We start from the raw sequence: 144,179 nt of genomic DNA on the forward strand, positions 1-144,179 counted from the left end.
TTGTCGGGCTGTGAATTCGACTCTAAAAGTTTATCCGATAAGAGAGGAGGGCATGTTTCCTCCGTGCTGTCTTTGCCAGCTTTACCTGAGGGAGAAAACCATCTGGTGTCAGGTCTTTAAAAAGCTGGAGGATATCCCAGCAGTCACACACCTGGCTGGCAATTTGTCCTGTGGTGAATCACAAGGATTTGGCGCGATAATGTCCTGTCCAGTAGCAGCTCTGAGATTCTGCAGCAGGAAATCAAGCCAGTCCGATGCTGAGCCAGATTTGTAGCTAAATTGTTATTCCTTGTGATAAGTGCTATTGCCTCCTATTTCTCACTGCACTGGGCTGGGGCATGCATCACTCTGACAGGTGCTCTTTACGGCAGCGTGCCTGGAACTGGGTCAGGGAGCTTGATGGGTAATTTGTGCTTGGAAGGCCAGAAAGCAGGATAATGGGAAGGGAGGTGACTTTGAGTGGTTCTGTCCAACAGTTCATTGATCTACTGGTGTGGACTATGATACAACACTTGCACAAGCACAGAGCTGACAGCCCCACTTACAGTGGGTTTTGTGAAAAAAAAAAAAAAAAAAGCAAACCCCGACTCCTGACTTGAAAATAATGTCCTGGTTTTTAACTTCCTTTCCAAGAGAATTCAATACTGATTATAGAAGGCTGTGGAGTTTTTTGAATCACTAGGCTGAGCCCAAGGATTTTTTTCTAAAAATCATCAGGATATATTGAAGAAAAAAAGAATTTTGCTTCATTACTATGAATTTAAGCGTTCATTATGGCTACAGTAATAGCAGAACCATGACAGAGTACATGGAAATGGCATTAATGACCCTTAGCAGGAAACTGTGCTGTAAAGTTGATCAGGATCTGCGAGTCATTTGCATATAAGCGACAGTCAATAAGATGATAATTGTTCACTAGCAATTTTTGAATGAAATTAGCAGTATTCACACAATTAAAGCTTTAAGTATGCAGTTGATTAAGGAGGATCAGTTTGTAAATCCTTCCTGTTTAAAGCGATCAGATTTGAAGAATAAGGTCTTTCATCAAATGATTAGTTGGATCATTTGGAATGGCAGCAGAGGTGACTGGAATTTGCAGTTGGAAGCACTGAAATGCATGAGAAGTTTACAAGCTGGTGGATACTCTCAAACCTTGCCTTGCCTGCAGGGCTGCCCAGTGAGCAGCCGTGCTGGCTGTGCTTCCATGACACCTTCCTTTGTGTCACCTTGGTCCCAATCCAAGGAAGCCTTGGGTAAATACACCTGCCTCTCCTAAAGCTTCAGTAATTGATCTTCAGCCCTCAGGGAAGACAGTCAGGGCCCCCTGCAGTTAAATGTGGGCCTACGAGGAGCCATCACTCACGTCCTATGCAGGAGCATCAGCTGATCCTGCTTATTGCTGGAACAGTCAATGAAGCAGAAATTCACTGACCCGTCACTTCTTGCAGGGCTGGACATCAACACAGGCAGGGTTTAACTGCTCACAAAAAACTCCTCTCATTTCTATTTCCTTTTCCCTTCTCAGGTCCCAGTATAGGCTGTGAGTTAAAAATGTTACAGGTCAGAAGATGGTCTTACATGTGGACCAATATCTTTTACCGAGAGTGATTAAAATTCAGCATGATTCTTGAAGATAAAAGTAGCAAATACTTTCTGGATTTTTTTCTACAGCTGGGTTTTTTTCTTCTTTTGTTTTCATTCACTGGCTGCCACTGACATGGAGTGATTTACCAAGTTAGGCAAACAACCTTGAAACACTGCTAATGAATTTCTAAGTACATGAAGAGCGTGATCAAAAGTGTGCTATAAATATAAAGGAACATTCCATGAAGATTTTGTTTTGTCTTTCAAACAGCGTTTTGGCTCCTGGGGAAACCCTAGACAGAAGAAAAGCACAAAACCCTCAGAACCCTCAGAGAGGCTCCCAGCATGTGGGAAGAGATTGCTCAGCAGAGCAGAGCCAGGATTTGTTGGGCTGTTGTCGTGTGTCACCGCTGTGTTGGGAGCCTCGGAGCTCAGGTGTGCTCCAGCTCCACTGTGATGAGCCAGGAGTGGCAGGGAGTTGATGGAGGTGTTTTATCCCTCTTCGGAGCCCTTTGATTCGCATTTGTCTTTGGAAATCTTCTGCAGGGATGTCCTGATTAACCCTGGGCGTGGTCTTTAAGTATGTAAGAAACACCAGAAAGTTGTTAGGCAATCCGAGAGCTTTAAGGATGCCTCCGTAAGAACCGAGTGCTGGAATAATTCATTCTTATCTCTGTCACCTGACAAGTTTTAAGATTGAAGGTAAAGGTTTACTTTAAATGAGGACATGCACTGATGAAGCAATATGAGAGCAGATAAAATGCTTTAACAGACTGGGCTTTAAAGCTCTCTAGGGCTGCTTTCATGTCTTGGTTTATTTGCACACACCTATCTGCAGTTTAAACTTAAATCTCCTCTCAGATTTCTAGTTTCATAAGGGGTTTTTTTTTGTATTTACTTTGTGAAGTCTTGAACATTTTTATGAAAAAGAAATAGAAAACTTTTAAATGCTGAGACGATCCCTTTCTTCCAATTTAGATTGCCTAAAGATTCAGAATTAAACTTTTAGTAATAATAAAAAATACTGTAATAAGCTGTGGTATCATTTTAAATATAACAGAAAACCAAAAAAGATTACCCAGAATATTTCACCTGGTAAAACTTTGATTTTGTTGTGTCTGAAAGTATAGGAAGTATTGAGCACTTGTAAATGACTTGGAGGTGTTGAGCACATGTTATACACTTACCTGTCTTGACAAGATAACACAAAATAGTTCTTGTGTATAGGTAATGTGCTACTTTAATAATTAATAGCTTCCAGAACTTGTTCTTACAGCAAAATGTAAGCAAGAAGCTTTATGTCATCATGAAGCTGTCAAAAGAACTCCCCTATGGAATGAAGTGGGTTATTAACTAGCTAATTTTATTACTTTTAAAGCATTAAATTAGAATCTGAATGAAAAAATATTTTGGTATTCAACATATTTAAAGTTGCAGCATTCTACTGGTAGCGTGGCCTATAATGTACTTTATACTTTGGCATATAAACTGCATCAATAAATAGGCTGTTAAATGGAACTTTGTACAAGCAGTATGGTCTGGCAGAAGATTGACAGTGTTACCTACTCTGTGGTTCATTGTCAAAACAGAAGGAGAAATACTGATAACGTGTGGCTTGAGTCCTCCACTCTTTGTTGTTTCCCATTACCAATGTGCACAATAGAATAAAACAAAAGGTTAAATTCACAAAACTACTTCAGCAGGATTAATTACTGAAAGAGCTGGGGAGTAATTGGCCAAATAATATTCTCCCTCTCCTCAGGAAATAACCTAGAGATTCCCAAAAACAAATAGATACCCTGGATTTTTATTACTTCTTCTTCAGGTGAATTTTATTAGAAATTAAATATTTTTATAGTTTTAGAATAACTCGCAGAAAGTTAAAAAGGCAAATTGTGTTACACAGCACTTTTTCAATTGTCTTCCAGGTACATTTACACATGTATATGTCTTTATATATTTCTATGGAGTGTCAGCTCACCAAACCACATTATTTGTATGTATTTTCACTTGAGATATTATAATTTAATAAATCTTTCATAACTGTTGGAATTAGAAGCAATCAAAGGTTTAATTTTCAATGCTAATGTAAACTTTTCCATTTAATTACCAGGAGTCCAGGATTCATAGTTATCTACAAGAAGAATCATCATTCCCCAAAAGAAAAGCTTCAGAAATTATTATGGAGAAATCACAGAGCATATTCTGGGTAAGTGGAATGAATTAATCTCTCTCAAACTCTGGTGATCAGAAACTACTTTATGATGTCTAAGACATATAGTATAATGCATGTCAGAACAGAACATAAATTCCTTTGACATAAAATTACAGGGTTTAATGAAAATAATACAGATGGATGGAAACTTCTCCTGAATCCTCTGTCAGCCCCATGCAATTCTGAGAATAGTTGGCAACAATAAATATGGAGAAAAAGTGAAGATCTTTTTACTCAATTTTACACATCATTTACTGTTCCTGTACTGGCTTCCTTTTAAGAATGGACATTTTCCAATGTCACATGCAGTGGTTTGGAGGAAAAGTTAGTTTGTGTGTTGTTGGGGCTGTTCAAAGTGAGCAGCTTGGGCAATATGGGGCCCACTAAATCCATAAGGCCCCTTCTCAAAAACAGCTGCACACTTTTCTTCATGAGAAATGATATAATTTAGTTTCATTCATATTATTTATTATCGGACACACATGGAAACCTTTTGTTTCATAAAGCAACCAAATAAAAGAACTTAATTTTGTTACATAAGGAGAAATTTACCAGTGAGGGAGAGCTCTTGCTGTAACAGAGAACCAGCAAGGCAAAATGAGTTCATGGTACTACTACCAGGTAGTTTTTGAGTACATGAAGTAGATTTTTGTGTCTGTTAAATCTTGTTTTAATAGGAAAAACCTTAAGGTACTTTCACTCCTGTTACAGCTGTAGTGTGGTAGCCACCTACCAGTTCTGAGTGTGCTGGAGGTGTGTTCCTAAATAGAATTCCCTATTTATAGTAGAGCTAATAGAATACCATTAGGTGGGAAGGAAAGCCAAAATTCTGGCTTTCATATGCATTTCCTCAGAGCCATAAAATGGAGGGCACAGGAGAATACATTCACATCTAATGAGCATACTCTGCTTTCACACAGCCTGCACAGGCTGAGGGCTCAAAGGCAGCGTTTGACAAAGCACCTAAATACATTTCCTTGCCTCTAATACCAGACATTGGGAGTATTTTAATACTGAAATCATCTCCACTTTTAACTGTTTAATTTCTTAATGTCAAAATGTCAGGACAGAAATAAAAGGAATAAAAAAAAATTTAAAAAAGGAATACAAGGAAAAGTGTGTTGGGGAAGTTCTGTTTTGATCTGGGTGCATACTGATCCCATTTATTATGTGCTACTTTTCATAGAAATGCTTGAAGCTTTTCTGAAATTGTTTGTACTTCAACTCAGCACATTTTTATTCTTTTAAAAGTTCCAGTAATGCCAACTTTCTATCTGTATCAGTGCATACTTCATGAAATTATTGAGCAGTCTTGTTATTATGAAGCTGAGATAAATCCTCTGCTGTGTCTGTCTCTGTGCAGAGACATGTGGGTCAATAATTAATGAAAACAAAACTGCTACTGACAGGTGGGCTTTGAAAAGCAATCTTGGCAATAAATATGAACTTCAATAGATATTTCAAAATTGATTCAAAGAGTCTCTGTGAGCAGCAAGAGACATTTGCATGAACCCAAAAGGATTTTTACACTTTGGCATTGCCAGGTTGGAAAATATATTTACATATGACATTTATTTGAAGATTTAGAAAGCTGAGAAAGATAAAATATTCTGTTGGATTTAGTTTGTTTTTGTTTGTTGATTAGATTTTCAGTTCTGTAGTACATTGTTGTGGAGCAGAGGGAGGAAAGTTAAAGGGGTTTTTTTACATTAACTTTTTCACCATGTTCTCCTTCTTAAAATGGTGATGCAAGTGCCATTTAGGGTTATACTCTTCTATTGAATTGTGTTACTGTTTAATGACCTGAGCCGGTTTTTTTTCTCTTCTTCCTCCTGTATGATTTTGCAAGTCAATTACTTTGAAAGCTGAAAATCATATTAGTTTTCTTGCTTCAAGAAGTTTGATTTATGGTTGTTGGGGTTTTTTTAAAAAAATGAATAATCACATGACTAGTTGTTCATCTGAATATCTCCAAAGTACTTAATGAGTTAATGACAGATTTTCATTCACAGATTACATTTACACATTGTATTTACAGCACAGGGCTCTTGGGCAGAAAATATTGCATGATGTCCTTCTGATTTTGTTCATCAGTGTTGTTCAGAATGCCTGTCAATATCCAGACTTTTGCTTCATTTATATTCCTAAGAGAGGAACAGCGTAACTGGATCATGGTTTTGTCTTTCACAGCAGTTTCTACACTGAAAGTTAAAGCAGCTGATTGAGTTTTGCTCTGGCAGAATTCTCAGTGAGCAGCTCAGCTGAGAAGTCAAACTGGAATTTCAAAGCGTGGCCATTCCTGTGACTTTACAAAAATCCACCCTGAGCTGGGAAAGCATTAGCTGAGCTCTGAGATTGTGACTGCACTGTAATTTATGCCAATAGAAGGTCTGCATTAGCATCAGTGAGCTACTGCTGAGTGCTAAGGTCAGCTGTGCATTTCATACTTCAGCTGCAGAGGCAGAATTTTATTGCTTTTCATAGTCATGGTGCAGTGAAAAAGGTGCTTTATGATGCCACAGACAATTAATTGAGGTACATTACCTAGAAACTAAAAAGGTCACACTTGGAACATAATTGACACCTCATAACCCCTATTAATGATTACAGAAATGCAAATTAGTACTTTTCAGTTTCCAACAAGTAGCATAATTCTTCTCCAGCTTTGAATTATATTTCCATTTGCTTACAATCTTTACTCTTTAAAATGTTTAATTTACCTTTCCTTTTAAAGTAACCTCAGTCTACATTAAAAGTTATACTCTATATAAATTATGCTATTCATAAGAAGTCTATTAAACTGCAATTATTTTTCTGTGCAATAGGCATAGAGAGAAAGAACTGATACAAATCACGTGTAATGCTTCAGCAACCTCCCTTCAAGGCTACACCTTGAAGGTGCTAAAACCTTTATGGGATTGCAGGAAAAGGTTTTCCCTTCCTTATGAAGACAAACTTGAAAATCTAAGAGAATTTAATGTACTAAAGAATAACTTCCAGGTTTATTTAAAGGTGTTTTATTGTTATTATTGTGTACAAAAGGAGAAATCCTAGTACAGAGGATGGGGAGATGATAACCAAGAGTTAGCTGCTGGACTTGCTCTAACCTTTATGTCCACTTATGTGTGGCCACTTACAGGCTCAGATCCTACTGATTTTACTGGAAATAATGTTGCAGCTTCTTGGCACTTTCTGGTGATTGTGTTAAAACATCACAGATGACATCATGATATGACATCACTGAACTGTGAGATTTTCTGTCCTTGTAGGCTGTAATATTTTAAGTGCTGACCAAGACCAAAGAAATGTTCAGTGGAGTATAAAAATTCTTTAAAATAGAATTTTGTTGTATTTTTTTTTTACTATTTTGGTGGGGGTCCACCTGAAATTTGAATCCTCTGCTGCCTCTCAGAAGTAAAGAAGGAGTGAGAGCTTAGTGTTTTGCTCACACTTGGTAAGAGCTCGTTGCACCAGGTCTGCAGCTGCTGAGAGCTGAGAGAGCCACACTCAGTCTGAACTACCCACAGTGCTGAGCAAACCCCCACTGGTGGCTGTAAAGATAATTTCTTTAGTTTCTGACCTTTCCAAATTTTACCTTGCAGAAGAATTTTAGAACGAGACCATTGATTTATCTGCATTTCCCAGATGACTGGTGTGTTGTTTGATAAAGTCATTGATGGCAGAATTTCTTCTAAGGATGTGTAAAACACAGGGTCATGCTGGAAACAATTTATTGGTTTGAGTTTTAAAAACTGCACATTTATTAAATGGTGCAAAAGCTTCACCTCAGTTGTTGGTAAATAGTGCAGAACACCAGCGTGGCTCATTCCCCGCTTGACTCATTGCATTGTTTCCCCTCCTTATTTAGAAGTCATGAAAACCTCTCCTTTTGTCCCTTATTTTTCTTTAAGATCCCAGAAAAGTGTATGCTTGCACTACACAATGCAGGAGCATGGTGAGGATGAAGTCAACTAAAGAATTTCCCTATAATTTGGGGGTTTAGAAGTCCTGCAGTTCCTGCAGTCTTGTGGCACCAATATTTATTCTTTTCCCTTTCCAAAATGAAAGGCTACTGACATCCAGTGGCCATTCCAGCCCTGAACATGTATTAAAACAAATAAATATCATGTTTACAACATAGCAGTACTTTTCCTTTTAGCAGGCACCTGAAAATTTATTTCATTTAGCAAACCTGACAGAGTGGGTGACAGTTTGAATTGAATCATCAAGTTACTGTCAGTCCAAATAAATTAACACGTGCTAGAAAGAACCACCTTTTCTTAAAAATGTTATGCATTTCAGCATCCTAATTCACACATTCAGTTTTAATGTTAGTGTTAGCTTTTGGAGTAAATGGTCACCTCTTCCAACCCCCAAAGAAACAGGATTCCCCTGCAAAATTACCACACATAGACAGTACTTCCTTTTTCTAAGAGCTGTATGCATCTATTTTTTGTCCAGTAATATAATTTTCTGTTTAATCTGTTACTATTGAGACACATAACAAGCTTTTAAACTTTAAAATACCATAAAAGTAATGGATATGCAGTCAGAGATATACCATATCTTTGTTTCTTTGATTTAAAATGCTGCTTCAGCCCTATTTTGAATTTTCTATCCAATCCAAACATTGGTTTCTCTGGTGTTGAAATCCAGTTTTCCTCTCCCTTCCTTTGAGCAATCAGTTTGCGGTATTTTTTTCAAGTTGAAATTAAATTAGTGATATTGTAACTCAATACCATATATAAAAATTGATTTGCTTTGTAAAAATAGCTTGGAGTGCCATTACAGCTGCGCTGGCTAGACTGGGTGACTTTCTGAGATGTCACCTGTGGCAGACTAAAAATAAAATATGTCTGTGCTGAAATTTGAGGGTGCTGTGCATGCCACTGGGCAGGGAGGACATGCAGGAGGCTCAGGGTGTAGGGAGTTTTACAGATATAACGTGGAATATCATCCTTTGGTCTTTGATCCTCCTCAATTTGTTTGTTGTTATTTGACCCTGCTTGGTTCTCCACAGTAGGAGACTGAGTTTCTCTTTTCTGTTCCTCTTATCCTCTCACTTGTTACCTGGCAGAAGAGATTGATCCCCACCTGCCCACAAAGCTCCTTTAGCTCTCTCTCCTTAGTGGGTTGTAATCTGAAAAACTGAGGAATAAAGTATCTCAGTATTCCTTATTTAACACTGCAGTGATCTGACCACACTAGAATATGTGTCTGCTTCATTTTAAAATAAAGTTATTGTTTTATGAAGTGCATCTGGACTTCTCATAGGTCATGAAACACAGAAAATAAAATGTTTATCATAAGGGTAAGGCATGGTCTGATGTATATTATAGAGACTTATTCCTCCATGAATTGTACTGCTTGAACTCAGTTTATTTAACAGTTTATAACAGAAAGAGCCAATGAGCTTTTAGCAGTGGAGAAAAGAAGCTTTTAATTCACTGCACAGAATTTATATTTTAATTTGCAGATCACTTATAGGTTCTTGCAGTGACCCTTTAAGTCCTGACTCTATCAGTACAAATGTATAAAGAAGTGCTTTTATCTGAAAAAGAAGTTATTTTCATGCTCAAATCAAGAGCTTGTTTCTTGCAATTGTCAATCAATATCCAAGCACAATTCTACAAAACTCTGTGTTTAAACTCCTACAAATGTCTGTTCTCAAATGAGAATTTGAGAATAAAATATGTAATTCTGCAGTACTTTTAGGAAAGCCTAGGCAACAATTGAATGCCTGGTTAAATTCATATCATTCTTTAAAACTTGCTCCGTTGGCCAAGGCTGGATGTGAGATATTGCAGGGGTCATAACAGATTCTTCTCTTCCATGTCTGTTGAATTTAATGACATTTTGCCAACCATTTTGAGATGGTATGAACATGTACTGTGTATAAAAAAATAGGTTGCCTCAGTAGTTACCATGAGGGAAAACAAATGATCAGACTATAAAAAGATATTTCATGGATGTTTCCCTGGAAAGGTTGCATTTTAAATAATAACAGAAATGAGCTATGCAAATAAATTAGGGGACTATAAACCTTTCAAGGTAATGAGAATTATCAAATCAGTTTCCAAACAATATTCTTGAAATAACTGGAGCAAAAGTTTACTTTCCTCTGTAGCTACAGTATTTTATGACACGATGCCAACATTGTAGTGGACCTTGCATTGTATCTGTCTCTGGAGGGCTGAACAAACTCAACAGTCCTGAGAGAATTATAAGGGTTTTATGATGACAACCTAGTGGAGAAAATAAAAAAAAAATAAAATTAAATTAAATTAAATAAAAGGTCTTGACTGTGGAAAAAAAAATAAATACAAGGAGATACCAAACAAATAAAAGATATGTACAGTGAAGTTCACAGATGCTGATGTTTAAATTTGAGAAAATTGCATCACATTTTGGATTTTGGTGGCTTTTAACCTGGTTAAGGCCCTTCAATTCTCTATGACTAAATGAAAAAAAATTCTTGGCATTTAATCACCGTGAATTTTAATTCCATTGCTATGTCTGCATGCTAGATAATTGAAATGTGAATATACATGCAGTTTTCATCTCTAAGTTACTAAATATAGAGTGAAACAGATTCCAAATACAATGTTGCTTTATGATCTGAGAATATTATTTACTTGGAAGGAAGAAAACAGGAAAGACGTCTGTAACAAATAATCCTGTATACACTTAGAGCTTCATTGCTCCGGCTTTGCTTCATGGTCCTTTTTACTTCTTGTAGTAAAGTATCAAATGAGATTTTTATATTGTATTTTATTGTATTTTAAGGATCAAATTAAGTTTGACAGGTTCCTCAGAGGAATTACTTTCTGGTTTGGCTTTTTTTCCCTACTCTGTAGTGTCTCTTTTAGCTCCTGACCTCTTCTCTCCAATCTTTCTCAGTTTTACAGGATATTGTTAATGAAGTGTGTACAATGCTGCTTGGGAAGAACATGCCATAGTGATTTTTCTTTATTCTTGCAGCGTGTTTGATTCCATCTAGCAGCTGCAGGCCCCTTTTCCCACAAAAGAATTTGATTATTGAGTGTGATTAAAATGAATTTTTCTTTATATGGCACACTGTTTTTCCCAACTGAATCAGAGAAGCACATGTTTTTCTGAGCATCATGCAACGCTTAAGGTTGTAAAGACACAATCATCACAAGACTTTTTATTTACTATTGTTCAGCACAAACAGTGTAGAGTGAAAGAAACTAATGAGGCCTTTGATAATCAATTCTTATCAGAGATGCCTTGGGCAGAATGGGGTTTTTCAATTATCATCAGTTGTTCAGTAGCTGTACATAGGCGCTTTTTTTCATCTAGAAGTGCTGATTTTATCTTTATTTTAAGAAAGATTAGCTTACATTTGAATGCTTGAAATTAAAACTGTTCCCACTTGGACTGGTTTCTTGACAATTGGCATTATTTTCTCATGCATGATCCCACATGTGAGCACTGTCAGATAAACACTGAGCTTCAGGAGGAGAAACTCAAAGGCAGGAAAGCCTTTGGCATGTAGAGGTTTGGAGGATTTGAGGGCAGGATGGTTGTTTTTAAGGAGACTGTGAGAAAAGAAGGTAGGTAAGGCATAGAGGAGTCTCTAGGGAAATGATGTTTCCAAGCTTTTTGGAAGAAAGCTCCTGTTTAGTGAGGAGAGGGAGGCAGGGAAAGAGCCACTGAGACTGGTTATGTAAACAGTTGCATCCAAATATTAGCTCTGACTTTTTAAAGGGACCAGCTGGACACTGAGGAGGTTGGAAAGCTGAGGCAATGAATCCATTTGGGGTTTTGTGTCTCTTTCCATCTCTGCTGCTTGTACCACAGAAATAAAGAGGTTTTCTCTTGGGGTTTCTTTTTGCCCCACAGTTGTAATTATTGAGGAAATGTCTTTGGTGGGGGGTAGGTGTCCTGAAAAAACAAAAGCAAACTTTGCCATGTAATAATGGTGGCTCATAACAGATTATTAATATACTTGTGGTGTTTTAACTTCTCTACACAGCATAGTCAAAAGTCTCTGAGCTCAGACTTTCCTTGAGCAGACAGAAGTCAGTGAAGAAAAACCCCTTTGATTAAAGTATAGCAGAGGAAAGGTTCAGTGTCAAGTGCTCTAACACTTCACTGCCCCCAAAGTTTTTTAAATTATTGTTTTTATTTAGAGCTGTCTTATAAATAGTATAAAGCTGCTTGTAAATTGGTCTCTATTTTCTGTAAGAAATTTTTCTGTAAGAAATAATTCATAATCTGTATTTTTTTCTTTAATGTTATGCTTAAGAACCTCTTTCTGAATTCTGGAAGTAGTGTCATTGAATTGTTTATTAATTTGAGGTGACAGGGAGAAATACATGTAAAAGCAAGTTGCAGCTCAGTGTTTACAGAGAGGTGAGACTGCTGAACCCTGGAAAATTTGCATCCAATATCTGGGAGCAGTCTCTGCTCACTGCTGCAGAGGAAGGGTGACGCCCTGCTTTATCCCCTAGAGCGAGAAATGTTAGGACTGCATAGAAGGAAAGAAGTTTCCTTATCTTTCATGTAAAGCACATTGTATTCACCTCTGGCTCTGTTTCATGACTATTCCAGTATGGAAAATGGGGAAGCAGAGCAAAAAACCATTTTATATTTTATTTATTTATTCAGCACCTTTGGACGTGTCATGTGCATTTTCTAGAACGCAGAGCTGTACAGTTTTACCCCACATCAGGAACTGCAGCTTGGATATCTCTGCATGAAGTCAGGGGAGGGTGCTGGGGGCTACCTGGCTGCTCGATGGGCACAGGCTTCTCTTCATCCACCTGCCCACGTCATTGGCTTTTCACCACAAGCCTTTGCAGCCAAAAAATGGGTTCCATGATTCATGCTCAGAGAAATCAAACACGACCAACTTCTGATTTCTATATACCTAAACCCAGGATAAGCACAGGGGCGATGATAGCAGCTGTTACTTTGGGAATATTTACAAAAGGCACTTTGCTGTAACTCAGTAGCTTTGATTCCAAAATTGCCTTAGGAGCTCAGCAGGGTCTGTGTTTTTGTGTGTGGGGAGCATTTCCCTAAGGCAGTTCCACTAACAAATGGAGGAGGCTCTTGAGAGTATTAAAGAGTGCATTTATATTTCAAGGGTAAATATTACTACAAGGTAGCCTCGTGGTCTCTTAGAGCCAGGATTCTCCAAAAATTGTCCCATAGCACCATCTTCTGAGCAGAGTCTGAATGGCAAACCGAGCCTGAGCTGAGCTCGAGTCTCACTCAAACCCCCAGTGCTCAAAGCCTGACTTTTCAAGGACTAGGGGTTGAGAAAACTTCCATCCAATTTTCTGAGGAAGAGGACTCATTTTTAAGAAATGTGTCTGTGTTCAAGAGTCTCGTGTCTGCCCTGAGTGAAAAATTCATAGGCAAACCTCAAGCAACTGTAAGGAAATTCCCACTAAGGCATCCTATGCGGAAAATGTAGGGTGTGTGATCCTGTCAGGGAAAAAATCTCTTTTTACTGCCTGGATTGAATAAATCCTTACCAAGTTCCTATAAGCTTTGAATGTAGGCTGTTCACTCCTTGGTTTGTAAAATTTGAAGACACCCAGCACTGATCAGCTGAGACTGGGGGTTGGTGTTTAACTGTGTTATGCAAGAAATTTAAAAATATACTCTCTCAGGAAATTCATTTATTTTGGTTGTGACAGCTGTAAATAGCTCCAATACTGCTTTCCTGCACCTGTCACTGCTAAGGTTATGGGAGGGACTTTTCTGGGCTTGTGCTCTTGGCCTAAATATCTCCTACAAGATAGAGACATGATAGCGGTTAAGCTGCATCTTCAGCCTTTCCCAGAACTGATGTTGTGGGTAAGTGGTATCCCTGCTTCCCATACATTATATTTACATAAAATATCATTGCTTGTGCAGTTCGTGTAGAGATTATCACCCAAATCTTCAAATTATCCCCAGTTTTCTTTCCTTCCATCTTCCTGTTAAGAGCCCAATTTCCTTTTGTGGAGTGCTGGTTTCCTTTCACATGGTTTCTTGCTGCTGTACAAATAATATGGAAAAAACAAAACCCTTAAAGTTCAGCACTAAAACCACCACACCCTTCCCATCCTTTCCCTTTTCCCCATACCTGTATTTATCTTGGTGTTGTTTCTATAACAAGGTGCAGCCTTAACCTTAAAATGTAAAAAGTGCGCTTGTCACTGCAGCCTTGCCACAGAAGTTAGACTATCTCCTCTCATAACACACACACACACAAATATTCACATACTCTGCCTTAGAGGTTGTGGTTGTTTCTAGGAAGAGCTACTGAATTTATTAAACTGATAAATGGAGCTGCTTTCTGCAAGCTAAAAGCATGATATATTTTTTTCTGCCTCGTGTTATTTTTTGCATAAGCAAACCTCAAGACACGATTTCTTCAGAGACCTGTAAAGAAGTACAGGAAGTCTTCTAATACCCCTTCTGAGCCTTTATTAAATTACAGAAATGGCAGTGTGTATTTCGAGAGCTATTTAAGGGGATTGTTTATATCTAAATGTTTTCCCTAAGTGTTTCATGTCTCGTTTACTGATAGAGCATTTAATAAAATTTGCAAGCTGAGGAGGGGACAAAGGCAGGGGAATTCTGTGTTATCTCTGCAGTGAGAAGATTTGGCAGCCGTGTGGCTGTCAAAGGCTGGTCCTGTGTGTTTGGATTAAGGTAGAATAGAATAGGTTTTTAGAGATGGGTTTATATTTACAAACCTCTCTGTTGGCTCAGGAGCCATGGCTGCTTTCTCTCACTTGAGGCTGTCTACCTTCTTTTTCCCAAGAAAACTTCAAATTCCCTGCAAAGGCTCTATGGGTCAGGCCCATTAGCACTCTCAGCCTGTCCTGATGTGCCTCTTGTACATGATGGCATCAGCTGTACATTGTCTATGACATTTTTATTTTGGAATTTTAAAAATGGGCATTCAATATCAGTGTTTCCAAACAGGAATAAAACATAAGAGGTTGTGCTGGTTACTGGGAGCAGTGGTGTGCTGTTTTAGGAGAAAAGCATGATTTGGAGCCTGAGTGAAAAGCAGCAGTGACCCTCTCCTTGCATCCGCATAAATCCCTACTTCTGTAAGAGTGCACATGGCTGTTGCAGGACCAAAGCAGGATGGCAAAGAATAGGGGGGAAATGTTAGAACTTTTATTATTAGTGCTTAAAAGTTAGTATTTGCTGCAAGAAGATGTTCTGGGTAGCTGGTCAGACAGCTTCCCTATGAGACAGGGGAGACAGAAACCTCCACCTCCCACTCCCCTGTGTGTCACTGGGCAGATTCTCCATGCTTGGCCCCTTGTGTTTGCTTCAGGTTCTTGATCTGCTGGGAAGCTAAAATAGTTCCTTCTTCTGATGTGAATTCTGGAACCCACGAGCTCGTTTAGGGTTCATCCCCCATTTGCTTGGCTCTTCGTGTTGGCTCAGATTTTAGGGGGGTTTTGTGCATCTTTTGTTCTTTTAGAGTACAAAAATGAGATTAATGCTTCTGTATCCTCTAGTTTTGAAAGGATGCAAAATAAAAACCACAAAGTTGTTAAAATATAGTCTAAATTTTCTTAGCAGAGAAAGTAAAGTTTATTTGAATGTAGCATGCTATATATAAACATAATTGATTTTTAAAGTTAAAAATGTCCTTCTTTTTATAAATATGCTTATGAGATTTTTTTTTTTTTCTTTAGAGGCATTCAATAGGCTTAATACTATAAATTTTTTTAAAATAACATATTGCTAAAATCTGTAACCACAGTATTCTATCAGGGAAGTTGGCCTACACATTCAGAGATTTTTGTCTCTGTCCTGAATTTTCTGATACTGACAAAACAACAACATAACAAACACTGAGGTGGATACTGACCAAATATTGTGCTTTACAGCATAGAATATTTTACATACATTCTTTTTTCTAGAATACACTTTCAGCATTTGAAATTATAAAAATGAAATTAAAGCAAAACGGTAGAAATTGGCACGCAAAAAGAAAATATCATGCATGTGGAACACTATGTGCTGTTTTCAGGTGATTTTTTTCTTGTTTGTTCTTGATTCTTAGCATTCCCCTAATTCCAGATAGAACATAAACGTTCACACAAATGGTATCTAATGTTACACAGTGGATGTGGTTTATTCCTTACCATATTTCTACTGTACATGAGAGAAAGCTGGTAATCTTCAGCTGAGGTCAAAGATTGTCATATCAATATGATATAAAAATTTCATTTTGTAAGTTATATTCGAGGAATGTAATTATATGATTGTTCTAAAATTTAATGCGTGGTTATCATCCCAAGAAGAGTCAGATTAGTTTAACTCATACTGACAGATGGTTAGTGGGCAAAGAGAAATCCATGAATAACCTGACACACGGAGCAGCGTTAAAATATCACATATCTATGCACTGAAAATGATTGCAAATTATATTTGCATTATGTTTTGACAAAAGAGATTTCTTTCTGCTGGCATACAATAGCACAAAGGTACCTTAACCCTACTATGACTTGCATTACTCAATTCAATATACTGCTAAAAATGGGTATTCTGTCACACTTCTAGCAGTGCTGGATGGTAAATAACAGCCAAATTATCTGTTTCTCTGAGTTGATTTTAAAGTTAATTTAAGAGTTTAATTTCTGAATATAGGAATTAAATCGCTTCTGCAGAGAATATTCTGCTGTCAGTAATATCTAAGAGCCAATATTTCTTTTTGTGCAGCTCTCTGTTGGAGGTGCTTCATAGTCATTTTCATTTACTTAAAATGTAAAAGCTTTTGTTATAAACTTTAACATTCCTGACAATATAGAAAGAAAAAGAAGTTTTTGAAACCTCATACCATCTCTCACTACTGCATTTTATAAATAATAGATACACTTTTGAAACAAACCTGAACCATTCAAACATTTAAACTGTTTTACTGGATTTTATGAATTAGGCATAACAAAGGAATTCACTTCTCCAAAGTTTTCTGATTTTTGTGATGCAGGAAGACGCTTTTGTGCTCTAATAGTGTGAGGGCTCAGAGATAAATATTGTCTGCAAGGGAGGGCTGCTGAGGTGTGTGCAGTCTGTCCTGCTCCTGGAAATGTTTTTTGTCTGCTGAGACTCCACTCAGTTCAGTTTCACAATAATTTACAGTCCTCAAGGCAACTTCACGACAACAACACATGCTCCAGCCCGTCCAATGTTGACAGGGACTTCCTAGAAAGTAAAAGAAAAAAGGAGAAGAAAAAGGAGGAAACATATTTAGTAGCCTCCTATGATAGGACTAGAGGAAATTACTTTCAGATGAATAGGAAAGCAATTTGTTTATTCAAACTGATGTAATGCTAAAACAATTAGGTTTAACTAAGGTATGAAAACAGAATTTGGGCTGTTTGGCAAAATTCAGCAGCCCCTGAGTTATAAGGGTGCAGCCTCGGGCTGTTCCCTTAACACATTCCAAAGGCCTTCACATCCTGTGTTCCAAAACCAGGGACTGTGTGGCAGCAAAGGATCTTGGCAGCTCAGGTGTTTCCTCTTGGTCTCAGCGGTGAGGGCCATGAATACGAAACTCTGAAGGTGCCTCCAGAAGAGGGCATTGCTGACAAACACACCAGATTACAATGGTGAAATTAAACACTTAAGGCCCAAAATTACTTGTGCGACCTGGTTTGCTTGCCCATGCATTGCCTCCACCCCTCAGTGTGAGAAGCTTCACGTGGTTATTTTACAGGAGACACAACTAATATTTCATTCAAGCCCACCTACAGTATTGCTTGCACCCTGATGTGCCGTTTTTCCCCAAACCAGCGATAAGGTTTCCGTTATTTGGACAGAATTATTCCTAGCTGCAGGAAGAGCCCCTATCATTTATGAGGCAGCTGTTGCCATTACCTCTGTCCACTCGTTGTTCTGGGCATCGTAGGACTCCACGGTGTCCAGGTAGGTGTGCCCATCGTAGCCCCCCACGGCGTAGAGCCTGTCCCCCAGGGGACAGATCCCAACCGCGTCCCGAGGCACGCTCAGAGGGGCCACCGTTGTCCAAGCATCTGTTTTGGGGTCGTACCTAGGCAGTGTGATGGTCAAATTCAGAAAAATGACTTGTGGAGGCACATTTCAAATTTAAATTGCTGACATTCGCTTGTTTTCTCCTGTGTTGCTGTTCGGTTTACACCAGGAACGAGCAGAATTGTGATGCGATTCAGTTTTTGATTTAGCCACTAGAGGGGCCTTCAAGCCCACAGAAAAGGCCCCTGTTTTCACTTTTGATTACAGTCTCTCCATTTCAATTACATTAGGCCATCAATACATTTTAAACACAAGTGGAACCTGAGGGAATGATAGCATGGCCACCAGTTGACTCAGCAAAGTTAATTTCAATACATTCTTATTTTCTTTCTTCATAAAGCTTTTGGTTTTATCTTTCTTGTCAAAGTTTTCAGAAAATTTCACTGTAAAAGAAGTTAAATATCTGTGTAGTAACTCTAAGTTTATCTCATGAAAGGCCTGGCACCATCTTACATTAATATTGATTTTACTTCTGATCTACTCCAATATAAATTGCAGTAAATTCCAGGGTAGTTCCTGCTTTACCCCATCTAACTGAGAACAGAATTGGTCCATTGTTGTTCACAGCAGGGGTTGAACACCCCCTCAGTTTTCCTTTCTTGTCCCCAAATGACAAGACTTTGTGATATTTCTTCTATTTTCACAACTTTTATCAGTATCAGTCAAATTATTGGCCGAACAACTGAAAAGTATTTAATTCCTACAATATATGGCACAAGCAGCCTAAACCTGAGTTTTGGCAGTTAAGAAGTAGAAAGGTCACAGGTTCAATTTGTCTCACTTCAGTTGCTTTTACCTGGTTCTTGGGTACCTCAAGCAGAGGGGAGGAATTTGCTGCTAAGGTTTAATTCTTTTGTCATCACAAAAGTATTGGGAATCAGTTATTCCTGCTCAAAAGATTATTTTTAAAAGGCAGAATACATTTTACAAACATAACATTCCAACCGTGAAGAGAATTTATTCTATAATTCCATCTTGGAAAGTAAACAACAAAAAAAAAGCAAAATAAATCCTTACCTCTCCACGCAGTCGGAAAGGCGGGAGCAGTGGTTGGAAGCAGGAGCATCGTGGCCTCCCACAGCGTACAGAAACCCATTGTAGGTCGCCACACCGACGCCGCCTCTCCTCTTGGACATGGAAGCACATAGGCTCCACTTGTTTGTGTGCGGGTCAAAACACTCCATGGATTTCAGGCAGGAGCTCCCGTCTCGCCCACCAACTGCGTACAGCCTGGGATGACAACCCATAAGCAGGCAAACAATTTCAGTCTTTATTCTCCCACTAATAAGAGTGTTATTTGGCTAACCTCCTCCAGACCACCTTAAAATTGTCATTATGCCCATTATTTGCTTGCGCTCTGGAACTTTCTTTGCTCAAAGGCTTTCCTGTGTTATATGAGGTCATGTTCTTCACTTGCAGTGTAAATGTCCAAGCAGCCACGTATGAAAATTAAGATGAAAAATTCATGCCAGGTTCTCTAGATATGAGCAATAGAAAGAATTGAAGGATGCTGCATATGTTTGAAATATATGGCAGCATTCCCTGGGACAGGGTTGTAGAATATTGACATCACATTAAGAGATTTTCTGTGCTGTTAAAGGACTCTAATAACATGAATAGACATCAAAAACATACTTAAAACATATAGTAAATATATTTTCCTCCAAGCCTGCATTTAAGAAAATCTGCTGGACAGAAGGTACCATCTTGTGTCATCTTGTCTGTTTACCTCAAAGTACCTAGCAAACAATTAAAGATTTAAACAGCTGGTGTTAGGACAACTTGTAGGAATAAATTGTGGCAATCCATGTTAAAAAACATTAGGGAAACTTTTAGGAATAAATTGTGGTAATGCATGTTTAAAAACAGTGGGGGTTCTGGCTTTTTGTCAATGAATTTTACAAAGCCTGAATTTCTTTCTGGTCTCAAGCTAACTTGGATGCTGCTGAACTGTGATGGAATGTAATAGAAGATGGGATCAGATGTTGAGTGTGCCATTCTTTCTACTCCCTTTCAAACCCTGGTTGTTGTTTTCTGCCATGAAATTGAATTTACTTAGTGCACCTAATTAGAGACCTAGGGAACACATGGACTTGCCCAGAGTAAATCACCTGAACCAGATCAGCTGAATTTTCTTTTAGAAGTGTCTGTTTTATTCCAGTGACTTAAAAACCTTTCAGAGAGCTCTGATACGTATTTTAACTGGAAGATTCTTAACCATTGTTAGAATAAAAAAAAATCCCCAATTGTCTCTCTCCTGATGTTTGTTCCCTCGATAAAATTGAGTTTGCTTGTGCAGTTTGTTGTCTGATCCATGCAAAACTTGAGGCTTTGATTTATTTTCTTTTTACATCATGCCACTGGACACAGACTGCTTGTTTACCCAGCTTTCACAGGGAAAGGAAATCTCTGTATATACAAAGTGATTGGTTGGGATCCTTTGTTTGCCACAACATATCTACAAACAGAGTGGTGTTTCCCATTCTCTAAGGAAAAGACCAAATATAGCATTATTGACTGATGTTTTCAATGGACCATTTATTGGTCTGAAAGTGTTGCTCCACAGATATATAAAGTCTTTTCTGGTGGGGTTGAACAGGAAAAAATATGGTGTGATTTAGGGAAACAGGAAAAGGAGAAGCATTCTGCTTGGTTGGACTGCAGCAGTAGCACTGAGTGATGGACATTTGATCTCCTGGTATGCCAGAAATTACATCACCAGACGTGATTTAAGCCCTGCTGGAGACAGCTTATATCAGCAATGATTGAGAACAGAGTCAGGATCGGGCTGATTTCCTCTTTGACAAAGTGGTTTCCTGCACGTCGTTGCTGTAGAAGGCACCACCAGGAGTTTCTGGTGGAGTTTTTGCTGAGAACATTTCCTCTGAGGTACAGCAGGAACCTTGAGAGGCATTTCTGCCTCTCTTGAACTTCTGAGCTATGATTTGAATCCTGTCCTTGTATGAATGCAAAACCCCAACCTGCATTTACAAATATCCCTTTGCCGACATCTTTGTTGCTGCTGTTTTGTCCTTCTCTTTTCTCTGGAGTTTACAGATTGATCAGGGAAGCCAGTGGCAAAGGTTCCAGGTAAATGCAATTGTCTGCCTGTAACTGAGTGCTCCCAGCCCCCATAAACTGGCCCCGCTAAGAGCTTCCCACAGCTTTAAATAAGAAGGAAGGTTGGTTCAAGCCATATTTTCCATAAGCTGAGGCCTTTTTCAAGGCTTTTGTAAGATCCACATGGCTGTCTGCTCCCATGTAAAAGGGCTTGAGCGGCTTTAGCATCTTAGCAAAATGTTTAAGCACATTAACACTTGATTTCGGTGTATTCAAGAAATAAATGGAGGGCAGAACAAATCTGGAAAGGATAAGATTTACAGGAGGCTGTTTATTCCATACCTAATTAATAAACTTTTCTTCTTTCCATTAAACGCATCATATACCTTCAACATTTTAAAAATTGGCTGTGAATTTGTTTCTGTGAATTTGTTGACTTCGTTTTCAAACATGTTCTTTTAAGTCTGTTTAGCCACAATGATTTTAAAGTGTGAACACAGACTTGGAATATTTTCTTAAGTAGCTGATTTTATATCCCCATATATTATATTCCAGGTAAAATTCTGATGTGCACGTAATAACATTTTCACATTGCTATAGCTTAAAAGGGCTGAAATGTGTCTAAAACCTGACTGCAAGTTTGAAATCAATTTACCACGCAGCAGAGGAAAAGCTTTCCTTTCTTATATCCGCATTATATTTTCTCTTTGTTTCCTTGAGGCCATTAATTACCATAAGCCTGAAAAGAAAATTTAAGAAGCTGTATTTCCAAGGAAGGAAGCAAATGAAAACCCAAAGAGAGGTTTTCCTGTTGCCATACTTGCTGTTGAGTGCCGCGACCCCGACGGTGCTGCGGGGGGTGGACATGCTGGCCACGTAATTCCACTGCCGCGCCTGCGGGTCCCAGCGCTCCACGGTGTTGAGGTAACTCCACCCATCGTGGCCACCAACTGCATACATTGGTCCTTCAAGCATTGCTACTCCTTGAGAGATGGAATTAGGGACAAATTATCCCTTGGTTTCAGTGACCAGCAGCGTATTCATTTCATACGTTAATTCCCTGTATGCAGATAAGCAACTTCAGCTGGTATTAAACGATCTGAAAGCTGCCTTTTCATTTGGCAGAATAAATAAAGATAAACAAGCACTTCACATACAGTGTTCTTCTAAATAACCATTATCTTTTGCCAAAAGATTAGAGGAAATCTGCTTTAGCTCTAATGTTCTCTTCTTGGACTTTTATCTCGCTTCTGGTGACCTTGCTCTGAAACAAATTTGAGCCCCAAAAGGGGAAACGATGTTATTCTCCTACAGAAAGGCAAAACTTGAGTCAGGCAACGAAAAATGTGCCCAAGCCAACAACCTCTCTTAATTCTGAGCCAGCTGAAGCTCTGTAGTGCTGCCAGCACAAAGCCTGGGTGGGTGGGTAGCTGGCTGTCCTTAACAGCTAAAGCACCACAACATTTTAATGCCTTTTGGATAAGAGCTGGCTCCTATCTGCTGTCCTTGAGGCATGGGAGAGCCAACTTGGCTGTCACTGCAAAGCTCTGTGTGGACAAATCCTGTGCCATTGTGCTTCTCCAGAGAAGGGCTTTGGTGCCTCCCCTTTGAGAGCTGCTGCTGCTCTTTGCTCGCTTTTTTAGGTGAGGCAAAACGTTTCAATCCAGCTGCTTAAAAGTTTTCTAAATCTGTCTTTCAGGCCTAAATATACATGGCCTGATTTCTTCAAAAGGCCAGCTCTCCACAGAATCTCCGTGAAGGTAATAGGGGCTGGAAGCGTGAGGCAGCTTTGCAAACCAGGCACAGATTGAAGCCAAACTTTGGGCACCCAAATCTATGGCTGTGACCTATTTGCTGGGGAGAATTATGCCCCTGTTGTCAGGAATTATAAAGACTTCAATGAAAATTATTTCTTCTGTTTGGTCTTCTTCCCCTTTGCTACCTACTAGTATTTGGTTTCATAAATTTTGTGCTCCAGTTGGTAAGAACCCTACACTACCCTTTCTTCACCAAGCAGTGGAGAACATGACATAGGCCACAATGGTTTGTCAAATAATTCTGGATCAATCTTCCTCTATTATCCATAAAAATAAAAATATTCCATGTCGTTTGAACTTGCCAATGATTTCAAGCAATACCTGTAACTCGAGAGAAGCCAGCTTTTTCATAAGACCTTTTTCATAAGATAATTTTCATAAATTGTGCAGAAATCATCATATTCCCTCTGTTACAGTCTACTCAGCTGTAAACTTAGCCTTATTTTTTATAGTTCCAGAAATAAACTCTAGAGTTCATATTCATATTATTCCTTCAGTGTGAATAATATTAAGGATTACTTTGCAGTAAAAAACCCATAGACACTAAGCCATGGCAGAGCTCTGTAAAACTTCTTGTAATTACAACATTAGAACTGGTGAAGTTGCACTTATTTCCATACACTCTTTTCTTCAATGTGGGTAATGTCCTGATCTGAATTACAGAGGTGACTGATACCTCTGGGCTTAATTCATAATTTATTAAAAAATATACAGTAAGGTTGTTATTGTATTGTAAATGTATCTCTTGACCATTAAATCCTGTGAAGCATTGATTATTTTCACTGTACCTTATATTTTGGAATTTCCTACAAGCAGAATTAACTCTGGAAGACCAGTGCTAATTAGGTGAACACTAATAAAATCATAAAATTACGGAAACAGGCAAATCTGTCTTTGAAAAACATCTTTTACAAATACTGCTGCATGTTACTAAATGCTGTTAAAGGTTTTCTCAGCAGTGTTTGTGTCAATCAAAACCCATCTGTGTGTGCTGTGAGGCGTTTGCAGAGGCAGAGCCCCTCTTACCCAGGCCATGCCTGTGTGTTGACATCGGGGGCATCACAGTCCAAGCCTTGGTGAGGGGGTTGAAGCACTCGACAATGTTGGAAGTTTTGAGCCCATCCCTTCCGCCCACAATGTAGAGCTTGTTGTCAATCACTGCAACCCCGAACTGCAGCCGCCGCCCGTTCATGGTCCCAATTTGGATCCAGCTGTTGGTTCTGAGGTCGTATTTCTCAATTGTAGTGGTGCCTGTGAAAAACAGAGACAGCCATGGAGGGAGCAGTACCCAGCAGTCAGTAGTCAGGTCAAAACATGATTAAATTATGAAATACTGAAATTCTGTGTGTGAGATTTTGCTGTGAACTTCAGTTCTCATGTGAACGTAGTGAGAAAGCTGTGCTAATTGCATACATGATTGGCAAATCTATGAGACTATACTGGGAGCAAGAAATGGAGAATTAAATTGAGGTAATATTTGTGTGCAAATATTGGAGAGAAGTTAAATCTATAACTTAAATACCATGAGGGTAGGGGTTTTGTGGGTTTGTTTTGGGGTTTCTTTATATTCCCTACGAATACGGTGCCTCACAACAATCTACTCTTTAACCATGTTTGTGCCTAAAGTATTAAGGATATCAAAACCAGATTCCATGTATCTGTCTGAGGAACTGGACAAGCATCTCCAGCAATCCTGTGGATATTTTCCGTTTTTGGATGGAGTCAGGCAGAAGACTGGGCTGTGTGAATGCACATCTGGTTCCCACAGGTGTCTTCCCCAACGCTCACCTGTGCAGCAGCCCTGCAGTAGCTGCTTGGCTGCTGTAACATATAAAGCCGCATTTTCCATTTTTTTCAGCTCACTGGACCTCCAGTAACATTTTTACTGAAACTTTTCAGAAGGCACGAGCTCTCTGCCATTCAGCACTGACACTTTTCCACGCGCTGGCTCCCATCATCACTCAGGAGCCATAATTGCTCCTCTGAGAGCTGCTAAGCACAGCGAGGGCATGGCTCAGTAAGATCCAAGGCAGAATTGCCAGTTCCAGCTCCAGTGCACCCTGGAGCTCAAATTCAGCTCAGTCAAAGGCAACCAGATGAGGAAAACAGAGCCGATTTCTTGTTCCTTGACTGGGATTTGAGAGCAGACGAGTAGCGTTTTGAAGATAACAACAAGCAGTTTGTGGCTAAGAAATTCTTTTTACAACAGGAAAACAACCATGCAATAAAGCAGAAAAGAAAGGTAGGATTTGGTTTAGAGAACTGTTAGAGATCACGTGATGTACTCCAGAAATTCAGCGAAATAAGAGTTTATCTCATGCTATCTTTTCTCTTATCTATCTGTTTTTCCACATGCACAGGCTGGGAAAGGAACTACCAGCTCCACCTGCGATAAAACAGAGAAATTCTGCTTTCTGCCCTGTATTCAGAGCAGCTGGGTTTCTTTGCCTGTTCTTTCCATCTTGTTAGTCTGTTTGCTCCTCTTCACTTTGATTCTTTCTCATTTATTCTGCGCTAATACATGAGTGCCCCAAAGTTCCCCACTTCAAAGGAAATCTCTCACACTAACTGAAACACAGGGAAAATGCAGTCAGGTTTCAGTGTGTTCAGATGTACCCTGTGGGCTGTAATTCTTACAGAGGCTGGAAGATTTGAAAGTCGTAAAATTAACGTGGTTAGGCACATTCACGTTTTTCAAAATTCTGGCCCAAAAGTACCTCTTTGATCTTCTTTTGATCATTTGAATTTGAGATTTGACTTCCTATTCCACCTGAGATAAGCACAAAGCCAAACCTGGCATTGCCTGAGACACCAAACCTGGTGTCTGCCTTTATCACAGGCAGTGTGTTATTGCCAGCGGTGGGAGTTACTCCCTTCTCAGAGCTGTTCCTCCAGTGCATCCTGGTCTCTTACTGCCGTTTCCTTTATCTCACAATCCAGCCCGGGCTCCAAGGTTGAGTCAGAGCCGTGGAGGACAGCAGGGAGGAGCGGAAGTGCTGTTCTTCTTACCCATCAAAAGGCAAAAGTTCAAACAATTGGCTTCATTCCAAGGGAAGAAGCAGGAGAGGCACCAACAGGAAGTGCAGATGTTGACTGAAACAGCCCTTTCTTTGCAAAACCTTTACTAGGCAAAATACTTTGGAAAATTGTATTCTTATTTTAGGGGAAGAGAGTTTAAAAATTACCTTGAATCCGTGGTTGTCTATACAATTCATAAATACTCAGTATCGCTAATGAATCTACTTAATTGCAACAGTTTATCTCCAATTTGCTAAATTGTCCTAGGAATGAGTGTTTTCATGTTGTGCTGGCAATGAATGTGTATTCTGCCCTTGATTTGATTGCACAGAGATAGGGAGGTAGCTCTGCAAGGTGTCTCATATGGGCAAAAATCAGTCGTCAGCAGCTTTTTGTAAACCATGAAATGGATTATCTTCTTTGTGATTCTATTAAAAGTGAACTCACACAGCTAAAAGTAATTCTGTGCAGCAAGTCGCTAGACTTTAAACTAATTAGAGTTCTCTGGCTCCAAGCTGCGGGTTTGAAGTTGAGATTCCTGGAGAAAATGATTTAATATTCTGCCTCCTAAATAGAATAGTGCAATGTTTAAAGCTGTAACCTGATTGCAGTTGTGAAAATCAAATAATAGAAACTGGAATAGTTTATAATAATTAACTTTCGACTACAAATCTGAAAAAAAACCTGTGTGTGGAGTCCTGAAAAGAAGTTGCATTCATGAAAAATACGAATCTTTCCACCTGAAGTTTTATAATAACGATTTATGAGCTCTCTGGAGTTCGATGATGCATTTTGTTTTTCTTTTCTCTTCTTCAAAAGTTTTTTTAACTTTCTTACTTTGTCAGAGTATAGACCACAAGGTACAATACTAAACAAATCTTGAAACATTTCAAATATATACATTTTCTTCTGATTTTTAAATTCAACTATTTTTTGCAAAAATTCCTACTAAGTTTAATTTTAAAATCACCATCTCCATCAGACTTCTTTAGTCTGCACTTAAATATAAGTGTATTGTTTACAAGTATGATCCTTGCAAGAAGAAAGAACTTCTGACACATAGGATTCTGTTCTGTTATTTGCTTTTTCTTCTTTTTCTCCCCTAAACTGATATTTTCCTACAGGAAATATTTAAACAATTGCCATCTATTCCCTGGGTGTCTGCAATACAATTAATTGCTACACTCATATTAACTTGTGGGCTTACCTTTAGTGGCATCCATACCTCCCACAGCATAAAGGGCACCCACTGTGGACTTTCTGGGTTTAGTTCGAGGGCTCTGCATCATGGAGCGTCTCTCTGGCAGGAGGTGATACTTCATGGCCTCCATGAGAAGTTTCTGACACTCCAGGTCGTCTGCAAACATTGGACTGTTTTCTAGATCAGCCAGGAGCTAAGAAATGGAAAAAAAAAAAAAAAGAGGATCTTGATATATCATCTAAATCATTAAAATTGCATGTACTTTAATAATTAAAGTATTTGTAGCTACAAACACTCATTTTAAGCTCACCACTCACTTGAGCTTTGCTGGGAACTCTGCTTTAATGGACGCAAAACTGTATAAAGGTAGGGGGGAAAATTCTGTGAGTATGAGGGCTTTGCTTAATTTTTTATTACCTCTTTCTTTTAACTTTTAAAAAAGGTTAAAAACAAAAATGTAGTACTGCACCCTCTGAATGCAAAACTCCTTCTGATGTAAGTAAATCTAATAGAGAGTACCAGACATCTCTGAGTATTAGAAGATATTAAATGTATTTAAAATTGTGTGTGTAGTACTTTTATACTTTATCCAAGGTAGAATATTTGCAGCATTGATCACTTAGATCCATAAAGTGTCCTGACTGACAGTTTCGATATTCTGTATGCATTTCTGATGGGATATAAAGATTCTTCTATGACACAGGCACAGCAGTGTCACCTTTCCATGAAACAGAATGTCCAGCTCTGGAACTTGGTGGATGAATTGTCTTTTTCAGAATTAAGGGACATGTAATGTCAGCGTTCAGAATTGTCAGCAATAATTTAGGCCCTTTTGTGTGTGTTTATTTTTTATGGCAATAAAGAAAGAAACTTTGTGGCTTAACTGTCCTGCAGTTTGGCAAATCTAAATACCTTTGCATGTGATCTAAATTGCTGTGCTATTAGGGGAGAACTCTTACAACCCAACAAAGAAACACTTGGCTTTTGGAATACACTGACATTTTTTAGAGGTAATCCTGAGCCTAGTAATTACACTGGCACTGGGGGATTTCTTTTTATCTGTTTAAAAACAGTGAAGATGCATATTGTATAGGTAAAAAATATTAAAAAGTATAAAAATATACCAAAAAATCTCCAGTCCAAATCAGAACCTTTCCACGGAACTCTTCTGTCTGCCTACAGAACACTCGAGACAAGCATTTCAGCCGGCAGAGTTCCCTGTTAGCCCTTCCCATTGATACCTGGGGTGGCAGCAGGGGCAGTCTGATGTAGGAGAGAAGCATTCCCAGGTCCCGCTGGCGGTTTTGCAAATCGTGCCTCACCCACATCATCAGGGCCTGGAAAATGGCTTCTTCATCTGGCACGTTGATGTCATCGCTAGACAAGAGCTTGGCAATTTCATTAGCTGGGAGCAAAAGAAATTCCTGGTTTTTTATTACTTCTATGAAGTGTTCCTAAAAATAGAAGAAGATTTCAATGCACTGATGATTTTCACACATAGGAATAGCTTTTTCTTAGATAATGTAGGCTCTGTGTATATTTCATTCTCGTTCTGTTCCACAATATAGGGAAATGCTGTGGGTATTCTAAAGATCACTGAATGTCCTTCTACCATTTAAACGAGATTTTGGTTGCATTTTGCTGCCTCACTCTTGCAGAACTGAGGAATAATTCTCATCTTCACACCACCATACCACAGTTGTCTTTGCCAGGCTTCTTGTCAGCCTGTCCTGGCTTAGGGATTTGCCACTGGCACCTTTGTTCATCAGTGTGATCTTAGCACTGTGGCTTGATAGAAATACTGTTTGAAGATATAACATGCATTTTGGAAATGCCAGGTGAGCATTCAAATAAACTGTGTCACTTCTGCTGCAGATTCAAAGGCTTTGAGCCAACTGCACTGAAACCTCCTAATCCTTTTGCAACAAGCTGTGCCAGCTGTTGGCTCTAGGACTCTGCTCTTAGGGCAAGAAAATACAGCAAAGAAATTCAACTCACTTTTCTAACAACACTATTTGGGCAATACAAAGTTGGAGAAGCCCCAACAAAGGGATCTCAGTCTTTTAGCTACTGCTGTGATAAAACTCCCCAACACCAGAAGTGACCACATGTACTAAATCCCTAGAGTCTTTAATAGAATTATTCTTCATTAAGAAAATATATTGTACAGTTGGGTTACAACAATATCAGAGTTGATATCAATATACATGATATCAATATACATATAGTCTGTTTCTTTATCAAATTCCAAAGGACAAAAGAAATTTGGTGAAGAGAGAGAGGGGGTTATGTTACTTGCAAAGAGATGTATGTAGGAATTCACGTCTGCATTTGAAATAGAATTTCAATTTCTGTACCTAGAATTAATATACCTTCTTTAGGAACCAGATTGAAATAGGGCAGGTGAAGAAATGCTAGTAACTGATATTTTATTGTTTGTTTTCAGCAGTTTCTTCACTTTCTGTTACTCATTTCAAATGTAGCCAGGATGCAAATACAGAAGTATCAGTGATTAAAGGAGATGTCAACTTTGGTCTGTTATGCATATCCTGCTTTAATATTTGTGACATTCCGTCAACAGGGACAGGAAGGCCAGTCCACTTCTAGTTACAAATATAGCACAAGTTGTTTATCAGACCAAGTTCTATCTGCACAAAAAGATACCAGGCAGGAAACTGTTAATACTCTGCCTCAGTGGCCAAAATATTGAAGGGGAAGGTTTCTATTGTGTCTGGTTTTATTGAATGGATCTGGTGTTTACAGTACATCTTCTGAAAATGTAATGGTCTCAATATTTACAGGACAACTTTCTGGTCTTTCCCCTAAGTTACACATTTTCACCAACATGAAACAAACCCGAATGTTTTACTTATCCCCTCCCAAAATTTTTATGTGTTTATGCATTTTTATGATCTCCTATTCTCCAAAGGTTTTTTCAATATCACTTCAAGGGTTTGAAACAAAATTTTCTGTAAGTTTATTTCAGAGGTGCAGGTTTCCTCTTCTCTCTCTAAGCTGTCAGTAGCACACGTGGTGGGTGAGTTTATGGCGTGCCAGGTCCTCTTTCATGGCAGCATTCTCAGTCTGTTCCATGCAAGAACAGGAGGTGAGAGGTGGTAGAAGATGTTTTCAAATAAAATAGTGTACAACTTATGCCCAGTGCTGCTGAGTGTCACAGAGTCATCATGATCCTTCATATTAGACAGTTCTTAATGACTCAACTCTCAATTCTGTGACACATGGTTTCAAAAAATAATAAAGGTCTAACTCCTGGGAAAGACCGGAGGATTCAAATGGTTAAAAAACTATAAAGAAAAAAGAGCTCTCTTATTGTCATAAAATCATAAAACCAACTGTATGATTTTATTTCAGTTTTGAAGAAATTTGAACCATAATTTTAAATGCCTGAAGATGTCCCCCATGTTCTCAGGCTGGCAGGAAGAAAGAGGCAACAGTAGAGGGGAGATTTCCTGATTTTGAATGAGTACAAAAAGGTGTGGAGCAGCAAGGACAACACTATTTTTTGCAGGAAGAGAACCTTTATCTTAAATATCCCATTCCAAACTCTGAAATGTAAAGGGGATGTAAATCGCTGCTAAACAAACCATTCATTACTGTGACAGGGAGGAGCACAAGCAGTGCCCTCAATCTGCACATGCCACTCTCACTTTTCTCAGCAGGTGGACATGCACAATCCCTTGCTGGAGTGTTCTCAGCACTATGAAGCCTCTAAACTGGTTCTGACATCCTCCACTAATATTTCAAACATAAATCTGCCATGTGTCTCCTAACAAGTAGTTCTTTTTATATCTATTTAGCTGTAGCAGTTGCCATTCTTTTTGTGTTTTAAGCTGTAATAGCACATCTTGTTGCCCTGAATATTTATCCCTCAATTTGGTTTCACAGCAAGTTATTTCGCTTCTCTGTTTCCCACGCTCTGAATATTCATTTCTTGCTTAGAGCCAGAAGAGGATTATGTTCCAGTCAGGGACGTGCTTCTTTTTAGCATTCCAAATCTTTCCAATACATCCTTTATTTTGACTCTTTTTATGCGTGTCTCACCTTAAAATCAGCTTTAGAATTTTCCTTGTGTGGAATCACAGGCATAAGGATGGCCCATTGCTGTTTGTCTCTAGACATGAGCCGTGTTAAGGTCCTATTACTCTTTTTGGCAGGAACAGGTACCACCCGTACTGCACATTTCAGTTCACTAAATGCCTTTCTGCACGGCAAAACTCTAAAATGAGGAGCAACACGAGTGACTATTCCTTTCTGTAATTACGAGTGCAGAGCTGTCAGCTGTTCACCTTACCATGGTGTAGGTGTGTGCCACCTTCAGCAGCTCCGTGCAGCCCTGGGCATCCCCGAAGGAGCGGATCCCCAGGCAGTTGGAAGGGTGGAGCTGCTTCATGAGGAAGTTGCAGCACACCTCAATGACCTGGGAGAGCTGCAGGAGGCACGCAGCAGCCAGCAAACTCTCGATGGTGTCTTCCTTTAACTCGAGGATTCCTGGGCAGTTTTCATTTGGGAAAAAGAAAAATGAAGGTTTTAAGTCGTTTTCCTTGTGTTGTCATTATTTAAAAGTTTGTTGCTCTTTGATTTTTCTCTGAGGTGTCCTGTGGTTAAAAAATTCATTTTCCTTTCTTCATACAGATGTTTTAACAGACTTACAGGGTTTGGTGGATTTTGAATACAATGACTGGCACATTTTTATTGGAACTTTAACAGCTTTAGATCTGATATGGATGGAAAAAAAATAAAAATAAAATTGCTATTAGGGAAAAACCTTTCCCAAAATGCAACTCTGAGTAACCTGGTCTTGTGGAAGGTGTCAGGGCTGGAGAAAGATGGTTTTTTAAGCTCACTTCTAGCCCGAAGTAGGAAAATTCGTATATTAATGAACAAAAATATATATAGAATGTTTCTATAAGAAGAAGTTCAGTGTGAGAAGCTGGGAAGCAGCAGCACTGGGGGCAGTGTTTAATTAATTAAGTAATTACCTGTGTAGGCGTAGCGCACCAGAGCCCTCAGCGCCTCGGGATCCACTCCCTCCATCTTGATCTCCTCCTGCTTCGCTTCCCGCACGTCGTTGGTGAACATGGCAGCGAAGTAATCAGACACTGCACTGAGAACCAGCCTGGAGGGAGGCAGTGTGAGCAGGACAGAAAATTACCTCATAACCTCACCAGCAGGCAGAAAATCCAGCGTTATTATGCTATAAATTGTGTGTACAATGGAAATAATTAGCTTAGGATTCAAATCTTGTAGCAGTGAAGTTAAAGGAGTAATTAGTAATCTAATTTTCTCCCAGAGTGCTTATTTGGGCAGATTTTCTTCACTGATTGTGCTTTAGTTTGACAGCAGTGAGAGGAGAGGATGGACAATGCCGGTGGTTTGTATTTGAATTTCATTCTCTTTGAAATAATAGATGTGAAAGGTTGATCACATAATTTTATTCCACATTAGCTGAAGTCCTAATTAACTGTTCATTCATAACTAACCAGGGTATTCATAAACTGAGGCAGCTTTTGGAAATTTCAGACCCAAAGGATCCTGTGAACTGTACCTGTGAGCTGGAATCTTTTGGTCCCCAGCGATCAGGAGCACATCACAGAGCTGCTTCTGCTGCAGATAATTCTCCATTTTGCGGAAGGTTTGCTCCGCGTGGTTTGTGGACTGGAAATACTCGTCAGAGCCATTGGAGCTCATCCCAAGAGAGCTGCTGGTCGTGGACAGCCTGCCAGGGACAGAGGCAGTGATGAACACAGCGTTAGAGCTGCAGTAGAAATGCTGATTAGGGTGGGTTTTGTTCAAAAGACAGCAGCACAGAAAGTTTTAAAGTTAAAAGGTCCCACAGTCCTGGTCTTACCATGGCTTCTTCCAGCTTTTTCTCTTTGGTATCTGGAAGTTTTCATTCGTAAACCTGCACCTAAACTGTACTTTACTAGACTTGTCTGGAGTAGGTGGTGCTACTGACTTGTCTGCTTCCCTCAGTTTTGAGTGGATGTGCTGTTTGCACAGCACTGACATGATAAATGCAGCCTCACAAAGAGAATCCTTAAAAAAACCCCTATTTTCCTGTGATACTGGTAGCTAAAATACCTCTTGATATGAAATGTGGAATATTCCATCTTTAGGTGAAATTTCTGATCTCTTCTTACTTTGTCCATTAAATTACATGTCTCAATAGGAATGGATCTGAAGAAAACTTAATGAGCACCACATAATTCGAGAGAAATTGCCAAATTAAAAACCCACAGAAGCTGTACATTACATGGCCTTTAGAATCTGAATGCAAATAATGGAGACGAATTAATTTCTCTGCCTTTCATGGAAACGTACAATATAAATATATTCCTCCCACTCCAGAATTCTGTTAGCTGTCCTACTTATAGAAAACCCATATTGTTTTTTCAAAACATCAATTCCTTTCGGCCTTTTAATATGGATTAATTTGCATATTGAAACACCTTTCTGACACTTCCTTAGGAAAATCAATATTTTTCTATCCATCTGTTTTTAGTGAAATAATAATGCATTTGTTGATATAAATGTTTATCACAGACTTTGAAAGTGCTGCGATATTTAACATTACTTTAGCTAAAGATTATTTAGAAATCATTTTTGAAAAATCTAAATATTTTGTTAGAATGTAAAGCACCTGGGGTTTTTTTTTAAATTTCCAAGCCCAACTAGGAAATAGTGACAGCTGGTTGACTAAATTTCCTGGCTGTCTTTGATACTGTTAATGCAAATTCATAAATGATTAGGAGAGATAAGATCTCTTCATGAAATTAGCATATTAAATTTAGCAGAATATTGGATAACATCCAGAATTTAACATCTAGTTCAGAAAACAGAGAAATAAAAATGGGTAAGTCAGGTTGAATTGGTAGTACCAGAAAATAGAGATGTTAGATCATACATTTTCAAGGATCATACCTCATTCTATATCTAATAGAATTCAAGGGAAATAATTAAAAATCAAATTATAATGTAATATTGAATTGAGACACAGCAGTTTTCCATCCCCTCTGCAAAATATTTCTGCCTTTATTACAATTTCAAATCCATTTTAGCTTAGCTTAGTTTAGTTTTAAAGGAAAAGGGGAAAACCAAGTTGACCTCTAATGTGTTTCCTTTGTCATTTAAGACTTACAAAAATGAATTTGTCTCAGTGTGTTTAATGACTTCACTTTCTTATTTGTTTTATTTCAATGCTTCATAGAAAATGACAAAACTGCAAAATTGGATTATATGCTCATTAGTTTTGTATCAGCTACTGGATGCCAAATTCATACTCTGTAATGTTTTGCTATTTACCTCTTGAGTGTCCTTTAATGTTTTTCAGAAAATTGGTTTTTGAAAAAATCTTTTTTTCAGATTCATTATATCCACTCTAAGTGTTGTAGCTCAGTACATTGCACTTAGCCTTGGTGTTTGCGGAAAAAACTCAAATAATACTCAACCATCCCTACTGTAAATAGACAGTACCAGTTGTGAGAAATAAATAATTCCCCACAGTGTGTATTTAATTGTGGTTAGAGAATCATTGCCAAGGGAGTGAAAGTCTAATTATTTCATTTAGTGCTGAGTACTTTTTTCACAAGTTTAGTGGAGTCACATTTAACTACAGCAAAAATACCACTAATATAATTAATTATTTCAAAGGCAAAGGTCTTCAGAGACTGAAAAATACTGGAATCAAAAGCAAGTTCTCCATTAATATTAATATTATAATTTCTGGTTTATCTGCAGCAGCTGATTCAAAATGGTAGATATATTATGGAGGGGAAAAATTAAATTCAAAGTTAAATATTTATATTTTTTCCTTAGTGTATGACTGTCAGACTCAAATATTGACCTTCAGAGTCTAACACTGGGTAATGGTGAACTGAAGAAGTCAAAGATCAAAATATCCTAAAGGAAGGAGTCAGGAAAAGGCCCCTGGAGTCTTTGTGGGATTCTGGCAGAGGATGCAGCACAGGTAAAGATTTATTCCCGTAAAATCTGCACAAGTCTGGACAAACAAAAGCTGAATATTCAGGAATAAAAGTTTCCAAAAGTGCATCAGTCAGGAGGGAAAATATCAATGAATTGTTCTGAAGAATCAGGAGCTCAAACTGTTTAATGTCATCTTTGAGTTGGTGTTCACTGGCACGAGGAGCTGTAACACCATTAACATTCGTAATAATGGCTTAAAACGTGGATTAGCTTGGAGAGATAAATCTATATTTAAATTATTCCAAAGTCACTGAGATGTATGAATTTCTTTTTAGGTAGATAGCCAAGTGAAATGATTCCAGAGTTTTCCTGCAAGGATTTGTGAAGGATAGTCAAAATATGGTCCCATTTTTTAAAAGAAACATGGAATTTTGAAACAGACAATACTGAAAACTTGAAGAAATAATCAAAAAGCATTAAGTGTGTTGATGATAAGAAGGACATAAATACCAGCCAGCGTGGCTGGTCAGAATGAATCATGTCAGAACATTGTATTTTATTCTTTTTTTCCAGCATATCAAAGTTTACTGGGAGAAAAACATGAGTTGTCAGAAGTCATCTCGCCTTTTGGATGGCTTCTGACACTATTTCACATGACATTTTCAAAATCGAGCTGGGATGGCAGGTTTTAAGTGTAATAAATATAAGAGATATGAATAACTTGTTTAGCCATGCTTGAAACTTATCAAGGATTCAGTTCCAAAGGCAGACAAGGCGCTGAGAGCATGCCAGGCAAATCCTGCTTCTGATGCTGCTCCATGGTTCTATTACAGAAAATCATGTGATGGAAGCAGGGTTTAATCATTACATGGACTTATCATAGCAAGGCACAAAGTTTTTGGGAACAGGATTTAAATTCAGAGATGCATCTTTGCCCTTGTCGTCGTTGAACTTTAGGGAAATTTGTACTTTTCAAAGAGCTGCTTACACCTCTGTTCAAATAATTACCTGAATGAAACACAGGGGAGGAAACGACAGGTAACAGTGAGATTGTACGGGATCCTAAGCAAGCTGGAAGTCAAAAATGGTGTTTGAAGGTAAAATTTCATCTTTTCTGTAATCAGAATTGATGTAATGAGTTTTGTGATTCAATACAGGCCTATAGTTCTTTAAAATTGCGAATTATGTTGGATTTATTTTCTGTCATAATGACGTACTCTTCACATTAGTCAGCAGAGCACTCTTCATTAATCAGTCTATAGATTCAGATTTCCTCATTATTTAATTAGAATGTGATAACACATAAATGCCATTTATCTGCCATATCCTTTTCAAAATCCAGTGTTTTATTAAACCTCATTCAGTGTGCCTGTGGCCAAAACCAGGAAGCAAACCTGATGATAAGAAAGCTTAGAAGCATAATATTGCATGAAAACAAGGTGATTTATTGGAGTCTTTTCATTTTGTTGATGTTATTATTTACATTTTTATGGTGACCTCTCTTCTTCTTGGATATTTGTTGAATGTGCCTATTTAAGCTGCTATGATATTGGTGAAATTCAGTTTAATCAGGTAACAGTTCAGTTATCAGTGTCACTATCACAGCTGGGAGTTCAGAGGGGCTTCAGCTCTGTGGGGCACTGGACGTGCTGGAGCTGTGGCAAGGCAAAACTGCAACTCCATCAGTTCAGTTTGTTTGTGCAGCAGTATTTACAGTGCAGCTCATCGTTTTTCTTTCCTCTCATTTATTGTTGCTTATTTAAGAGAAATGCAGCTCAGCCCCTTTCCTGCAGACAGCTCTGTCCTGTGCAGCTGGGTGAGCTCTGCCCCTCCGGCTGCTGGGCGCTGGTGTGGGGCTGGAGTGAGAGAAACCCTTTTCTCACAAAAATCACAGCATCTGTCACAGCTAAACCCCAGCAGCTGGCTGAGAACTAAAAATATTTCAGTTAGGAAGCCATTTCTGAACACAGATAAAATAATGCTAAAGTTGATGCACTTGTATTAATTGATGCTGATAAAATTACAGCACATCAGTAACTGTCCCAGCCTCTGCCTTGAAATTTCTACTGCAGTTATCTCTTTATTTTTTACACTTTAGTGTGAAGTTTTTAGGGTATGGGTGAAAACATTTGACCTAAAAGAGTATGGAAAATTGTTGATGACTGCTGAGGTTGTAACATTAACCTGAGGTTGTAATAATGATAGAAAATCATGTGGCAAGTGAAGAAATAAGTAATTAAAATTTACAATTTATTTCAGTTAATGGAGAAACTCCTGATTTCCCAACTAAACTGAAAGCTCTGACAATTCCTTTAGAACCTGGAGCTCTTGGAACTGCCTGGTTTTAACAATTTTTTTATTGCTGGAGTTAACATAAACCTGCCTCTTCTCTCAGTCGGTGTCAGTTAAAATAGCTTTTCCCTTCTGGGATTACAAGTGTAAATGTGCATGTCATTAACTGCAGGAGCTTCAGCAAAACACTGAAACCACTGGAGCTGGTTTGAGTTTTGTTCCTCCCCCAGACATGACAATATACAGACAGATGTCATCATGATTCATACCAGGATGAATTTGGGTTATGATATTTTGAATGCTCCTAGGAATAGAAATCATGTATTTGTTGGGGTAATCCCACTGGAAAATGGAAGCTGCACCCAAACTGCAGAGCCCCTGAGCACTCTGTGCTTTCAGCTGTGGCCACATCGTGATTCGTGGTACAAAGATGAGTCAATCCAAACACTCTCCTCAGTAAGATATTTTCCTTTGGAAATCGTATTTTTTATTCCTTTTTTTTTAACAGAAAAAGCTAATTACAAAATTATTTTCCAGACTCTGCAGATCAGTGTGTGAACTCCCTTGGCTGTTGATCTTTTTCTACTTTTTCTACTGTTGAGAGCTTAATGCATTCCTCTGTTGGCATCTTGTGTCTACAGAAGGGTTTTATGCTCACTGTTTGTTTTATGCAGATAATTAAGAAATTGAATAATCTTATGTACTTAGAAAGGGGTTTCTAATGATTCTCTTCCTGGTACAGACTCTTCTGAACATGAAACTTTGCTATAAACACTCTAACGCATCACTTGTGAACACTTATTTCTGTAGCAATATCTAATCAACCTGGAGAGAACACTGCCTGTATTCCCTGTTTTATTTAAGAGATATATGTCCATATTCAGAGAAGAAGTGAGTGTCTCAGACAAATCATTTCAATTAAAGCCAGTTTAAATCACCATTCAAGAACATTATCCTCTAGGAGGATTAACTCTGTATTCATTTACATTATGCAATAGTAACTGAGTGAAACCTTTCAGGTAAAATGATAGGAGCATCTATATTATCATCTTAAAATTATCCTTTGTTCTGACAATGCCACGTGGTCACTGCAATGCCTGATTTCCAAACTCACTTTTGTATTGCATGATTGTGTTGGAGGGAAATTAAAAGTCATGAAGGAGAAACTCCGGGAGGCTGAGTACTTGCTCAGCTTCCTGGTAGCAAGTGTAAATCTTTCCAAAAAACAGAAAATTGTGTGTCCAGAAGGCATGATATAGCACGATTTCCAGCTGTCAGAATGTACAAAATGAAAAATAATGGCTTAATGCTGGATCTGGGCCTGTGGCGTTTTTCCTTAGAGGACATAGAAAAGAAAATACAGGCCAATGGCAAAAAAAACCTGGTTTTCACTCCAAGGAAAACTCTTGCCAGATGAAACTAATTAACTCCATGTTTCTTCCTTCATTAAGCACTTTTCAGAAAGACTCCTGATGGGAGAGGTTGAGTGGAAGAAGACCTGCTTTGTGCTATCCCTTTTGACTGTTGTTGGGAAAAGTGGAGCAAAGAGGCGCAAAGGGAGATACAAGTAGAAGAAAATTCCAAATGTGAAGTGGTTGTGCCTCCAGTGAGCAGAGCTTTGCAAAGGCAGAGAGTAACAGTCTCAATGGCAATTAGGCCTGCCCCTACCAGCCTGAGCCTTGCAGATAATCAGATATGGATCCTGCTGGGAGATTTCTTATCCTGATTTGTTAAACCTCAAATGGCTACCATAATACCTTGACACATGCTTCTCACTTCCTTTTTGTTTTTCATCAAAGGCAAAGGGACTCTCTTCTTGGCTTCTCACAACCACTTCATTTTTTACATCTTTTCCTTTTCTACTTTTGTCTGTTTAAATCCCAAATAACAAATAACAAGACTTACCATATTTTCCCATTCAAGTGAGACATGATCCCCTGTTTGAAGGCACCGCTTCAAATTTCATTTTGCTGTGTGAGACACCCCCAGTCTCATAAAAATCTCCAGGCTTCTTCCAAAATATCTCCTGACCTGATTCAGCTGATCTGCTGGATACCTCATTCAAGGCTAAACTCTACTGTAATGGGGGGGGAAAAAGTGTGATTTTTAACCTATTTGGCCAGAGTGCCCTGTCAGAATTACAGATTTGTTAGAGATGAGAGAGAGAGGGGGGGTGTGTATAAAGGTCTGGGCAGCCTCACAGGTAGAAAGCACAGATGAGAGGTAGACTGAAGTTTTCTATTCTGTTTGAAGGTTTTCTGAGCCATATAAATTTTTCTGTGATCAATTCTCTCCTCCTCTTAATTGTGGGATTACACCCTGAGAGATTTTCCCTGTTTGCCAAATATTTCTGTGTTCATAGGTACAGATATCCTGATACCAAAGTGCTCTCCAGCCAGTTGTTGTCTTCTGAGCTTCTGTGACAGAAAACATAACTCAAACCTAGGTCTGGAAAGGAATTTGAATAACTTAACCTACTGTATTCATTTCTGGCTCAATCGAGGGCATTTTCTCTCGGTCAGTACAATCAAACCAGCATGCAGTGAATGCCCTTCTATATTTACTGGAAGGGATTTTTATTGTTATAAATTATGTAGACTTTTGTGCTTTAGCTCCTGTTCTTACCTTTGGTCACTGACTTTCACTTTTTAATACCTGAGAAATATTTTAGCATTTATCATGATGTACATTGTTGCTAATGTCAGAAATTAACACCCACTGAACATCTCCTGTGCTTGCACAGAGAAGAAGGGGGTTGAGACAGCACCTCACAGGAACTGCTTAGTGAGGAAACCTCTATTTGTGAGCCCACAGCACCTTTGTGAGACAGAGAACTGCCTTTACAGCCTTTACAGACAGAACATTAGCTCTGCTTTTATTTGACAGTGTATTTAACACCATTTCTGACAGCATGGCTTAATAAACCTGTTCTCTTGATGCCATTACTGACTTGGCATTTATCTGGACAGATAACAGAGACAACTTGCTCCAACAAGCCAAGGTCACTGGAATTGAATAGGAATAAAAACACGAAATCTAAACAAATGTAGCACATTAAATCAAAAGAAAAAATTTTAAAAAGGCTAAAAGTGTGTAACTGATAGGAATTGTGAAAAATATTGCTTGTATTATTATTATTATGACAGGTTTTTTTCCTGGAGTGCCAGTAGTAATCACCAGGCTGGAGAGAGGCAAATCTGCATTGTAATATGATTATACAAAAAAGAACACAGCAATTTTATTGCATTTATTCAATAAAATATATATTACAACTTTTATAAATAATATAAATTAATATATAAATAAATATATATAACAACTGAGGTTGTTATATAACCATAACTAAATGAAGCATGTGATAATATGCTATCATATCTAATCTTGAGAGAAGAAACCAATCTTTCCTTGGAGGGTTTTCTGCCTTGTGGAGAAGGAATTGATTATTTAGGCTCCTTGCAATCTGTGTTGTTTCAGTGAAAATGCTCTACAAGATCAGCCTGAGACTCTTCACCAGGTTGTGAAATCTCCATCCTGAGAGATTTCCAGGACCTGACCGGGTAAAGCCCAGAGCAACCTGGGCTGATCTCACAGCTGACGCTGCTTTGAGCAGAAACTGGGCTGGAGACCTCCTGAGATCCTTTCCAACCCAAACTTTCCTGGGATCTTACAGTCCTGTGACTTCCAGTAACTCAAAAACTAGAAAGAGGTAATAATATATTTAATAAGGATTTCAAATAAAAGGTGAAAAGTCTTTAATTAGATTAACATAAACACTGATCTGTACCCATCTCAATGTTTTAAGGGTGGCCTTAAAGCATTGATGCTCTTCTTTCTGGAAATTGTTATGTTTTAATTTCTCTTTTGGGAATTTTCTGACAGTTTTGCCCTGTGGCTGTAGAAAACTGCTAATAGTTGTTTAATCTTTGTGCAATATCATAATATTTCTTTTACTGTGTTCCCACTGACCTTGTTTTCCCCAGCAAAATCAAATCAGAGCAAATCAAATGTTTTAGAGCCAGTTCAGCCTTTCCTGCCACCTTTTGCCACTGTCTGCTGAGCACCTCTTTATTGAATAAAATTGATGCTCCCTCCAAATTCAATGTGAAATTCAATATTAAATTTAGCAGGCAAAGCTGTGACCATATTTATGTTACTTTGGGTCAGGCCCCTTTTTTGCTGGGGTTTTACCTTTCTAACTTGCCAGGAGTGCGCAGACGAGTTTTATGTATTGCAAGTCTTGCCAAAAAATCTACATTAGAGATTGCTCTTCCATTTGAGAGAGTATTTGTGGTACAGGAAAACTGGAATGATCTCACCAACAGCTCATAGAATAAAAAAAGTAACAGATAAGAAAGTTACAAGCCTAGAAATTAGAAATTTCACATTTCAACTATGCTATTCTCCAAAATAATTTTAAAATAAGCTTAACATTGAAAGCTATTTATTGGAAAAGGTAATAGATTTACAAACTGCCATAGCAGTAGCCAGTAAAAGTGAAATAAAAGCCTTTTAATTAATGGCTTGACACAAGGGGAAGAACAAAGGGGTTTTTAGGAACTGTAGAGATTCAAAACAACTTGTAAAAACTGAAAGATAGTGTATCAATCTGATGCATTGCTTAAATGTATAGGGAAACTATTTCAGATTCCAGATGCAGAATGTAAGCTCAGCATTGTGCAGGTAAACCCAGCACAGCTCTCCTGCTCCACTGAACTGACCAAATTGTCCTTCCAGCCCTGACTTTGTTAATTTATTAATTGCATTAAGGTCAGGTTTGGATTCACTGTAACAAGGGAAAAAGCATAAGGAAACTTTAAACAGCTGAGGAGTAATTGAGCTCCATTTGAATGAGGAAGTGAGAGGCACATTTGAGCTCTCCTGCTTTGTGGCATCCCATGGCACCATCCTCCCAGCAAGTTTATCAGCATTTTGTACCACCAAACCACTCTACATCTCTTTTGTAGGAGAAATTGGGATCCTTTAAGTGAATGAAACAAATAAAGACAAAAGAAATTAGTCCTGACTTCGAGCCTTGTCCTTTCTGTGCTTATCTCACCAGTTCATTGTGTTCTGGTTGAACAGCCTGGCTCCTGCAGCATCACCAGGCTGGAACTTCCCAGGAAGTTGTCTTGCTCTGCTCCTAAATCCAGTGTGACAGGCTGCACCAGGAGGCTGCACTGCTGGGAGATTTTACTAGGTCAGGCATCTCAGACAGAAAGATCAAGAGTCCGTCCTAAGCCTCTGCACCAGCACACAGAACAGGGTGAGGGTAAGGAATGGCACAGGAAGGAATTTCTGCCTTTAGGTGTAATTTTTCATAAACTGAATGATGAGCTGGAGAGAATCTTCTGTGAGAGACCTTTGTGAGACAGTAATGAGAGTCATGACCCCGAACCAGCATTTTCATCTTTAAATGATCAATATATATCAGTTAGAAACATAACAGAGCCCCCCAGCTTTTGTTCAGGGTGTATATTTATTCACTGCCCTGCTCCAAAGGGTGGCCAGAAACAGTGTCAGAGCTGGCCTCTCTCCTTTGCCTTTTCACTGAGTACATGACAAAGGCAAAGCTCCTGCTCTACAAAGATGAGTGTCTAAAACACGAACCCAAATGGATCAAATCTGGAGGCAGTGTTTAAGCAAATATTCTCAGTCTGGAATCCGAGCTTTTGATCTGCTGGTCGCGGCAGAGTGGGAAAGAACCGAAGACATGGAACATGACTAAGATAAAATTACTGAGGTATTTTTGTCTGCATGTGTGTGTATGTGCATCTCTATTCCTTCACATCCTGCAGCATTCTGAAAAGGTCTGACATGGAGACAGAGCTTTCCTGAGCATCTGTGCTAAATGAGCACTGTAAAAGAGGTTTCCCTAGCAACGCAAACCATATGTAATAGCTTAAAATAGCTTTTCTCCAACTCCTAGGATTTCTTAGTGGTTTGCTCACAATTTCCATTTAAATCAAGGTATATTTGCCCAGTTCAAAAAGGTTCTTCATTTTCTCAACTTCTGTTAAAATGAACAGGGTTTGAAAATGCTCATTTCTTGCCAGAGTGCCTCCCTTCCTCTTGACTTGTAACTTATCAGGCAAACTGAAGCATGGCAAAGGGTGACAGTGGCTGTCCACTTTCTCAAAAGTATTGCCTTTGTTTGCTGCTCAGAAAATTTTATTGGAAGTATATTGGTCTCTACTTATTTTAACAGGAAAGTTCTAGCAGACTTTGATTTCTGTGATGTCAGGATAACGAGAAGATAAACTGTGCTATAAAACTATATAAACTATATAAAACTATAAAATATAACGAATCAATCATAGTGTACATGAATCCCACTCTGCATTGGAGTAGCTGTTTGCAGGCAAACCTGGATATTTGAAAACCCTGCTCAGTTCCTGTTGTGTCCCCAGGAAAATGCTGTTTTGCATGAGTGAACAGTGACAGCAAGAGGCTGAGTGATTGCTCTGAGGTAATTATTAGAAGCAGGCAACAAATCTGAGACATAACCCATATATTGGTTTTCAGATCCTAGTCATATAGGTAAAAATCTGATTAAATCCAGTGTTAATATCCAGGTAAGAAATCTAGATTCTTTTCCCAAAGTTTTCAAAATATATACAGCAAAACTGAAGGAAGGACCACATATCAGCTATTGCTTTCTTTTCCACTAATTATGTCTGTTGGGCCTAAATGGGTTGTAGTTGAGAATGTGATGAGGCAAACTTTTTATCCTCTAAAACAGCATGAGACCATAGTGCCTATTTCCAGACAAAACATTTTTAAACTGTAGTAATTTAGATGCTATAGCATATATTTAAACCTCAAATGAAAGCAGGATGCTCCTTTAAAAACTTTTAGTTATCCTCTTGTTCCCTGTGAGCAGCAGGCAGGTTTTAGTGAAATATCCTCACTCGTCACATAGGATAGAAACGATTACTACAATGAAATCAAAGATGTTTTAAGCTAAGAATTATTGGATGGGCAGAATTTTTTTAAAGAGCCAGGCTCTCTGGTCTTGTTCTATCTATTTTAATTTGCTTTGAATTGAGTTTTGACTGTTAAGCATTTGCTTGAAAAAGGAGGGAAGGAGGTGGCCTGGGAGCAGATTTGCTGTCACAGCAGGCAGGGAAGTTCCAGTGCTGGTGGATCTGCTGACAGAGTCACTGAGGTGGAGTTTGATGTCACAGAGGAAAATATTTGGTCATAACTTTGTTTTAGAGATTATTTTCTTTAAGTTTATATCCTATACTTATCTTCAGCTCTTTCTGTGAATCCCAACAGCATTTCAGCTTCATTTTTTAATTCTTTTATGCTGCACACCACCGGGTGCACCACAAGTAAGCCACAGTCTTATCTATTTGCCTGATATAGTCATTCTCTAAGTACATTAGAGAATTATTCTATTCTAGCAGAATGAAAGGAGCTAAACCAAACTGGTCTGGTTTAGCTGGGCTAATTTAGCTGTTTGATTATAGCAAAAAATCCCTTTATTTTTTAAATTTGAAGGATTTTATAATGTTCCTCATTACAGTATTCCAAAGTAAACAATTCAGCCACAAACCATGGGTGAAAATAAATAGTTTCTTAATTTTAGGATGCTGTCTGGCTATAACTTTCAAGCCAAGAAAAACCTTCTCCCCCTTTTCCCAGAATGTTTCCCCGACCATCCAATTCCTTGTTGATGTTTCAGTTGCATATGCCCAGTGTGTCTGCAAAAACTGCTCTGCATCGGACACATGTGTTTAATCATCTCCTTAACTTTTTCTGGAGACATTGAGAAGTGATTTTAAGAACTGTAATAACTCTTTAAAAAGTCATTTAACAGCTGTCTTTGCTGAGAGCAAGCTCTATGGAGTGAAAATGAGAAGATAATTGAATCATAAAAAAATTGTTTTGAAATGACTGCAATTGTCCTAGATTCTTAAATTACTATTAAATGGTATTTTTTTCCCTTGCCTGTAATAATTCATCTTTGAAAGCTAAGCATGTTAGATGTAGGCCTGTAAAATATTGTGTGTTTTCTAGTAAGTCAGATTATTTCTCATTATAGACTTCTTGGTGGGTAGACGGGGTTAGACTTGATGACATCCAGAGGCCCTTTTCAGCTTAAATTTTCCTATGATTCTATTTATCTAGCTATGAAAAAAAATGTTTTAAATAAATATCCAGTCCTTCCACAGGGTGAATATAAAATTAATTTCAAAATACAATTTTACTCATTCCTTTCATCTTTAATAACTTTTTCAACCCACTTTAATACCCCATTTTTTTTGCTTTTTCAAGTTCCTCCGAAGATGTCATAATAGAAGGTGGGAGTAGGAATGCATCCCAAGGATGCCTTTGAGACATTTTTATTCTAATTTCTGTACCAAGAGCTCTTGTATGAGGTCACAGCATTTGTTTAGTCAGAATTAATTCATTGGTCACTGTTCAGTGCATTTGCACTTGGCCTCAAAAGGCCTGTTCCTCTTGGTGAATTATCAACTGCTGGGAAAAAGGGGATTTTCCTCTTAGATTTCAATCCTGCATCAGATACCATTTATGATATGATAACTTCATAGATTTTCCACACTTAGCAAACATTAGATATCAAATTTCCTTGGTTGCCCCCACCTACCATATTTCAACCAGTTGTGAGTGAATTCCTGTAAAAGGCTGTCAAAATTCAGCTTTGTATCACTCAGGATCTCCCGTGCCACACGTGCCTTTGTTCAGCTCCTGAGTATAACCAGAGGAATCCCTGGTGCTTGCAGGGGCAGCACCCACTGATGTTCACCCACCCCCTGTGCCTGGGATGTCACCCTCACCCTGTTCCAAATGGTGCTTCCACCTCATCAGAGGCTGCTCCAGCTGCTCTTCTGAGTCCTTTCAGATCAGCTACAGCATCTTAACCAATCCAGTTTCAAATTCATATTTTCACCTTTAGCTAAAGATCATTGTTAGAAGACAATCAGTTTTTGCTTGTCCCTGAGGTGACAATGAAGCATTTTGGTTGTCCATTGCAGGTTCGCAGTAAATCATCTTTTTAAAACATTCTGCTGGAATTTATACGAAATTGTTCTGAATACTAAAGAAACTGCAAAATTCCCCACAAGACACAAACATAATTTCTTTTCCTTGTTGTTCCTTCTTGCCAAACTATACAGTTTAAAATTCATATAATTATTATTTCTAAGCACTTAGAAATAAAACTTAACAGTCAGCAAGAGTTTGAAAGAATAACATGTCAAAGTAAACTGAAGTGCCTCATTAACAGGTTTTACCAGACATTATGGAGAACAGAAAAAAAGTAGTTGTCATTTATATCTTGAACATGAGAATATTAATTTTCAGCATCTCTTATCAGATAGTGCTAAGTTCAACCTCAAGGTCTGTCTGGAGTAACCCATTTTGGAACAAGTGTGAAGCTGGTTTGAAATCGTGCTGTTAAAGTGATTATCAATGGTTCACTGACAAATAGGAAGGTAAATCAAACTGGGTTCCTAAGGAAGTTCCTTTATAACTTCTCAAATTTTCTAAATCACTTGAAGGGAGGAAGAAATAAAGAGAAATCTTTGATATTATATGTTAAAATTGGAGGTCATGCCAAGCTGAGAAGAGCTGCAAGTATGGTGGGGTATTGGATCAGAACTGAATATTAAATCAGTAAATCAGGGCTATCAAATAACAACAGAACTGAATATTAGCCAATTGGAGACAGTATCTGATAAACACAAGATGGAATTTATTTGTGCAAAGTACTGGTTTTAGGAACAAATAACTGCAAAAATGTACAGATGGCTTGGGAACAGCTCTCTGGTACAGAGGCAGGAGTTTCACATGAATCACAAGCCAGGCATGAGCAACAGCACCATGCTGTTGATAAAAGAAAAACAACCACTGAGGATATTCAAAGAGATTTGAGCCAGGATGACACAGAGGTAATCCAGCTCTCCACTAGAGCTGCCAGACCCCAACAGGAACACATCCAGCTCTGCCCACAGAGCTGCAAGTCCAGACAGACCTGCTGCAGACAGGCAGGACAGCAATGAAATATCAAAGCTGTCAGAAATGGGAATTCTGAGACAAGACTTCAAGAATTGCAGCTCTTTAGACTTACAGCAATTTTCTAACATAAACAAAGGGTGTAAAGAAGTGGGGCAATAAGAAGAATAAGGGGAGCAATATCCTACCTTTACCCAAAGGGGAAAGACCAAGGCATTAATGAGCCTAAATTGTACTGTAGACAAGCAAGGAAGCACCAAAATGTAGCTGGTCCAACTTTGTCACAGAAGGATTGAAATGCTGCCTGGCTACATGCTTCTAAAATACTTATTTTCTAAAGAAAAGATTTTTTAAACTTTTTTTAAAATGCTGGAGGTTCAGCGAAAATAAAATTGGAGTAGTTCTGTTTTAAAAATACAGGTTGCTGTGATGTGAGATTAGGAATCATCATTTCTAAACTTTTACCTTGGGAATCAGAGATGGTTCATGGAACTGAATTCTTACCCACAACAGGGAAAGAGTGTAGTGATGTACCCCGTGAATGCAGCCCTTTATCACCTTCTCTGCACAGGGCACATCACAGACCTCCCATTTACTGCTGCTTGGGGTCCATTATCAGTCATTCCTGTGATTCACTGTTTATCTGGATACCCAGAACTTCACTCTCAGTGCCAAAAGCCCTCTCAGTCTGGTTTGACCAGTGGTTTCACGGAATAAGTCTTATGTTCCATTTTCACCAGGAAAATTATCAGCTATTTTCTTCTTCTTTATTTCACACTGGAATGTGAGCCAAGACTGTCATCTGCTACTGGAGTTACAAGCAGAACTCAAGGGAAAACCCTCACATAGGAGACAACATCTGAAATAGTCATGTACACGTGCGTGTGTTTGTATGTATGTCAGAGACAGTGAAGAAAATAGTCTGATAGTTATTTCCATATGTCTGACAAAACCAAAAAAATGCGAGTTTTCAAGTCTTAAGATGAACTATCAAAATAGCTGTACATCAAAAATAGCCACCTCAGAAAAGGACTGCCTTTGGGAGGATACTCCTCCCAAGTATGTCTTTCCATGTGCATCAATACTGACTGCTTGGATTATGACATCAAAAGGTTCTATTAAAATTAATTAGAAATATATTTTGTCTCATGTGGGAAATTAGAAAACATTTGTCATTAGTAAGTCTAGAATTTGTCCCAAACTGGAGTTTGTCAGCAATTTTTTGCAGCCACATAATTAGAAAAAAAAATGCATAAGGGAAAAGTGATGAATGGATGCTACATTTACTATTGAAAACTAACTGCCTTTGGGCAACTAGGAAACACTTCAGCAGCACTCATGGTCTGCAGTAGCACACTTGTGGAATCAGAAACCTGGCAGGCATGCAGGGATGGATGTGGTAACATGGCATAATGTTAATAAACGCTGGGCATGGTGCTCTCGTGGAGAAGTCAATGTCTGTGAGTCCAGAACTTATTAAGGGAAGTAATTGAAGTAATTTAATATCACAATTCTTCTTTTTAGGAGTCTTTAGTGCTTTGTCAGTCTGTGTGCACACCTATGTTGATGCACACAAGAGCAAAGTTTCTGTTAAAACCTAGCAATCAAATCCTGCCAGTGTGCGCTGGTGTCTCTGCACCACTGCCAGATCACTTTCTTTGAAAGAAAAGGAAATGCTTCCTGGTCCCCCTGGCAGAGGAGCCAGAACCTCACAAGATTCCAGACAGGGTAGATCAGAGATGTCCTGAACAGCTCAAGTGCTCAGCTGCCCCAGCCCTGCCTGCTGCACCAGCAGCAATCCACAGGTCATTTCCCATGGGTTCTTGCAGAGCTCACTTCAGCTCCCTCTCTAAGCCAAACCTGAAATCTCTGGAGGTGTTTGCTCTGCCTTGGCATGGCCAAATTCCAAAAGTTTAGCTCCCTGATGACCCCAGTAATACCAAAAAATGTGATATTGGGAAATACACTCTACAAACAAAAGAACTTGGTGGCTATTCAGACTTTATCTGGTTTCTCTGTTTTTCACCTGTGAGGAGGTCCCAACCCTCATTCAAGGAGCAGATTGGTGAGAGCCAGATGAGGTCACTAAATATATATTGTCCACTGTTCATATTTTTTCCAAACTATAGATGTGACTTCCATAAGGATCTCATAGCAGCAGGTCAAGCATCCATCATTTTAGGTGCTTCTAGAAGGCTGTTTGACAGCTGAGCAGTTTTCCTGAGCAACTCTGGACCAGACAGTCCCCAGTTTGCTGAGAAACTTTCCTTACCCTTGTGCCAATAAACCACTTATTTATGGCCCAGAATGTATTTGTTGACCACACATTAAGTGGTAGTGATTAGGACAAAACTAATGAGTTCTAGTCCCTTGAGCCTCATTTACTTTGTCACTTGTCATGGGATATAATTCAGGAGCAAGACCATGGACCAGAAAGGTTTCTTTAAATCTTGCAGTATTTAATTTGGGGACAGGAATACCAAAATAGATAGAAGAAAGCAGAAATAAGCATATTGATGATCGTGTATTCCAAATAGAACTGTTGTTTGGAACTTTATTGTTTACATTTCCTCCTCAATAACCAGCCCTTATTTCATCAAACCCCAGAGTTTTCTCTGTCCATCACTGACAGCATTGGCTCCTGAGATTTCTAGAGAAAGACAGCTCAAGTTTTTCTGAAGAAATTCAGAGTATTGGTTTTGTTTCTGAAGTTTATCATGGGAAGCATTAAAGTCTAAGTAGAAACTGCTCTCACATTCTGCTCAGGGTTGAGGTATTGGCCAGATTCTCTCTCCTTTTCTACTATTTTGGATGTCCACATGACAGTCAGCAGAGTACTGCTTTAGATCCACCCAAAAATGGGACTGCTCCAGGCAGAGATAAATCCACTGGTTTAGAGACAGCTGCTTTGAAGGTACGGAGCTTTTATGGTATAAAAAGCAAACTTGTCTTTGGTGTCCTCAGGTGTGGATGTGAAATGTGGCTGCAGTACCTGTACAGCTCCTTCTGTGGTGACTTTAGCAGAGTGAGGACATGGGCTCAGGGGATCCTGGAAACACCTGATTTTTATGTGTTAATTACCCACAGATTGCAATTGATTGGGACTATCTGGAACTTCTAAAGGAAAAGGAGATCTGGAAGGATTTAATCAGATGATTTCAAAGGTATAAGATGAGACATTGTTTTGAAGAAATGAAAATATATCCAGATACAGATATCTACATCCTAGATATAGGTAGATGTAGATATAGGGCTGCTTCTCCTTATTTCTTCTCAGTATCTTATTTCTACCCAGCCAATTAATGTATTAATTCATCTGTGGCCTGTGCTGGATGCTGTGGGGGAAGGGAACAGTGTTTTACTTAATGATTTCTGTTGGTACATGTTTAAGAAATTGGAGCTACGTTGTCTTTTGTGGTCAGTTTTATTTTCTTGAAATAAATTTTAATTATAGAGAAACTCATAGTCATTAATCACTTTCTAAACAATTTCTTACCAGTTCAGCTTTTTAAGATGAATGTTAGGATAGATTTTAACCTACAACATGCAACAAAGGCTTTTACTGAAATCCTAAAAACCCCACTTATTTATATAACAACCCATGATATACACATTCCCAAAACTATCCTGAAAGCTGCAACTTTAAATAGCTCAAGAGCAGAACTTAAATTTGAACAGATATGAGGGTACAAAACTTCAGGAGGTCTTAGCAGAAACTTTATATATAGCTGGAGAAAATGCCACATCTTATTTTAGAAGGCAGTGGTTTATTACCTCCCAAACTGAACTGATTAGGCTTTTTTTTACCTCCCTCTTCCCATGGTGTAGAATCTTATTTTGTTGAATAGCTGTTCTTATTTCCCTTCAAATTAAATTGATTTTCCTTCTCAGGTGTGTCTAAAATCACTTTTTTTACAGGAAATTTGTACTAGCATTTGAAATGTTGTACTAAGAGTATGCTGCTTCCGCATTCCAAAGCAGTGCCCTTGGAAACACACAGAACTCCCACAGTCCTTCCTCAGTGCTTTTATTCTGTAATGATTTTATCTGGTACCTGCTGACTACTGGGACTGTTTTCCAAGTGACATTTTGGGATGCAGTTTTTGCTGTTCAGTCTGCAGATGTTCCCCACAGCAGATGCACAACTTGAAAAATAATAACTGCTAAAAATATGCAAGCTGTCAGCTTGATTTTTACTGAGAGAATTATAACTTCTAGTAAGATAAATTTGTATTTAAATGCAATGTAATACATTTAAATTATTCCCAAAGACTGATGGCAATCTCATCAAATAGTGCAAATAATCATATTATAAATGTTTGATTTGAGTCCAGGGTGGGGTAAAGGTGGGGTGAAAATGCTGTATAAGCTGTTGCTGTATGAGCTAAAAATACTGACATGAGTTTTGAAAAAGAAAACATAAAAAGGCTTTATCAAATAAGGGGTATTAATATTGTATTCTCTGTTATTCCCAACTTAAAAACAGCTCTTCCTTTGTGCTTATACCTTTAAGAGCTCATAGCTATAATGTTTTTTCACCTGACCTTGCAGAAAATATTTGTCTTAGCATAATAAATAAGCTGTGAAAGTATTGGGATTTCAAAGAAACCTTTGAAAAAGCAAAGAATGATGCTTCCTTTCCACTTAGTTCAAGGTTAATTTTACTTGCCAGGAAGACAATAAAAGAAAATCAGTGAGAAATTTGAGAGATCAATGGCAACCACAGAGCCCATGCACCTCCAGCAGCTCCCATTTGTCAAAGTTGCACCCATTGATAAAGTCAGAATGAGGACAGGATTTCAGGAGGCTCCTTTTTTCATTGCACTCACACATAATAAATCAAGAGAAAAAATAGATATGCTGTGAATGTTGATAGAGAAAATTTGACAAACTGGCAGATTGTATGCATATGGAAGAGTTATGGAATTATGTACCTTGAGCAAAGATCAAAATTTCATGACAATGTTTCTGTTCATTTTTCTGATGTGAGAGTGTTCCTTCTCATTTGAGTGTGGGTGTGCACATACATAAAGTGAGATTAATGCAGTGAGGAACTCTGGCTAAAAACAAAGGCAGATTTAGGGAATAACTTGGAAACAAGTCTGGCTTTCCAAGTGCAGACTTTAAAACTCCTACCTCTCTGCAGATTCATCTGCATTTTCTTCCGTGATCATCTGCAGCTCCTGTGTGGTTTTACTTGAATCTTCTTTGACAGAGTTTTCCTCAGTGCTCGTTTTGGGAATATCCTCATTTGATCGCAGCTGCTCTATGAGGTTCTGCTGCTGCCAGGTTTGGATGGATCGGTGGTGCACCGGCGTTGGCCCTGGCACAGGGGCCAGGATGTTGTGGTGGACAGGACTGCTGTTTTTCTTCAGCCCATTTCTGTCCCGAGAGTGGCTCTTTAACCTGTTCTGCACCGGAGTCCCTCTGTGCTCATATCCTTCCTGCTGATGGCAGCCCCCGGAGCCGGCGGAGCCCTGCGAGGGGTGACTGAACCACCTCCAGCGGAGCCTCAGGATCTGCTTCACATCAAACTCTTTCTTTCCAGATACTGACATTTTTTATAGAGGGAAAAAAAAAAAATACAAAAGCCTATTCTTTTAGGAAGGAAATGGATTCTTTGTTATCTCTTCTGTTTCAACTCCTCTTCTTAAGAAAAGCCAACAAAAGAACCAATAGCAGTAGCTCTCTCCCTCTCTCTTCTGATTAATACACCGCGAGCTCTCGCAGCCGATGCTAAGCTGCTGTTAACTGTATAGGTGGGAATCCATACTGACAGGATGATGAGGTCAGACCTTAAACAAGTAAATCAGCTTAGCACAGGAAAGCAGCAACCATAACACTCCCCAGCTGCCAGGCTTACACACTCCCAGCACCATAGCGCGGCTCCCAATATATAACCCAGCCTCACATGATCCTCAGGGAGCCGGAGCTGCAACTTAAGATGCAGGGAAGCACGCACAAATAAAGTGACAAGACTTTCTATCTATCTCACAGCGTTTTCCATCAAGCCTGCTAATTAGCAATGCTGCATTTCCCAGGAGATTTAGAGAGGATTCTTTCAGGAGGATTTTTGGTAGCGATTCTCTGCAAAACTCTCCTGGCAGCTCACGCATTTCCTTAAGCGTCTGCATTTGTTTATCTTGCTGTGTAAAATTCCTACAAATGGCCTCGGTGTGGTAGCACTTACCTAAAGGAGAGGAAGCGTTTGAATGCATGGTGCAGGACTGGCTGTCTTTTCTCACCTACAGATAGATTTCTCAATATAATTGCAGGGCTGGGAGAAGAGAGGGAGGGAGCTCAGGAAAATCGGAGATGGGCTCCCTGAATGACTGGATCCGTGGAAAACACAGTTTCCTGGCTAAGTGCCTGAGTAAACACCCCTTCCCATCCTGCTCTTAATTTCTCATGGACAGTGAAACGCTCTTGGGGTTTTTTGAAAACACCTTTCTTTTCTTTCTTTTGATAGCATGCACTGTAATGTGTTTTCAGCAAATTTAATAGAGATGTATTCATTCCCATCCCTTGGTTACCAGGCAGGGCTGTGAGAACTGTTCCCTGTGTGGTTTGAAATAATGTACACAGAATGTTTTCAAGTGCAAATTGAAAAGAAATGAATGGACTGGATTTTTTTATGCTTTATTCTCCCAGGTTGGCTATTGATGGTCTATCCAGCTGTAAGCACTGTGCAGAAGCAGAAGAAGCTGTAACAGAGCTAGTAGAACAGGATTCAGACCTAAAGGAGGTTACCCCTCTCCAACACACCTTCTTACCTCTCCTCTCAGACCTTCTGATATTAATTTCCTTTTTCTCTGTATTTGTTGTGAATTTTAATTCTTTTTTTACCTAAATTCTATGATGGGACATTGAACCTTCAAATAAAATCTGCTTTTTATTCTTTTAGGACTGCATATTGAGACAAGCAAGGAAATGTGAAGTAGAGTTAAAAAAAAAAAAGAAGAAGAAGAAGAAGCAGCAAAATGAGAGGATAGGACTAAGAAATCATCAGGTTTTTGCTGGGCTCCCCTGCTCCTGTCCTACTCATGGTATTTGAGCAAATGATATGCAGCATCATGGACTGGATGCATGGGAGAGAAATTACAGGATGAGTGAAGAACAGTAAAATAATTGAAAGATATTTTACTATCTAGATACGTAGAGGGAAAGACTTTGTACCAAAGACAACCTGTGTGAAAGGCTTGGCCATAAAAGGCAGAAAGGAAGAAGCTGAGGGAAGGTTTGACAGACGTAGCCAATGCATATTTGTTGCTATAGAGAACATTGAGCCTGAGCTGTTGCAATCAAATGTACTTTAACAAGACTTCTTTTAGGTGTTCTAGGAATAGAGAGAAGCTGGAAAACTTAGCTTCTAACAAGTCACATATGAAGAAGGTATATAAAGACCTGTTGGTGCATTTAATAAAGGGGGTTCAATTCAAGCTTGTTGAGAATATGAGCTAATAAGGAAGCTGCTGCCAAACTTCAGGAATATTCAAGGATTTATAAGGAGTGTGTGGATCAGTGAAAAGGCTGGGCATTGAGCAAGAGAGATTATTGTATATCCAAAAGTCAGTGTAAAAAATGTTCACACTTTAATGATGATCTTTTACAACAATCTAAAACTTTCTGGAGACCCAAGTGCTTCAGGGTTTTTTTCTTGCATTACAAGTATATAATATTCAATATAATATTTCTTGACTTCTCAGTTTCAGCCTGCACACCTAAGGATGTTTTTCTTTTCAATTTCACACAAATAATGAGACCCGGTGGTATCTCTATATATTCCTCAGGATTGCCTACATGGCAATCTGACATCTATTTTAGGGAGGGAGTGTCTCTATACCAAGCTAATGAAATAATTTATGATGAAATCTTGTCGAGGTGGACAGAGAACACGGTTTCTCTCTACTCTTTAATCAGGCCATTGAGCTATCTCAGCAGCTCTGTCAGCTCCTCTTAGCAACAGCTCTGATACATTTAATCCATATTTTTTCATCATGTCACAAAGCTTCTGTCAGTTTTCTTCCCTTAAATCCCTTTTGCAGAAGTCATCCTTTGCTCTGAGATATCATCAAGAGCAAATTCCTTGCATTGTACTGGGCAATGTACAAACAGCATTTCTGCTCGTGAATTACTCCTGTTCCTGCTAACTCAGTACATGCTTCAGCAGATGTAGTGAATCTAACTAAAATTAATAGTCAATAGTCAAACTGGACTTTTGCTGAAGAGACCATCTTGCTCAGAAAGTCAGCTTGAGTCAGCACAGAATATGTTTCAGGTAGGGCATAAGGAGATTATTTTCTTACAGAGCTTGTTAGTGTTCTGGCTAAAATTTCAATGAGCAGTACTAGGTCACCATAAGTGATTTGATAACCCAAAACTTCAGGCCTGAAATTGTTGGAAGTGGATATGTGGAATATATATGTATAACCCAGGAGCAGCTTTATGCCATGTACCTGCTTTTCATCATTTAAATCTATCTTCTGGTGAGAAAATTAGTTCCCTTGAACCTGAATGCAATGAGTGTTTGCTTCCTGGCAATTTCTTTCTGAATCTCTCATATATTTTTAGGTGTATCTCTGATTGGGCTCAAACTTCTAAATGAGAAAATAGATAAGATATAAGATTTTTCTGCTATTACTATCCCTAATTTAAGGCCTTTGGTCTCATTTAGATGAAAAACCACATAACAGCACTATCTTTTCCCCTCATGGCTGGAAATCTCCTAAGAATGGGATTTTCTAGGACCACAGCAAGTCCAGCCAGGGCCACCAAGAGGGTCAGGCAGCTGGAGCATATGATGGATGAGGGGAGGCAGCTACAGCAGGATTTGTTCAACCTTATGAAGAAAAGGCTCAGGGGCATTTTCTTGCTGCCTGCAGGTGCCTGATGGGAGAGGAGAGAGGCGACAGAATCAGGCTGCTCCAGAGGAACCTCTGACAGGACTGGGGAAAGCAGGCGCGTGTTGGCCCAGGGGAAAAATCTGAGTAGATGTACAAAAAACTTTCTACCTGTGAGGGTGATCAGGGAGGTGAGAGAAGGCTGCCAAGAGAGGCTGTGGCATCTTCTTCCTCAGGGAAAGTGAGATCCACTGAGGGTGGGGAGGCCCTGGCACAGGGTGCCCAGAGCAGCTGTGGCTGCCCCTGGGTCCCTGGAAGTGCCCAAGGCCAGGTTGGACGGGGCTTGGAGCACCCTGGGATAGTGGAAGGTGTCCCTGCCCATGGCAGGGGTGGCATTGGATGGGCTTTAAGGTCCCTTCCAATCCAAACCAGTCTGGGATTCTGTGATCCTTAGTGGACTCGGTCCTGTGTCACTGCTCTAACTGGGCTTGCTTTCGAGTAGGAGCTCAGACCGGATGAGCTCCAGAGGTCCCTCCCAGCCTGTTCTTCTGTGACTGTGTGACATGCCAGGGCCTCTCTGATATCTTTGTCTCATGGCTATGCTAGAGCCAAGTAAAATTCATGTGGTTGTCAGCTGGAAAGTACAAATCCATCTCCAGAAATCTCCCCTCCAGTCCGGCAGCAAAGCCGGCTGCTCATCCCAAGCAGGCTTGCCAGGACTTTGAGGAAAAAGAAGTCTTTATCCACAAGAAACCCTCCATTCATTCAATGGATACAAGATTTTGGGAAAGGTCTTTGCTCCCATTAGGAAAACACATTAAATTTGAAGGTAGACTGGCACCCAGCAGGAAACTGGGAATGATTTGAAAAGCTTCGTATAAACATGTTGAGCTTGCAGATAATTTGAATGATATGTATTAAAAGTAAGAGTCTAAACAGGTTTTTGTAATAATGTTAAGATTACATGTGTGAATACCTAATGCACCATTTGATTTAGCAAATTATAAAAGTACTTTCATCTGGAACTACCTAGAAAAAGAAATTGAGAATTTTGCCACAAATCATGTTTTAAATAGGCTTCAAAAATGACTTTTAGCTACAGCTGCCTCCCAAGTCCATCTGCCACCAAAACACCTAACAGAAAGGAGTTTTGTAATGCATTTCAAAATGTCTGGATTTTCTAATTAATAACTCAGTAATTTCATTCTTTGAAAATTCAACTGAGTGGAATATATTTATGCAGTTATGTAATGTTTATTCTCTTCTCAATAGCATTACAGTAAATTATTCTTTTTCTCTTTGCCCTGAGCCTGGTAGTACAGTGTACCTACAGAAAACCTGTTAGAAAAATATCTGTTTCTACAGGACTAGCAAAGAATAATAAAGGAATCATCCAACTTTCTTGTAGAATAAGTCCAGAAAGGTACCACTTGTGGATTCCAGAGCCAGGACTATTGCAAGGTCTAGGTTAGTAGAAAGAGCTGATAAAACAGTTCTTTACTGGATATGAGGCAGGCCATAAAAAAAAGTGAGTTTTTTATTAAAGTCAAGGATAGCTTTGGACCAGAGTCCTTCGATGCCAGGTAACTGACTCAACTAGGAAAGATCTGCATAGGCAAGACAAGTACAGAAAGTGAAGAATGTTTTCTCATATTTTTGAAGACATTTGGTGTCTGTTATGATACTACATTTTTTAGAAAGTCAAGTTAATTACTTGTATCAGTATTGTTTACAGTGTTTGCACTGGGGGGAAACAGCGTAATCACATTTACATGTGCACAGACTGTTGATAACTAAACCAGCCCTATGTCAAAAACTGTTCCCTTTCTGCCCACACCATGTTCCACAGGGTCTGCACACTCTGCATACTCAGCCACTTCCACTGCAGGCCAGGCCAGACACAGACAACAAGAAGTTGAATATTTTTATTACCCTGTTTTGAAAATAACGCTAAAAAGAGCTCCCATTAGTCCATCCTTTGGGAAAGAGATAGGCCAGGAAACATCTGCATAGCTCAGCAGCAGCATTGCAGGAGTCAGAGCTAAGTGGAAAGGAACAGGACAAAACCCAGAACAAACAGCTATATTTAAAATCTGCAGGAAAGCTCCACTTTCTCTTCAAAGAAAACTTTGAATGCCACAGACACAAATCAGTTTAAGACAATCAGTGACTTCCCATACTCCCCACTAAAGGAGGCAGGAGAGATGATCCACTTAAGGGAAGGTGTTGACACATTTAGACGCAATTGCTTCCTCAAATAACTGGGAACTATCCTACAGATTGCAACCCACCTACAAAGCTCTGTGCCAGAATTGGAAAAAAATCACAGCATTCCCACAAGATCCAAAGAAAAAGAATGTGAGACATGAGCCTGGCATAAGTCAGTCTGATTAAGATCTTGATAAACAGTGACAAAGTTGCCACCCTCAAAATGGAACCGGAATACTGGAGTGAAATTAGAAATAGCAAATATCCACTGGGAAGGGTCTCCCATGGACAAGGGCTTGAATGTGATGCCACTAATGCAGCAAAAATAAGCTCAAACTCATGACTTGAAACACCTGTCACAAGTCAAGAACAAGATATAAAAAAATGGAAAAAAATGTGGATTGATGCAACCATGCATAAAAATTATTTGTACTGGATTTTACTATATTTAGTAAAATTTGAGATGTTCTTGTCAAACAGCTGTGCTCAAGAAAAGCCAACTGTTACATTAGTTATTTCATTGCCTACCGGACCCTTCCAACCTCCTCCCTCCTGTGGTTCCAGGCCTGTCCAGCAGGAGCATGGAAAAGGAGCGGTGACCCTGCTGGCATCCTGCAGCCTCCACCCTTCCCACCGCAGGGCCAGGGAGAGCTGGGACAGCCCTCGCGCTACAGCAGGGATGCTCCCCACTTCTGCCAGCTGGAAGGAGGGCTCGGAACCAGCTCTGCTGGGGTGTTTTTCCTCAGAGCCTTCTCTGACTACTTAGGAAGGTTTTCTTGGAATATCACATGGATGAAGGCATGGAATTTTTGTCACAGGAAGTGATGGGGAACTACTGTTCTTATAGAAAATCTGCCCCTTGTGAGTAGTAACACTCCCAACTCTCAAGAAGGATTAGCAGAGCTAGAAAAAGGCAATCTGTAATTTTGCAGGTATTATATGGAGAGTAGAAAACTAATAGGTGCATCCTGACTTTCTGAAAGCCCATTTCTAAGGAAGCATTTTTCCAAGTGGGTTACTTAAAATAACTTTAAACATATTCAAATTCTTACAAACTTTTCAATGCAAAATTTCAAACTTAATATTGGTTATCTTTTGAGGCATGAAATGACATCCCTTTTCCCCTGTTAACTCTGAATACCATAAAAATGTCGTCCCCCCCCCCCCCCCCCCCGTGCAGAGTTCAATCCTAATGTATCTACTGGCGAATCAGAAAGGGTCTGCTGGGTTTTGGTTCATTGAGATTGTTTTGAGGCTTTTTTGTTTGCTTATTCTTGGAGTATCCTACTAGTTCAAGTACTCCAGAACGAGTTATTTTCATTCTTCTCTCTCTGGCCCTTTATTGTCTTCTGGGAGAGTATTTTCCATAGAGTTTGAAGCAAAGTAAGCCTTTCTACTTAAAGAAAACTCATCTGAGCAGGTCATTGATGGGCAGCAGGCATGAAGGCACTTGTTAGTCCCTCACTGCAATAGCCTCCAACCCCAGGTAGGCACTGTGATATAAATAGAGTTTGTCTTCATTACTGCTCATGTAAAATGCCATTTCTCAGTAAAAAACCCAACATATGCCAACCAAGCAGTCAGAAATGGAGCTATATACAGTGAAATACCAGGTGTTGTATGGTTTCATTTTGCTGCCATCCTCCTTCCTCATAGCAGGTGTGAGGGCAGAGCAGGCCACTCAAGGTTTTATTCCATTTTCTCTTGTAAATCTTTAGGACGGAGACATCAGAACACCTCTGGGAAACTTGATCCAATGCTCCACTGTCCCAATAGTAAAATCATTTTCCTTAGAAGTCGTCTGGACCTCGCTTGTTTTGATTCCTGCCCACAGTCTGATATCTTTCCTCCTCCTCCCATGCTCCATGAACAGCATAGCTCCATCTTCTTGATATCCTTCCTGTGGGCACTGGCAATTCTCCTTTCTCCAGGCTGAACAAGCCCTGTTCCCTCAGACTTTACTCTTTGGGCAAATATTTCAGCCCTTATCAGCCTCAGGGACCCTCTGTGAACTCTCTTCAGCTTATCAACATCTGTCTCATGCTGTTGTGGCAGGGCTGTGCAAACCTGGCAGTATTTATGTGTGTTGAGTTAAAGGCGACTGCTGCTTGCCTAATAACTACTAGTAAATTACTGGTAACTGCTAGCAAGTAGTAGAAGGGTAGCTGCAGCTTGCACTTATTACATGAAACAGCTGCATCAAAGGAACATCTGATGGCTTATATTCCACAAATGTAAAAGGATCATGGCTGTCAGGTTCTTGCAGAACATACTTGTATTTTCTGCACACTAAGTGATAAAAACAACCCCTATTTAACCCCCAGTTATTCCTATTGGATATGAAAGAGTATGGAAAGGATCTGGCATACCCTCAACAGAGCCCAGTATTTAGATTTGACACTTGTCAGTACAGCTCTTTATCATTTGCCATCTGAAAGCCTTGGCAGCACAAGGACTTATGCCCAAGGTCAGCCTTCTCTGGGAAGTTTTTTTAATATGACTCTTGTTTGTTGTCTCTTAAAAAGTAATAAATGGCACCTTTAATTGTAGGAGATGGGAATCCTGGAGGCAGCTGGATTTCTGTGCACTGTAGAATGTAATAGTTCTCAGAAGTGTTTATGTTTTAATCCCACACATGTGTTCTGAGGCTCACGAAAGGCTCTGTATGTCAATAAAGCCCCTTAAAATATGTAGTCCTGCATCTCCCCTGAATCCCTGACTTCAGGGGCTGGAGAGCTCTTCGATTATTCCTGAGAAAATGAGCAGCCTGTAGCAGGTGTTGGAGAGGTTTGAGACAATTGTTTCGTGTCTTTCTCCTTAATGACTTCTCTGACTTCCAGCACACATTGATAGGGACACAGGCACACATCTGAGTTGCCACAAGCTGCTCTGTGGTCCCTGCATGGGTGCAAAGAACAATTCTGGAACAGCACCTGCTTTACCTTGACATCAACAAGGGAACAGAGCCATTTTTTACAAGTTGAGGCTTTCACAGTTGAGGTTTGGTAACATAATAATCCATCAACTTTTTCTTTGGCTTCAGTTTCCCTCCCACTTGTCACCATTCCTACCAATTTCCCCAGAGGTTTTTCTCTCCTTTTTGATTCCCTAAGAATGCAGAGGACAGAATACTTTTTAAAATCATATGTTCAAAAGCATCATAGTCAAAGCTCATCTGAAAAAGTGTTGTGAACCAATATCCTTGTCAGCAACCTGTCTGCCAGCACCCTAACACCATCCCTTTGCTCATGTCACCTGCAAAAGCACACAATAACTCAATTTTCACTTTGACAAAAAGCCATACAGACCCACATCACAATATTATTGTTGTTCAGCCTGGCTCTTGCTGCTGTCAGCTGCCAAAACACCTTGAGGCTGCATTTTCACTCTGTGATACTGGCCCAGAATATAAAAACACAAAACCACATTTAAAACACTCAAGTCCCATCCTTCTCATGCAAAAAAACTTTGATTCTTTCATGTTTGCAATTTTTAGAGTCAAGAGACTCAGCATTTCTATTTTGGTGTGTAAGGAATTTTTAGTAAGTGTTTTCATATTTTCTGGGAAAAAAAATAGATTTACATGTAAGTACTGCACCATAAGATGAAAACTGGGGATTGATAGGAAAATAGAATATGTTTTATCTTCATATCTATTTCCTAATAATAAAAAAGGTACTGAACAACATTGTGATTACATTTGCAAGTGATGGCAAATTTCAGGCAGAGAGGGATGACATGAAACCTTCAGAAAATACAGATTACTGAAAATAACATATTCTGAGGCAAAGCCTATTAATGACAGATTCCCAAAGGACCAGAGACTCAGAGCCTGCTAAAGAGAAACAGAGGAACAGAACCCAACACATTAACTCTGACTATTTAGCATAAAATGGCTGAAAAATCCAGTTATGGCCTAGGACAGGGGTGTGATCAACAAGATCACCTCTTTTTTAGTGTAGATTATGCTGTTTTAGTTGTTTTTCAGAGCTTCACCAGCAGTCTTATTTGATACAGTTCCTTATCTCTTAATCTTGAACCTGAGTTTTGCTGTGATTTGTGCCACCCCAACACTAATGACGTGAGAGGAATTCCTGCAGGTGTGACAGAGTTTCTGTGTTAAAAGCTGTAGACAAAAACTTTAAATCCCGTATCAGTTTCCCAGCTCAGCTGGGGGTGTTTGAGTGAGATGCAGGTGGCCGATCCTGCACGGCTGGAAGGTGGGAACTCCCCAGCCCCGAGCTGGTCAGCAGGAATTTCTGGTGCTTGGGTGGTGATGGCAAGCAGCACCACTTCCTGAAGGGTCCTCTGGGGAGCAGGACTGAAATACCCATCACTGCTGGGTGCCTGTGCTCTGATGAGATTTGGCAATGGAAAGTGGCCCTTTTCTCTTTGATTAAGGAAAATACTTGCAGCTGCATACATTAACTATAGAAATTCTATAGCAAAGACAACTGTGCTGTAATAAATTAAACCATGTTGCAAATACACTACAGGAAGCTGTTTCAGGAGAAATTAAGGCTAGCAAGCCTCGTGAAATTAAGCTTCTGCTGAAATAAATTGGTAATATCTAACTAATATGGTTCAGCATATGTCACAAAGAGAGATGTATTAATTTTGTCTGTTTCTGGTTTTCGAGTTCTTTTACTCAGAGTTTGAATTCAGATGCAGGAGATTGAGAATTCTTGTTTGGACTTGGTTGTTTATTATATCTTATCTATAATACAGCTGCACAGTGTGCCTCCAAGGTTACAAGGTGGAAAATGGCCGTGAGTTTTTACTTTCAAGGCTTTTTAAAGTCTAAATTAACCAATTATGAAATAGCAAGTAATGCTTTTACTTACAACCCAGTTACTAAGTTTTCACATCCTGCAGTGTGGGACTTTTGACCCAATGACAGAGCACTCAGTTTTTTGAAGAGGAAGGAGAAAAGATTAAAAAAAAATCCACACCCCAAATCCTCCATATTGTAACCTATTATTACCCATATCCCCTAAACCTAATTTTCTACATTTCTACATATTCCACCCAGTGATATAACTTTTAATTACACAGCAATAACCTCAGTGTTATCACACAATTTAGGAAGCTTTTCCCAAGGTTTCAGGTCAAATACAGTGTATTTCTGAGGATCACTGCCTCTCAGCACTGAAAGGCTGAAATTCTCAGAACCCAGGGTTCCAACAGAGATGCTCTTGGCTGATTGTGCCAATTTGAAAGGCTTTTTGCATAAAATCATTTTGAGGTCTCAATTTACACATCAGAGGTTATAAAGAACTTTAGTTTTTCTTTAGAGCACATATTGAGGTGTTTGGCACAGCTGGAGTGACAGTGTGTGGCATTCATTTCCTAAATTAAGTTACTGCTAATACTCTTGTTAGTGAGTGCTTGGTGGCTTTACACTTTCTTGAACATTTAGGAATATTGGATGCTATCACCATTTTCATGTAAAATACAATTGACTTTAAAGAACTAAGTCTGTAAATGTGGTGGTGCTAATGTGGAATTAGTGATTACAGGGAAAATATAACTCCCAAATTCCACTGCTCTAAAATACAGGATTCAGCTAACCACAGAAACATGCAGAAAAGCCTTGGACATGTGATTGCTTTTTAATCACTTCTAGCAGTTGATTATTTTACTGCTTTATTTCATCATTTTATATGTCATGTTAACGAAAATGTTACGGGAGAAAGCAGTGGGGAAAGAAAAGCTATTTGCCTCTCCTTACTTAATAACTGCTTCTTGCTGCTCCATTGAGGTGGGTTTTCCCTCTGAAATTGCTTTCTGTAGGCTGGAACACAGCTCATTGTTCTTCTGGCTGACAATCTAATCATTCTGCCTTTCAGAGCTCTCACTTACATACAGCAAGTACACGCCACAGCAAAGGCACTGCTGGGTTACCAGGACATACAGTCCTCTGGGAAACAACACACATTTTACTCTCAAAAGGAAACAACGTTGAAATACTGAAAATCTGTGGTGGAATTCACGTCATTTATGTATCAGGATCTTTAATAACCTTCTTTTCACCAACTTGGTAAAGTCCAAGAAGCTTTAATAAGAGAAGATTATATTCTGTCTGGCTTTTTTAATACCAGTACAGGAATTATTTTCTTTCTGACACCACTTGCAAAATTCCAGTTGCCTTTTCACCTAGTTCAAAAGCAGAGACCTCTTTAACTTAAATATCTTATTTTGGCCAATATTTTGATTAACACTGCACAAAACTTTCTGTAGCACTGCCAGCACATAGATGACTCATTAATCTGGCTGCACAAATCAGCTTTGCAGGACTGAGGCTTGAACCACAAAAAGCTGCATCTTTAGCTACACGTGTTAGCAGAGACTCCAGGAGGGTTTAATGTCAGAGCTGTCCTGAAAGCCAAAGTGCAGCCCTTGCCTGGCTGTGTTTGAGGAGGACAAAGCGCATATTTAGAACAAATACAGTATTTGAATTCTCAGCATGCAGGAACTAACAGTTTTACTCAGTGCTGCTGTGATTTAAAGAGAGGCTTTGCTTTGTGTCCCCCTTCTTCAAGCTGTTTGGAGACATTTTTCACCTGTGATGCTGATATATGTCAGCAGTATAGAAAAGTAAAGGGGGAATGAAGCAAAGTAAAAGGTTTTCACTAGTCTTTACAAATTTTAATTAGTGTTCCTCAACTGCTGCTGGTCCTCAGCCCAGCTCAGGTTTTGCGAATTAGCCCATAACACCCACAGAGAATTTTGCAGTGCTGAGCTTCTCAGAGGAGGGGTGTGGGTTTGAAAGACACAATAAAGACTTTTCAAACCACAACATGGTTTGTGTGGCACCTGAAACTGTCACCAGGCAAACAGGCTGTGCCTGGTGGGAATGAAATGCCTGAAATGCTGCCTGGGCCCTGCCAGGGGGGCTGCAAGGCACAAGTCTGGAACCCTTTCAGCCCAAGGATTAAAGAAACACACTTTGAAATAAGAGAAATAAAAAAGAAGGTTGGGATTTTTTTGTTGTTGTTGGAGCCCGTTTAAAATACTGCCAGCAGTGTAAAATGATATAAAATGGATCAGAGCTGCCATCTCAGTTTTTAATGAGATAATCTGAAATGGGAAGATCTCGGGCACCTAGTCCAGGTCAGTGCAAAATTGTCCTTATGTGATGTTCTCTTTAGTAGCTTTAAAGTACTTGAAATAGATCATCCATTTCCCTGCAAAAGAGACAGCTTTTGTATGAACAGACCCACTTTCTTTAACTCCAAACTAAAATTTCCTTTTTTTTTCCCTGAGCTTGGTTGTGGTGTCATTCCTATAAAGAATTCAGTGCTGTATTCCATAGCATGATTAAAGCCTTTCCTTGCTTTATTTTGTTTTAGCTTGAGGCTTTAATATTATGATTAATATTTTATTCTTTATTTTCTCTCTCTTCCTGATTTTCCTCAAAGCCAGTTTTACTATTTATCCCTAGGCTGAAGGCACCTTTCCCACCTCTTTAATTTAGCAGTGGGATGTGAACACAGCCAGGTAGAAATTCCTGTGTTGTATTATGTAATCCATAAAGTTCCATCAATGGCCTTTCTAATATAAACAATGCCATTTTGAATTTGAAACTCCCTGAATTGCTTGTTTTTAAAGCAAATAAACGTAATCTAAAAACTTTAAAAAAAACCAAAACCTTAGTCAGGAAATTATATGATCTTCCAGTAGAGTTATTGAGTTTGTCCAATTCTTCAGTCCTGTCAAAAACCTGTTAGGTTCCAGAGGGTTCCCCCAGCACATAAATCTTACCAGGCATCTATTTCTTAATTACATGGCACAGGCTGTCAGCTTGCAGATGTTGTATAGTAAATTAGATTGTCACAAAGACACAGTTTCAAGTGATTATTTGTGCTGCAGAACTGCAAGGGCTTTCTTGGCTACTTTTGGGTACAACTTTCATTACTTACAGTTGGAAAAATGATTTTGGGTGGAGAGAAATAAGCTTGTATTCAGCAGCTACAGACTACAACGTGCTCTGTTTGATCAGCCATAAAAGTCAAGGTAATGGGATATTTCCTGATATTTTTAAATACTCAGGATAGATTTCAATGTCTCACTTGTCTCCTTGCACCAAATCAGGTCTGTGAGTGTGTGCGGCTACAGATAAGAAATAGTTCAATTCCTAGTAAGCAAAAGCAATCTGTTGAAAAATTGGGATTTTTCTGATGAACATGACACAGTATTGGTCTAGAAGTTATAATGAGAATATGTACTGGGTATTTTTCCATTATCTCTGATCCAAAGCTCTAAGAGCCTCTTCACAAATCTTTAAATGATTTTGTAGAAAAGCCATATTCCCCTGCCTTTGCTTTGCCATATATAAATTAACTTTGTGCTCTCTGTGACTCTTCTCTCTTTAAAGCAGAGACCAGAGGGCTGATTACCTCGATAATTAATTTGTCCTGAACATTGTCCATGTCCTTCTGTGAGTCACCCAGAAGGAAGTACACACTGGGAGAGAAAATATATTGACTATTCCAAGAAGTGTCCATGCTCCCAACCCAGAATCACAGGCCAAAGCCAGTTCTCCATTCCCTGGGTAACCAATACCCAGTGAGGATATGCCCCTGGGCAGAATAATTCCTCAAAAGAAAGCACTGCAATATTTCTGTCTCATCAGGACACTCTGCTCATGGGGAGGGTTTTAGGGCAGGATATTTGATTTAACAGAAAATAATGCCATGGACCAGAATAGTTGAGTGCAACTGTTCAGCAACTTATATTTTATTTTTAAAATGAGGTCCTCAAGGAACTGTGCATCACTTTTCTTTGCCTAATGGACTTCTGTATTTCAGAAAATCTTGTTGCCAATTAATTCATCTGGGTAAATATCTCCCCTTATAAAAAACAGACGTTCAGATTTTTTTTAGTGAGATGGCAGAATGTTGTGCAGCTTGTCAGGCTGTGGGGGTGCTTTCAGAAATGCCTGATGCCAAAGGGAAACACAACTCTGTAAACACCCTGATTTAAAGTCAGTCTGAGCTGGGAGACAGAAGAAACTCAAAGATTTTCTGTGTTTCCATCAACTGCTGACCTGGTTCAGGTAGATAATAACTACATTAAGGATAGATAAGTGGTTCTGTGGTGCATTTTCATTGTCTTAAGCGCAGGATCATGAAAATAAAGCAGTCATTATTTTGTGTTCATACTAAAAAAATTACAAAATCTACTTTCTTGTTAAACTTGTACCATAGAATCTCCAAAGTTGGAAGATACTCGTTTCCTTTTGCAAACATCCCACTCTGCAGCACTTGCACTGTGTATAATTTATGTGTATTTTAAATATATATATATGATTGCTATACCTTATCAGTGAGACTTTGGCAGCTGATTGCATCAATCATGGGGGAATTCTCCAAACTGCCACAGTTTTAGTTCTGTTATGGGATAGGATGGGGAGTTTTTGGATCCTAAATCTGAGAATGAAACTGCTAAAATTTCTACTGATCTCTTTTCTGGAATTAGTTTCTTAAATTTCACTGCAGGCACTTTTTTCTTGAACTCTAGATTATTTTCTAGGAGTTTTTCATAGAATCATAGAATATCCTAAATTGGAAGGGACCCACAAGGATCATCCAGTCCTACTCCTGGCCCTGCACAGACACCCCAACAATTATCCCCTGTCCCCTGTTATCCAAATGTTTCTGGAGCTCTGGCGGTTTGGGGCCACACCCATTCACTGGGGAGCGTGGTCACTACCCCAGCACCCTCTGGGGAAAGAACCTTTCCCTGATATCCAACCTAAACCTCCACAGAGACCAGAAAAAGAGCCAGTTACCCAATTTCCTGAAACACTCAAGCCTAAATCCCACTATCTTTGGAAAATTTGGCATAACTTCCCCAGTTTTGCTGAATATTTCCATTCTGCTAAACCAGGACAGACTCCACTCGCACTTGGGATTCTTGTTTTAATGTGGTGTTTTTCAATATAAAACTTTCTCAAGAGGAGTTAAGAGATGCTGTGAAAGGAGAGGCCAGAATGTTTTACTTTGCTCTGTTAATCTGCTCTTAAAACTTCACCGGTTCTGAGCATCCCGGGACAAAACCAGACACAAACTCTTCCCTCAAGGTCCTGAAAACCCACCACAGATGGGAGAAGGAGGAGGGATGGAGAAGGGAAGCCATGGGTGGCAGAGCTAAATGTCCCAAAGACAAATTTCCTCCCTGCTCTAAATCCACAAAGTTCTTACACGCCCAAAGTCTTCCAGCAACCATTGAAACCTGCGAGCACTGGGAGTTAGGAGAGCCTAAAGCTTTGACAGAGGTTTTAAAGACAGGTTCATTTCTTCAAATCACTGCAAACAATGTGTCTTTAAAAGCCCTCTGTTGTGTTGCTTGTGCGTGAGGAACGTTATCCTTGAACTTTGCTCCAGGGATCCCGGTGTGCTGCTATAATCTGCTCACAATAAGCACATTTGCAGATGTGCAGACATAGAATTATAGGAAGTACAAACAAGACCCCAAGCACAACTGAGAACCGGGGAGGTTTGTGATTCAAGTGGTTTAAAAGACTTTTTAATAGCCAGTGAGGGAGGTTGTTTGCTTTAGGAGAGTACATACAATAATAATGCACGCACTTAATGCAGAAAGAGATGAAACAAAGCAATTATTCTGCCCTTAGTTGATGTTATTTGTATAATGAACCACCTAGAATGCGGTATTTTGCCAAGATACTTGTTTAAAATACTTTGTCAGGCAATCTGAATTCTAATTTATGCGTGAATCAGCCAGACCTGATGTGCTTGATGGGGTTTTTGTCCCATTACTTCGCTTTTGCAGCAGACAGACCTCAGTGATCTAAAACTTTTGGGGAAAGCTTTATGTACTCTAACATGAAATTGCTAAAGGCAATCTCCTCCTAGTCCTTTGGATTTCACCACCCATGTAGTGACTAAATTGAATTTATAACAACAAGGGCATGGTGCTGGCCTGGGTTGGAGGATTTGCTGAGTGCTGAGCAGTGCAAAGGTGAGACACGGGCACTTCATTGAGGCGTGGAAAAGTGAGATGTGCGAGGCAGAGTCAGTGCAGAGAAGTTCTGGTCTGCTGGTGCCTTGCCAGCTGACATAGGGATTATTGCATTTGCTTGACAGTGAACACTGTGAAAGATCCATGGAAATGTCCATCACTGAGAGGCTTTTGAAGATGCTGAGGATATTTCTTATCTGAAGTGTCAGTGATTGTTAAGCTCCATCTCTCATTTTTAGCTGGTTCTAAGTGTCGATGCTTTTTGAAGACTGAGTGGAAAGAGTTCTACATTCCTTGGAAAAACCCCTTTATATACTGTATTTCCTGGCATTCTCTCCCTGTGTGATAGGATGTTTGAGTTGATGCAGATTGTTGAGGTTTTTTTCACTGTAATGTAGTTTAAATATATTGAGAACTTAGAGCTGGGAATTGGAAACCCAAATTCAAAAGCTCTAAGAATTGGAATATAATGATAAAATTGTGCCATCACTGCAGTTTGTGAATGGCATCCGAGCTCCATTATAAATTTAACTCCTTTCTGCATTACCTTCTGTATTAATAAAACCTGTTTGATAAGTCTAGAGCTTTTTCAGTGTGCCCTAAATTTCATAAAATTAGGGCAACTATTTTCTCCTGCTTTTTCAGAACTTCCAGGGGAAAAAAATTAGTTATTGGGAAACTTCTGGTTTGAGTTCTGCTGAGGTTCACAGGGGCACAGGGCAGTGCCCAAAGGTGCTTTTGAAAACCCACAGCAACAGAACTCCCTTTTAAACTCTGCTGCTTGCCTCAGAAATGGCATTCTTATCTTCCACGTGCTTGAGTAGAAGTATATAAATATTGCATGCTTGATTTTAAGCCAGGCAAATTCATAGTGGAAATGTAGCATTTTAGTATAAGAGAAGCCAATATCAAGGTCAGAAGAGCTGGGGTAACAGCTCTGGGAGTAAATGCCAGAGCAAGGACTGCCTCCTTTCATGTGGGATGGATTTTTTTTTTTTTTTTTTTTTTTTTTTTTTTAGAGGAATATGGTGGTGTGTTTGCTTCTTTTAATAAGAGCTTAGAGATTTTTTGGAAAAGGACCTTGGTTTGAGATCAGCTTTTAAACTTGAGCTCCAGAATTTGGCAGCAGGCAGGAATGTTGCCACGGCAACCCATTATCTAAGGCTGTGTTACCGAACCTCCTGCCAGTTCATCCACAGTTGAATGCTGAAGGCAACCTTAGAGGCTATTATATGTTCTGTCCTGGAACAGTCCAGCAGGCCCTGCCAAAAATAGCTGGGACTTGAGGACACCAGCAGCTATCTGGGAAAAAGAGGGAGGGGACTAGTTTTCCTTTTAGAGGTAAATGAACACACTCAATCTTGATAGTGAATTTCCATCCTCCTGGTTAAACCATTGGATGTTTTCTGGTGAGACGAGGTGGCTCACAGGAATTTTCAGTCTGAAGGATGGTTATTGCATTTTGTTGTGCAATAGCCTTGGAGTTTAGGATCCTGTCATCTTCCTTTCTCCTGCACGGAGTAGTGATCTGGGTGGGGCTGGGAAGGGCTGTCCTTAAGCAAGAGCACCAAGGGGCAGCTCTTGGGGTGCCAAGAAAATCTGGAAGATGTTCTGAGTCACATGTGCCATCCCTTTACTGCTTCTGCTGAGTTCTCTTTGTAAAATCTGCCAGCTGGTTGCAGTGAAGCATCCTCAGTCCAGCCAATTTTTAATATCTACAGTCCTCAGTATCATCTGTTCATTCTTCCTTTTTTATTCACAAACAAGCACAGTGCTGCTAAAAAAAAAAACAAAACCTCTAGAAACATAGAATGAATTACATTACTTGTGCTCATATCCTCACAGTGCAAAACTTGAGGAGAGCTTTTTGTATGTTTGTTATTGCCTGGGAAATATTTACCTCAGCTTTGGCATTCTGCTCTTCAGACTTCTGAGAAGTGAAAACACCTCTCTGCTCTGCATCACTCTGACTGCCTCCTAAACCCCTTCATTGTGTTTAGGAATACTTGTACTGTGATACACTTGTCAAAATGTTCTCAGAAAATAAGCCCCAACTAGAAGTGCCTGTCAAATAATGCAAAACTGACAGTTTTAGTCAAATTAATGGTGACTGATACCATTTGCCACAAGCACTGAAGCTTCCAATAACATTTTCTTCCTGGCAACAAGCAAAAAATCCTACTTTTAGTTGAATTATTTTTTTTCCATTTGGTAGTATGAAATGAACAAGGCTAGCTTCATATTTACACAAATTCTTGTAATTTATCTCATAATCTAGTTAACAGTGGTGCTGTTTAGCAAAATACCACACCCCTCATGATACAAAATTTTCTGTTGTAGTCCTAGCAAGCTGAAATATGTATAATGTACATTATATAATGTGTGTGTTAATGCATTATACATAACATATATCGTTTTGTATGTGTTTATATATATAAATTTCCATATTTTAAAGTAACTTGGTGGGTTATCTGTAGGTGGAGGAGTAGTATTGGGAATTTATCTTTCAAGCCTACTGTGAGCTTACAGCTTAAGGCTGAGGGAGTGTTGTGTTGTGTAGCTGAGACTGGGGCAGAGGAGACACCAAACAGGAATCACTGGCAGAATTCCTGCTGGATTACAGGTGCTGTTTAACAGAAATTCTAACAAAACGTTGACTTTTGATGTGAAGGTATTACAGTAGTGCAAGAGAGAGGAAATTTCATTGGATTTCACATTTTTAAACACTTTTAAACAAATGAAATGTGAATTCCAGCTGAAGTTCATTCTTAATTTACTTCTACTACACGGAGGCTACAAACCTTAGTGATGAGCACTACTTTCAAAAACTGCAATATTTCCTCTGAGTTATTGAAGAGCAGATATGTTTAATGTAGTTAGTTTTAGATCCTTCTGCAGGAAAAGGAACTGGTGGGAAAAGGTTTTGTTGTTTTTGTTTTTTTCAATTGTGTTCTGGAAGATACCATGAAAATAGAACTTGATATAGTCCCAAGGTACAGAACTACACCTCAGCTGTGCTCAGAGCTGAGGAGAGGAGCCAAATCCCCTCTGTAGCTGCAGGATTTGAGCCTGCTGAAAGCTCCAGTCCCCTGCGAGGTGCTCTGGATTTGGCCAGGCACCACCACAGGGAGCCAGAGCTCCCAGGGACAGCACTTCCATCCTGCAGCATTCCCGGGAGTGAGGGGCTCAGCAGCACAGCCAGAGCTGCTTCCCAACATCAAGGGCACCTCCTGCTCACCGAGGAAAGCTCCTTGCACTAAAGAAAGCAGCCAAAACAGAAGCCAAGGGCTGGCATGTTATAAATCACACTGCTCAGACCAGCCATTTCTTGGTTATTTTTTCCTCCCTTTTTAAACACAATTTTTCCAATGGGTTGTTTGCTGCATAGCTGGGGTAGCTCACCCTCCAGCTACAAGCCATTCCACAGGAATTTTTTGTTTGTGCTTGTTAGGAGACTGGATTTATGGAGCCTCCCTGCTCCACTGGGCAGCTGGGGATCTAAGGGAGAGCGACAATCAGTGGTAAGCTTGTCTTCCTTTAGCCTCTCTTAGGAGAGAGGCCTTTTGTCTCTGTCCCATGCTGTCCCATGGGAGCCACTACAAACCTGCCAAATTCACAGGAAGTTTAATGCATGTGTGGTAAAGAACAGTATAAACCCCATCTGCTGCTTTATCCTTTCAAATTCACCATTTCAGATCCTGTGGCAGTTTCAGTAGCTCTGGATCCATACCCAGGGCACAGCGTGGGATGTTTGGGCTGGGAGAGTCACAGCTGGACAGATGGAAAGGAAAGGACATCTCAGTGATTGCCAAAGAAAGAGCTTTCCCTCTGCTTTGAGGGTGAGCAAAATCCTGTCCTCCACAAGCCACCCCCCTTTCCATGGGATCAGGAACACAGAGCTGAGTCCTGTGGTCATGGACAGTTTGACACATCCCATTGTGTCAAACCCAGGCAGCTCCTGGCTCCTCATTTTGGAGCAACAAAATGGAGCTTTGCTGTTTCCCTGCTGAGGGTCTGACACAGGGAGGGTTTTCAGGGGCAGTAACAGCTTTTAGAGGAGAGAGTCTGAGGAAAACTTTCCCCTTGCACACTGAGGCAGGTGGATTGTGTCTTGGTGTAACATTTGCATTCCATTATTTGAATAAATTAATGTTTTAAAGCAAATGCCCAAGGATATTGCAATTATTTTGGCAATTCATACATTTATTCAATACTTATCAGAAAAGTTCCTGTTAAAGACAGGAGGTAATCTAGGGTAAATGTCAATTACTGCTGGGTTATGTTAGGTCTATAGTTGATGCATTTGGAAGCCATTTTAATCTTTAACGTTTGAAAACTTAGACTGCCAGATTTTTAATGATGCTGCTCCTGGTTCAGCTGTTTTCCTTTCTTCAAAAATTAAAAACATTTCAATATTTAAAATAACTGTACTGCTCATTTCAAGGCATATGTTACTGCATATGTTTGTAGCTCTGTTTTTCTGAATGTGTAAGATTTTTTGGCATCTCTTGGTATTTCATTCTCAGCCTGGGGGAATTAATGTTTAGAGTCGCTGTTTGAATTCATTTCAGGTTTGATTGTTAAGAGCTCCTCTGGGAGTAAGGGAAGGAATCCCAAGGAGGTATAAATGGAAACAAAGGTAGGAGAAGAAAGAAAGGCAGATGGTGACAACAATGGCTTATCTTTTTTTAGATCATTGATTTAGTACAAAGGAGACTGTCTTATAAATCCTTTATATACTCCATATTCATTCCCACTGATAGAAATACCATATTTTCATAGACACAAAACACATTTGAGTCAGGAAATTCAGCTAATAAAAAGCCCTGAATTAATTAGTGCAACTAAAACCCTCTCTCATGGTCTTATAAAGGATTGACCATCTCAAACTCCATGAATCTGCAAATTAAGTTGAAAGTTTTTCTGCACCAGCAGAAAACTGGTGGTGCCTTTGAGAGATCTTAGATTATTTTTATTTATTTATTTATTTTCCATGACTTGCTATGCAATTTATTCTGTTTCTGTGTTTGAAATATGTGGGGTTTTTCTTTCCCAAAGGAGCAATAGTTAACAAGCTCAGAAAGGAATAAACTAAGAGAGCCTAATGGTGAAGTAGTAAGTGCTGAATAACCAGGTTTGTTTTTCCCCTGGCTGCAGTATTCTGTCACCTGTTAAATTTTGGTCAGCAGTACTAAATCAAATGTTAACCATGTCATATTTGACAAAAATCAAATTATCAGTACACTTTACAATTTGTATAATAAATGCTTCCACCCTATTTTCCACGTAACCTGTCATGGAATCACTGCTCTGAAGAGAAAATGCCCTGTGTTTATCTCAGTAGGGATTTTTTTCTTCTCAAGTCTCTCCAGAGCAGAATTAAAATTTAGCACATGCACATTTAGCAAAAATATTTTCATGTCAATGTGTCACTCAACATTCCCTTCCTGTTAACCATGAAATATTTTTTCCAAGTCACATCTCTAGATAAAAGGAAAAATCTGCCATAGCCTTTAGCATTCAGAAAACAGATTTCAGTTTTATTTTTGCAAGCCACATAAAATGAATGAATTCCATTTTCAACAACTGCATCTCTATTCTGACAGGCAGAAAACTGTAGGTTTGTGGGTTACTTTTTTTTTCCCAGGTTCTGCCTGTTCGATCAAAGGAACTCATTCCTGAAGTTGATATAGAGTGGGAATTAATACGAAATGTGTCCATTTCTTATTAAATGTGTTATTCTGGCAGAAGAATATTTTCATCTCCAAATCACAGCAGAAATAATTAAAATTCAAGGCATTAATTATACTTTAATTAAACCAAACCATATTTCATAGGATTGTTTTGGCAGTATGAGGAAGAGTCTGTCTCCTCAACAGCTCATGAGATGGTTATGACAAATTATAAAGTCACTGAAGCCAAGTAGAATTGTTCCAGTCAATTAAGTGTGTCTGTGAAGGGATAGCTACAGTATGTAAAGAGGGAAAAATATAGTGGTATTTTAAAGTTTCCCAGACATACCCATTAGAGTGGGGTTTTTTTCTCTCCATGCACTACACAGAAGTCCATTGGTTTTGGTTTGGCCAGTAATTCTATTAACCTGTTAGACAGTAATGATGCATCCATTGATCTGTTAATTTAATGGCTCAAAATGCTGCTTTTCTGTATGAGAAAATGAACTAAAAATCAGAGAATGTGCTAAAACTTATGGCACACAATGTTTTGAAACTTACTAGACTTCTATTTTATTCTTCTTTGTCTTCATTGTTTTCTTCCTAAATATTTTTGCACCCAAATGTAGATGTGATCTCTAAATGTGTGTGATTTTGTGATTAGAATTGAAATGATAAGTTTCTTTATATCCTCAAAAATATTAGTTAGTGGGGTTTTTTTGAGGGTGAGGAGGGGGTTTTTGTTATTTGGGTTTTGGGGAGGAATTTTTTTTTTTTTTACAGAATGTAGGCAGTTGTTAACTGCAAAGCTTTCGTGTTCCTGTGGCCCACAGTACACAGCTGCAAGGAGGTCACAGGTACAGCAGCTTCCACGCTCCTTCTCACCTCTGTGTCTTAAACTCTACATTTTGGTGAGAAAAAGACATGAATGTATTAACTGTTGGGATTTGTACTGTCTTTGATTGGTTTTGATCTTTGTTTTTAAAAGCCTCCTGGACTCTTTGCTGTACCAATGGCAGTGGGCACAGTGAGCACATCTGGATGTGGCTGCTGAGAACCTTTAGCCAGTGCAGCATTTAACATCTTTTCCACGGGTTTAATTAATTGTAGGCAAGACCTGGGATCTGGCAGTTATTCAACTCCTCTCTCTACTGAAATTAGTGAGGTGAGTAATTAATACTCATGGGACTACTCAAGGGAATGGCTTTCTCTTGCACAGCAAAGAAATTCGATGTTAGCAAGGCAAACATTAAAATGGACAGCTGATACAAAAATGTGTGAAGTGTGCAAAGTATTGACAAGGTATTGATCAGTTCATGCTTGAAAATCTGAGTTGGAAGAATGTATTTAACTTTGGAAAATAGGAATAAGTCTCTGTTTGAGTCAGCATGGAGCTGTTGGAGCATGTCCAGCATATTTCAGCTCTCCTCCCCTGTGGTGACAGGGAAGTTACTGAGCTCAGTTTGTTGTAGGTGACTCTGTTAGTCCTGTGGATGATGCTTCCTGTAAATGAGCTTTTCATGGCAAACAGAACTGGGCACTGCCAAAGGTGTTTCCTATCAGATTGGCATGGATATTTTGTAACTATATAAAATGTTTTTAAGGCATGTCAGCCACATTTACAGCCTGATATCAGTGTGTGTACCTGTTCAAGTTACAGCTGAACTTGGCCTTTAGTGCATGAGCAGGGTCCAGACTGGATCCACATCAGGCACCCTCCTGTAGCTGCACCAGAATAAATCCTGGCAGTCATGCTACAAAAAGGACACGTGCCTTAGCAGAGCATTTGTCACAGCTCACTAAACCCTTCCTGTTCTTAAACTTCCAAGAAATTTCTAATTAACGTTTGAATACAAGTTCATTATAAACCTTGCGTGGCGTGTGACAATGACAGCAGGGGGATTTGAGCAGTGATGCTCAGTAATGTGAATTGTCCCACATTATTTCATTGTAATCTTTCATAAGAGTCTCAGTTATTTCCCAAGTTTCTCATACCTGGCAGTACTTAATGAGTAAGTCTTGGCTCTGTTCAGTGGAACTGAGCTTTTTAAGTGGAAATTGCACAAAAGATGCAAATTGAAGTAGAGCTTTGGGTTCTGAGATGCTTTTTTTTCTGTGCCATTTGCTTAAACCTGCCATGTTGTTGAATTTTGGTTCAGTCCTTTTGTTAACTTTAAACTTATTCTTAGTTTAAAAAAAATCTATTTTTATTTTTAGAAGGAATTGATTAGCTGAGAAAGGTTAACATATGCTTTTCAAATTGATAAATGATTTAACCTGTTATAAATTTTCTGCAATTATATAGCATGGAAATATCATTATATTACATCATGTAAACACCTTCTAAGTGCCGTTCCATCCTGCTTTGCTAATTTAAGTACAGTTAGTGAACATTTAGAATCACAGCAATCATAAGGTTGGAAAAGGCCTCCAAGATTGAGTCCAACCTTTCAATACCCACTAAACCATATTGTGAAGGGCCACATTACTCATTTTTTAACACCTCCAGAGTGGTGACTCCACCACTGTCCTGGTCAGCCTGTTCAATGTTTAAGCACTCTTTTGGTGAAGAAATTTTTCCTAAAACCTGGAAGATATGGAGAAGGTCCTTCTGTAAGCCTTGCTGCCACCTTTGTCACTAGGGGCCCTGAGATTGCCTCAGTTGGTCAGAACTGGTGCTGGGAACACCAAGGTTGTGGGGCTGATCCCTGTAGGGGCCACTTGCTTGCGAGTTGGACTCGATGATCCTTGTGGGTCCCTTCCAACTCAGAATATTCTGGGATTTAATGCACTTGACTGGTCACTGCCTGAGCTACAGGAGGGTTAATGATACCCCCGAGCAGTTTGGATCTGATGATGGTAACACCCAGCCCTTCCCTGGGAGGATGGCTCTCCATCAGGCTAAGAACAGCACAAAGGAGCTCCTCACACCGGGGGGAACGCTCTGACCACTCTGTTTTGTAAGCAAAGCAGGCACAAATACTGCTTTTCCCATTCCGGTCTCATCTTTAATGAGACTGGGTTTGGGCACTGTAGCTACCAACAGCAGTGTGTTCTGAGCACCAGATTCTTCCTTCCTGCAGTTCTGATTGAAAACCACCCAGTTTGAAAGTCCTGGTTATGGAAAATTCTCAGACTCTGAAATATTACTAGAGAGAAAATCAAAACACACTGCCTGATTAAATAGATGTTAAGAGTTTTGAGCAAAGATTTTGATTCATAAAGGGTAATTGCAGGGATGAACATTTAAGTCTCATATTTTGTGGCTTAATATACTATTGCTTTCTGAAACTCCTTCACAGAGTTCTCGGAACTGCTTCTCTCCTGGAGATAGCTCCATGTTTATCCCTGACTTTCAATAACTTTTTCTTTAATTCTGTTTCCTGTACAGTGGAAACAGACTTTATGGATTAATTTAGTTCTAGGCTATTTTTCCTGCTCAAGTCCTGTTCTGTTTTTCCTTCAAACTCTTAAATATCCTGTTTAAGTCATGTACTGAACACAAAACTTCCCCTGAAAGAAAATGTTGGAGGTTGCTCGTTGAGGCAATGTGAAATATTGAAGGGTTAAAGGGGAATCCTCTAAAAGGAAATGCAGACAGGGGTGTGAGTGGCTTGGCCACGTGCAAATGGATAAAAGCTGTTTTAGAGTGAAAGCCTTTCCAACACGTGTGAGAGTGTGTTAGCAGGACTGCAGTGGCTCCTTGGATATGACTCAGAGAGCTTTTTCTGTTTAATTAGACAGGAAAATTGTGACACAGCCATGGCATGTGCCTTAGAATAACAGGACTTTGGAGCAAATGGCAGTGAATATTAGAGCTGTTGCAGAAAGGAAAGCAAAGCATAAATTTGAAATTACTTATTTTTTGAATTAGAAAATAGCTTTTTTCCCTTTCTTCTTATAGTGTATGAACCATTACTATTTCTTATTTCATTATTTCAGCCCTTTCCTCCCTTCTGGAACTGGCTGCCCCTGGTTGCTTTGCTTCATGGCCAAGGATAAAACTGCCTGTGAAGTCAGCAAAAGCTGTTAAATAAGCTGTCAAAACACGAACTGTTTCATACCTTGGAGCTCAGTAAGGAATACAATTTTAAACAACTTAAAGTCTTTTGGTGTCACCTTGGTGGAAAGCCTGGAGATAGACTGCACGGAGCTTTCATTATGATGCACCTGTAGGCTATCCAATTTCTGTAAGGAATGGTGAAGGAAACATCACAGTCACAGCAAAACTGCCATGATGAAAGGCAGGGGTTTTTTTCTTCAGGAACAAGTTTTAAATAAAAATGAAAAGATTGTAAATGGGGTTCATGGTGTTAGAGAAGGATTTGGGTAGATCTGTGTCAGATATCTTTGGATGTGGTAGAGAAGCCTGAGCTTCAGATATGTGAGAAAATAGCACTTTGAGTGAAAACTCGAGTACTTCAGAGCAAGCGTTCGACTTGTTATCTTTGCAGTTCTAGCAAGGGCTCTCTTCTGAAGCCTGACTAAAGGCAACTCTTTATTTGATGAGGGTTTCATGTTAATTCCATTACATGTGTAAGCTGCATTTCATTTGCACACATGATGGTGTGGGAACTGACTGAAAGGTACAAGAATTAAATACTGGTTGAAAGTAGAAGCAGCAGGTTTTATATTTCCGTAGGAAGGGTTTCATCTTAAAGCCAAAAGCTCTAACCATCAGTTTTTCCTACAAATTCAGCTATGGGAACCTAACCCTGTTCACATGAATGTCAAGGGGCAAACTGAGAATATTGTTCTTATTTAGATACTTGATTCGAGCAAGTGTCCTTGAATGCCTCCAAGCCAGAGAACATTAACAGAGAAACAGAGAATATCAGCAAAGGAGACTTTTTAAATAATCAAATTCTAGCAAAAGCACTATCACTTCAAACTGTGATAACAGCACCAGTGTCTTTACTGAAGCACTAATGAGTACTGACATCTTAGAAAAGATCTCATTATAGAGCAGGGATTCCTTGTTGGAGTTTTGACATACAAATATGTTTTAAATACAAATAATATCATTTGGGGTAAAAATGCAGAGGATAACAATTTCTTCAAAATTAATGTCTGAATGGAAGCTGACATTGAGGTTTAGGAAAGATGTCTAAAAGGAAAGAAACTTGCTGTTGACTGCTCATGGGAATTTCAACAGAGAGTAAGGGCCAAAGAGGAAAAGAAATAATGACTGTTGTCTCCCTAGGAAGGGAACAACTCAACTTTCTAGAACACCCCAGGGGAAAAAAAACAATTCTAGATGGGTTTGACTGTTCTAAGATGCTCCCAAAATCACTTGGTAGTGAATTAATACAGCCTTTAGTCCCATATGGGTCATCACAGCACTGAAAACACCTCTATTTGTAGTCCTAAAAAGTATCTAGATGTCAGTATTAACTGTCATTAAAATATATGCTCAAATATGGCAGTTCTTTCCAGAATAGTTTTCAAGGAAAGGCCTAGGTAGGCTTTTAAAAAAAAAAAACAAAACCAGGATCTGATTCAAAAAAGGATTTGCTATGGAAATACATTTATCTGATGTTGCATCTGAGGTGGCAGGAATTATGGTGTGACTGATGAGCAGCATTGAAAGTCTTATCTTTGTTCTATAACCAGAGGAGCCAAGCTACAACTCTTCATGTCCCTTTTCTTATCTGCTCTCATCTGTCATGCATCGCAGTTTCTGATTGATTACCCATTTTATCCTTACATGGAGCACGCACACAAGCACCAATAATTATTGGACCTCTGGGTTTACAGCTCCTGCTGCCTGTTTGCAAGTGTTTCACCAGGATATTTCCTCATCTGCATATCCTGTGATATGCAACAAGGAAGGTACATAAGAGGAAAAATAATTGGCTAAAGTGCAAAACGAGGTAGGAGTGCAAGCTCATCTTTAACCTTGAGGGAATTTATTAGTAGTTATATAAGGTTTGGAGGTTGGAACTTTGCTGTCCAGCATATTTATAGCATCTGGGAAAAGGACCTGAATTACAAGTTGTTAACATTTCCTGATGAGACTGAGCAGCAGATTATCACACTCAGGCCCTGGCAGTGAAGAATTGTAGATTTGAACAAAAAGTCAGCAAAGTTCAGCAACTGGGCAATAAAAAGGCCCCCGAGGTTCCATACAGAGAAATGTCAAACCACGCTCTGGTGGAATGATGGGCTCTGAGTCGTGTGTGTCTGCCCAGGAGAGAGATCCTGGGTTATGATCATAACCTCATAAAAATGTAAAAATTATCCCCCTCCAGAAAATATTAACTCAGGGGATGTTCAGCTGTGTTGGCTCTGTTGTTGCAGGATTTCCTGATACCTGACTGTGGTCACTGAGAGAAGAAAGCTCTGGTGTCCCCTCAGTGCCCAGCCTGCTGCTCTCCCCGTGGCTCACCCTGCTCTGCAGTCACTCACTGCTTTGTAAACTTAAATACAACAAGAACCATGAGCAGGCCAGCATAAAACAGACAAAAAAGAGTGTGAGAACACAGGGAAATGAGCAAGTCTTGCATTTCTATCTAATTTCAGACTGAATTTATGGAGTGAAAAGAGGAACCCACACCAGATTTCTCTGTGCAGAGCAAAAAAACCCAACCAAACACATGTTGAATTCTTGTATAAAAAAATGGGCCTTGTAGTTCTGAAATCCCTGGGTGTGAACCATGTACACCTTATAAATGCACGCTCTGGCAAAAAAAGGTAATTAGATTGAGTATAAGGGTTTATGCACAACCTCAATAATATGGATATTAAAGCAAGAAATGAGTCATATGTAACTTTAAAAAACCACAAAAAACAGCAAAGGAAATATCACAGATTTCTTTGGGTTTTTTTAAATCCTTCCCTCCTTGACTCCAGAAACAGCCTTTATACTTCATTTTGTGGTTATAGCATCATTGTTCCAGCCATTGTTCCAGAATGATACAGAAGGATGGCAAATGGAATGGCTTGGAGTACAGTAGAAATCCTGTTATTTTTTATGCCTTTCAGCTGAGTTCAAGGATTAGTGCTGTAAGCACAGTTAAAATGTATCAAGTGCTAGAAAATTAATTATGAATGTACTTTAAGTAGAGACTGTTAAACTTCAGCAGTTTTTGATATAGAACAAACAGTAATGAAAATTATTATCATTATAGATGCCAGCCAAAAAAAGACCTTTAAAGCACCCAAAAAGAGTCATGGCTGTGACACATTTCTGTGGGTTTGTCTGAGAAAATGAGAGCCTTTTGTTGCTTTTCAGGAATAGAAACCCACTGGTCCCCCACAGGGCTAAAAGCAGATAGGATTTTAGAGGCAGTGTTTTTACCCTGAGAGTTTTTAAAGTTACATTTGGTTTTCAGTTTAGGTTTTGAGCATCATCTGTGGTTTATATGCTAGTCAGCCTTGGCCAAACCCCTTACGGCTGAGATTTTATTGATCTTCCTGATGGATGTCCTGTACTCCAGGGTGAATTGCTGCTGAAGCAATAAATACTTTTAAAAATATATTCTCCACAGTGAGGGAGGAGTGATTAAGACTAAAAAACAAGACTAAAAAACTCGACAACTATTGTCAGAATTTGCAAGCATTTTTTGCTATGGCTGTAATTAAAATCCTGAATGAAAATCAAGCTTTTAGGCCAACTCATGCCATCTATAAAAGAAACAAATACCAATTTATTCCCAAAAATTGTCTTCGGCACATTTTGTTGTTTATCAAAACAAATACTCATGTAAATACTGTCTTGATTTTGTTAATTATATTCCCACCAATACACCAGAGACTATTCTTTCAGAATATTAATTTCTTTATGTAAATTAGGAAGGGGGGTTAGAATTAATGCTGCTGTTGCAAACCATTTATCTGTTCTGTGGTGTAAAGAGATCCAATTTCAGCCGGCTGCAGGATGATAATTGTGGTTACTGTTGTCATTAGATTCCTTAGAAGGGAATAGGGTTTGTTGCTTGTGGCTTGAGAGACTGGTATTTTCAAATGGAAAATTTTTGTATGGACCTTGTTCAAGAAATACTTAAAATTTCCAATCAGAACCAATTCCCATTCCTGAAGCAGCCCTGTGCTCACAGGACTCATTATTGCACTTTTCATGCCCTTTCCAATTCACCAGACACAGAGTTTTTGGAATTTTTTTGTACCAAAATGGATAGGTGACAAAAACATGGTCCATGGAACAGGTTTTTTGCTCTCTGATAAATAGTTTTTATTCCAACACTGGGGCTCTCTCTGGGCATAAATCTCATGGGCATATGGGCTGGCATTTACTTAGCCCACGAAATTAAAAACAGTGAGGGAGCTATTCCAAGATCAAAGGTGAATAGTGCACAATAGGTTGCAGAGTAGTTGTTGCCGGGTTTGTGCTTTGTTCCAACACAGTGGTGAGGCTGTTGTGTAAGATTTTGGTGCAAAGTCTGTCCAATGAAACTTGTTTGAAGCGTCTCTATTACAGATCAGTGCCATCAGTTCAGAAACAACTCCACGAAGCTGCTTAGAAAAAAATTGGAGGAAGGAGAAAATTCTCCCAAGCAAGTGGTCAGGAAGATGGTGTGGAGCCTTTGGGGAGAAGGAGCTGGGGCAGCAATGGCTGTAAGAAGCACAGAGCACCTCGAGCTGCTGAACAGGGACACGCATCTGCCTGGCTTCCAAAGCAGCCCGGGCTGGGGGAGGTACAGAAACCCTGCCAGCTACACACAGGCAGGAGCACGTTTTGGGGAAAAAGCTCCCCAAGGGACACGATGAGGTTCAGACTGCTGTTGTGCCAAGGTGAGGCACAGCTGGGCCGCGTTTGCACCGCAAACAGGAGCAGCTGAAGGGCTGGATTTGTTATCCCAGCCACGAGCTGCTCCCAGAGCCTCGTGTGCAGCACACTGTGTGCTGTGAGCTGAGGCATTAATTCTGAGTGATGGTAATGAACCCTCTGAGCGGGGCAGGGATGGGATGAGGGGAACCATGGGACACCCAGTAATGGTTTCACAAATGCTGTTTCCTGGGTCTGCCTTGTGTGTCATGAGGACATTAAATTTTTTGTTTCTAAACAATCAGTTTTCCAAACCCTTTAAACATAAGCTCTCCCTTTTCCTGTTACAGCATAATACTCATAACAAACCTATTGGTACCTCTTAAAATATAGTTATAACATTAACAAATCTATTGTGACTTAATTCTTCCCTCAGCAGGAAGAGTACTGGCAGTCAATTAAAATGATGGAGAAATTAACCGAAAGAGCAGATGAACCAAACAGATGAAAGACAAGTAATTATTTCTTATCTAGGAAATACTTCTTCAAACAAAATAGATTTGAAAGAAGCATCACTGAGATGTTTACATGGAGAGAAAATGGTTCCTTGAATGACTGACTTCTTATTTCTTAGATTTTCACATAAGGCCTCCAACTGTTTGATTCCTCTTGGAAGTTAATTCTCTTTCAGCAATTCAGTAACGGATACCAGCAAAATCATTTTCAGTGTCTATTTAAGCAATACAGGACTTAAATCTTCTTTATGAAGATGTTTCCAAACACTAAATTATAACAAGGAAGTAAATTTCATATAAAATAGATTCCTTCTACTTCTTTTAGTGAATAAGGAAACTCAGCTATATTTTTATCATTTTCCAATTGCTGTAGCTTTTGTCTGACTTTGAATGTACAGAGCTAATGGCTTAACAAAACAGTTTTAGGATGAGAATAGGTATCCAGGATCGGGGATAACTGCTCCTAACTTGCTGTTAAAACACTTACTGGCTTAAGCAGGTTACATCATGGCATGTCTTACGTATTCGATCCCTCAACTAGGAGGAGATTTTATGTTACTAGAAATGGAAATGGAGAGATAGTTTTATTTCCCATGTTTTCCAGTTTTACCATTTCTGTCCAGTTCTGTCCTTCTGTGTAAGTCTTGAAGATGTTTGTCACCAAAGAAATGAGCTTCTGTCCTTTGTATAGTCAGAGATCTCAACTTGTGCACAGCTTTTCTAGTGCATTAAAGTCACGTTCAAAAATTATTTGAAGTTGGTGTATTAAAAAGTATCTGTCATCAAACTATATCAGCAATACTGAATTCATTTTCATGGCCTTTTTTTCTGACCTTCTCAAATAATACTCCAAAATGCATTAGGATTTAAAGGAATTCAGCTTTAAGCTTTTTGTGGTCACGTGTTTACTATTTTTAGGCAAATACTCAAGTTAGACTTCAAGACTTAATTTCTGAAATAAGTTATTTGAAGCATGACCTGAGTTTACTTCCATGTATGAATATTATATGAAAGGATTAAGACTGCCCTTTGGAAAGCAATCCTAGTTCTCTTCCAAGACACCATTCCTTTTCTCAGGCAGCTTTGATCTGCTATTCTTTAAAACCAGGCAGATTTTCCTTTCTTTAGTAGAGGTTTTGTACTGGATATCTGCTTCAGAAACTAAGAGATATATTCAAATTCTTAATTAACACTTAGCGAAAGACTCTAATCCATACAAGATGAATAAATACCCAAATATGAATAACTTAGAATAAGTCATAATAATAATAACTAACTCCGAATAACTGAGTAAAAGATGAATAATAAATGCTGTGCTCCAAACGATAAAAATATTGCTGTCAGCAAAGAGAATTTACTGAAAAATTTACTGAAATCATGTTTCAAAAAAAGCCTCCAGAAGTATTCTAGGGTTATGTAAGAATTACCTCTTATGTCTTTTCTACTTCTGTTCAACTTTACAGTGTTTCTTCTTCCCAAGACTGTCACAGCTCACAGCTCATTGCCAATCACTCCACATTCACTTCACCCACACCAAATGCATTACTATGGCCAGGGGTTTGTAAAACTGTCAAAGGTGCAGAAAATGTGGGGTTTCTGTCCTGGCTCTACTCCTCTGCAAGCTGCTCATCCACACTGAGGAGCAGCCAGGAAGGAGGAAGAATTTTGCAGGACCCATAGAGAGAATGAGGCAGGAAAACAGAGAAAGGCAGTAAATTGAAAGGTGTGACAGCACTACAGCCGGGCGTGCTCGGGGAAGTGATGTCCTGAGGGATTTGGGATGACAAGGTTCTGAGCCAGTGGAGTGGAAAGAGTTTGTGCAAAGTCTGAATGAAGAGCAGTTAGTGGGACTCTGAGAAAAAGGAAATAGTCTAACCAGTTAGGGCAAAGGAAATAAATAGATGCATCCTTACAAATTTCACCCCACGAGGCGCTGGAACATGTTTAACCCAAGCCCCACTGAACGGATGTGTACAAAACCTGAAAAAGCATTTTGGACAGAAGGACCAAGCCAACATTCAAAAGTGACATATGGAAAAACTTCTAATTTTTTTAAAAGATTCTTTTTCATTGTGCCTTCCAAAACAAGAATGGAAATCAGAACAGGATCTAATCATATTTCAAATTACTTGCAGAGTTTCTCCTCACAGGTGCAAAAGTGCTTACAGCCACCACAAATTACTTATCTGCTCTGGATTATCTGCTCTGCTCTACACCATTATCTCTGCCTATCACTGCTCCCTGCTTCCCCACCTACAGCACACAGGTTGCTTGCTGGATTACAGGAGTAGCTTCAGTCCTCTCCTGGGATCTCTAGAGCCTTTCTGTGTGTGATATCCGCTCTCACAAGCTGATAACGGTGTCATATATTCTTTCCCATTTTGATGTAGTGTAATACAAGCTGTTGTACAAGTCTTCATGTCTCAAGATTTTTGATACAGTACATTTATTTTGTAATTCTAAGAGTTCTCAGACACCAAAATGAACCAGACAAGTGTTGACAGCATGAACAGTAGGCACAGGGAAAAAAAGCAAAAACTGGAACAGAAAGAGAGTATTGGAATTACAATTACAGTTTTTAGTATTCGATTTTTTTTAAAAACATTTTTATAAAGTTAAGATCCTTAAACCCCTCAAACTAAAAGCTGAAAGAGTATCTGCGTTGCAGTTTGCTTTTCTCTTTGGATTTTTCTGGGTTTGGGAGGCGTTGGCATTCCTTTGTACCTCACCCTGTCAGACAGCAAAGCCACACCAAATACTCGTGGGCCAGGTTGTCTGTGGGAGTCACAAACTGTTTTGCTCCCCCAAAAGCATGGCCTGAGGTAGTTCAAAGAACAGGGAGAACGTTTCCCTCTGCTAGAAACTTCTATCAGTCTTTTCAGGCCACATCCAAAGTGTGATATTTTCGAGCTATTTTCTCCATTATTGCTAGACCAGACTCTGTGGATAAGTGTCTGGATCAGTCAAGAGCAGATAAAATTCTCCATTCCTCATGTGATCCCACACTGTTTTCCTCTAAAAGACTGCAAGCTAGGTAGGCTACTGGTTCCCAATCCTGATACTGGGGAAAGTATGAAAAAATGGGAAAAAAAACCTTCAATCTTTTTAGAGAAAACATTCTTGTCCCTAATTTTGGTAAATGTGTGCCAATGATTATTAAATGTTATTAATTGAAAATCTGATATGGAAGTATTTATTGGAGTAAATTGTTTCTGCTGTTATAAATCTTCGTAGATCTTATTTTATTAAAATTTAATTTTAACTATCAGCTATTTCATAGTTGACCCTGCCTCCAACAAGAAGGTTGGACTAGATGGGCTAGGGCTTCCAGAGGATGTCCCCAGCCTGAATTATTCTGTGATTCTAAATTGTTACACTTGTAATTGCAAAGATCCATGAAGCAGACTGTGACAATCCAGGTTTACCCCAAAATCCAAAAGGTTTGCTCCAAAAGGACTCACAGAGCTGCTGCAGTTAATGCAATTTATCCCTTTCTCAGTGATTTTGAATCCACTCGCTTATGAGTATTGGTATTTTTTCACAGTAAAATTTGCAAAGAGCCTTAAAAATGCTGTAACCTTTAATAATGCTTTGTTTACTGATTTTATTTGTATCAATCCAGCCATCTTTAGATGGAGTTACAGAGTAAAACCATCCCACTCCTCAGTTCAGAGAGTAAGCCTGCTATTTGAGAACTCCTAGAGTTTCACCAGAACCAAGCAGACGGCTGCCTTGAGATCCTGCCTTTTTTCCTGGTGCATATTTTTGCAGGTTATTTATAGTGCAGTTATTTGTGGAGAACACTCCAGAGTGTTTGAGAGAAGGTGCTAAGCTGCATTTGCATACAGGGAACAACAGCCAGACTCTGCTGCTCTGGCAGATGTGTGTCCATGTGCTGTGGGAGGGGAAGGGAGAGGGATGCCAGCTCTTCCATCCCATTGACCTTGCTCAGTGAGCCTCATCTGCATCATGTTATAACAACCCTCACACACTTGGATCTGGTTGTAAATAGAATATGACATGCAGACTTTGATGGAGTTGATCTCCCCTTCTGGGTATTTACACCCCAGTCTGTGGGCTAAATTTGGGGACCTTTCTGTCTAGAAATTCTCTGCAAAGGATATACAGTGAGACAGAGGAAAAAAAACACCATGAAAACTCCTCCAGGGGATGGTGTTCCTTGATATTATTATTCCTTGGACATTTTCCATGTAATTTATGGTATCTTCAGCTAGCTAATGGAACAGAACTGACACTGTCTTAATATTTGACAAGCTAATTATCCAACGTAGTAAACAAGGTTTTATGTAAAGACTTCACATTTCTTAAGTGAAACAGAAGCAGAGAGTCCTGCTCCTTTTCTGAGCAAAACATTCAAGTGCTGCACACTTCAAATTATGCAGTTTTATTTTTGATGTTGTAGGCAAGCAATTAAATTCTGCCTTATCTGGTTGACTCGAAGAGTCATCCCATCAAACTTTTGAGCACTGGTGCTGAACACGTAGTGGCCATAAGGATTATTTTATCCAGGCATGTTCTGTGGCCAAGTGGTACCGCAACCATTTTTTAATAGCTTATATATTTATAATAATTTCATAATAGCTATATATTCTCATACATGTATGTATTAGATAAGGATGACTCACCTTTTCTGTGCCCCACAGTAAGTTGGTTTTTGCTCTCTAAAAAGGACATCTGTGGATTCAGCTGTTTCACACATCCTGGCATCACTGCCTATTTTATCTTCTGTATTTACAGTGGTTTTATCCTCTGTATTTACAGAGTGTCCCATATAGCCTGATATCAATTATGTCTCATCAGAAGAGACAGAGTGTTAAGGAACCTTGCTTTGCATGGCTGTAGCTGTGTTAAGAAGCAGTTTCCAAATGGAAAATGGTCGATTCCTCAAGAGTCATTAGTTCTTGTTTTCCTGCCCCAGAGTATGGTCCTGTGAGTTCAGAATATTTATTAGACATGGTTTGAAAAAATCATACTTAAAATGATGCATTATCTTGCTCTATGCAGAGTTTTCTGGGGGATATTTTTTCCTTGGTAAGTTTTTGACAGTGTGAGGGAAGGCAATACGTTCTTGTTGCAGTCTGAAATTGTTTTGATTTTAACAAAAACAGTTAAACCTCTTGATCCTAGGATTAAAAAGCAATAAATATATTGGCTGGTTTTCAGTAGACAGCACAATATGTCTACCAACACTTAATAGTAGAAATCATGAACCACTTTAAAAAAAATTAAAATAATCAGACAGGTTGTTCTACAATTGAATCTAAATCTTCTGAATATCCATGCAATATTTATAGGAAGAGCAAGAGGATTGCAAACTTCTTCCTCCCTGTGATATTCCCAAACTTATTCTCCAAATGTGCTCCAGTGGGGATCAGGTCTACTGCATAAGCAAATTAGGCAAGAGCAGTGCTTTTTATTGATGCTGCCAGCAAGGTGGTGGAGGTTTCTGAAATGAACTCTCCTAAAGAAATCTCACTGGATCTGATCTCTCACTTCATGCAGGCATATGTTCAGTCAGCTGTCATCACTACCTACAGAGCTTTAACGTAGCCACTGCTTAAAAAAAGGGTAGAACTATCTAATTATATAGAAAAGTCATGAATCTCGGAAGTAACTGGATTATTTTCTTCATGTATACAGCTTCTGCCTATTTTAACTCCTTCTTCACTGCCAAGCCACTTGACTTATCCAATAAAAATCAAAAGTGCAGTATAAAAATTACTTCAGCATCCTTTTCATTCATCCTTTTCATTCACAACAGAGCTGTGACACGTGTTGGCATCACTTGCTGAATCTGAGCTTCAGAGCAGCCCTTGAGGCAGTGTCTCCCCATGCTGCTCTCCAGTCTTGTGTCTGCATCCTGCTTCGCTCCAGGAGGGGACTGTGAGGTGCCCCGCTCCATTGTGCACTCAGCTTTCCTTCCAAAGGAAAAGAACCTGGAAAAGCAGCCACTGCAGTGCTCTGGGCAGCCCCAGTGTGTGCAGCAGGCAGGGTCAGGGCTGGGGGCTCTCAGCTCTGCTCCTGAGCTGCCTCGGGATGTGTGTCCCAGAGCCAAGAGTGCCCAGCCCAGCGTGGAGCCTCTGCTCCAGGCAGGATCTCTGAGTGCCCAGAGCTCCAGCCACACGCAGCTGGAACTCCTCCCAGCCCCCCCAGTGTTGCAAAGGGAAGCACAATGAATTACAGAAATAAAAACAAAGCCGAGAATATCTCTATCACTGAGCATACCTGAGAATATCTTTAACACCTTCTGATGTGATCATATCTCCCGACTAATCTGCCATTTCTTTGTTCTTTTCTCTTTCAGCCAATCCAAGTTGAAATTCCTTCTGCATTTGCACCCTGCTCTTCAATTCTGTTGCATTTGCATTATTTTACTGTCAAATTTCTCTGCCTCAGCCACAGCCATTTTGCCATTCTTCTTGTTATCAAGCTTTATGAATGAGATCCCTTTAACCTGTTTTTTCCTCACTGAGGAGACGCTTTGTAAGATCCACTTCCTCTGCTCATTTACAATAAACTAAAGCCTGCTTCAGAAATGTTGTAAGCACTGAGCCATGTGAGTACACTGTCTGGTTGAATCCTTTTTGATGAAGTCATTTATTTATCTGGATTATAAATTAGGAAGTGGTGAGGAACACATGAGGTACTGTAGTTTAAAACAGAAAGTGGTGCGAAGGAAAAGATACGGAGAGTGAACAATGGAGGCAGGAGAGCAGACAGACAAAGACAAGCACCCAGTTGAGTGCAAGATTGCAATCATACTGATTCTTTTCCTCCTTTGTTTCTTCTCCTGGCTTGCATTTCTTTTATATCCTCCTGATACCATCCGTTGTAGGATTCACTTTGCCTGGCTTCACGAGCCTTCCGAGTGCCATTCACAACAACAGCTCTAATTTGGTTGTCCTAAATCACCCTCTGGAGGGGCCTCTCTTTCCTGCTGAAGCACCTAGAGAGTATTGTTTCATATTACTGGTATCTGGAATTAAACACTGGGAATATTCCATAAAATGCACTTCTCTCTCTTTCCTGCTGTGTTTTCAGATAAGCCTGGAAAGCATCTGTCAAACCTAGGGAATTACTACAATTTCAGCAATATTTTATTGAATAAGAACTCAAGGAAACTGGAATTCAAAAGATAATGCAGCATTCATTGCTGCAGTTATGATTTCTAAGATCAGTTTTTTCACCTTTGAGAAAGTTGTTAGGGGTTTTTCTAATCAATGTGGAGAATACAAGATATGGCTGAAGGAAGGATTGTTAGTGTATCCCTCTGTGTAAGGACTTACTGTTCTGTTCATTTGAGCAATGTTATTATCATAAAAACATCGATAATCAAACTTTAATAAGCATCTATTTTGTCTTCACTCATAAAAGCATCTTCATTACCTGTAATGAAGGCATTCTTGAGATTTAGTGCCTGTATAGTCGAGTATTTCAAAGTTAAAAATGCAGAGTTCGGAGCACTATCTTTTTCTATCCCTGTTCAGGTTCAGTGTTGCAGATGAGGAGGAGGTTTCCTCCTTGCATCAGCTCCCAAAAGCTCTGCTCCACCCCTTGTCCCAGCCCCAGCAGGCTCAGAGGTGACACCCCTCCCAGAGGTGTGCTCTGTCCCTCTGAGATTCCTAAAAGATTTTGGCTGAACCCTCAGCATTTCTGTGCAAGCTGTAAAAAGCCCCAAAGTCAGTGGTTACAGCATTTCTGAGATGTATTGTTTCCGTGATAAGCTCACGACTTTCCTATGAGTTACTCCAAAGGCTCAAATAATAAACATGCAAATGAAGTGTCAAGATAAGACCCAAATTAAGCTTTTTATCCTACCTTCAAGGAGTTCAAATTGGAAGTAGCCAACTTTCAGATAATGGCACAATGCTGCAAAAGGATCTTGACTTGTGGAAGGCTTTAAAATAGAAGGATAGGCAGGACACGAGTCTGTTTCCTCACATTTCAGTGACAGATTATTTCAGAGAACTCTCTAGCCCATTTCCTATTTCCTTTGCCCTTGGCCTGCTGAGTAATATTTGCATTTTTCCCTACAACCTTATCTCCTCTCTGCACGGAAGCTTCTGATAAATGTTTTCCGTTGAATTTCCTTCACCATCCACATTAAACATCAACTTTGCCAGGGACCATTTCCTGAGGCCTCCACTTTCTGCTGCTGAACAACACCTCTGTCGTGCCTGCCCACTGCCACTGCGTGGGACTTGGCATTGCAGGACATTTCCCAGTCTCTAAACATCATTATTTCAAAAATCCCACCAGAAAATTTCTCCAGAAATCAAAAGTCTCCTTGAAATTACAGAAATATTTCCTGCAGGATAATTGCAAAGCTAAGAAGTAACAATTCTGGAGAGTTAGAGCTAGGCTTTGGGGGGTTTAGTGAGCTGAGAATGTTATGTATTTTATTCCCTGGTGTTCGTAGGTCATTAGAACTGTAGGAGACCAGAGAACACACCAAGGTGAATTTTAGTGAGACTGTTTGATAGCAGTTTTCATTTATTTTACAGAATAATATTCAGCAATATACCCCTTCCAGCCTGCTTAAACCTTTTTCTGTTTAGTCCCATTTTCCTCTGGGTCAAAGGTTTAATAACTTTTCGGTTAGAACAGTTAAGATTCAGGGGGGTTTGTGCAGGTTTCAGTGGCAGCTAATGATTCATTAGAGTTTTACTGGCAAAATAAAGCTGATAAGTGAGCTACATTCATCTCGGAATTAACCTCAAATTGAAAAAACTCTTAAAGCAATCCTTTCAAGATGACATAAAAAAGGTTGTCCTTTAAGCTGGCACATAAAAATTTCTTATCTTAAATTTCTCTTCAAAACATACTTTATAGATAATACTAAGATAGATCTGGCCTGTACTATAATATTCACCAAAAAGGCTTATCTTGAAAAGCTAGTTTTTGCTAAAAATTAAGTAATGCCTACAGAGTAACTTTTCTCTTGTCCTAAATTTCTCTTTTGCTAAAAACTGCAGGCAAATGCTAATCTGTTCCATGTCTCTCCATGTATTGAACAAGTGTTGGAGTGTCATCAATGAATTTGATCAGAAAACTTGCACCATTTTCCCCTACAGAAAAAAATACGGAACAAGTTCACTTTTAAATGTGCTCCTTGGGTACATTTTTCATTGAAGAGATTTTCAAAGAATTACACCCAGTGTAATGTATTTTAGCTCATGTACTGATGCCCATATTCTCTCAAAGTCTTGTGAAAACTGATAAAAAAATATGTAGTGCTGACTTACCAAGAATAATCTTTAAATCTTAGTAATTTATCTTGAGAGACTCCATAATCAATATCATACAGCACTGTGAGCCTGCTGCTTTATTATCCTTTTTATCCAAGTGTGGAGAGATAAAGCATTGATTTTTGTTTGCTGTGTGTACTGTAAAAACAAAGGAGAAATGTCATTTTTGAATGCCAAGGTTGTATGAGTAACGTTTTATTGATTTTAAATTAAATAAAAGTTATGTAAGGCAATAGTTGACATTGCTTTGGGGAAAAAATAAATGCCATTGAAATAAATGTTTAAAAAGCCAAGCAGTACCTTTGAAAATAATTTATGGCAAGTTCATCTCTCCAGCTGAGCTTCCAAAAATTGTTTTGCCATTGGATTCAGAGTAGCGTAGTTTAGATAATACAGCACAAATTTTAGTATAAGTAAGGATGGACAATACAGAAAAAGAAGAGTACAGCTCTTTATTTCGGTGATTGCCCACTTCTGGTGTTTTTTGTTGTGATGACACAATACCTGACAGCTGACTTCTCTCTAAGAGACAAACTGAAAGATTTCATATTTTCTCTGTTCCGTTTTTCCCCTATTATTAATAATGTATTCAAATATTTTTTTATTTGCTCGTTAAAGTAAATTTTATTCATTCAGAAAGACCATTTGTTTAAATCTGTGGTGTCTTGTAGGACCAAGCTCTTGAATTTTTACACAGGAGGAAGGAAGCCACCTGCTGCCAAGAGACAGAAAATAGAGTTCTGGTGTAAAGGCTGTATAGCAGGGACAGCCTTTAATTAGAGATAATGTACAGGGAGAAATTCCATACTTAAATGCATTTGGAAGCCAATTTGTTACACCTGTGCTACAGGAACCACAGAGTTTGATGTGTTTTCCAAGCACAGCCTTGCACTGAAGTGCAGTCAGACCTTAACCTTTAAAAAATGGGAAGGATTTTTATGGACCTGTAGTTCTGAATTTATATTTTCTTCCCTTTCTCTTTAACTGTGCACTCCAGAAATGTCAAACACATTTAAATTACTAGTGAGGAGTTTCTGTAATCCCAAAATGCCAAGAATTTAGCTGCTCTTACTATGAAAGTGCTGCAAGACTTCAAGAATTGGAAATGTGGGTGGAGATTCTTAGATATATCACTATCTATAGTTTACATAAATAGTGATATATATATATAGATTCTGTTCAGAGATCCTCAAATTCTCCATTTCTCGCATATTTTTATAAATGTACAAAGTAAGAAACCTTTGTAGAAATGCCCCAACAGCCCCTCAAATAGGCAGATTTGAGAAGTCAGATAAAATAATCCCAAACCTGCTCATTTCTTTCCAGCTTTGCTGACCATATGCCTTCTGCCCAGCAAATTCCGGTCATCTACTGAGTTTTTCAAACTAACTCACAAGTCATTGTATTCCTTCCCTACATGGTGATCAAAAACTCTCCGTGTGTCAGCTGGGTAGGAATTAGCATCTGCCATCTGTCTGCAGTGGGATCCTTATCAGCACATGGGGGGGAAGAATTCCTGTGTATGCACTGACAAATGCAATTGGATTTTGTTTCTTTTTTGCAGTTCTTGGGAGCAGGAGAATCCAAAAGGTATCAGGAATGTGGAAAACAGAGCTTGAGATAATCAGTGAATAGAGAAGAGCACATATTTTAATGTTTAGGTTGTCTCTTTTGTTGAAACTCTAAATGAAAATTTTATCTTGGTAAATTATCAGAACTGTCCTGTCATAAAATAATTCTCTGCAAATTGTTTCCTGTTATTTCCCATGTTGCTTTTCTGATACATTTATAAATTTCTCCATCACCTTGGCATAGATAATCAAAAACTTATTTCCCCACGTGATTTTTTTTTTAACTCTAGGTAAATTTTTACATGTCCATCAAAAATGATGAAAATTTGAAAAAAGTAGAATCCCTTTCTGCTGACAATCACTTTACTCTGCAAGGCCATGCCCGTGTAAAAGTGTTTGAAGGAGGACTTGAGTTATTAAGATGACATAAGGGAATGGGAGAGAATTGGGAGGGAAGGAAGGAAGTCTCAAAACAGCCTGAAGAGGAAGGAGATGAATTTTTAGACAAAGAGCACAGTGAAAGTATTTTGTTGCATGCAGGAAATGGCTTCCTTTTGTCTTGCTATTGTTATAATATCACTGTTATATTGGCAAAAAATGAATCTTTTTGTATCATAATTAATAAAGAGGTTCAAAGATAGACCTGCCATCAGTTTTCTCTCCAATCACAACGAGTTACTGAACTGTAAATTTTGTCTATCTGTGAAAGAGGCACATCTGTAAAGTTGAGGGGTTAACAGGTTCCAGGCTACCTTTTTCTTTGTAAATAAGATCATTCAAGAAGCGTTAATAGTGATTAGAAAACAAGCTACTTTTCCTCAAAGCTCTTTTGAGTCTTCAAACTTTACTGAGTTCCATATCTAAGAAACAAAAGCAGGTTAAATCTGTAGTGGTTGGAATCTGATTTACTTTTCAGTCTTAATGTAAAAGTAGAGCTTTTAGAGTGTGATAGAGTAGCCTTGTACATGTAAATAGCGTTTTAGAACATTGGAAACGTCCATGAAGCAGACAGCACAATAAAATCTTTTCTGAATTTGCATTTCTAGAATTTCATAGTTTACAAATTTTTTTTAGAATAAAAGTTCTAGAAGCATGGAGGCTGTCACATTGCGGTGTGAACAAGCATTGGTTCTAAAGGTGCTACCACTTTTGACTAGAAATAATATTCTGGAAGTTCACAGAATCGAAGAATAAAAAGCAGAAGGTTATAAAATACCAAGTTCCTGCAATGTGAAAAATTAATTGTCTCTACACCAGCATGTCTGGCTAAGCTACCATGGCAACAATTGCAAAAGACACACTCCCTGATCAAATTTCCCTCAAATTAAAGATGCAGTTAGGAAGTGTTTGCTGCAGAACCACACTTTCTAAGTATTCCAGCACCACTCACCAGCAGGCTTCAGCTCCAGCATTGTAGGATGCTTCCTGAAACCAGACATTCTCTGCAGCTGGGGGTTGTTTTCATATGGTCACATTCTGGTGGACATCCTGTTTAATTCTGCGTGAGGCGAGGGTTTCGAGAAGGAAGGGACACTTTGGGAGATAAGTTTCTGCTCCTGTCACAGCCCAGTTTCCTATTTACTCTCAGGGAACAACATAAAATACAACCAGATAATTTTCTTAACTCTAATCCTGACACAGTGGTATTTACCAAAGGGGTACCAGTCAGCCTCAATATTATGTAATTGAATGGTAACCTTAAAATATTACAGCTTTTATTAGAAATGTACAAACACAGAAAGAGAATTTATTCTTTTGTTTGAAACCTCACTGTCTTGCATAGGAAATACAGCTACTTCGTGTGTTTTGCTACTTTAGACACTATCTGGGCTTGTGCCTAAATAAAACCCTGGTGGGTTTTGATTCAAGGGTTGGGTTTTGGATGATTTTTAATTTTTTACTGAAGGGGTCCCTCTGCTGGCTCCTTCCAAAATTCCTTTCCGCAGGTTTGGAGGGTTGGAGCTGTTACCTTTGAAATATGAGTGCACTATTAGAAACATAAAGCATTTTCATGATGAAGATAAGAAAATAATATGTAGTGAATACAGCCATCTTCACACGATTTTAGAAATTAGTTTTACAAAGACATTTGCAAGAAAAAGATTGGGTTTTCCTAATGATATTTAAATGATAAATAAAATACGACATAACTATGTTTGAAGAAAATTATGAGAACACCCCTCAAGCTTGGGGGGACATCGACCTTTTTGTTTAAAAAAATAAAAATCCATATTGGAAGCAGAATGCTAAAGATAAAAATATTTACCTGAGTGACATAATGTCCCTCTGTTTAGAGTCTAATTCCATTTATGTGCTAGACTGCATATAAATCCTTCAAAGATATTTAGAAGAGAAACACGTTAAACTTTTGTGTTTATCCATATTGTTTAGATTTTAAATGAATATGAGAATTCGGGTTTAAATATGGATATCAGCCCTGGGCTGGGATTTTGGAGATGTAGATTCAGTTATTAGTGGTTTTGATCAGAAGTTCTGTTAAAAGCACTGAAGCATCAATAATAACACCTGTAATGCATGGATAACACAAGGAATTCTGTGATTTCTGTAGATTCCCACTACTTCGTTAAGAATTTGAATGCAACTGCTTATAGTGGAAACTGTTACCTTTTAAGAATGCCTTTTATTGAAAAATAAGATTATGGAACTTCGAATGGATCCCATTGTAATTTCATACTATGTCTGAAACATATTCGAGTAAAAAACAATATTTTTTTTCTATTTATCTCAGCAAACTGAGGCTTAATTGCTGTTATTCATAAATGTTCAGCCAGGAATAAAAGTGCTGCTGTTCTCAAAAAATTATGTTTTGGCTCCATCCACTGATTTCATTGGGACAATTACACACGGTCCTTCTGTAAAGACTTATCTCCCTGCAGCCAGGTCCTCTCATCCCTTTGCCATGGTGTTATAAACCTGCCACTCCTGATGGAGCACCCGGGTGTGCCTTTCACACCTCAGTGCCTGCTCCTCCCTGGGATCTGCAGCTGAGGCTCTGAGCATTTCCCTGTCAGCACCACTGCCACTCATCCAGCACATGATCTGTGCCCAGCTATCACTCCTTCCTCTGGAGGTTTGATGTAGAGTCTCAGCAGGGTGTCAGATATCCACAATTACATCCTCCTGCACTGATGGGAACTCTCCCAGCAAGCATATTCATCATCTCACACAAGAAATGGGGTCAGCTCAGAGCATTCTGAGCTGTGGCTCCTCCACCCAGGGTGTTCAGGCTCTGTTATGGCCACGCTGCCCCTGAGGTTCTCCTGAACGAGCCCACAGAGAGGAGCACAGACATTTCCACCATCCAGTATCACTGAACTAGTAAGGGATAGAAAGTTCATTCCAGCCTGCTGAGAATAGCTGGGAGTGTAGAATGTCACCAGCAGAGCCCACTTGTAACCACCTCCCATACTCAGCTCTTCCAGCCCTCCTGGGAGCAGGAATCCCTGTCCACGTGAGCAGACATTTCCCACAAACAGAGCAGCTTTGCAGTAAGTTCCTTTGCTCACAGGGCCTAAAGTAGGTGCCACAGACCTTGCTAAAACCCAGGGTCGGGAATTTCCCTCAGATGCTGTTCTGGATGAAAAACATTGAAAGATTGCTGCGTGATCCCCTCTCTTTGTTGCAGGTAAGAAATGTGGAGAAAGTGAGGATATATTTGACCACTGATAGGTTTTCTTTCTGTACACCAGCCTAGAAATGCTTCCCAATAACATGGCAAATCATCTGCTGGTTACTTGAGAACGTGTTTTAAGATATTGTTCTGCATGGATAATCTCCAGTCTGAAATTACTCATCATATTCAATACCATAAATATGTAATAGCAACCCAAACACAGCATTTTTACTGCACACTGCTCGGCTACAGTTGCAGTTGGGAGCCATGCTTTGAAGTCAGTTGCAAACATAATCACCAAAAATAAATTGGAATAGATATCTTGAGTAAACATAAATTACTACTACATATATTAATGACTACTATGATTCTCTTCATGATTGGAAAGAAAACCAAACCACTACAGCATTTAGGAAACAAAACTTCTTTTGGCTCAGAACTTCCACAAGGAAAGTGCTGGTCTCCCTTTGTTTAATCCCCATCGTAAATATTCAGTTCCCACTGACTGAAGTGTTTGTGCCTGAATTTACTGGGAGGGCAGAAACAAACCAGAAGGGAGCAGCAACTGATTGCACAGCTGCAGCTGAACGTCTTTCTCTTAATTCTGCTGTGAGTATACATTTAGAGCTGGATCACCAGAGCTGCTTAACACTTAAAATGCTCCTTTGGACATTCAGCAAGGCAGGAAGGTTCCTCAGCACTGTTCAGTTATACCGGAGAGTGCTGCCCTGTGGGGGAAAAAACAGCCTGGAACATCACAGAGTACTTCTCCACATTCATTGTTTGGTGTTTCCAGCAAAAAGTTCAACAAAGACTAAGCAAAATAGGCAAATATAGAAGATACTGCCTGACATGTCCTCCATCTTACCAATCACCTGTGGGCAAAGCAGACTTGACTGGGAGAGTACTGATTTAATTTATTACTAATTTCAGCAGGTTTCTGTAGTGTGAAGCAAAGACAAAGTATAACAACACATTCCTCTCCCACAGGGCAGGGACAGCATCATTCCCAGCATCACTCTTTTATTTCCAGCCCTTCTATCTTCCCCCACCCTCCTTGGGCAGGGGCAGTGGGGAGTAACTCTCGCTGTGAGGGGGTGATTTTTAATCCCATAGCAACTCTGAGGGTGTTTGTTATTTGTAATCCCACCAGGTGTGAGGACACTCTTCCCCTAGCTCTGCCAGGTGGGAGCTCAGCTGGGGCTGGGCTGGATCTCCTCCTGCTCCAGAGCAGGGCAGACAGCTCTGGGGAGGAGAATTGTGAGTATTGGATCCTTAGAATATACTTACTCATTTTCATTTCCTTGAGTTTATTCTCTCATCCCTCTGCCTGTTGCTAAGGCATTGTTTTGAGTTAAAATTTGGTTAATTTTGGGTTTTAGTGGAGAGTTTTGTCTGTGAGGTTTCAGGGGAGTAATTTAGTTTTCCCAGAGTCCTGAGAAAAGCTCTGAAATCTTCCAGGGAGCTGTTAGACTCACTGCTATAGCCAAGCTCATGTAGCAGAGGCATCTGAGGGGATGGGGATACAAAACCTGTGTTTTTAGAGACCAACGATTCTCATTAAAATTTGCAAGGCAGGTAATTCCATAAGGAATGGCAAAGAGTGACTAAAGAACTCCATTGTGTGAGTTGGTCTTTGATGCAATGATTCTTGCCCAATTAACTGAATTTGGAGGGGCCTCTCTGCAGCCTCAATACAATGAAGAACTTGTTTAGCTTCAAGCCTGTTCTTAAGTCCCTCCACTGTTTGTGTATGTCAAAGTGCTGCTTTCAATCAGAGTTTCAGCATCTAATTTCAGAGTTGAGCATCATGTAAAATATAAGATTGGCCTGGTACATGCATTGCAATCCCAGGCTTTTGTCACCTCCTAATGAAGCTGGGCACTCGAGGCAAACTCTTTCCATTATCCAAACCCACCACTGTTCTCCTTTCCTTAGTAATCTGTTCCTGACGAAAGAAAAACAAACTCTGACCCAGAGAGTTAAATAAGTTTATACGTCTGAATCAATACACCTAAGTATAATATTGGCATTTAGATTTAGAAAGTAATTCATAGTAAGTTTGGACTTGAGCTTTAAGTACTCTGTAATGAGTTGACGTTTATCTGCTGCCCTTGTAATTGAAAGCAGTGACATTTTGTTTTCTTCAAGCACATTTATATTACCCAGGTGAAATTGATAGTTGTCATTTCCACAAGGACAAAATGATTGAGCAGGTAAAAATGTGGCAGAAAAGTTGTTTGTACACAACCAAAGCTGTATTTTTGTATAAGTTATAATAGGAATAAAATTGCCAAGGATCAACTACTTCTGATCCAAAGTCTAATTTGGTCTCTCATTTAGTAGCTGCATTTTACAGGGAGCTGAAGTTGTGAATGAAGTACCTGCAATCCTAGAGTGTTTTGCCTGCACGAGGATATTGTGTGTGATATTACTGGATTGCAGTTATGGATGGGATTTGACAAAGGAACTTTTGCAATTGCTGCTCCATAGTCAATGTTTTATTGTCACAGAAGTGCAGGAGCTGTTGGAGGAACAGCAGAGCATAACAAAGAAGAAAAATGAGAAATTCTCCTTTTTTTTTCCCAGACTGCCCAAGTTCAGAGAGCTTCAGAAGAGGAGTTCAGGCTCAGAAGAATGGATTTTGCGAATTATTCACAGGTAAGTCCCGAGAGCTGCTGAGCTCCTCAGCACAGATATTCAGCAATGTGTAAAATGCAGCTACTCACAGAAATCCTATACCATAGTAATCAAATAGCTCACTGCTTTTGCTCGGGTTTTTCAGTGTTTTTGTTTTGTTTGGGATTTTTTTGCCATTTTAAATAAGGCAAGAACATTTCATGCGAAAAATACAATTCAATACAAAACATACAATGAAGTGCTGTGAGGAAATGAGCAGCTGACAGACATGGTTTGCTGTGATTGAGAGGAAACATTTATCTGCTTGTGAGAAGAGCATGTTTGCAGTCATATGTCTCAACAGAAGGAGAGCGATAGTGGAATATCCCCCGGAGCAGGGGCACCGGAGCATTCCGAGGGAAGAAAGTGTGGTTGTCCCCAGAGAAGTGAACACTTGTTTTGTCGGCCATTTCACAGCCTGGGTTGAAAGTGATATTATAGATGTTTTTGCACAGCTGACTGAGAAATTAATACACAGCAGAGCAGTGTATTAAAACACAGGTTTTGTGCAAGACAGCCTCCGATATCTGTGTGCTCTGTGTTTCTGGGCACGAGCAGCACAGGGCAGGGCAGTTCCAGCCAGACTCTGTGTCGGGCCCTGGGCTAAGCTGCAGCAGCACCACAGAGACCATTCCAATCTGTACTGGTCTGTTGAGCACTCTGGAAACCCTCACCGGGTTCATCTGATGATGCTTCGGATGTCTGGCACGGCTCTACAGGAGTTAACCCTTTGGGGTTAGTTTCCAGCAGAGCTACTGTTCGTGCAGGACACCACACAGGGATCTTTGAGTTCTGTCCTGCTGGGTGTTACCCCCTTGTCCCAAAGCATCCCAGCATCCACTATTGCAGTGAACAGTTGCTCGATTTACGGATTCTGGGGGAGACATAGTATGTATTGTTTGATTTTACTTGTCCTTGAGGAGGCATTGAAAGGTATCTCTCTGATTTTCAGACAAGACCCAAAACAATTTGATGCAAACTCATTAAGAGAATGGCTGCCTTGCAGTGACCTGGATCTGATGAAGAACTAGTATAGATGAATTTTAATTGTTAGTGGGGCAATATAAAAAAGTGTTAAAGGTTGTCTAAAAGATACTGTGTCATAAGTGATTCATGGAGAGTGTTTCCTAAGGTCAGACTATATTTTGATTATTAACAATTCAGAAAAACCTTTCCCTGGACCCTTCAGGCTGAGCATTGGCACAAGACTACAATGTTGGTGTGCTTAGAGATGGTGATTGAGACGCTTTGATGTTGGGTGTACAGATTCAGTTAATTGACATCAATACAGTTCACAGTGTTCAGCCTTTCATGTTAAATCAAAAGATGTTTTTGAGGCTCCCCGCTATTCACCTATTAAAAAAAAAAAATTAAAAAACCCCACACTAACGCTGATTAAATCTCTCAAGATCATACTAAAAGTTAATATCCCAGGAATAAAATTGTAAGAATATAAATATCTGCATGCCAGGAATTCATTGCCTGAACTTGGGGAGGGACAGAAAGATTTGAAGATGTTCATACATTTACATACTTGTTCTGGATTTGAAATATATACGTATTATCTTCTCCTGAACATTTTAAGTTTCTAATATCTGGAGTATTTAGGGGAGATTTGAGGAGAGATGAAGAAATAAAACATTTACACTCTGAAAACTCTCTCAGTTCTTGTCCATCTCGCATTTAGCCACTGGAGGGCGGTAAAATATTTTCAACTTTCCTCTCTCCGTTCCTTTTATTTTTTAATTTTCCTTTTAATGTTTGAATTCCTGTTAAAACATGTACTGATTTTTAAAAAGGTGATTTACACAGTACACAACTCACCACCTCAGATTTTATAAGTCATAAGGATTTTTCCACTTTTGTTCTTAGGTGTCTCTTTCCTGCCCTTGTGTGTAGGAAACTGGGGTCATGGTAGAGGGAGGAAAGAAGGCCAGAGCTGATGGTCAAAGATTTATTAAGATTTCCACGATGGAAAGTCTTTGGTGTTGGTGTAAGGGCATTGAAAGGGGTGCATTGGCTTGGGCAGGTGTCAGCTGCCATGACCTGATTTTAAAAAGAAAAGCAAGCTTTCTCCATACCATGTTTGTATTGATGATGTTACCCCTCAGTGCTGTCTCTCTATGTTAAATATGCTGTCTCCTCAACACTAAAAAGGACTATGCTCTGACCATGGCCCTTCCAAACAGTCTTTTCCAAAAGTCTACATTCTACCTATATTTTGATTCCTGTGTGTGTCTGTGCACCCTGATTTTCATTGTCAGAGGATTGATTTGGGAGTGTATCTTCAGACAGGGGTGTTCATTTTTTCTGGCTATTACTGCAAAGGTATCTAACGTCTTCAGATGAGCTTAATATCCCATTTTTACCAATTTCAGAAAGGTAAATAACATCACTGAAGAAAGCATACGTTGCAAACTACATGGTATTCATATTTTACTTCTACTTCAGCTGAAAAAATGGAAGGGTGACTTAGTCATTTTAGTTCCAGTAATTGCAAGCTGTAAGGTAAAACTTGAGTTTCTATTCCCCTTGGATCTTCTTTATTTCACTTTAATACAAATTATTCAAATAGGAGAACATGTCCACTTGGAGAAATATTAGGTTTCTTAAATGGTGTGTAAAATCCTGTACACAGCTGAACACTATTCTCTCTGTTCTGATGAGTTTACTCTGGAGCAGTTTTGGGTGAGGATGTCCTTGTAGGGACCAGCATCTAAGAAAAGGCACTGCAGGACCTGGGTGGAATTAGTCTGCTCACAGATTTGGCTCTTGGGCACTGTTTTATGGCCATTTCTGTGGGGTTTGGTAGCTGGGCACAGAAGCAGAATATTCTTCTCTTGTAAATTACCTTATCCTTTTTTAACCTTCAGCTGCTAGAATTAGTAGTTTGGCTTTGCTTTTTTGTTTGTTGACTGACCGAATTCTCTTTCTCAATGACTTCTGAATTATTTTGCAAAGCTTTTTTGACTGCTTTATCTCCCATTTCATTTCCTTTAATATCTACACCAGCTGGAATCCATACAAAAATGACATTGTTGCCGTGACATATTACCTTATTATAGACATCAATAATTTCCAGAGCTATTCCTACTCTAGCGATTGAAATTTCTAGGATGATATCAACGGCACGTAAAAGATCTGGAGAAGTGACAGATTGCAAAGGTTGTACTCCAGCAATCTAATTCAGTGCCATCAGGGTAGGAAATAACTCCACAGCATAACCAGGTAACCAATCTAACTGCCTTCCTCAACTAAGTCCACACAGGAGGCTGCTAAATCCTAGCTCTCTTCAATATCTAGAAAGAAAATGGGAAACAAAATAGACAGGGGGGGAGGGGAAAGATAAAAAAAAAAAAACAAAAAACACATGAATTACAATTAAATTGTTGCAATGAAATTTTTAGAGAAGTAATTATTAATCTTAGAGAAGGAAATGTCAAGCCTGGCTCTTCCCCCACGCTGCTTGCAGCACAGCAGGGTAAATGTGACAGGGTGAACTTGGGGGTGGGGTTGGGTTGATGGTTGGACTTGCTGAACTTAAAAGTCTCTTCCAACCTTAACAATTCCATGATTCTACGACTGCTTTCTCCATAATTTTTCCAAATCCAATCAGACTTATCAGTGATCCATCATCTCTTCCTATTTCTTTCACTGCACTCTCATAATCTTTGAACCACCAACAATTAAATTGTTTCCTTGTGAGCACAAAACTCAGAGTTGCCCAGATCACCTTATTTGCACATTTCAATGCCCCCGCAAAGAGTTTCTGAATCCTTCAAGTATCTGATTTTCCACCATCTGTGGTTCAAAATTGAATTTTTTGTACTACAAGGAGCTTCCCAACGGGGTGCTGCTTTAGCTGTGCCTTATCCATCTCTCCTCGTGGTGTCAGTGTTCCTGGCTTTGGCTTTTTCACTCCCGCAGGGAAAGTCTCTACTCAATAAGGAAAATGTCTGCAAATGTTAAACAGACATGATCGTGCCAGTCACTCCAAAAGTTCTGAGGAATCCTTTAAATCTGAGGAATCCTATTTAAACATTTCTTTAAATGTTATTTATTGAAGCTATTTCTTAGTAGCCAACCTCTACTCAAAAAGTGATAATAGAAAGGCATGTCCAAATCATGAAGATCAGCTTGCAGGGCTCAACATTTGACGCATGCAAACAGTTTAAGTCAAAATTTTAGGATTTAGAAAGAATTCATTTTCCCAATTTCCCAGGGGCCTCTTGATGTACTTTTAATTCTTTATTCCTTCATTGTTCAATTACAAAACTGAATTTGATGACCATAAGTCATTACTCAGTCATTCCTCTAAATATTTAAATTCTGCAGTAAATGTCATTTTCCCTTATTATTGGAGATATGGAGGTAATGAATTTTCAGTAGCTTGAAAGAATTCATAGATAATTTAAATTACCCACTCCTGAACATATCTGACCTGGAAATTACTGTGTGCTTGTGCTGGAGTTCCACAGGGCAATGTTGTGTGTTCTGCAGTCCTGACATTCCATTATCTTGTCATTTTATGATATATACAATGGAGAAGAGACAGGTTTAAAGTAAGCCTTAACATATATGCTGTTCCACGTTAATCCCTCTCTTTCTTATAACCTAAAAGGCAATCTTTGGGTTAGGTAGGAACATTGGGGTATACAGGAATACTAATTATAAATAAAAATGAAACACCATAATTAGTTTACATGATGTCCATTACTCAGGCTGCACCTTCTGCTGACTTTTGTCTCCCTCACTTGATCCCTTTATTTGAGACAGCATTTCTGGCAAACTGTTGGTCTCTTGCACATAAAATACGCTGAAGAATTAAGAAACTTGTGTGTTAAACTTCATTTTTAAACAATGCCACAGGCAAGTTGTCCCCTCTTAAAGAGGACATTATAGCATTTCTGTGTCTATAAATACAACACATAAAGCTCCTTATTACCAAATGCTTTATTAACATCAGCAGACAGTCTTATGACATGATCTATGGTTGATTGATTTGCCTGAAAGCCACTTTAATACTGAGGAAGAAGATTATTCATCTCCAGAAAGAATGACAGTCAACAATAAATCATTCCCTCCATCTTCTTACATAGCCATGAAGTTAAGGCTATCAGATGATAAGGACCTAAATCAAAGTATGATCTGGTTTGGGGGGGGGTTGGGTTTTTTAATAAGAAATGCATAAGATTGATTTCTTATTTTTTGATCAACCTAATGCTACAAACACAGTCACTGCAGGTTTGATGAGCTATCAGAAATTCAACATGGGTTCAACATTTGACAGTAAGAACGTGAGCTTTTCTACCCTAAATTTAATTTGTACTTGATACTTAGGATCATTTTTGGCTTGTTTTGTAACCTGATTACAAAATTACCCAAGCTGAAGACTTTTTCCGTAATATCAAGGGTGAAAGTGTGGTTTAGTAGAGTTTGGGGTATTTTATGGAGCTCATTCAGTGAAATATTTTGCTGATCCAATAGCTGGATTATTTATGGGATGGTTTATTGCTTTGTTCTTCCATTGCTTTTCCACATGTGTACTTCTCCCTCCCTGTCCTTGCAACCCCGTGCTATCCCACGGAATTGCCAAGCCAGGGAAGCAAAAGCAGAGAGATGCTTTCCAAGAACACCAAGTGGTAGGGGCAAACCAGCAAAGTCCCCTGCTTTGCCTGTCCTCAGGACAAGTGTTCAACAGTGATTGAAATCCTGAATCTCAAAAGGATCTGGGATTTTTAAGCCTCAAACAAAAGCAGGAATACTCAGCTTTGAACACTTTGATGTCTGTCTGGATGTGAGTGAGCACAAACAGCAAAGGAAGAAGGTCCAAGAGCAGGGAGCAAGCTCAATATTTGAATGGTGACAATTTGCCAGACTGGGTAAATCTGTTTGTGCCCTGTTGGGCTTTGGGGAAGTAAAAAGTGGTTTACAAAGGAGGCAAAGAGTAGTATTACAGTAGTATGGAAAAGAAAAAAATGTAGAAGTTTCTGGCAAAATTTTACCTTTGATATTTCTGTTTCTGCTTGTTATGAAGTCTTTCCCCTTTCTGTGGAGGTTGGATGATCCAGTGAATTAGGGGTTCCTTGGCAGTGTTCTTATTTTGGTTTGCTTTTTAAAAAACCCTTATTGCTTTTAGCATTCTGAGAGCTTCATTGAGGCTCTGATTTTCCTTACTCTACTGCTGTAAAGCCGCTCTAGCATTGCCTTATCAAGTGCAACTAATTAACATCAAAGGGATATTGTTATTCATTATGGCTCTATGATCAGTCATGTATCCCCTATGTGCTGAATTGGCTCTTTTGAATCTCATTCCGTGTGCCGGCTTTAAGTCCCTTACAGATTGCCTTCTTCCTTTGCACAGTACCACACAAGTTAATATGCACATGCATTTAAGTGGAAAATTACCTCTTCCTGAAGGACCATCAGCCCTGTCTGGTGGCATTTTCTATAAAATCATATCACACTGCTAACGGGCGGAGCCTGCCCGTGCTTTATATCTCTGTTCCCCCTTGACTTAGCATGCCATGATCAAAACCCCACCTGCAAATTTCTGCTACATTTCACTGCATTGGATCTCCAGGGTTCTGCTTTCCTTAGCCATGTGTCACTATTGCTTAGGAGAACCCATAGGCGGGCAAGGGCTACAGGGAGCATACCCCAGCCATTTTCTGCTTCCCTGCCACCACAGTCTTCTACGCCCACGCTGTCTGTGCAGAAAACGCTGTCCAGTTCCCGGAACAAAGAGGGAATTCCATCAGTGTAGCAGAAAAGTGGCTGAAGCAAAGCCCTGAAACTACAGCTCTGTGGGTTTTCAGTTTTCTCTTGGTCAGCACAGCAAACCAGGTCTGTTCCCAATATTCTGCAGGTTTAGAGGGAACCTTGACTCTCGGTGTTTGAGAAGGGAGTATAAACCATGCCAAAATGCAATGTTGCACTTTTCAAAAGCTCGTGTATAATTTTCCATTGGCAATAACTTCCCTGCCAATTCATGGAATCACCTTAATTCCTGTCTCGTGACACGCACGGCTATATCCAGAGAAGTTTGGCTAGTTTTCAGTTAGACATGATGGGAATATATATGCACCCTTTCCCTGAATTCCCAGCGTATTTATATACTGGCTTTATATTTTTATGCTTCTATAATGCCTTACAGCTTCTTGGAAGCCTATTTACGTGTTGTAGATATATTTCTGGCTTCATACAAGGTGTTCTGTGTGCATTTTATTTTCTTTTCTAATTCAAAGTATCTGAAATACAGTGAGGTTTGTGTTACAGTCCATAAAAATGACACTTTTCTGTTATAAAATTGAGATTGTGTTATGTGCTCTGGAGTGTTCTGAACTTCATGGGCGTTTGTTCACTGTTGCAAAACCTGACAAGAATGTCATTTGTACTAAGATGCAGGTTTGGGGGAGTATCTGCTTACTCCAAAAAACTGCACTTTTTTACACTTAATTTGGTACCAAGTCAGGCAGAAACCACACCACTTAAAATACTTTTTTTTAGGCTAAAAGGAGGAGTACTGTATGTGTATTAATTGGGAGTTTCTAACTTTGCCTTGAAAAAGTGAAAAACTGCTTTAAAATAGTGGCATGCTTTAGTTTCAGATCGATGCAGTACAGGCAGGTGCTAAAAGTGATTCTCTATGATTTTAATTTTGGCACATCATCAAGGCTATCTAGAATTCCAGCAGCTTGTGTGTCCTGGAGATCCACTGTGTTTTTGAAAAAATTGAGATCTTGTCAGTATAGCCCAAAATTAAATAGCCATGTGCTTATTTAAAAATATTTAGAATCAGTTTATGAAAACAAACAAACAAAATCAGTGTTGTATCATTAGAGAGTTTTTTGATTCTAAGTAACTTTAGTAATTCTGTGGATAAATGAATCTCTTTAGAAAAGCCCATCTATTTGGGGGGTGTCTGATAACTCCAGGATCTTTTTTTACTCATCCTGCTTCTCACTCTTTTTTTCCCTGAGGTCTTGCAGTGTTTTGACACATGATAATGAACTGTCTGCTATTGCTGTTTGCCACCTTCTCCTCTTGTTCAGTCTCTGGTTGGTTGGGTGGCTTATCCTGCCTGTCCTTATGTTAATCATATGCAAAGCAGCAGAGCATGGGCATCCTGAGCCTGCCCTGTCCTCTTTGGAAATCTTTCCTTACAGTTCCTCTTTGCTATCTGAGGTGGGCTTCTGGTGTCATAGTCTTAAACTCATCTTGAATATGCAGCAAAAACTAAGGTTTGGGAGGTTTTTTTGGTACAATTGATCTCCCCTAAGATATCATTTCTTCATCAAGTATTGTTTTAATGGCCTTCATATGTGATGTCAATCTACCTGGTCTAAACATTGTGTAAATCACCTTTTTTTTTTTAACACCCTTTATGGCTGTACAATATACCAGGGTGACTGAAGTAAAGCATTACAGAATAAGTTTAGAATTAATGCCAAATCATGATCAATATTAAATTAATATATTCTTTTTCAAATCAAGTCGTTTTACAAGCTGGTCATACGTGCAAGTGTAATCACACGTGTCCTGGGAATGCAGATGAACCAGGAGCAATTTGTGACAGGTCAATGCCTGTTCCTCAGCCAAGCTGAGCTCATAAACCCAAAAAAAACCAGAAAACAGGAAACAGACAAGGAAAACAAATTTATAGCACATTCATCCCTCAGGTTTAGAACCAGCATGAATTGGATGATCGGTTGTACTTAGAACTATAAAGTCATCCAAAAGTCTGCAGGTGACTTTTGTTGCATTATTGCAGCACTTGAGGAAATGCACAAACATACGGAGCAGAGTTCCTGTGGCAACTTTAACATTTGCATGAATTCTACACCATTATCCCTGGAAGTGCTCCCTCTTGAAGGAGCATGTAAAGGTCAGGATGTGAAAGAGAGACATTTCCCTGAAGAGGAATTAGAGCTGGTGTGATGCTGGAGAGGCTCACAGGGGGGATGAACATGTGTGTCCCCAGCTGAAGGTTCCAATTACACCGAACAGTTTGTACAAACGGGGGAGATAAAACACTCACCTGGCAGCTCTGGGAAGAGGTGCCATGACATGCATGCAAATCTTTGGAAATCACTGGGCTTTTTCAAGTGGATGAGGGGGTTTTATAAAATTCAGTGGTTGATTAAAAATACATGTTTTCCATGGCTGGCGGTAAACCATAATATGAATTTTGTATTTCCTCTCTTTCTATGATTTTAACATTAATGGTCTAGATAAGGATTGAAAAACTAATAAACAGCAACATGTCACGAGAATTATGGGGATTTGCATGCTAAGACCATTTCTTGTTGGAGCTGTCCACCTTTGCTAAATTTCATCCCTTAGAAAAATTGATATTTAATACAGCTTAGACTAAAGTTATCAGTTAGAAACACTTATTAGCATGAATACCATGACTCTTGTCTGATATACCCTTTTGCAAAAAGCATCCCATAGTGAAATGGAAAGGTAATAGAAAACTTGTTTTGCTATATTAGAAAATGTTTTAAAATAAAACAAAGCAAATGTGAACAGTAAGTCTTTGTGTCTTTCTGTAGGCCAGGTCACACAATGGCATCTGGGGATGGAAATGATGATGAATAAAGAGGAAAAATACCTAAGTTCTTATTATTCAGTGTAAATGTTACCTAATTTGTAGGTATTTAAATATGAATCACCATCAATATTATTGTATAATATCATATACATGATATAATATAAATATTATCATGTACTATTATTACTTAAATATGAATATTTGAATTTTAATTGTTTACAGTAGGAGTTGGCAATGAAACAAGCACATGTGACACCTCTCGTAGTCATGTCCCTTGTTGAGGGCCAGGTAGACCTTTTTACATTTAAGACCAAAATGCCATCATTACTACTAATTTTGCAACTGTTTCACCTCCACCTTGTAGAGTTTGACAGAATTTTTGTTGAAATTTTTAATTTTTAATAGATCCAAAAAAAACTTACATGCCAACACTATAAAAACCTTTGTACCTGGTCAACTTGCTTGTCCAAGGAGAGCAGCTGTTTACTGTGGGGAAAAAGAGAAAAATTAATCAGTTCCCTAAAGATTTTAATTGTCATAAAAATCCAGTATTAAACACGGTGCCTCTTTAGCCTTTTTGGGTTCCCCATAAGTTTGGAATAAGTCATCTTGTATTTGGTGCTGACTGAAAAATGTAATTTGACATTTTTAAAATTAAAACCGTCATGGTATTTAAAGATGAACTTAAGCTCTGCTAATTCTATTAAACTGCAGGCTGCCAATGAGTTATAAAGCCTAATTAATCATTTTGTCAGCTTTGCCTTCTGAAGCTAGTCAATATAAATTTGAATAAATAGGAAGCTGTTGACCCAGACACCTCTGGATGTTCTGAATAAAGATGTGCCAGTAGTAAAACACTCCAACAATTACCTACTTTGCACATAGTGTGCACAAATGTGGCAGGGAATTATATGCTAACACACAGGCGTGGCGTTAGTCTTAATTTAAATTATTTATTTGTGGTGATAAATAAAGGAATCTGTGTAGGCATTTCTCCTGTGTTTTGCCAAGACAGGGGTTTTGAGGAGGAAAACTTTTTAGCCCAAGTTTGTCGCTGACACTGCAGTGTGACATGTCACATCAGGTTGCATCAATAGGGCCATGTTATGTAAAAGTAATGAAATGTGACTGATAGAACCCAAGATACTGTAACATACTCTAACATAATGTGTCAGCATTTCTTTAATGGAGCCTTTCAGGAATGCTTTTTTTGGTAAAACACCTTAAAAAGTCAGTTACAAAGAGTGATGAGGAGAGAGAAAATATTTGCACTCAGTTGCTGCAAGAAACACAGGAAATAATTGAAATAAAAAATATTTCCAGTAATTTATATATATATATATATGAACTGTAAATTCAGAATAGTGAACCCTAGACATCATCCCAGATAATTCTCTAACTTTATTTTATGAAATTGATTTCCTGATCATGCACAAGAGTAAAAACTTGCCTGTGTTTGACACAAGATTATCAAGATGTCACACCCGTGGTGTTGGAAGTTCTCTCTATCCAGCAGAAAAACTTAGATTTCCCTGCTATATCCTAACGATCCAGGAAACCTCATTTCCATTAAAAACAGCCCCATGATCCTAGAAACAAAATGATTATTTACATTTATAGAGGTCGGATTGCATCTTTTTCTCAATCCCTCACTGAGCTTTGAACCCGGGAGCGGAACGGCCCCGCGTGAAGGATGTGACACATAAACCACCAGTGCCACCGACATCCTTCTTCGGAGGAGGGGAGACACCGGGCTGTTTGTCTTCAGCAGATTAACAGGGAAGGTTGTTTTTGTTTGTCTGACTGGTCAAGGACAATTTACAGTTCAGTTACTCTGAAGGAAAGACTTGTTGATTTGAGAGCACTCCTATTATAGCTCCAGGTAGAGGATGATGGATTCAGCCGTCACCGTGATAAACGGCAGCGAGCGCGCTGGCAATGCACTAAATAAATAAAACACTGGTGGATCTGTTTGCTTCAGCTACTTAACAGCAAGGGCTGGCATGTAGGTGGAGGCTTCTTCGGTGGGGGGACCAAGGGTTTTAGTGCTCCCTGTAGTCCAAACGTATCTCGGGCTTTCTGAGAATATACGGATTTGTGAAGAGGGAAAACAAGGAAAGAAAATGAAAAGAACTTCAATTTTTCTATAGGAATTTTGAATTCCAGTAGGTCAAAGGCAAATCTTTAAACTTCCTACAAAATATTCTCCTTACCCAGCTGAACACTTGTTTTCTCCATTTTTTCCTTATCTTTGAATTTCTGAGACTAGAGCTGTTAAAAATCTGGTTTATCCCTTGGCTGTGGAAGACTGTTCTGTGTAGAACATCCTCTCCTGGAACAGCCACTGTGACAAAGTGGGCACAAATTCTCTTACAGGTTTAATTGATCTGTTAGCTCACTTGCTTATTATCTGGTTGGATATTACCCTTGATAGTCATTATCATTCCATTAGAGCAGTCCTGTCAATTTTTAATTGCTTATCATTTAAGATATATTCAATATACATAACAACTCCTTTTTTACTCGTCAGTGGGAATTGTTTGCTATGCTACTAAACTTTTAACTAATAGGGATTTTTCCGCTGTGTCATGTTACTTTTTACGATTTTTCTCTTGGTGATGTGAGATAAATCCCTGATAACAGTACTAACTCCACCATATTCTAGTCAATTATACCACTACAAATTTACATTTTAAATTAAAATTTTTATGCTTGAGAAAAGCTATTAAAAACTGCAGAATAAATCAATTAAAAGCCTATGTTTACCCTTGACTTTCCTGCACGTCTCATTCCATGCTCTTCAGTGCAGGCAGGGTGCACAGGCTGATCTTGAATTTTCCAGTATGTCATGCTGCAAGTAGCACTAATGCTGACAGATATTATACCTGCATAGCTGCTGAGAGATCAGGAATAGAAAATTGGGAAAAATTCGTGTCCCCAACCCTAAATTTAAGCTCCATTTATCATTAGAAGGTGGTGCTGGGTGCTGCCCATGGCCGCTGAGTGTCTGTTGAATTTATTGGTTAGAGCAAGAATTGTCATATTCACGTTTTGTATTATTTTCATCATGCAGTTCAAGAAGCAAAGATGAGATCTAGATTGAGAGATCATACATCCAGAGTCAGTAAACTTTATTTCCAAAAGCAAGAGTTTTTTTCCAGAGTTTTTTGTTTTTCCTGATAGGTTTGGCTTTTTTCAAGTGTTCGGATTTGCAGAATTGCTTGAGAGGTTGATGATAGCACCCAAAGCCCCAGGTGAATTTCCTCCCTGTGAAAACACTGATCTTTTGTTGTCCTGTGGCCTTTCCATGGTGTGATTGTTAATCTCGAGATGAATTTTTATCTGTTTAAATGCTGTGAAATCCCTACTGAGTCAGGAAACCTTTAAAACACGGGGAACTGGCAATTCTACATGAAAAAGTTTGGCGCACAAAAAGCACATGGAATTCACCTCTTCTGCCCTCCAAAAAGGGGTTGGGAGAAGAAAACAAACCTTCTGCTTTGTTCCCATCTGAGCCTTGAGTGGAAGAGATAACATTATTAAAGGAAATACTGCAGAGTCATGTTGGATAGTCCTTTCAGCAAGGATGGACTCTGTTGTTCTCATTCTCTGATAATATTGATATTGCTTTGGTGGCCACAAAATACTAATTTATGAGTGTTGTTTCTTTGCTATCAGGAGGACCCACGTGGGTAAACACCTGCCACTTGTAATAACAGTGACTATTTGGGGGTAAAGTTGGAAGGGATGATAATGCAAATAAAAGCCAGTTTGACAAGGAAGGGTGAAACCAGTGTTACTGTTGTGTTTGTTTCTGAAGAGGTGTTGATAAATTGAAAAGTCAAATTAAAGCATTGGTTCTATATAACAAATGAGAATTAATGATCTGATAAAAATATGGCATTAGTAGGTAATAACAAAGGAGATGTAAACATTATGAGTAGGGCTTCAGTGCAGATAAGCTTTACTCTGGGACACAGAAGTGTGGCAATGGCTTTGCTTTCTGCAGGTGGCTTTGGTTCCCTCTGTCCTTTATTTAGCAAATTCATTACTGGAAGGGAAATGAGGATCTAACATTGCAAATCTGTCAGTTTCTATTCTTCCAAATCAAACTTTTGTGTGGAGGATACTTAAGTTTTTTTATTGGTACATTTAATATTTTCTTGGCTTTTTTAGCAAGTTTTACACAATTCTCTTCTTCCTGTCTATAGGTCGATATTTTTTAACCTTTTCCTGGTTTTTTTACAACTATTTTTGGTTTATTTCACTGAGTTCTTAAAAGAGTTCTACTTATCCGTGCTCACAGTAAGCTTAATTCATCGCTCTTGCTCTGCACAGCACTCCAGTAATTACTGAAACTGCCAATGAAAGAACAACTCCCAAGCAATGAATAAAGTGCGTGTTATAGATAAGATATTGGATTCTATTTGACTGCACAGGGCAACAATTTCTAAAAGATGCTGAAGAGTCCAAAAAGCAAGGTAGAGCATTTCACTTGAAGATGTTGTGTCAGTACAAACCTGCACAGAAACAGCCACAAGTTGCTTTGTACAAATGTGAAGTGAGATGAAGTTTTAAACTTGCAAGTACTTAAACACATTATTAGTTGTTCTAAGAATATACAGGGGGAAATCATGGAGAATCCAAAACGGGCTTGTTCTTGTGCATATCCTTCATCTTCAGAGTGAGCAATTCTTAACCAAATTGCACGGTTCACACTTCACCCTTTTCCTGGCAGATGTTTCTAATGAATTTCTTCATCAGTATAGCAAGCTTTGGAGGGTGGAAATGGTGAATATGTTGGAGGTAACTGCGAGCAGGACTAAAAGGTGACTCAGCCCCAAGTTTCTCTGCAGCTCAGCTGCCAAACACCTATTTAAGTCCCTGACTCCTAAAATAATGTTCAGAGCAGCCCTGAGTGTCAATTCCAAGATTTTCAAGTCTGTTTTCTGTGGAAAATTTGATTTGATTTGATTTAGGAGTCAGATGAAAATCAGGAGGTCCAAGTGCCATTTAAAGTGGAATAATTCCTGTAAGTGTGAGAGTCATCCTTGAAAGCTCAAAAGTAAATCCTTTGTAGCTGGGGACTCTCTGGGAGGTGGCTCACAGGCCAGCTGAGGTTGGAGAATTAACATTGTACACTGAGACATTTTGGTTGCCCCTCCAGAAGCAAAACCTTTACAAATTATAAGATTTGAGAATAAGGTGATTCATCCACACTGATGTGATTTTAATGGGAGATTCAGCTGGAAATGCACTTGCTGTACCTGTTGCATGAAGATACTGTAAATGCATTCTGCTTGGATATAATTTATTGCTTTCTCCTCTGTGATTAGAGAAAGCAGACAAGCCCATCTCTGCACTCAAGGAAATTAGGGAATCAATTTCATGGAAGAGGCAATAACAAACAAACAGAAAGCTCTGGGTTAGCACAGGAATATTCACATTTACAAAGTTGTGCAGGTTAAGCAAAAAAGTTTCTTCTTTTTGTACAGTGATTTTTCATTTTGCACCACAGGCTTTTAGGGTTATTAAATGTCTAGATTTTAAAGTGTATTTCATCAACTGAAGCAGAACAGGAGCCAAATTTGGGGGTTTGATACGCAAGCATCACTCTCACTAATTTCATTATGAGCTTTACATTTATATTCAAACAAGCATTGCCTGACTCTGCTGTGGTGTGTTGCATGAGAGATCACTGAATCACAGAATATTCTGAGTTGGAAGGGGCCCACAAGATTGAGTCCCACTCTTAAGTGAATGATCCATACAGGGATCAAACCCTCAAACTTGGTGGTTTTGCACCTCAGGAATGAGGGTTATGTGACCCTGCAGCACAGACTCTTCTCAGTAACTCAGATTTCCCTACAGCTCAAAATAATTGGTCTTCAGCTTTTTTTTAATCTTGTTCTTTTTAACCTTGAAATGGTGTTCCATGTCCACTAGGGAGCAGCAAATGACATAAAAATGTCATTACTCCTCTCTAATCCCACGGAAAGGAACAGTGGAGAAACTGGACTAAGACTTTTTAATTCAATAATCTGGCAGGTTACAAATGCATTCACTTTCATTCTTGTTGGAACAGTTGTGATTTTTGAAAACTACATAGCTTTATCTCTTTTTTCTCTTTTTAGCTCAGTTCATTTTAAGTCCTCCCTGTATAATTTATCTTTAGGTGGATAAAATGGATTTTCTTTCATCTTCAAACTGCTGTAAAAGGGTTAAGGAAGGGACTGAATGTTTCAATTTCCTCGGATGGAAGCTCAGTTGGATTTCTGTTTTACTACATATATATTTTTAATAGTATCTTTGTTATAAAAGCACTTTGATTTAAGGCATATATATATTCTGAATATTTAAAATTTATTTTTTTATGTTATTTGATTCCTTATCCCCTTGCTTGTCTTTGTGCTCTGAAGAAGAAGAAATAAAGATTCATTAAAGAGTTCACTAAAAAGAAATATATCACATTCATCATTTTTGGTCTGGATAGACTAAACACATGAGATAATGTAAGGAGAGTGTATATACACACACAAATTAAAAGAGCAAGCACCTGGGATGGCATTGAGTTTCTACTGGACTAATGGGCTAAAACTTCAGAAAAAATTAAACTTTTATTTTTTTGTGGCTGTCAGCTGCTAAACTAGGGAATCATTTTCCAATAAAAGTGATGAATGCTCTTTTTTGGAGTCCTTTAAGAGTGAACACAGAAAAGCTCTAAACAATATAGTGCAGGAAACCTTGCAGTGACAGCAAGGGAGGCTCCTTCACCGTATTTCTTGCTCTGTTCTCTTCTTCCTTCTGCCACTTAACTGGACTATGCAAACAACAGATACAAAAAACGGGAAACTTCTGAAACACATTTGTGGCTTAGGTTTTCAGGAGATTTCTTGGTTTGAGAAAGGCATAACTTTGTAGAAATAACAATGACAAGGATGTATAACCAGTGCTCTTTATACATTTACTTTTGCAGTGGATACGGCTGGGTGTTAAAAAGTACCTCTAAAAACTCACCACCTGCCCAGAGACACAGGAAATGGTGGTTTTGAAAGACAGATTTTTTTGGTTGTTTTTTATCAAATACATAAGAAGGAGAAAAGACCTCACAACAACTTTGGAAGCTGCTTGCTCTTAATTCTTTGTGGACTGGAAAAACACTGTGGAATGCATGTTTTGAATATCAGCACTCCAAAGGTGACGCTCCCAGTCCATGAGGCAGCACTGATGGCACACTTTGTCCTGGCTCTTTGGTACATTAGGCAGCGACTGAGAAGCCTGTTAGGATCTCATCCACCTGACCTTCCTGTTTCAGCTCCTTTCTCCTGTCTGTCACACACACGGGAAATCCAGATCATTTAAATGTTTCCAACGCAACTCAAAGCCTGCTTCTGCCCTAGCCTTCACTTCCAGTCTTATGTGCTTAACTCCTTTGACTGAACTGGAGTGGGTGTCTTTAAAGCTGCTGAGCATGTGGCAGGAGCTCTATGGCCATGTCTGTTTTGAGTCTGAGTAACACTGCCCACCGAAAGGAGAGCGCTGAGGGTGCACCCAGCTCTCCCAAGAGCAGACAGGGATCACACCTTGGAGACTCTCAGCTGAAATCCCCTGGGAAAATATTAATCAGCAGGACTGGATCCAGACCACAGCACGTCTGCCTTAATGGCACAGCTCCTTCCAGCCCCAGGCCTCGCAGCTGGGAGCTTTCTTTGCTCTGCAAAGGGCTGAGGGGAGCAGGCGTGAGCCCAGAGCTCCAGAGCTGCTCCATGGGATAACATTTCCTCCCTTGCCCCACCTCGGAGTTGTCTGGCCCTGATGTGGAGGGAGAATGTGCTGCAGTGTTTTCCTGCTTTGTCTGGTGTGAGTTGTTTGTGTCCAGGCTGGGGAAAGGGGCAGCAGAAAATGAGAGTACTGTGGGTGAGAAAAATACATGATGAGAAGGTACTGAAAGGATTTTCAGTTGACTCTTTCCTCTACCAAAAGGAAATATAAACACTCGGATTTCTCAGTTTTCATGTGCCATACATGAAAGTGATTGGGATAATTTACATTCACACTCATTTTGATAGGCAGGGAATAGATAAGTAGTGAATTAAACTTTTTCTCTCCACCATCTGTATCCAAAAGCAGGAGCATTAGGAGCACAGCAAACGATTCTGGTTTGGGAGGCAATTACATTTCAATGGAAAAGTAAACGTATGGAAAATACCTGAAAGCTGACCATAAGTCTGTGGATGTATTAGGATTGCAATGAACATAAACTATTGAATTCCATTGAATTATTTATGGAGTTTCAGGACATAAGATTTCTGTCATTCTGTTGACTGTGTTATAATTAGAATAACTCTGGCATCAGCTTCAAGTTGCACAAGAACCAAAAATAAATAAGATCAATCATAAGATCATGATATTGAGTGAAAGAGCTAAAGTATGATGAGTTCCTAATATATGAAAAAAAAACCAAACTTCAGCTGCTCTGTTAAGACAGAATGTTGAAGGTGTTGGAATTTTTCACTGACACAATGGTACAGATTTCATAACATATTTAAATATTTTATGCTTCTTCCTTGTAAATCTAACATGGAATCATCAGTAACTATTCTGGTCAAATTTACACATTTGTCAGAGCCTGAGTTGCCTCCTTAGCTGAGCTGTTAACTCTGACAAAAGCAGTCTGTAGTCTCAGATGCATTTGCAGCAGTGATCTAGTTTCATTTCTTGGAGCTTACTCTATAACTAAGAGTAGAATTTTGCCCCAGCATCTCCAGGAAAAGTCTTCTGCCATTATCTTTTATTTTTATGAAGTTTTTAAGTTTAGAAACTAATTTGTCGAAAGTCTTTCTAATGCAAACCTCTGTCCTTGAGAATTGGAATGGATTTTTCATCCCTCTTAAGCAGTCATCAGTTTTCCTACAACCAGTCTCTGTGTTTTCCAGGATTACTTAGTGTCAGCAAATTTCCATTCTTTTGATTTGCTTTCCTAAGTAGAACTTCTAGTAGAAATAAATTACTCTATAACTAATCCAGCTTGCATATTTTATCAGCATTCTTTCCATCATTTGTTTTCTTTGCATTTATTTTAATCTTGCCTGTTAGAAATAATGTTGTGATTTAAGAATCTACCCTGTGCAGCATTGTTGTAATATCTGTCAGGAGCAAGATGGGACCCTTTTATGCTTCATTTTACCTGAGGTTGTTCCCTTGAAAAAAGAGAGTGAAAAATAATTTGTGATACACACCAGTGAACCAAACCTCAGCTGCTTTTTTGCACTGTGGTGTTGGTTATTGCTGTCCCATATTCTAAGAAATGGAAAGTGGGGAGACCTTCAGTGGGGGTGTTTTAGGAGTGCTTTGTTTTGCACCAGTCCCATCCAGGACCCCAGTGCCAGCCCTGCAGTGTGGCAGGGCCGAGCTGGGAGTCCTGACTTATGGGAACTCAGTATTTTGTACACATAATGAACATCTGGTGACAAGACGCTCAGAGCAGCAACAACAAAAAAGAGAAGGGGAGAACGAAGAGGAGAAGGAAAAGCAAAGGGCAGTAAAATCTTTTGCCTGCCTGCTACTTTTATGGCTTAAAACATTTTTCCTTCAATCAGTGCATCTAGGGAAACTTTTTTTTTGATGTAACAATCAATTTTTAACAAGGAAAAAAGTCTGAACTCATAAATATTGTATGCATTAATTGTGAAGCTTAATGGAACACTTTGTGTTTCTGAACAACTCGTTTACATAATTAAAATCTCCTTTGATCTGTGAGTAAATGATTTAATCTTAATGCTCATTAGGCTAAATGGGTCTTCTATTCAATTGTATCAAGATGCTATGGAAAATTCTCAGACCTTTAGAAAATATTTGTTAGTTGTTAGGTAAACAGAAACCTATCTGTGAACAGAAACCTTTTATCTCTGCAGAAGAATTTGACTCTAAAACTAATTCAGATTAAAGCTTTATTTTTCCTTTATCTTGCATTTTTGTTTCAAGATCAGTTCAATGAAATATGGGAGGGGGTTGTTCAATTTATATTCATTAACTACTTCACTACAAAAAGAATTTAGTCCTTGAAAATAAAATATGAAATGAAAAAAAAAAGTCAGGTGCATCTCCAACTGAGGTATGAATTTCTGTAGCTATAGATCACTTCACTGGTATTTTCTTTTGGGTGTTGCTCAGAAATCCCTGTGGAGATGGCAAAGCTCAGGAACATCTGGGAAATATGCGACAAGATTTTTCATCTTCTTTAGAATTCATGTAACAACAGCAATACCATGACAGTATTTATCTGTCAAAGGTTGTCACCTTTAGGTGTTCAAGATGGGCAGGATCCTTTCTTCCAGTCTTTTCCCTCTCAAATGCTGAGTACAAAACCTCTTACCCAATACAAGGTGCTGTAGATCTCCCTTGGATCTTCAGGCACTTGTCTGACAAACCCGTTTCCTGATATCATGATTCAAACAAAGAAAGCTGAGAAATTTGGCATCAGTGTCAAGATACTCATTTTTTTCCTCAAAACATCTAAACCAAATAATTTATTTTGAAAATAGTCCTTTTTCATTATCCCATCTGTAATTTTTCTTTTTTAAAGCCACTTCTCATTCCCACAGGGAGCTTTTTCCTTTTTTTAAAAAGGTAAGAATTTTAATTAGCTCAGGTGGTGCAATAAACACAAACATCTGTGTCCCTTTATTAAAGGCTGTTCTCAGTCCCTTCCCTCTCTCAAGAACAAATGCGTGGCACAAAAATACTCCAGAGTCACCTTGCTGAGAACTCCAGTGCGCGGTGACCACGGGCCCTGCCAGGCTGTGTCACACCAGCCTCTCTCCAGCACTGGAGGATCTCTTGGAATATTGGGAAAAGGAAAGCAAACACTCAGCCACTCCTGCCCTGTCCCCAGGGATGCTTCTGGCAGTCTGCAGTTTAGGGACATCTTGAGCCAGAAGGTTGTATCCATATTTAATTTCTCTTGAAAGTGTTCTCTTCCATGCAGTAATCCATGGAACACATATTAATTGTGCTATTACACAGCTGCAAAGGCAGTTGGGATGAAACCCACTTCTGCACACTGGCAAAATATTCCATGTTTAAATAGTGAGAGTGAATATTTCTTTAATATTTCCTATGTATAGTCTATTTTATTTTCCTCTAGTAGAGTTTGAGCTGTTGTGTTTGCTTTATTTACTTAAAAAAAAAAATTAAAATTGTCAGGGCTTTATTTGGAAGTTCCATTTTCAGGACTAGGTTTATATTATGATTACCTGTTTCCAAAGGTCACCTTTCATCAAGGTGAAACTTTGGGTTTATGATACCAATTCGCTCTTTAACAAAAAAACAAAATCTGTCTTGGCTACAACATTCAGTAAATTGAACTGAGCTGATTTCAGTGTTTAATTTGGATTATTTTCTGCTGAAATTCCAGATTTACTATATTTTAATTCCAGAAAATGTGACATATCTTTTTACCCAGTTTTATCTCATTAGAATTCTTTCATATTTGTCAAAAAATATTGACTATAATTCAGACTACATACAAGCAAAATGTGGAACTCATGTAAATAATTAAGGCTTGGGTTTAATGACTAAAGTTGTGGGGGGTTTTTTTATCAAAACAAAAAATATCCCTGTGCTATCAATTTCAGCTGAAGGAAACAGGTTTTTGGCTGTGCTGAGTGTTGAGAATTTACATAGCAAAGTGCAAACACCCAAGAAAACACACCTCTGTCCTCGGAAGGATTGGTGTAATATATCTGCAAACAGAGTATGAAACATGGATTTGGCACGGTTTGCTTTGGCATTGCACTGAGGATATGGAACATTTTTGGAATCACACGAGGGATTTGGGGTCCTGAACAACTCAGAGTAGAAAAGAGCACCAGTGCTCTGCATTGATGGTCTGCAACACTCGGTGCTGCTTTGCATCTGACAGAACCCAATGCATATTTTAACTATTACTTGCTTTTAAATTTGAAACGGACAAAGAATTTTAATGTGGAAAATCAACGTGAAAGAGGGGACTTTTTTTTCACTTTCATGGTTTTGTAGCTTGAATAAGCATTTCCTCTCTCGCTGTTTATAAAGACTGATAATAACATGAAAAAACTGCCTGAGCATCCCTTAAATCATTGTGAGGACTGTGGGGTGGATTTCTCATTGCAGCAACATCAATACAATAATAACCACAAAATAGAGATGATGTTCCCTTAGCCCAAGTTACTGCCTAGGATTTATTTGCATGGCTTTATAATAAGATAATAGAAATAAGCATCTAAATTTGGGAACAAAACTAAAGAATTTGAACTCTATTAGGCTGATAAAGTTTGGGAAAAAGAAAAGTCAGAAAAAGGCTTTTTAGCAATAGTCTCATCAGTCCTTAATTTCTGTGCAAATAAGTGCTGTGCAGTGATTTTAGAATTGTTTTTGTTGGTCAGAGGATTTTGCAATGAGACATCTGGGGTGGTGACATGTTTTTGAACGAGACATCAGAGTTTGGATTTCTCTCCATAGAAGTGTGTGTTGTGCAATCCCCATTTCTGATGCCAAGGTACAAAGCATCTTCCATAAAACCAGCCTAATGTTATTGCTGTAAAAATGTTACAGAATTAACACACAGACATTTACAATCAGCTTATTGAAACATTATCTTCGTGGACTTGAGTCATGGAGAGATGATTCTGGAGTGTATTTGTGCTGAAATCTCATGGGCAGATTGAAATATGCTTAAACCTTAAATAAGTGCATAATAAATTGTGAATTCTACTAATGCTGTATTAATACATCTTCAGTGAGCTCTAGCAATTTTTTTTCAAGTCATATTATTTTCCTCAGTCTCAATGAAAAGTTGTCCATGACTTAAAATTTAAGGCACTTTGTAAAAATATTCTGAGTGAAGTTCCATTCAATGCACACTGCGGAGATGGAATCCATGGAGCACAGATTAAAGAAAGGTGTGTTTCACAAGTCTATTCATGTATTTTCAGCCTAATTATATTGCTCTGAAGTCAGCTTTATATTTGTAAAGAATTTTAAGTATTTTCACTATTTTTGCTGGTTTTTACTTACCTAAATTTCTTGAGCAACCCTACTACATGATGGATTATTGTCAGAATAATAGCTTGCATTATTGAATATGATATGACAGAGAAGCATTTGTGTTATTTCTGTACACCAGAGGCTGGATTTCCTTTAAAAGAGCTAACTAGAAATTTTCATTTCTGAAACATTGTTGACCAAGCTATGGAGTTATAAGTAGCTCGAAAATTTATTTTATAAAATTATTATTGTTCCATCAGCAAAAGAAAAGACAACTGGAGAAAATTGGCCATTCCTGCAAAATTTCTGCATTTAAAAAGAAAGGAATATGGAAGAAGGGGAAAATATGACTTGATATAAAAGAATAAGTAGAAGTTAAGAAACTGAGCTGCTCCAAAGGATATAGTCAAAGATTGCCTTGTCTGTAAAATTTGGGATCAAAGACTTTCTTTGCCAAGTCAGAAGGATTCTTGCAATGAACTTACTTTCTGTAACATTGGGGATAAAGTGTTTTGCACAGGGTAAATATTTTTACAGGAGATTCTGGCAAATACAATTTTTGTGCCATTTTCTAAGCAGTCATATGAGTACTTTTCTTTGGAGATCTAAGGCCAGGGGTTTTCCCTGAAGACCAGGAAAACAGTGGCCCTTTATGTAAGAACACTGGTTCATTCAGGAAGAAACTAAATATCACAGGGAAGAGTGTCAGCAAGCTGGCTGGTAGTCACAGCAAAACCAGTGAAAGTACCGGTGAAATATCTTTTATCTGCCTTCACAATTAATGTTCAGGGAGGTAGAGATAAAAATAGTTTAAAATAATTTGGTCATTGTCACTAAAATTTCCGATTCCCCTCAATATTTCCCTCTTCCAGAACAGGTTTGTTCATGGCAACTGAATGTCCCATTAGGAAAGGCACTTTACAAGGTCAGGCCAATATCCAGGATGAGCCCAGACTGAAACTTTCCCAGAGTGTTTCCCACCTGCAGCTTGCCTTCCCCAGGGCACTCGGGGATGTGCCTTTCCTTGGTCACCTTTGATGGATTTTTCTTCCATGAACTCGCTCAGGTCCTTCAGCAGAGCATGTGAGGCTGTTTCACTCCAGTTGTGATATTTTAGCAGGTTTTAGTACAGATAAGAGCCACGATGGCTGTACCTCCACAGCACAGAGAGCAAAGCCTGACTCCAGTGTCCCTGACCCCTTCACTCCTGCATGGACTCTCTGACTGAGCCACACCTGTGCCAGAGGGCTGATTGTGCCACATCCAGTCTGTGCCCACATTCCTGATCTGCATTATTCTGAAAAGGTAATGCCAGCCTTATTTTCTAACTCAGCACTGGAATTTTTCATTGTGTTGCATATTGCTATTTGCATTAAAGTCCAAACTCTGATTAATGACATAAGTATTGGAATTGCTAAAATTGGATTTGATGTTCACTGAAAGAGCTGGAGCACAATAAAATTGCTTAGCTTCGAGCTGCTACCAGAACACTGTGATTTAGAGTTAGGGAACAATCCTTTCCAGCCATTATTTACATTATTTGTTTACATAATTTTAATGGTAAATTTTGGACTGAAGTTACGGAGCAGATGTTCCGCGGAGCAACTGGTAAATATTAGAGAAGAAATTTTTTAACTTGTTACTCCTTGTTCCCTCAAGTGTGCTGGAGATCTAACAAGGTACTTCAGATGCACTTACCTCATGTGAGGTACCTGCTGTACTGATGTCCCGCTAGCTCACCTGATATCTGGAGAAAACCTTTAAATTGGCTCCTGAAGTCATCCCAGTTCTGAACTATTCCCACACTATAAATTTTCCTGCTTGCATCCTACAGTCTGTCCTTTCATCAGTCCATTCATCCCTCATTTTCCTTTAATCACTTGTAGCAGTTTATTTTGCCGAGATAGAGAAGGGTCTTTTTAACAGCACTTTAAGGTTTCCAAATCCCAATTCAGAATTAAAAACCATAATAGCATTCTGAAGTAATTTTATGGCTCCTGGTACATTACAATTAGTGATCAAACTGTGCTGGTGCACTACATTGTCAGCCAGCTTTTATCTCTGGTAACAGCTCAGTAATTAGGATTTCATGGATCGCAATAAGTCCCAGATTTTACTTACACATTTTGAGGCTGAGACTTTCTTCCTTGGGTTATAAATTTGTGTGAAAGTCTGGCATTACAGGTAGAAAATTGAAATCAAAAATCAAATTTCCTTAGAATGCAGAGTCAGGTGTCAATGCCTGACTCAGGTACAGGAGGTCTTGATTCCACCCTTTATGGTGATTCCAGAGGCTCCGTCATGATCCATTTGTTCATTATAAACTATTTTTAGAAGTTTTTTGGAAGTGCAGACCAGAATTTTCTCTATGCATTTATATTTCAAGGCTGATGAAATATATACATAAATGTTTCCTTTCGTTATTCCATGGGCTGCCTTTTATTCTAGAGATGGTGGGGTTTTTTATAGTTTTATTATGGAAAATAAAAATTTCTCTGTGTATTTTTTTCATATTAACATAATTACTGAAGCTCTTTAAACACTCAAGTATTAGAATTTCAAAGTCTCTTGTCTTTTTCAAAATACCAAGGACACCAAGAAAACTTTGAATGTAACATTTTTCCTGAAATGGAACTATGTATTTTTCTAAAGCACAGCACGCTATTAAATGAACTTGCAATATTTTTGGGGATATTATGACAAAGTGTGGACTATTCTAGATAAATTACTGACATACCAACAACTGAGACACTGAAATTCAGATTGCTTTTGAATATACAACTATTTTTAACCCATAAAGGCAGGGATTATGAAGGACAAATAGCCTTGGTTGACACTGTATCATCATAGGTTGCTCCTATTAGCTCTTCTAACAATTCATTGTTTTACAAATGACACCTCAGACCACAATCACACCGATCACTCAGCTTGGCTGGCAAGGTTCATTTCTCACCTATGGATGAAAAACCAGGAATTTAATTATAAAACTGTGGTATCTAGGAAGTGTTTTACTAACATGAGAACCTGGTAAAAGAGAGCAGTTCCCAATCACAAAATAGATAATGGATGATAATTTGTTGTAAACAAATGAGAATATGCTGAGGCTTCAGGAGCACACTTTGAGAAATCAGATCTTTGCAAGATTTTTAGGAAAATTAAATTACCTGAACACTTTTAGCTAGCCATGGATGTTGTTTAAAAGGTGAAAGATCAAGTGAATAATAATCTAGATGGTGTTATCATTGTTATTGTTGTTTATTATTATTGTTATTATTATTATTACTATTATTATTATTATCTGTGTCACCTCCTCGGGAGAGACAGGGATGAGTGATGCAGGTGACACTGAGATTTCCTTACTCAGGAGAACTAACCTGATATTTAAACCAGAATGTGGGTGACACTTCACAGACGTTTCCCTCTGCTCCCAGGATTTCTGCCTGCTCCAAACAAAACTCTGTCAGCCACATTCTGCTTCTTTTGGCTCTGCTTAATGATTAAATAAGACTTCATTATAACAGCTAATCTTTAAATTAATTCAATTCAATACTTGCCATTTTGCTTAAATCAGAAAAAGGAGCAAAGGGGAAGAACATCAATATTTTAACAGGCATAGAGCACAGAAATTTCATAAATAAATGACCCATCGGTACAGAACAAATCCCTACAGACCATATCCTGTTGTACAGCCTTACAATTTACATAATTGACTAAAAGAGCATTCCTAAAACAAAACAAGCTTGCTTAGAGGAGTTTAGAAGCAGAGATTGAATAATTTTTAAAAATTGACTAAAAGATATTTAATTTAAAAATAAAATTTCTATTCAGTCAGGTTTCACAGACACATTGAATTGTAGACTAAAGATTGTACAAATTAATATAGTATAAGTCATGTTTCTTTAACTATGAAGTATTTTAATGTTAGGCTCAGTGTGGGAGAAAATTTATTAAACACAAATATGTGTTTAATTTTCTAAAGAACTTCTTTAAAGCTGAGAAAGTTGTCTCATCTAAAGCAAAAATATTTTGTCACTTGGAGATCTATCTATTCTTCTTAGGAAAATCTTTTTTCTACAGGAAAAAGGTAGGCTACAATTTTATTTTTAATTCTTATTAGTCAGTGGAGGTTCACTTCTTTTGTAGTTATCAAGTGATTGAAAGAAACTCATTACTATTTACCTCAATTCACAGGAGCCTTTACATGATAAAAAAATGAAACACCTTCCAAAACAGAAACTTTGAATCTTTCACTTGTGGCAAAGGTATCAATAGAAGTTGTGTAGGAAATCTGAATTTGTTGAAAAAGTTAAGTTTGGGGTTTTTTTGTTTGTTTCCTTAGAATGTCTCTAGATCAGGCTATAATTCTTTCTTTTTAATGTTTTATCCCCAGAAGAACAGAATCAAACAAGTACCACCTGTACAAAACAAGAAAATATACCGTTCCCTATTCACCTTTGACAGAGTAGACCTCGGAAACTTTGGCAATCTGTATCAGGGAACTTTAAAAACATTCAGCTCATCCCTGTGGGGGAACAGGGCTGCCTGATAGCTCAGGAGGAGAGATCTGCACAGTTTCTTCCTGGGAAATCTGTTTGAAAAACAAAGTACATTGGAACTACAGTAAATTTTCATGGACTTCTGAATTTGAGACTCTGCATTATCAAAGGCATTTAGCTACAGGGAATAGTGCACTGGAAATTTAGTACAGCACTCCAAATACTGATGAGATTAGTATAAATTCTCACTGCCCTGTAGCATTTTTCACCTCCTAGTAAGAGTCTGTTAGAAAGGAGGAATCCTTGGTTTTCTTAGTTTATGTCAAGAGAGTTTAGTTCCTGTAGGAACAGCTTAAAAGTCTTAGGTTGGAAAAGACCTCCAAGAGCATCCAGTGTTTGATCTTGTATTGATTTGGAGTTTTGCACTGATCGCTGAGGGCTGCTGAGCTGAGCTGAGCTGAGCTGAGCCGAGCCGAGCCCACTTCAGGCTGTGCCCTGGTGTGTCCATCCCACCACTATTGTGGGTCCATGTTTGTTCTTCACCAGAAAATTCCTGAGAACAAGCCCCAAACCCAGGAGAGGGATGGGCCATAGGGTGGGGAGGGGTTAGGAGGCGTTTTCTTATCTCTCTGTGTTTATTAAGTCTTTCCATCAATGTTATTGCCCCAGCAGAAGGCACAGTCCCTTTTTAGTTCTGTGGGGTCACATGAAAAAGAAAAATCAGCTTCCCAGGTGCATGTTATTAGACACACAAAGCACTTGTTAACAGAAAATATGAGATGGCTCACATTTATCAAAATTATCCCTGACGTTCCCTTTTGCTCAGCTGAAAACAATATCTTAAGCTCCCAGAGCAGCATGTAATGTGTGAGGGGGAAACAAACCTAAACCACAACCACAGTTATTTTTTCATAAAAGACACCCAAAGGAATATGTGGTGAGCAAGTTGTGTTTGTGGGAAAGACCAGAGTTGTCCAAAGAGCCATATTTTATATGTGCTTATTACAATTAAGTGGATTTAAAATTTTTCTATCCGTATTTCTAATACACTGACAGCTAGGGACTCTCATACCTCTGGAAACATAAAAATCATAATCCTGACAGTCTTGAGAACCGATGTGCTATTATTGACAGAACAGACATTGTGCCACAGGCAAGGGAAGCACAAACGTGGCCATTATTCTCCCAGCTGTGGTTTCTTATGGCAAAAAGGGCTACTAATAGGGATGAACAATCCAGCCCTGGTCAATTAGAGGTCCCTGTACCAAAACTGCAAAGAGAAGTGTGCTTTAGCCACAGTTTCAGAGATTGTTTTGTCTGTTAATTATTTACTTCAAAACTCTGTCTGAAGGAGACTTTTTTCCTCCCTTGAGACTGCTATTGTGATGTTAATAAGTATCTGTATGTACTTTGTTTGTGTGTTAATTAAATGCTGTCACTACAAAATTTAACTTGGATTGCTCATTCTCAAGATGATGTGTATCAATAAATAAAATATGGTACCTAAAACAAAAGCAGTTTTGCTTGCAGGGGAAGAGAGAAGATGAGCTTTAAAAAGAAGTCATTTAGTAATTGCATGATGTATTAAGGCTAATAAATCTGCTTAATTGTCACATTTGCCTTAAATTAATAATTTATATCAACATTTGGTGTGGGCAGATATGATGAATATTTTTATGTTGCGATAATCCTAGAAAGTGGCACTTTGAACACTTTAAAAACCAATTAATTGCAAGTCCTGTCTGGTTTTACACATTTGTGGTAATAACTGAATAAACAAAGGTGAGAAAATTTCACAGAAACCAGTAGGCAGGACAGAGCTTAAACCCATTAAACCCTCCCAGTAAATTCATTGTGCTAATAAGATGAGTTAATAACGTGCCAGGCTGTGTCTGCTGCTGTGGCAGGTCATCAACACAAGCTCTTCACCTGGAGAACTTTACCACCCGTGGGTTTGCTGCTTCCTGGTGCTCTGTGTGCTGGAGGAGAGAGGAAGTCTGCTCTATCTGACACTGGGGGATGATTTGGGGCTGGCTGAATTCACTGCACTCCCTCTTGTGCCCCTGTTACACCTGAAGCTCTCTGCAGCCGCTTCCCACCTCGTGCTCTCACCACAAACACACTGCAGGGACTCGCTTTCTTTTATATGTTTACATATCATTTAACATAAAGTAAGTGTGATGCTTCAAAAATAGGAATTTGTTTATCACAGGTTTACTGGGAAACCTGTTTTGAGTGATTTGTAGGTTCCTGTCTCCCTTGGTGCTGGCCTAGGGAGGCTCATGGCTCCTCTGCTAATGGCCTGACTCTTCTCCTGCTGTTCCCATCCTCCTCCACCTCACTTTACATCTTAATGGTGTACATCTGTTACTGGACAGATTGCACAAGATGAACATAAGGCACTCTTTTCCAGGGTCAGCTAAATTGCCAAGCTAGGTCCACTTAGGCTATTGAAATGTATGTTCAAAATTCCAGAAATTCTACTAATGACAGATATCTCTGTCATATTATGCTGCATAATAATTATACTTACCCAGGCCTGTATGAGGTCAGAATAAAAACATTGTTTCAGTATCAGCTATATATTGGTGTGAGAAAGGAGTAAGTGTAATAATGTGGGGTTTCTTGCCATTTCAAATATGGAGATTTTTAAATTTTCATGTTCACACTTGTTTTGCTTTAGAATAACACGTGAAGGTTGGGAAGTTTGGAATCAGTAGTTTTGGAGTATCCTTGTCTTGAAGCGTTATTTTCAAATGCTCTGGCTGTGTTTAAGGATCCAACAGATGTTAACAATTAGGAATAGATAAAATGAAACTGGGGTACCTCTTGGCCCACTGTTCTTTGTGTACATGTGTTTCCTAAGACTTTTGGTTCTTTTTAACTGTGGGATTAATGCAGAGTAACAAGGCACTGATTTGTCTTGGTTCTGCACTGTGGAGTCGGACAAGGAACTGTTGCAACACATGGCTTTCAAATGAGTTGATTGTAGACATATTGTCTGTCAGTCAAAACTACAATATTGTAATTAGAGCAGGCCCTGTCTCTCCATACGTGCTTCAGATGGCAATGAAATAATCTCAGGAGTGAGCTATGGGGATGCTACAGTGTGGATCAAAGATTATATCCTGCTCTAGTGTAAATTTTAACTAATTCACGGTAGGAATTACTGAAAAAATCATATTTTATCCTGTCATTCTTGCGGTCTTTTTATTTTTGAAAGCTAAAGTATCACAGGTATAATATTTCTCAGTAACAGTATATCAAATTATTGTGTTGGAAAATCCTGAGAAGCTCAAGAAAGTAAAGTTCTCTCTATTTTTCCTGATTCCTGTGACTGACTCAGTTGGTCACTCTACTTGAAATGGGGTTCAGTACTAGTGCTGCTGAAAATCAATTTTTATACTACAGATTATACACTAGAAGTCCACAGCATAAGGCTTACACAGGTCTATCCCAAACGTGGAGAGGAGGGATCTTCAGAATTGCTGATGGAGTACAATAAATATGCAAGAAAAAGGTATTGTTTGGATACCCCAGAAAAGAAGCAAACTTTGGGGAAGAGAGGAAATTCTGCTGCCATGAAATGAAGCTCCCTGGTTACAGAGTGTAACCTGCCTGTTTTATTCACTGATATGTCACAAAAAGCAGATTTACTTCCAGATTCTGCTTGACTCTGGGTCCTGTGCAAGGGAGATGGAAGGAAGATGTTTAATTTAAATAAGGTCATCTTACTTAAATAATTGGTAATAGATAACTAGGAATAATAGAAAGTAGGATCAAAACAGCAGCGTGGCACTGGTACAGCTGATGCTGGCGACGTCCCTGTTGGTTTGCATAAAACTTACAGAAAAATGCTTAGGTTGAATGTTTACTGGCTATTGTATTCACCTAGAGGGGAGCCAAGGAGCTCCAGAAAAGACACGCAAGATAAAAGTAAACCCTTGAGAAGGTAAAAATAATTTTTTAAAAAGGGGAGGACGCAGAAGAAGGAGAATTGAGTTACTCCCAGAGTCACTCCCAGTTCACCCTGGGCTCTAACTGGGATATTGTAATTCTTTGGCTCTGTGAGAAGCCCAAATTCATGTCATGGACACAGTCAGTGGCAGTGCTGATGAGTCAGACTTCTGATTTTGTGATTTACAGGGAAGTCATTTGAAAAGTAGTGCCATATGGGATGATGCTTGATTTGTAATTCTAGAAGTTAACAATTCGGTCTCCTGCAAATCCTGAGTCTGTCAGGGATTTCTCAAGTGATGTGCAGCATAGAAATTGTCCACTTTTATTTTTCTATTCTAAGTTATTTTATACAAATCAGCCCTGGATTTACTGGCAGAGAACATAACAGAGCAGGGAGGTACAAAGGAAGGAAAAGTTGCTTCATTCTCTGCCAGCGCAGCCATTCCCAGAGTTTTTCCCTAACATAACTCCATCCACTCTTGAAAGCCAAAGCATTATTAATACATTTTTTTTAAATCCCAGTGTAAAGTTTATGCTTCAATAGTACCATATTCTGCATCTCTACATGCATTATTAAGGAGTTAAACCCTAATTTAATGCCTCTGGAATAAAATCCCTTTTTCTCTATGTCTCCTACAGTAGGGCATGGCTAGGGCAAGGTCTCTATCAACCATTGCAAGGGAAAGGAAATTCTGCTTTCTCCATAAATAAATGCATTCGTTTCAAAAGGGTTTTGAGGCAGTCAATACAATACTTTTTCTGATATTTGTATAAACAGAAAGCACTTGAAAATTTCTCATTTTGTTTTAATACACTTACTAAAATTCAGATTTTAAGTTTCTCTTGGCCTGATAATTGACTTGGAGCTTCTCGTAAAAGTCATTTTCTTGGTGAGAAAGAATCCTCAGCCATTTTTACTCATTAGTATGGCATGAATAGGGGTTCTTTAGCCCAGCACTTATAAAATAGATGCCATCTCTGGTACTCTGAAAGTATATTTGATATCAGAAAAAAAACCTGTGACTGTGCCAGTGCAGGGTGGTGGTGAAGCAGGTGATGGATGGTGATGAGAAAATCTGCATCCCAGCAAAGCCTAAGCTTCCCTGTTTGCTCTGTACAGATATCTGCCTGCATGTTTGAGCATATTTAGCTACCTAAAAATGTGATTTTGCACTAAGGAATGAAACCCTGTCTCCCCAGCCTGGCTCAGTGTGTCCACATCCACAGCAAAAAGCAGCTGCTGCTGAATTTCCCATTAACTTCCCAGCCCTGTCATAATTGACTCTTGAGGTGGTAAGGACGGGGCTTGGCTGTTATCACTCGCCCTAATTGGTCCAGCCTTGTGCAGGACTAAGTTTCAGAGCCTAGTCAAGCTGTCTCTTTGCCAGGATTAGCCCCTGGAAATTCCCTACAAGCACAGTGGGAGGAGGTCAGGAATGGGGCAAACGCTGCCACTGACACCACAACAGACACTGCTCCTGCAAGGGCTTTTCCCAACCCTTTTCAGCGCTGCCAAATTAGAGTTTGTAACTCTCTCTCTCTCTGATACATTTTAGAAGGCCATCCAATGACTCTGCTTGCGCTTTTTTTATTCCATTTTTTTTTTCCATTTGATCAGCATTGATTTGTTGTCTTGTTTCTCATGGAGCTTGAAATTACCGCTGGCAATGCCAGTGCAGTGCAGGAAATGCTCTTATACACACCTTGGTGGTGCAACTCCATTGCCACCTTGGGACAGCATTGGTTAGCTGATTAATAATGCTGAGGGTAGAAATTGTGGAGGAAAATCCTTGCCAATGTTTTAGAAGTCAGATTTCCATCATCAATTATGTCATTAAAATATTTGTACTTTTCTCTCCTAAATTCACAGTTGACTGAAGAGCTTCTGGCTTACCTGACATCACTTCTTTCATTGCATCTTATCCATTAATACTTGTTCTTGCTGAAATGCAGGGATTCTTCTCAATCTCAGCACAGAAATCTTGCTTCAATTTCAAAGTGGATGAGAATTAAACTATTTTTTAAAGTGTCTTTTTTCTTGCACAACTGTTTTATTCCAGCTCTCTCCAATTGGGCTTCATGTGAAGGTTTTAGACATAACAGCTTAAGTTCGAGTTGCCTCCCTTCAAAGATTTGAAAATGTGCACAGATCCTGATCAACATAAATTAGCATGGCTATGCCTTCTGTTATCAGTTATTTCAACTATATGAAACAATCTGTTTCTGTTTCAATATAAAATAAGATGGTGTGCACGTTTACAATACATATCACTTCCAGACATAAGCCGGAATACCTGTTGAAGAGCCCTGTGAGTAAAGACAGCCTGTTAAGGATCTTTTTTATGCATGAGAGGAACATCCATACAGTCAGTGCGTTTGCAGGAATGTGTGGGACTGGTTTGGAATACAAAACAGCATTTCTGCACTGTGACATAGCCTTTTCCTTATTTATTTATTTATTTATTTCGCTGAGGGGGGGGAAACGTTGGAGTGGTGATAGCACACCATTATAATCCATGGGAATTCTGACAATAATTCAAGGGATTCAGGATGAAGGTTACACTGGAAAAAACATCAGAGGAAAGGTAGGAGCCAAGAAGTGTGTACGTGGCTCTGCTGGTATTGTCTGTCCCTTTTCCTTACAGAAGTCTTGGGAAAGGAGGTTGCTGCCTATATTATGAATCGTTATCTTGTGCTGGCACTTAGCTATCAGGATGCCTCTGACATTTGATGGGGTCTGGAACAAACTTTTTTTTTATAATAGAATTTTTATGTCTCTGACTATTCAAGGAAAGAAAGAATGAATTTTGTGAGCACAGAGTAAATATAAACCAGAACTTTTGCCCTTCTCCAAACGTTACTTTGCCTTTATTTTTGCTTTATAGCTAAAGGATGTCAGCAGCTCAGAGGACACTTTTCCATCAACATTCTTCACTCCTTGTCTGAAATTTCTGGTTCTGCCCATGGCACACATCTGTCACTCCATGAGGTGGAGTGTCACTGCCCACCAACTGAGCACATGAAGTGTAAGTGAGGCTGTGCTGTCTTGAGATATTGCAGGATGCAAAAGGGACACTTCCACCACAGGTGAGAAACAAGGATGTGGGAGCAGAGGGAATACTTTCATTTACTCCTCCTTTTTCACCCCCACGTGGAGTTCAGCACCAGGGAAACACCCTGAGGGCTTCACAGTAACTGCACATCTGGGAGAGGGATGGACAAATGCATCCAGATGAGGTGAAAACACAGGTCCTGTCTTTTGTTGGAATACTTAAACCTTGGGTGTGAAAAGAGGTACGAGAATGTTGGGCACAAGATTCTGGAAATCAGACCATGTGAGTGTGAGGAAATCACACAGGTTCTCTCTCCTGCATCACCTGCTTTGTCCTTATCAGAAACAGCACATCTCCCTTCACTAACTGGTTGTTTTAAAACAAATAATAAACTATTAACAGAGAATAATATTATTATAGAAAATATATCTATTAATAAACTCAACAGTCTATGTTACAAGGTTTTATACCTGAGTAGAAATGAGTGCACAGAAGGATCTTGGAGTTTATTTTTTTTTTCTTACTCCATTTATTTTTATACCAGGCCCCAGTGGAGGCACCTGGAATATTACAGTTAAAGGCAGCCACAAAAATTTGATTATGTTTAACAAATCATTGCTATGCACTAACAAGGTAAATTGGGTCCATAGAAATAATTTTCCTAGCATTTAAGAAATCTGTTGACAGAGCAAAACACAAAAGAATAATCTGCAAGGTCTGTAATTTTGATGTTTTATAGTAGCTGAGGTATGTGAATAGATAAATTATCTACTGAGACATCAAAGAGAGGTATTTGTGAGTGGGTAGTGGCTTGGGAAAGAGGAAAGTGATTAGTGGAGTGCCAAAGGAGATCAGTATTAGGACCAATTTTGTTCATTTTATAAGCCAATGGTCTGGAAAAGAGAAAAGACCATGCAGCCAAGGGACAGCACACACTTTGGTTCCTGTATTGCAGGGGAGTGGCAGGCCATGAAAAACAAGAGGTCATGCAGCCAAATTCAGAAAGATTTATCCAAGATTCAGGCAGATAAGCAGCTATCATTTTAGCTGAGTGGATGTAAATTGTGTGGAAAGATTAAGGAAAAGCGAGGAAATAAGAATACGTGAAAAGGCTGCAGGAGGATGGTGCTTCACTGGGCAGTGTGGTTTAAGGGAAATATTTTAAACAATTTTAGTAAATCTGAATGTGTATTATTTGATTTGTTTCACTTTTTCAGTGAGGAAGTAGGTTTAAACTCCATATATTTAAAAGCTTATGTAAAAACTTGATGGAAATATTTTCCTCAAATCCAGTATCTTCAACTTTCTAACTGATTTCCATAGATCCTGGGGGAAAAGGGTAAGGAACACATGAACAGATTCAGGCCCTGGCTCATGGCACTGGAATGGTGCAGAACTAAATCCACTTGCTGAACCAACCTTCCAGCAACTGGATAGCCTGGATTTCTCTAGTCATTGGGAAGGGGGTATTCCCTTGGTTTTGCCCAAACAATGGTAAAATTATTCCCCTGCCCAAGACTGTGGCAAGTTCCTGGGTGCAGAAATTCTTTTCCTAGCCACACAATATTTTGTTATTTTGGAAGGCTTTGCACAGGCAGGGGAAAGTCAAGGATCCTTTAATGCTTGTAGGAGAAAAGCCAATCAGCCTGGTTTGTTTGCTCCAGAAATGTGAGGACACTTCAACTGGATCTTGTAACGTTGCTCCCAAGAAATGTGTGCAGAATGGAAATTGGTTTACAGGTCACTTTCATAACGAAGATTGCATTTAGGGACTAATAACTTTTCATTATACTGTTGAACAATTTATAGCAAATACCAAATATAAGTCCCATGGAGTTACATGTAACAGACTCGTATTCTTACAGGTATATATGGGAATTTGTAAATTACTATTGCTAAGTAGCTGTCTAAGGAAACATTATAGAATTGTACTTGCCGTAATCAAAGGCAATATACCCAACCTGGTCTCTGTGTCTTCACTAAGCAGCTTGTTTTGATGTTCTGGATCTAACCTAATACTATATTTTTTTAAATTATATATATTATAAATATAATAAATATAAAATATTATTAATTTAGATCATTATTAATATAATATAATATAATATAAATGTTATAAATATTTCTATATACTTTATTTAAAAGATTAAACAAGGCACATGTAACATCTAAGAAATAACTAGAGGGAAGATCCTGGGTGGTTTTGCCACCTGTTGTCTCACACAAACCCCTGGGACCATGGAAATAAGGTCATGTTACAGAAGAGGTCAGAAGGCTCTAAAGGAGGAATGGCTCTAAAGGGTATGTGTGATGGAAAATGCTGGAATATGGATAATTTTAGTGGAGATTTCAGGTCATTGACTAAAAACTGAAAATTAATCCAATTTGTCTCTCATTTTGAAATTCCCCTGTTCCATTTACCAAAGGGATTAAGGAGGTTCCAGAACCCGCAGCGTGTTTACTTTTACTTGAACATTATCACAAATGGTGATTGCCAAAGAGCACAAATGTCTCTGCAGCAATTGTTTCAATTAAATAACGGAGCAGTCATTAGAGAATCATTAAACTTTGATCTTACGACATTTCTTCATTGAAATAACATCATCTACAAGCTACTGCTGGAATATTTTGGTTTAATCTATGCTAGAGTTTATTATAACTGAAATTTAATTTAAAAAATAAGCTCCAAGCCAAGTATAAGAGTAATAAGTAATAAGAAACTCTCATACTACTTGAGAAGATAAAATAAAACTAACACTGCCTGAAATAAGGACAATTTCTACTGAAATCTCTTCCTGCAAATTGAGTAATCTCAGCAGTTATTACATGGTTTTCCATTTTTTAAAGTTTTTCCCCGAAAGCTTCGCTTCTAGTTTAGAAAGAGGTATTTATCTTGGGTAGCTCATGGGCAGTGGATGATCTGCTCTTATTAAGCTTTTACCACCACAGAGTCACTTTCTTTCACTTACTCTGCCCTTAATTTTTTTCTAATATATCCAACACTTGCACAATTTGTTCAAAATACTTGATTCAGCACAGGTATATATTTTATTCACAAGCCTGAGGTGAATAAAAAATACTGATGCTTGGAAAGATTGCAGCCTGATCCTTGTTGTGAGGAAATTCAAACACAAAAAATTAATCTCATGCTTTGGAGACTATTGGAAACTTGATCATGAGAATTACTGCTTATTCAGTTGTGCTAGTTCCTTTTTAAATCAGTATGAAAAAGAAATGCTTTAATTATTAGCATAATTAATGTTTTAGGAAATGAGAAAATGATTAGCTCAGAGTTGCTTTGTGTTGCATGTCTCTCGTAGTGAATAAACAAGAATCCACAGAAGTGAATGTGAGCAAATGCAGTTGCCATGAGCTGTGAGCTCCAGAGCCAATGCTCAGAGCTCCACAATTTACCTGGCAGTGTTACTGAATATTGACTGGTGATGAAGTGTCTCTCCCTGCAAGTTCCAATGTCATGAGTCATTTCATCTTTGTCCAAATAATGGTGTGTTTTGTTTTAGGCGATATCTGGCTTCTGAGGCCAATAAATGCCTTTCCTGGTGGATGGATGTTTTATGTGAGGCTGTGTATTCCCTTTGAGTTATGTGGTATTATCAAAGAAAACCAGAAAAGTGTATATTTTCCAAAGAGCCGTGTAAAGGTTTGTAATTGTTTTTATCTTCTTTTATATTTCTGCTTCACCTTTTGAGCACTATAAACTGTGATGGTCTTCTTTCAGCAAAGGTTGAAGGGATCTGTTTCATTTTTAAAGTGTTTTATTTCTTATTTCCTATCGGAGCAGGGAATCAAATGGGGCTGTTATGGAATGTTTTTCCTAGTGGCATTCACTGCCTTTGAGCTCCCCATGAGATGAGTGGGCTTGAAGAGTGAAGAATCCTAAAATACAGGTCCTAGTCCTGTATGAGTGAAGGCAGAGAATCCTGATTACCCTGAATATGGTGGATTCTTTAGGGATCTCCTGGAGGAGGAACATTAGACCATGAAGTGTCTCTGGTTGAAACTCGTCGTGTCTTAAAAATCCAATTTTGTACAAGTCTTTCTTGACTTGACCAACATCCAGCATCTTTAACATCTGCTTTTTAAAAGACATTCCCTCCAAACTCACTCTTGTGCCTCTGGGAGTAGGAAACAACCTTCTGCACATTTCTGGCCATTTTAGGTCCTCACTGAAATTCCAAGCACTTGTGCCAGTTTGGAGAGCAAAGAATCCACGACCAATTTGAGAAGGTGACCTTGGTTTTCTTTTTGACATGTTCCTCTTATTTTTTTGTCATTTATTTCCCGTTTAAGATGGGGAATAAAAAAGCTGTCTACCTGGAGGTTCAAATTCTCTTAAGAGTGTGACAGTACAGGACAGGCACTAAAACACAGTTCTTTGTGAAAGAAATGTTCTGGGCTTTAAAAAACCTGAATACATATCTTTATAATGGACTATCCAAGAAAGTGTATGAAAGTGGCAGGATTTCACTGCAACTTCTTTAAGTTTTCTACGTTTACATTTCTTCTTTGAGTAATTTGAGGTGTTACCTTTGTGAGTAACACCACCAATGTAATCTGACCCACTTGTTCCAATCATTCTTGTGCTTGCCAATTTTCCTAGGTCACTTTTGGCTCAGTTTTAATGTGTACAATGTGGTTTGGTTTAATTTGCTACAATCTATAACTTGCAGGCGAATGTTTTAATTTGTCCATGGGAAATAAAGCAGGAGAGTGGATGTGGACAAATAAAACCTGTGGGCTAAAGCCATGCAGTACCAGGGTGCTTGTGCCATGTGGCAAGGGACTTGTGCTGTCTTTCAATGGCAGCTTAGGAGATTGATTGGGCAAAACACTGGAGTCAGTGATTTAAAGGAAAATGCCAACAATCTGCATGCCCTGCTTTCATATCCAGTGTGAGAGATCTGTAACTTTGGCTTTTCACTATTGGCAGCCCCCAGATAAAAATTAAAATAAGATTTCAAGGTGTGGAAACTGAGTTTGTTTTAAAATCAATTAGCAGCTGTTTTCTCTGTTGGTTTTGCTACTTCCTTTTTTCCCTGTTCTAAATCACAATTTGTGTACTCTGAGGCCAGCATTGCTCAAAGCACTGTTTTAGACACCTTTATTAGCTGGGAAATGCTATCAGTTGTGTTTTCCTCTAAAACCTCCAGCACTCTGAACTCAGGTTTCTCATTGGCAATGAGATCTACATGCTCTGCAGTGTTACAACACCAGAGCTTGGTCAAACAGCTGTTTTGTAACTTCGCAAGAACAGTGGAAAATTACATGTTTATTACAGAGTGAGGCAATACTATTATTCATACTGTAGTAGGATGAGGCAATGCAATCTTCTGACTTTGACGAAGACTTATGGAGTCTAAAAATAACTCATCCCCAGTGCAGAAAAATATGTGAAAATATACAGTCTATCCCTTAAATCCACAGCATTAAGTTAAATTAAGAGAAGAACTTGTAGACTGCGTGATTGAATCCATGAGGGATATAGTGTGATAGTGTGTATTTGCCTAAAAGCTCACTCTGACAGAAAAAACAATGTACCACAGTATGTTTCTTTCTTATCTAATGGAAAGAATAACACACAGAGGCTCAGTTCTTGTAATGAAAACCCCCACATTAATTCTATTTTTTGATGTGTCATTGTAATTCAAGAGATGTTTTTAATCTCAGGATTGCTAGGGCACAATAAACCATTTAAAAAGTATTTGGCAAAGATCCCTGTGCTTAGCAACAGCTCCTTTCATTTAAAACTGTTTTTTGAACCAAGCTATTGAAAGCTTTGTTCCACTTATTAAAATAAAATATCTTACTTCAAACAAGTATTTCAGAGAACATAATCAAGAGGACAGCATTCAAATACAATGCACAGAAAACATAAAAGGCAGCAGCATGAAAAACTCAAATACTTTGTGTATGTTTCCTTGTTTTTCATTAAGAAAAACCGTATAAAAATATACTCACAATCTTATTTCTCTTTGTGCCATTATGGGATATTTAATACTACATTTCTTACCATGTTCTGAAATTCATTGCTAGATTTAGAGTAAAATGAGCTGTGTAGTATTTTAGTGAATGAAATATTGCATTGCTGGTGTATTTTCTAGTCATCTAGGTGACATAAGACAGCAAGAGGGGAGCTAAATATAGAATAATATCTATTTTTTTGCTGTTGGCTTGGTGCTCTTCTGTGAACTACAGCGTCAATTTATGGCACAGTGTCACCATGCAAGCTCTGCTTTCCAGCAAGGTAAAGACTTGCTCAGCTTCATTACATAACTTCACACTGACAATTTATTTCAGACTTTTGGGGATATCATTTGCACTTTGGTTTAGTTCTGCCTTAATTTCGTTCAGTTTTGATAGCAGAGGCATTGCCAAGAAAAAATGGCTCCAGCAGCAACGCAAATGCAGTTTCTCTCCACCAGTGGAGGGATGCTGTTCCTTAGTGTTTCCTATTTCACCTGCACACTTTAGAAAATAAGAATGGATGCATCATGCCAGGATCCTCTTCTGTGAAGAGGTCCCAAAGCACAGTTTTGTGGGATGTCAGATTCTTTTTATAGTCCTGAGTCCTCAGTTCTCTCTGAACTCAAGAGAGATTGCAGTGACGACTAAAGAGGACTGAGTATAAAGAATAATTTGTTCTGCAGATTTCGTTATTTTAAAATTTTGGTTTTTTTAGAACTGAGAACCCCAGACTTGAAAATTCCCCATCAACAGATGGCCCTGGATCTGTACTCTGGCTCCAGCTCTGACCTCATTCCTCAGGTTATAGTTATGGGGTTACCAGCACAGCAAACAAAGCTTCTACCCCACCAAGGGTTCATAGGAAACTGTATTGGCCATTGTAGGTGTAATTGATAAAATTGTCATAATCCACCAAAATTTGGGGGGTAAAAACCTGAAAAGCAGCTTTGAATGATGGTAACTCTGCACAGATCATGCTGTTTAACTTTCAAGATGGCAGTGACTGTAAAATCAGTGTAATTTTTGATTTCACGTTGTGTGGGCAGAAAAATGGTTATTTCCAAGATGTTAAAAAGCTAATCTATTCTGTTAAGTTTTTGTATCTTGCATAGATATAGCTTAATTCTTTTTTTTTTTCTCTTTTAATTTTACAAACCAAGTTGGGAGCCTTGACATTTATTGGGCCCCCATATTTTTCATTTATATTCTCTCTAGTCTTCACCATCTGTTATGACAGTAAATAAGTTTCAAATAAGCCATATCTTCCTCAGCATGAGTTGCTTTTTCTGCAAAAAAAAAAAATTTAAGTTGCAGTTGGATGTGATATTTGAAGTCACAGCTTGTCTTCAAATATTTAGTAGCGTATTCCTGTGCCAAGGGATATCAATCTGCCATTTGCCTTGCTTACAGTATAATAAAGATTATCCAGGCCCTTCTTTCATAGATATGTCAAGGCTTTTAATTACTATAGCTCAGGAAGCAGCTCTTTCCAGTGGCTTTTTCCATTTTGCTTTGGATTATATGGTTCCCTCTTATCTTTTTGCATATTAAATTCCAAAAGGAATTTTTGTACACAAGTAGTGTCTGATTCTGGTGGATGAGATGTGATCTTCCCATACAAATAAATTCTTTGGCTATACCAACAGCATTTTTTTTGTTGCCAAAGTCAGTGGTTGATGGATATTTCAGATGTTGGTACCCAAACTCGGGAAATTCTGCAATGAAGTTCTTGGATATTTTTAGTTCTGGTATAGGCCGAGATAAATTCATTTTGTATCTTTACTTTATGCCACACAAGAACACTCCAGTGAGACGGGATGTGACCTGGAAGTACCTTTGTACCAACATGCCATTTTGCTTTCCAAATTTATCTGTTCCCTTGATTATGAGTTTTGTGTCACATGGAGGCATTTCCTCATCCTTTGAGGACAGTGGTGCAAAATCATGGGTTGCTTTCACTGATTGTCTATTAAACTGCAACAAATTCACCTTGAAACTCTCTCAGAGTAGCTCCTCTGACAAGGAGGACATTTCAACCCGTTCAACTCAAAACTGAAAACATTGCTAGAACACCAAACATTAATGTTTCTTGTGGACTGTATTTTTTACAGATTTTTAAATTGTTTCCCAGGTAATCTCTACCCCAGGAGCTTCCCAGATGTGTTAGAGGTTTTCCAGGATAAACCAGGAATAATCAGACATAAATTCTCCTTGTCCCCTCCACCCCTTTCATGTAATTCTGTGGCTCCAACTGGCCCCATCCCAAAGCATCTTTTTGCCTCATTTTTTGATATTTCTGAAGGCTGTACATGTATTTAGTGGGTGGATTTTAAAATCTGCATCTTTCACCAGTAGGAATTTGTACTACCAGAATGGCATCAAAGAGGATATTGGTATATCATACCAAAGTATAAACATCAGCTCTGCAAAACAAAAGGAGTGACTGCAGAGTGATTTATGTGGAAAGACTCAGGCAACTTCTGCAACAGCCACAACATTCATTATGCAAAGGCACTGTTGAGTAAAGAAACAGGTTTTATAGCATTAAAATAATGGTCAAAACTGATGCACAATTCAGATTAACTCTTTTGTTTGTAGGAGGACTTCCCTTTCATTCCAATGTTCATAAGTGTCTCACTAAAACAATAAAGCTTTTCTTTTTATGTGTGCAATTGTTTTTCCTTTTCACCTGTAAATAGAGTAATTGCACCTTTTTATGATTTTCCAGTATTAGATTAGTTTTATAGCATGTTCTGAAATTTCATTCTCTTTCAGCATCAATCTTTGTTTTGTTTTTATTACAGAATTATACTTACAAATAACATCATTTCATAACAATAAACATAAAA

The 144,179-nt window shown here is 38.9% G+C and overlaps 1 protein-coding gene across 4 annotated transcripts; it reads right to left on the minus strand.

The window, feature by feature from the left end:
• Positions 1 to 15,351: 15,351 nt before the first annotated feature.
• KLHL4 (kelch like family member 4) lies at positions 15,352 to 92,080 on the minus strand. Of its 4 annotated transcripts, none has more exons than XM_048318895.1 (12): positions 91,941 to 92,080; positions 52,295 to 52,709; positions 32,508 to 32,678; positions 31,942 to 32,078; positions 31,254 to 31,450; positions 28,183 to 28,395; positions 26,948 to 27,134; positions 23,749 to 23,973; positions 21,726 to 21,888; positions 18,863 to 19,075; positions 17,672 to 17,843; positions 15,352 to 16,996 (listed from the first exon to the last, which is right to left on the minus strand). In XM_048318895.1, exons 2-12 carry the CDS (start codon positions 52,330 to 52,332, stop codon positions 16,937 to 16,939), a joined length of 1,776 nt encoding a protein of 591 aa, XP_048174852.1. In that variant the 5' UTR covers positions 52,333 to 52,709; positions 91,941 to 92,080; the 3' UTR covers positions 15,352 to 16,936. The 4 variants fall into 4 exon arrangements, with proteins under 4 accessions (XP_048174852.1, XP_048174849.1, XP_048174850.1 ...); XM_048318892.1 differs by lacking the exon at positions 91,941 to 92,080 and adding an exon at positions 88,748 to 89,827; XM_048318893.1 differs by lacking the exon at positions 91,941 to 92,080 and adding an exon at positions 53,349 to 53,490.
• Between the last annotated feature and the right edge of the window lie 52,099 nt (positions 92,081 to 144,179).

The sequence above is a fragment of the Corvus hawaiiensis genome, chromosome 14 (assembly GCF_020740725.1).
Source record: "Corvus hawaiiensis isolate bCorHaw1 chromosome 14, bCorHaw1.pri.cur, whole genome shotgun sequence".
In the NCBI taxonomy this organism is placed as follows: domain Eukaryota; kingdom Metazoa; phylum Chordata; class Aves; order Passeriformes; family Corvidae; genus Corvus; species Corvus hawaiiensis.

What these genes read in the sequence shown, in the direction of transcription:
- KLHL4 (XM_048318892.1), bottom strand. Translation starts at nt 88,829, where the DNA reads ATGCCAGGATGTGTGAAACAGCTGAATCCACAGATGTCCTTTTTAGAG. An exon ending in TACTGTGGGGCACAGAAAAG is followed by an intron (nt 52,710 to 88,747) that starts GTGAGTCATCCT and finishes AAAAAATGTCAG; the next exon opens with TATCTGGAAAGAAAGAGTTT. An exon ending in AGGTATGGATGCCACTAAAG is followed by an intron (nt 23,974 to 26,947) that starts GTAAGCCCACAA and finishes TGTTTTTCACAG; the next exon opens with GCACCACTACAATTGAGAAA.